This window comes from Scomber scombrus, chromosome 7 (genome assembly GCF_963691925.1).
Source record: "Scomber scombrus chromosome 7, fScoSco1.1, whole genome shotgun sequence".
In the NCBI taxonomy this organism is placed as follows: Eukaryota; Metazoa; Chordata; class Actinopteri; order Scombriformes; family Scombridae; genus Scomber; species Scomber scombrus.
The window spans coordinates 24,273,717-24,393,266 of record NC_084976.1 but is presented as its reverse complement, the minus strand read 5'-3'; the positions used below and the strand labels follow the sequence as shown (position 1 = coordinate 24,393,266).

At 38.5% G+C, this 119,550-nt stretch overlaps 11 protein-coding genes across 18 annotated transcripts in view; 5 read left to right on the top strand and 6 right to left on the bottom strand.

The window, feature by feature from the left end:
* Positions 1-4,109: 4,109 nt before the first annotated feature.
* otud7b (OTU deubiquitinase 7B) lies at positions 4,110-43,257 on the bottom strand. 4 transcript variants are annotated; one of them, XM_062422723.1, is made up of 12 exons: positions 43,097-43,257; positions 18,503-18,743; positions 16,172-16,342; positions 14,862-15,092; positions 13,609-13,710; positions 13,007-13,134; positions 11,320-11,426; positions 10,674-10,801; positions 9,902-10,051; positions 8,984-9,101; positions 7,925-8,003; positions 4,110-5,954 (listed from the first exon to the last, which is right to left on the bottom strand). In XM_062422723.1, the coding sequence occupies exons 2-12, from the start codon at positions 18,585-18,587 to the stop codon at positions 4,461-4,463; spliced, it is 2,793 nt and encodes a 930-aa protein (XP_062278707.1). In that variant the 5' UTR covers positions 18,588-18,743; positions 43,097-43,257; the 3' UTR covers positions 4,110-4,460. The 4 variants fall into 4 exon arrangements, with proteins under 4 accessions (XP_062278707.1, XP_062278708.1, XP_062278709.1 ...); XM_062422724.1 differs by having other exon boundaries at positions 8,984-9,098; XM_062422725.1 differs by having other exon boundaries at positions 14,862-15,089.
* Positions 43,258-43,673: 416 nt separating this feature from the next.
* Positions 43,674-51,025, bottom strand: rbm8a (RNA binding motif protein 8A). 2 transcript variants are annotated; one of them, XM_062422230.1, is made up of 6 exons: positions 50,932-51,025; positions 48,813-48,872; positions 48,634-48,711; positions 46,976-47,112; positions 44,774-44,910; positions 43,674-44,393 (listed from the first exon to the last, which is right to left on the bottom strand). In XM_062422230.1, the coding sequence occupies exons 1-6, from the start codon at positions 50,996-50,998 to the stop codon at positions 44,345-44,347; spliced, it is 528 nt and encodes a 175-aa protein (XP_062278214.1). In that variant the 5' UTR covers positions 50,999-51,025; the 3' UTR covers positions 43,674-44,344. The 2 variants fall into 2 exon arrangements, with proteins under 2 accessions (XP_062278214.1, XP_062278215.1); XM_062422231.1 differs by having other exon boundaries at positions 50,938-51,016.
* An 834-nt stretch (positions 51,026-51,859) lies between these two features.
* tap1 (transporter 1, ATP-binding cassette, sub-family B (MDR/TAP)) lies at positions 51,860-61,023 on the bottom strand. The gene is made up of 13 exons (XM_062422229.1): positions 60,884-61,023; positions 59,218-59,550; positions 58,280-58,508; positions 57,481-57,595; positions 56,885-57,015; positions 56,484-56,689; positions 56,188-56,385; positions 55,874-56,002; positions 55,517-55,711; positions 55,249-55,422; positions 53,464-53,623; positions 52,946-53,082; positions 51,860-52,856 (listed from the first exon to the last, which is right to left on the bottom strand). Exons 2-13 carry the CDS (start codon positions 59,536-59,538, stop codon positions 52,629-52,631), a joined length of 2,223 nt encoding a protein of 740 aa, XP_062278213.1. The 5' UTR covers positions 59,539-59,550; positions 60,884-61,023; the 3' UTR covers positions 51,860-52,628.
* Positions 61,024-63,181: 2,158 nt separating this feature from the next.
* On the top strand, positions 63,182-68,604 carry LOC133983224 (uncharacterized). 2 transcript variants are annotated; one of them, XM_062422228.1, is made up of 6 exons: positions 63,210-63,332; positions 63,487-63,729; positions 64,338-64,445; positions 64,651-64,794; positions 66,114-66,725; positions 67,430-68,604. In XM_062422228.1, the coding sequence occupies exons 3-6, from the start codon at positions 64,349-64,351 to the stop codon at positions 68,341-68,343; spliced, it is 1,767 nt and encodes a 588-aa protein (XP_062278212.1). In that variant the 5' UTR covers positions 63,210-63,332; positions 63,487-63,729; positions 64,338-64,348; the 3' UTR covers positions 68,344-68,604. The 2 variants fall into 2 exon arrangements, with proteins under 2 accessions (XP_062278211.1, XP_062278212.1); XM_062422227.1 differs by lacking the exon at positions 63,487-63,729 and having other exon boundaries at positions 63,182-63,332.
* A 464-nt stretch (positions 68,605-69,068) lies between these two features.
* notchl (notch receptor, like) lies at positions 69,069-79,998 on the top strand. Of its 2 annotated transcripts, none has more exons than XM_062423240.1 (11): positions 69,069-69,348; positions 70,384-70,528; positions 71,026-71,358; positions 72,753-72,973; positions 73,749-74,079; positions 75,056-75,231; positions 75,526-75,587; positions 75,909-76,032; positions 77,532-77,629; positions 77,776-78,107; positions 78,923-79,998. In XM_062423240.1, the coding sequence occupies exons 1-11, from the start codon at positions 69,297-69,299 to the stop codon at positions 79,434-79,436; spliced, it is 2,388 nt and encodes a 795-aa protein (XP_062279224.1). In that variant the 5' UTR covers positions 69,069-69,296; the 3' UTR covers positions 79,437-79,998. The 2 variants fall into 2 exon arrangements, with proteins under 2 accessions (XP_062279224.1, XP_062279225.1); XM_062423241.1 differs by lacking the exon at positions 78,923-79,998 and adding an exon at positions 78,185-78,476 and having other exon boundaries at positions 77,776-78,151.
* Positions 79,999-82,772: 2,774 nt separating this feature from the next.
* Positions 82,773-84,109, top strand: LOC133982846 (transcription factor HES-7.1-A-like). Its single transcript, XM_062421687.1, has 3 exons — positions 82,773-82,817; positions 83,162-83,257; positions 83,561-84,109. The coding sequence occupies exons 1-3, from the start codon at positions 82,773-82,775 to the stop codon at positions 84,107-84,109; spliced, it is 690 nt and encodes a 229-aa protein (XP_062277671.1).
* A 4,401-nt stretch (positions 84,110-88,510) lies between these two features.
* On the top strand, positions 88,511-89,382 carry LOC133983935 (transcription factor HES-2-like). Its single transcript, XM_062423150.1, has 3 exons — positions 88,511-88,555; positions 88,685-88,771; positions 88,876-89,382. Exons 1-3 carry the CDS (start codon positions 88,511-88,513, stop codon positions 89,380-89,382), a joined length of 639 nt encoding a protein of 212 aa, XP_062279134.1.
* Positions 89,383-91,937: 2,555 nt separating this feature from the next.
* On the bottom strand, positions 91,938-92,809 carry LOC133983934 (transcription factor HES-2-like). Its single transcript, XM_062423149.1, has 3 exons — positions 92,765-92,809; positions 92,549-92,635; positions 91,938-92,444 (listed from the first exon to the last, which is right to left on the bottom strand). Exons 1-3 carry the CDS (start codon positions 92,807-92,809, stop codon positions 91,938-91,940), a joined length of 639 nt encoding a protein of 212 aa, XP_062279133.1.
* A 4,860-nt stretch (positions 92,810-97,669) lies between these two features.
* Positions 97,670-107,938, top strand: helb (helicase (DNA) B). Its single transcript, XM_062422722.1, has 12 exons — positions 97,670-98,086; positions 98,775-99,128; positions 99,343-99,590; positions 99,776-100,654; positions 101,080-101,257; positions 101,906-102,047; positions 102,152-102,291; positions 102,925-103,009; positions 103,991-104,050; positions 104,221-104,413; positions 105,645-105,794; positions 106,379-107,938. Exons 1-12 carry the CDS (start codon positions 97,867-97,869, stop codon positions 106,922-106,924), a joined length of 3,195 nt encoding a protein of 1,064 aa, XP_062278706.1. The 5' UTR covers positions 97,670-97,866; the 3' UTR covers positions 106,925-107,938.
* A 3,654-nt stretch (positions 107,939-111,592) lies between these two features.
* On the bottom strand, positions 111,593-112,945 carry LOC133984089 (transcription factor HES-7.1-A-like). Its single transcript, XM_062423347.1, has 3 exons — positions 112,901-112,945; positions 112,448-112,543; positions 111,593-112,141 (listed from the first exon to the last, which is right to left on the bottom strand). The coding sequence occupies exons 1-3, from the start codon at positions 112,943-112,945 to the stop codon at positions 111,593-111,595; spliced, it is 690 nt and encodes a 229-aa protein (XP_062279331.1).
* Positions 112,946-116,730: 3,785 nt separating this feature from the next.
* pbx2 (pre-B-cell leukemia homeobox 2) overlaps positions 116,731-119,550 on the bottom strand; it is a 10,445-nt gene continuing 7,625 nt past the window's right edge. For both annotated transcript variants that reach the window (XM_062422732.1, XM_062422731.1), the window contains exons 7-8: positions 118,368-118,462; positions 116,731-117,555 (exon numbers count right to left, since the gene is read on the bottom strand). In XM_062422732.1, coding sequence (XP_062278716.1) covers positions 117,475-117,555; positions 118,368-118,462 — 176 coding nt within the window. In that variant the 3' untranslated portion in view covers positions 116,731-117,474. The remainder of the gene's footprint in view (positions 117,556-118,367; positions 118,463-119,550) is intronic.

The following is a 119,550-nucleotide window of genomic DNA, read 5'->3' as shown; positions in this document are numbered from 1 at the left end:
TCCAATTTATTACTACAGGTTTTACACATATTTTTTTTTTGGAAATTATGATCAATAGACCTAATATAAATGAAAGTATACCTAATTTTTAAGCTAACACCTGTTTTCCCGGGTCAAAATTGACCACGATAACAACAGGAGAGTCACTCCATTGCCCTAAAACCTTACACAGATTGTTTTTGGGGTTTAAATATGAAGCAAACGTAAAATAAAAGTTGACCAATCCGAGCTACCAGGTAGACCTTAAAGTTAATGTATGGATACAAATATTAAGTGTGTAAAACCAACTTTTTACGATTATATGCATTTTGTTGAAAATGAATACAGAAGCGTATTCAATAATATATATTTATGTGATAAAATCCCAGTTCTTTGATTATGTGGTTGTAGCTTTAATGATCCAGGACTCTGTATTATAACAAGATGAAGGAAATAAACAGCGAGGAAGCAGAGCATTCTTGAAATACAATGAGAATTTATTCAAACGGTGCAAAAAAAATTAATAATTATAATAATAATAATAACCTAAAACATAAAATCTGATGTTCTTTCTATCCAGATTGCACTGTCACACAGCCTTAGGGCTCTCCTCTCCAAAAAGAAAAAAACAAAACATTAAAACGATAAAAAAAATCAAAACAGATCATAATACCAGGACAACTGAAATCAAGTTAAAATAATGCACAAATTTGGTAAAATGGATTGCCATTTACATGCAACAGTTCCAGTCCCATGCAACTCGAAGTTTTCCATGTTAATGTCACTGATGATGAATATTCTGTTCCCACAGAAATGACAGTATTGTACAATATATAAAAATATATATCGGGTCATGTTGTGTCGCAAAAAACAAATTCTGAGCCATTTCTCTTCTGGTGTGGAGGAAACGAGCTGGGTCAACTAGAACATTTACTGTCATGTTTTAGCATAGCACGGATCGGTGGCTGTAGAAAAAGAAAAAGACAAGTAAACGAAATGTACAAATCCCAAAAAAAAAGAAAAAAAACAAAAAAACAAACAACTAAAAAAGCCAGACAACTAGCCATGTGAGAAAGAACATCCTAAATCGTCTCAACTAAACATTCCACAAGGAAACCTATTAAAAAATCTCACTATAAATATATATTCTCAAATGGTATCTCGTTAGGTCAGCATTAAGGAAATTAGTTTGCAGTGAGACCGCCTCGAGTATCAAGAGGCTTGTCTGGGAGTCGCTTTTTCCGACAGCCACATGTCACTTTCTGGTAAACACCAAATCTACCCAAAATCCTTAGAAGCTTTATCATCCACACCGGTTTTTTATTATCTTAGATCCGACAATATACATTCTTACCCTTTTAAAAACACTGTAAAACTTTGGGCTTACAAAAATAACTTGGAACATATTTATACAACCTCTCATTGTTTACTTCTTCTTCTTAAATACAAAAAAAAGTGTTTGTAGCCTAAGTCTGATGTTTTACATGTTTCTGAGGCATCCCTGTAAGCTAATTGTAAGCTAATTATTACTTTGGAGGGAGGGAGAACAGAGTATGCGCACACACATGCACACACACACACACACACACATACACATACACACACTTTTTTTATTAAAACAGGCATCACCTTCCCACAGTAAGGGAACACTTGATAGGTCTCATCTGAATTAAAATGCTAGTGCATGAACACATGTCGACACACATAAACACAGCAAATGCAAATGGGTTTTTTTGGAGAGGGGGAGGGGAAGAGGGGTAGTGTTATTTAAGTGTTTTAACACTACTGAAAATTACTCCCCATAACATTTTTGGTTATTGTTTGTAGTCTGGATGTAGGACACAAAGGGGAAAGTTCCTACTGTAACATTGAGTTCAAAGAAAAGAAAAAAGAAAAAAAAACGAAACAAGAGTGCCCCCAACTGGGCAAGGCAGTGAATTGCATACTAAATTGTGCTTCTCTGATAGGCTAAAGAACAGATTCAATCAAACAAGAGTAAAGCAACAAGTGTAACACTACCACAAAATAATGTATCACCACTGCTCATTGCAGGGGACGTAATAACAAATTTAAGTAGTCATTTTTCGACATTAATACAACTGAAACAGCCTTAAAATTTAAATTATTATAAGGAAGACTTAAACTGATTAGCCAGTATCAACTAGTTGATATGCCTTACTAAAAGGAAATCTGAATAGCTTTTTCACACATTTTTTTTAAACAATATAATTTGTTGAATTTTGGGGGGGCAGTAGTAGTAGTAGTAGTAGTAGTAGTAGTAGTAGTAGACATCGCAGGCAATGAGGCAAGCAGTGGGTACTCGATGGTACGTCTTGCACAACACACAAACAGGATTAGGATGCCATGAGGACAAACGCTGAAAAAGGCAACTAGGAAACTGAGTTAGATGGTGACACTGGCACCAAAACGTAGCTCTACAGTAACTGAATCCTTTAGGGAAAACCCTTCAGGCCTGTGCCTCTGATTTCCCCGTGAACAGAGGTGGCAGTGTCTGCAGAGATGAACAAAGGACAACAGTCAGGCCACTTCAAAAAACAGTAAAACGTGATGTATCTACAGACATCAGGAAAGTGCTTGCATTTGTGCAAAAAAGGGTTTAAGCAACTGGTTTTTGGTGATACGAATGCCAGAAACAAATAAAACTGCCTTCAGTAGAACTTCAAACTTGAGGATTTGCAATGGGCGACCAAACCAGTAAGTATTAACATGTCTAATCTGTTACAACTCTGAACAACAACTTTGAATTTAACCTTTTTTTGTGATCATGAGATTGTATTAAATATGTTTCACATTTCTCAACCATCAGAAGGTTTTGTCATTTTTAAAACAGTGAGTTTCAGAATCATACCTTACACCAGATTTCGTCAATAAAATGTTATTTTTGAGTTTCAACATCCAACAAAAGTGCGTGTGTCGTGTTGCTTCATGCAAACAAAAAAATGAGAGACACGTGTCCCAACTGGAGACATCATCCCTGCTTTACAATAAACGTTATGTCACTCCTTTAATACCCCATCTGTTAATTTGCTCTTAGCGACTCTTTTACCTGTTCTGAAATCCATAAATGTGTTTATGTATTTTCAATCATTAAATGTAATGACATGACACATAAAATGACGTCCATCTCCAAAAAAAATCTGTTGTGCTGGATGAGCCATTCTGAGTTTGTAGTGTGTAGTATTGCATGCTTTGTGTTGGCCGGTAATGAAATGCCGCAGCACCAGTGATTGTTAACGGAAAGAGGAAGACCCAACTAAGAAAGAGATACATCCCAACAAACACATGAAAAACTCTGTGGATCAGGCTCTGGGAATAATATTATATTATAATACCATGATGCTTGGTGTCATTTTTGTTCAATAATACCTGCACTTTTATCTTCAAAAGCATGACATCTTCATAATCCAATTAATAGATAATTAAGAGTAGAATTTGTCGGTGAAATTTGTTTTTTTGCCAGAGAAAAAACAATAAACAGTGCAGAGCAGTTGTCTTAAACGCACAAACCTTAATGTGCGTTTGCATTCTGAACATTAATTAGCACCACAGCAGCCAACAGAACGCTTAGTCACTAGCCTTGCATGGTAGTTTCATTTTTGCAATATGAAAAAGATGACCGATGATTTTTTTTTAAAGAAAGAAAGGGAAAAAAAGCAATTTAACAAGGATTAATTCTGCTCTTTCCCGAGGTACATATGACACAAGCATTTAGTAACAGTAGTGTAAAATCTGTAAATAATAACACTGAAATCACCCTAGCTGGATGTGATTTCAAAATGCTCAAACATCCCTTAATTAACTAATCCAAACATTACCATCACATACCATGAAAGGAGTGGAGACACTCGTGCCTTTTTTTGTTTGTTTGTGCTTGCATCACTGTGTGTGTGTGTGTGTGTGTGTGTGTGTAGGTGTAGTACTGTGAGTCTGACTTAGTGTATAAATATGTATGTGCTGCGTGTGTAAATGAGTGTTATGAAGGCGCCTGCCATATACATTCTCTCCACTAGGAGGAGACAGTAGCAAGGCCTTAAAAACTCAGATAAGAGGGGGCGGGGCGAGGGGGGGGGGGGGCCTGAAGCTCACACACACACACACACACACACACACACACACACACACACACACACATATACACTCATACACAACGCCTGCATAAGAGCCACAGCAAAATGTAACAGAAGTGCAGTTAGTTAAATCTATGGTCAAACGTGTGACCCCCCAGCAGTCAGAAACCACCCTGTTTAGTCGGGTGTCGTGTTGACTCTGTGCCGCTTTCTGACGCCGTCGTCTATCCCCAACAGGAAGTGACACAGCTTAGAAGGGAGAGAGCTGGTTGTGCCTTTCTCTTGTCCATTCAGAGGCTGATGTGCCCTAACCATTTTTATTATGTTTTTGTTTTTTTGTTTTTTTAAGCTGAAAAAGGCCACTCATCAAATTTAAACCATGGCAAGGTCCGTTCAGAACTTGTGGATGGCTGGTTCTGGCTCCCTCTTCTTCAGCTCTTCCCGGTAGCAGTAGGAGCAGTAGTGGCCCGTCTCGGGGTGTCCGTAGAAGGTGCAGCTGGGTGTCCGACAGCGGCTAGACTGAAGGCTGGCCAAACCGCCGGCACTGCCCAGTGAGTAGTGTCTGACTGGGGGCAGTCCGCTCCGAGAGTCCAGGTTGGAGCGCATGTCCCGGAAGCCGTTAGTGTAGCTCCCACCAGTAGGTTCAGACACAGGGTAGTCTGGTGGGTCGAACTCGGGGGGATACGAGGGTGCGAGGCGAGAGGGGCTCAGGGAAGAGGGGCCTTGTTGTGAGTTATTATATTGAAGATGGGAGGGACCCTGCGTCGTGGGGCAGTGCCGGGGAAGGGTAGCGTACGAGGGGAGGCCGGGGTACGACGTTGCAGGGGAGCCACCAGCAAGCTGGCGCCGAGTATCCATGTAGCCGTGCATATGAAGGTGCTGGGTGAGGGGTGCTGCAGCAGGAGGCTGGTCTATGAAGGAGGGCCGGGGGATGGGCACAACACCCGAGTACATAGAGGGGCTCAAAGGAGAGGGCTTAAGTTGGTTAAATGAAGGTGACAGATTCTCTGAGAGCTCCTCTTTGGCCTCGTATGGCCTGTAGGTCAGCTCCGTACCACCGACCACCTCCTTCTTGGGTGGCTGGATGCCGTTGGTGACACCCTTCCTCTCTGCGTCACGACGCTGTTGATCTTGCTCGGCCCGGAAGCGCTCCTCGGCGTCGGCGAGGTAGCGCTGGATCATCTCCTCCTGGAAGGGCTGCCGGTTGCTGGTGGTGAGAAGGCTGGCAAATATGAACTTCTTCTCACCTTGCATGGCGGATCGCATGATGCCCAGGCTGACCTTGACGTCGGTGCCGTATTTGTAGGTGTCGCTCTCAGTGCTGCTTCCTCCGCTGCTGCTCATGCTGCTGCCAGTTCCGTTGAGACGTTCGCTACCTGAGGAGGGGGAGCCTTTCCCAGAATCCTCTGAGGCGTGGGCTGAAGGCGAGCTATCCTTGCTGCCCTTCCTCCCCCTAAATGAGCCCTTCTTCTTCTCCCCAGCCTCCTGCTTGGCACCTCCGGCTCCAGCGTTCTTCCCTGTCATCAGTCCGCCCACATTCTTCTTCAGCTTGCTGCCCAGGCTCTTGCCAAAGCTGCCAAGCTTATTGGCCACGGAGTCTGCCCTCTTCTTGTCTTTATCCTTCTCCTTTTCCTTCTTGGTTTTGTCCTTTCCTGCTGTTCCTGTGCCCGCCCCTGCTGATCCGCTGCTGGACGAACTAGATGATGAAGAGGAGCTATTTTTGGCCAAGGAACCTCCTCCGTTGACGGTTGATCCTGTCGTGGTATCTCCGTTGCCATTTGAGCTGCTGCTGACTGACTCTTTATCTGACTCTCCTGAGTCAGGAGGGCTGCGGGCATCCTCTCCTGCCGACGCAGTAGGTGACTCAGGCTGGGCCAAAGGGGCTTGCTAGAAGGGAACAAAGCAGAGATACAAGCTAGTGAGAAAACAATGTAGATATGTGTAGATATGCACCACCCTCATGATTACAATGGAAAAAATAAATAAATATATCATATTCATTAGAAATTCATTTTAGTTGTAGTTTAATTTTAATGCCATGAAATGGAAAACAATGATATAAATAGATAGAAAATTCACATTCTGACTAAACTAACAGTGAAGATACATTCCCCTCCTGTATCGGGGAGAAAAAAAATCAGCAAATGATATAGAGGATGTGAAAAGGGTGATTCATAGAGCTATTTTTTGCAGACCGATGCAGAAAAAAACACAATGACTCAGTTTCCAGATGCCTTTTTCATCTACAAACACTATTTAAAAAAGAGGCTGTCAGATGCAGAACACTGTATTTGGAAATGGCTTGGCTCACACGATGACGCAGTACTCTGATCTCACACAAGGAGCAGCTACAGAAGGCCTCGTCTTTCAGCAATCACACACACCATCGTACAGCTTTTCCTCTGGGCGCACTGATAAACGGAATAATCCCCTTAATTTATACCCTAATAGAGAGATTCCTGTACTAACTCTGTTCCCCCAAAGCGTAACCATGAAACAGCCATGAACTTGTCCTTCCAAGCTCTCTGGCGTTAGCATGTGGCACACAAGAGCACCTTTGTCACAGTGTTTGCATGGCGTGACTGTATGACCTGAATGGCCCAGTGTAGTTTGTTTTCACTTACAATTTGTACAGCAGTCAGGGGACAGCTGGTCTTGCCCTTGTCTCTAACCAATGTGGGAAATCAACACCAACTACTAGTGGCTGTAATATTGTTTCCAAACCACTTTGTCATCAATCTGATGAACACATGTTCCACCCTGGAGGCTGTTTTTCATTCCAAAACTATATTTGGCTTGTGAAATACTTCAAGAATACTCAACCGGCACTTGAACGTTGAAAAAAATCCAATTTCTATTAATCACTTACATATGTTGCCTGTCGTAAAAAAAAAGAAAGAAAAGATGTACAATACAATTTTAACATGGTTCCTGTTGTGTCAATATCATAACCATTCTACACGTAACAACTTTAAACTCAGGCCTCCTATCTGTCGAACATCACAGTTACAGTTTGGCCAAAACTACAGAGGTTCAGTGTTTATTGAATTATTGCCATCTCAATTTTTTAACTTAGCACCCTGCAAATTTTAAGAAAGCTGTAAAAGGTTTGTTTCTATCGCTCGTTTCAATGTTATCCTTATGTATTATCTTTGTAAACTAACCCTAACGCTAACCCATTAATCCTAATCTAAATTTTCTTTGTGAACACTTAAACTGGCAGAATGATTTAAGAAACCAGAAAGACTTAATACATGCTAACTGTACGCTTTGTACACTTTGCATGCCTTTACATATTTGCCCTTTTAAAGTGGACCAATTTGGAGGGTGAGGGTGGAGGGGTTTTTGTTTGCTTGTTTTGTGTGTGTGTGTGTGTGTGTGTGTGTGTGTGTGTGTGTGTGTGTGTGTGTGTGTGTGTGTTTGTGTGTGTTATCTCCTTTTGTTGTCTGTTAGACAAATGTAAAATTGGACATGATTATACCTGTATTGAAAATAATTATATTGTGAAATGAAACAAACTTATCAACAAAAAGAAAGTTTTCTTTGTGTAATTGTACAGCATATACAGTATGTAAATCTTGTGAAATCTTATTGTCTCTTTTGACCTTCCTTTTAATAATCTAAGTTTTCTCTTTTTCTTTGACTAATGTAACCATTGCACTGGGGAGTGGCAAGAATAAGCTCTCCTGAGGGTTTTTTGCACTTCTCCATCACATTTACGTTGCTTATATGTATATAATCTGTATTATTTGTATATGTGTAAACTAATTAAAAAAAATAATTATATCTTCATATGTCACAACCAAAATGAGGAGCAAACATCACTCAGGATGCCTAAATGGGACGCCCATCTTTACCTCACAGGGCAGCGGCAGCCAGCTGACTGTCATGTAGCTGTGGAGCATCTGGAGCTTGGCCTCCAGAGAAAGAGCCACACTGGAAAGAACAGAAGGAGACACAGTTTAATGGGAGAGGACCATCAGTTTTCTGCTAAGGCCCCTGTGTCGTGCTAGTATGAGCAAATAATGTTATTCCATGTTTAAATGTAATAGTGATGTTGGACAGTGGGGGCAGCACTGGATAACAGTCATGAGCTGGATCCTAAACCATGAAGAACCAGAAGAAAACGCGTATCCGAAACAATATGCAGAAGATGCCAGGAATTTATGCAGGGTTACACCAAGTTAACATACTTAGAGCTCATATATACAGACATTTATTCTGTTATAAGTAAACTGAGTTGTTTCCAGAGATAATGGCAAATGTCGTTAACTTGATATACCAAATAATGTTGGTCCTAGTATTTGATACGGGCCGATAATAAAGCTGAATGTAGACCTACATGCTGCAGCTGGTAATTTGGCAAACGCACTAAAAGCATCTCATTTTAAAAGGAGTATCTTCATGCTCAGTAAGTGACATAATGGGTAAAAAATGAACTCAATGACTTTTTTTCCAAACAATGTTAAAAAGCCGCTCGTGTAATGATATCTCCGTCCGCCATTTCATCTGAGTAAGACGTCCACGGTGTCATCGACTGAGATAAATAAAGTGGACGGGTTATTTTTACTGAGCTGCTATTTTGGTGCTCCTTTGCTTTGGTCCATTCATAGAAGGTATTTAGAGCTAATCTTATTGTCACTGGCAGTGGGTGTCGCTAATCCGGAGTCAGGGGTCAATCCCTACACTCTGACACTACGTCCTAAAGGGGCAGCTGCCTACAAGGAACATGCAAGTCAACATGTGCCGCTCTTGTTTTAATCTGTATTCTTCTTAACCCTAAAAAAGCACTCCTGAGTTTGTTGTATGAATACTTCTGAACTAACAAACTGGATTTAAATATTTCATATTTGATATTTAAATCCAGCTTGTTATATTACCTGTAATATATATATATATTTTTTAGGAGATCATACCTTGCCAGCATCACGTTGTCTGTGTCATCTTTGCCCCACTCCCAATCTTTCCCCGGGTCCACAGCAAAGTGCAGAGGCAGCATTTTGTGCTCCGAGTCAGTGAGAGGAATCACGACTGCTGGTAGAGATGGGGGGAAAAAAATTCTTAGAAAAACAGACCGATTGTTTCAACTCGGTAGTATTGTGGATTGTCTGGAGACGGAAATATTTCAAAGTGCAATCAATTCTTTCACTTTCTATTTTAACATTTAGTCTGTTGCGTCTGACCAATATTGTTTTTGGATGGTTCTATTTGATATTTTTAAACTGAAAATATCTGTACTGACTGAGACTTGAATTACAAGGATAAACTTGTAATTTGAGCAACAAAAACTAAATCAGATTGAGCTAAAGTATTCCGTGTTTTTTTGTAAAATGACCAACGTGGGAATTAGGTGTATATTACATCAAAAAAGAGTTATTATTTAAATCCTTTCTGCTCTCATTTAATATAGCTCTTGATGAAATGCCAGTCTACAAACGTGTGACTTTAACTTTCATCGATATATCATTCAACTTTAATCCTGGAGGTTGGTAAGTTGCTTGCTTGCTTAGTGTTAAGCTAAAGAGGTCGCTGGATATACTCAAAAGCCCAAAGGGCATTAGTCACCATGCTTAAATAAACCACTAAGGTCAACATTAAAAAAAGACTTCCCCACCAAGCAAAGACACCAAGCTGTGAAGTAAAAAAAAAAAAGTGAGAAAACTAATTTATTTAAGGACTCTTTATTTTTTTCAGCAATCTAATCAGGATAAGAATTATACCCACGATCAATGTACTGTGATTTATGGCTTTAAAATGTCATCTGCTTACTAGGATGCTGCTAAATGAAAGTCAATATTCAGATGAAAGCAATGATGGATGAAGCGGTGCGTCACCTTGCTCTTTGGAGCTGTCCTTCTGTTCCATGGAGACCAGGGCAGAGAAGTGCGCCTGGTCGTATGCCAGGACCAGGGGCGAGCGATGGCACTTGGCAGCTGGCACTTCCAGTGGTAGGTAAATGCCTCCGAATGGGATGGGAGCAAAGGCTAGGGAAGAGTACAAAAGGGCATTAAACATCTGAAAAGCATGTCCTCAGCACTGTTTCCAGGCTGATGAAGCACAAAAATATATATCACCTCTATAAATAAATCAAATGCTGTGTTTTCTTTTGCATCTACTACCAAGTTTCAGCCAATTATTCCATAGCAAGAGTGTTTTCACCTCAGATATCATTAAATCCATGCTGGAGGGTATCAGCAGTGCATGTCAAATTAGCAGCTACATTAATTATCAGACTATTAAGGCATTTGTTTTGGTCTCCTTTCAGGAAAGCTGCAGGTAAATTTCAGTGGAGAAAATGTATGTACTTTTGTACCTTTGCAGTATCCGACAAATATGGGTCGCACAGTAGTTCATATTGTTTATTTTAACCTACTCAAGATACCAGACGGGTGTTATTTAATTCATTAGGGGAAGTCATCAATCCCTGACAAGTCAGCAGTGTTTTATTTCAAACGCTTTCTAGTGATTGTGTCAGTCTTCTGCCAAGTGTAGCGTTAATTCTGTGTATGAAGAGCCTAATCTATCTGAAACACAAGGAGGATGATATTATGATGACTAGAATAGGCCAATGATTCATTAGCAGTGTGTGGCTTAAAGCAAATGTACCCTCTCCTCCGGAGTCCCTCAGCATGGTGTCGGCCACCACCACTATTGGCCTTCTGAGGACGTGAGCCAGGACGAAGACGTGAAACTCCTCCAAACTCTCATAAACTGGTTCATCTGAGGACTCTCCCCTGAAGACAGCGACACAGCTTTTTGATTAACAGAGACACAATTGTTTATGATGTTGCAAAACCAGAGATCGTAAAAGTTTTAAAGAGGACTGTAAATTTAATCTTATCTTACTTTAGTCTTATTAATGGATGCTTTATCACTCATAAAAAACTGTGGATTATAGACTTCTTGGTGCACCACAAAACACAAATATTGAGGTACGAATTTTGAGATGCACTTGCATTTTAAGTGGTTTTACATATAAAATGTTAAAAACCACACACAACTTTAAGAGTCTGGCTTATATGAGAGTTGTTGTACAGTTGCTTTGTCAGTGTATTAAGTTTATAAGAACTTATGCTTGGCCGACAAATAAACACTGAACCACCTTTGCTCATACCTTAAAATAACTGCCAGATTGACTAAAATGTGCTTTGTTCCGATTGTGAGCTCAGTTGTTTGACTGTGAATGAAAACACGAATGTGACTAAGTGTGTTCGGGGTAACAGTCCCTGCATTGTCAGAGCCCAGACCTTACCCGTTGGTGCCGTTGGTGCTGTAGTGTATTCTCGGCTCACTGGAGGCAAGCTTCAACAGTTCATTCCACTCTTTTTGCCACTCCTCCTCCGTGTACACCAGACCAGACTGAGGAGAAAGGACACACACACACACACACACACACACACACACACACACACACACACACACACACACACACACACACACACACACACACACACACACACACACACACACACACACACACACACACACACACACACACACACACATTTGCCATTTAGAGAGGCAGTGTCAAATGTCACAAAAGCATGCACTGACGTTATGGCATCTCACCACAAGGTTACATGCTGACAACTGAGGAAAGAAATTTAACTGGAGCCAGTACAAACCCCTGTGTCATTCACATAGTAGCAACAGAAGCCTCATTAATATCATGTTTTTAACCTCGACATACGCACAGAAAGAAACCGCTGATTAACATGTTGTTTTCCTCAGAATCAATGACCTTATTCACATACAGTTACACACATTCTCACACACACACAAAAAGCTCCCAAGTGCAGCCACAGTCCTCTGCTGCTGGCCACTGATCAGCTCCACTCGAGCAATTTAGTTTGAAGTGATTTGCTTAAGGACACCTCTGTGGTGGCTTTTTGGAGAATTGGGGGGGAACATTAGGCAGTCATTCATGTGGCATCTACTCTGTGGGTGTCTGCACGCTGTCTGCAACCACTTTAGCTAACATACTTAGCGTGCTGTTACGCTCGGTTTCATGGGGAGAAATGTCATTGTGTTTTGTAAAAAAAAGAAGGGACAAAAGGTCCGATTTTTGGCTTTGGAGATTGCTGGATACTTAAGTATGGTGCATACACAACTCACCAGCAGCAGTTTCTCGCTGCAGGGGGGGCACAGTCTTGCAAAATAGTATTAGTGGTGGAGGTGGAGATACCAGAATTTATAGATAATATAGTTTAAACAGCAGGGTGATGATAAAACAATCTTAAAAGTGACTATTCAATTTTAAATAAAGCAGAACATCCAGTAAGAAATTAGAAAGAAACACTACAAAAGCAATAGTGAACAAATGCTTCACCAAAAAAAAGGGCAAACCCTAGTATATGGAAGTGGTTTTGATATCTAAAACCTGCTAAACCTGCAGTGCAAATTAGCGGTTACACGAATTATAGTGTCTATAATGTGGTTGCACACTTTTCATGCCCACATTTAATGGTGCACTGACAGTTAATACCCTAAAGACTCACTTTAAATGCATGTTATCTCCATGAGCCTGCTCTATCATGATAAAAAAACAATACAATAAGAAAAGTAAAAGTATTATATCTCCAATGAGTCAAGCCTATGATGACTGAAGACTGAAAAACATTTAGAAAAGTTTACAATGTGTCAGTGATGACCTTCCTGTCTGTGGTGTTGTTTCCCCTCCTTCGCAGCAATTGCATGAATCACGCTCATCAACAATAGCGAGCTGTGTGTGTTTGACATTTTGAAGTTGTGCGAGTAGCCGCAGGCAGGCATGCACCATCTGGCATACAAAGCATGTAGTAAAGGTGCGGTTAAAGGAATCACACCAACAACAAGGCGATCACAAGCTTTGATATGCTGAAGATTACCGGCTACCCTCACACAACCAAACACACAGTTACAAAGATGACCTAGCGAAATGTGCAGCCTCTGTAACACACCTCTTTGTTCTGCTGGGTCTGCTGCCACCTCCACCTGCGCTTCAGTGCCTCTCTCTCCAACCCGTGATCCATTAGCGCATACAAGGATTTCCGTAGCATCAGGTCTCGGTCATGAAAGCCCCACATACCTGCAATCGAAAAACAACACACATTTATAAAACCCTGAGTATAACTGCACTTGAAAATGATAAAATAAGGAACAGCATGTTTTGTTTTTTTTCTCCCACAGGGCTGACACATTTAATAGAAACTAATTCTCTTCTATTCATCTCTTGAAAGGCAAAAATAAACCATGAACTGAATTTGTTGCTATTTTTGTCTTAAATGTATGAATATCTTTTAAAGAGAGCAGATTAAGCACTTGAATACGACCATCCAGGTGATTCACAATGTCTGGAACAATCCCTGCACATTAGTCAGGGCATTATTCATTTTCTAGGCTAGAGCTCCTAAGTGGGCCACAAAGGCTAAGTGAATGTGCACTGCAACATTGTAAAACGCAATTAGTGCTTAAGCTAACAATGAAGCTCTCTTAATGAATGCTAATGGAGTGTGAACCTGCACAGTATCGGGGTCTTGTTTGAAAGGTCTGTGATACTCACCGAGCGAGGCTGCGTGTAACAGGCAATTTCCGTCTCCGCTCGTTGCCAAAGGCAGCAGACTCTGACAGTTTGTGACTACTTTTGTCCACCAGTTCAGTCGGCCTGAAAGCGAATAGGAACAATTTTTTTACTCGACTGTTTGCGTTATAAATATGGTGCGGTATCAATCCAAAACATCTACGTCCCAAATGGAAACATGAAGAGCAGTTTGGAAGACAACAATGTTATATCAACAAATACTAGATATCCATGTTGGAAAATAGGATGTTAAATGATTCAGTATTATTTCACAAAGTCAGTAAATGCAGTCAAACATCCAGCTTTGTTTTAATATCAGCAGTCAAATAACAGTTTTTTTTGTTTTTTTTTAATTAAGCAAATGTTTTGGACTTATACTGCAATAAGGATGTGCATAAACATCTGCACTTTACATATCTGCATGTGTGTTAAAGAATAGGGGTGATTTTGAAATTTAAGTGTTATCTGTATAAAACAAAATTATCTCTTCTGTGTTAAGGTTGATACTTTCCAGTGTGATTATATAAATTAGATTACATTAGATTAGATAAACTTTATTTGTCATTCAGATTATACACCATACAGTGCACATCAGAACGAGATTCTGTTGCAATGGGTCAAAAATAGTGCAAAGAAGTGCTGAATATTGGTAAATGGTAAATGGACTGTATAGCGCTTTTCTAGTCTTTTCGACAACTCAAAATGCTTTTACACTACATGTCACATTCACCCATTCATACACTGATGATAGGGGCTACCACGCAGGGTGCCAACCTGCTCATCAGGGGGAAAGTAACCATTCACACATCATTGGCACAACAACGGGAGCGATTTGGGGTTATGTATCTTGCCCATGGACACATCGACATGTGGACTGGAGGAGCCGGGAATCAAACCGCCAATCTTCCGATTGGTGGACGACTGCTCTACCTCCTGAACCACAGCAAATAATAAAACAGGGGAAATAAAATAAAACTATGTATAAAGATGGGACCAACTACACTGGAATGAACGATGTGAGGTCCTGTGGTTTACGTATTGTGATGATTTGCTGTGATGATGCTGTTTGGGTTGATTTTGTTTGTTTGTTTGTTTGATGTGTGGTTGCAGACTTTACTCTATCTACATACACAGAGAAGCTGTGCGATGTCCCGTAATAAAACAGCACTCTTACCATCAACTACTGGGTGTAAAACCTAGAAACTCTACGTGGGTTACTATTCATTTCCTCTCACCTGCATGCTCCAAGGCCACCATCATCGACTGCTCGATAAGATCCCTCTCTATGAACCCGCGAAAGTCATCCCGGTACATGGTGAGGTCCGGTAGTTGGAAAGTGCACAGGGGCGTGTCCAGGAGCGGCTCACTGCTGCTACCTCCAGTGCTTGAGACGTGAGAGCGGGCGAGGGAGACGATGGTGGAACTGGCGTGGGAAATGCCCCTCGACAGACGTTTCTCTGTAGCTGCTACAAGACAATTACAAAGGATGAGGAGAAATTGTGTCACATATATGATTTTTAAAAAGGTAATTGTAGTTAAATAATACTCCACTGATATAGCATTACACTTCTATAACACTGTCAGACTATCCAAACAATGCAGCACATTCTTCTGTCTTGTCAAAACATGGCCAATACATTACACACAATGTAAAATCAACTGCCAACACTGAGTCAAAGATTCGGGTGTGTTGTGCTTGTAGCAATTTATCAGATTTGGCACAGCTTCCTCTGGAGCCACAACAGGTTTAATACAACTTTTTTCACATATGCAGTGCTCCCAAAACCCAAGAGTTCCCCTTTAACTAGCAAACTTAGATATTAAAGAAATCTGATAAAGAAAAAGAGAAGTAGTTATTGCCTACAGGTGGCACATGTGTCAAAACTGCATCGATTTTAACTTTCCCTGTCTGTAAGAAGCACATTTGCATATGTGAAGTATTGCATCCATTACTGGATGATAATAGTCCTGCTTTTTCCAGAGCATCTCATCAGAATGCATCCTAATTTAACACTTACAAGGGTCAAATTTGACCCATTGTTACATTTTAGAGCTGTAAAAACACCCTATATACATTTCTTTTAGGTGCACCTTTCCTAATGTGACCCCGAATATACCCCGCAAAAAAGCATCATATTTTCATTTTTGTGCAGCTGATACACATTTTTGTAGATGCAAATTTCCAAATTTGACCCATGTTTATTTTAAAAAATTCAAAAAACGCATCATATTCTATAAAATGTTCTCCTGGACCATAATATAGTGATTGTGAATGTCTTTTTTCCATAGATAAACACTCCGTTCACTCTCTTACAGCTTCATTAAGGATTAATCAAACATGTATTAATAACTGATGGGGAATTTATGAATGTGAATTGGTGTGGAGACTAATTATGAGTCAGAATTTATATGTACAGTAATATAAAATTATATTATGTATAAATTATAATATGAACAGTATGTAAGATCTTTACTTACTGAGCCCAGCACCTGTCAAATTACATTATGCAACACACTAAAACATCTAACTTCCCGGTGGCCTCACCTTGCACCACCTCATCTTGGCGGTGGAGTATAGGCCGTCCTACTCTGGCCATCTCTTTTTCGGAAGGCAGATATGTCCTCTCCTCTGTGAACGAATATGTCAGGTTCCCCGCATGCACCTGTCGTAGCTGCTCAAAGTCACTAAGGGCGGCAGTGAAGTCCCAGTTCTTGCCTACAGAGAGAAAGACGGTAACACACATCTGTCTGAGTCAACGAGTCCAGCATGACAACCTGAGCTTTGTTTCTATGACAAATGACAGATGACACACGACGACTAATGAGTTTAAATATTTACCACAAGTCAATTCAACCATAAGCTTTCTTATCTTACATATGTAAAAAGGCCGCTGGCACATTCCTGCGCTTGAGTAAATATCAGAATTTGGAGCACATCTCACTCACTGCATTGACTGTTCAATTAATTGCATTTTATTTTTAACCAATATTCTTATCTCCGACTTGTGTTGGCTGCTAGGCAACAGCAGCGCTGTTGAGTCCAGATATACCTTCCTTTCTGTAAGCGTATGATCGCCTAATTAACAGAAACAAGCCAGAAGCACTGACAGAGACTGTGATCAATTTGGCTTCTGCTCATAAAATCAGCAGCTGTCAGCCTTCTTCACACAAAACATACCCCTTATATTTTAAGGTGTCAAATGAATGAATATGTAATGCTCTTTTCTTCCTGCCCCTTTAACTTTATTTTATATATGGGTCAATGACACGATGTAACCCAGTGTTCAGTTGGTGTAACCAGTATTTTTAAATACACTGTAAGTGGATAAAATATTCAATATTTATCATTATTTTGTGGTTACACCATTTGACATTTTCATGAGCATTCAGTCTTACTTTTGGTTAAAAAAATTGGTGCAAAGATCCATTATATTCTATATGTATATAATCTGTATTATTTGTGTAAAACTTATAAAAATCTAAGAAAAAACAACTTAAAGGCTCTAGACACATCAGCCATAGTTCACACAGACAGGTGTTTTCACTTATTTGCCTGATTAGACCTCTGCTGATGGCACAGTCAGAGCAGATTTCTCTTCCCATTAATTTATATGTGGAACAGGGAGAGACACATTAGCCTCTTTCGCCTCGTACAGAATTCCATCTGAATGAATTTTGACTCACAAAGTCGCGGGGCTCCGATGTTCAGCCGAGTTTTGATCTTATTCAGGAAAGTGTTTTTGACTTTTTTGTGTTTATATTCTTGTTTTTATAACTGGAGAGAAAAATGATACAAGATGCTGTCTGACTGCAGAGAGTCTGAGGACAGTGGCAGATCTAATGTTTGTTAATGTTACGACGCAACAACTTTGTGGACTGTTTTTGTTAGCTCCAGTTTATGTTTACAACCCTACCCCACACTATTTCCTGCCCTGTGCTTCTTTGCTTCTGGCGAAACCACACTGGGGTGAGTTAAATTCACCCTACGAATTCTGGTCTGCCTGCACCATGAGGAAGTCTGTGTTAGTGTGAATAGACTGACATCATGCTGATTGGCCCATGAAGTTTGGTGACCTCATGTTAACCCAAAACCTGAGCAGAGGCAGGAGCAGGAGTCACATAAATGGTTATAAAGCATCCCAAACGGGACAATAAAAACAAGAATTAATAAAATATTGTGCAAATGAATTAATTAATCTGTATATAAATAGACTACATTTCAAAGTATTTCATTAATTAATATTTAAATTGACACAGCAGAGCTTTAACTGTGTGAAACAGTCTGATGAGGACTGATTTGCATCATTTTCTCTCATTTTACCAGCACAACGCCCCAATGTGTCGCGGAAATGATGAATAACAAACAAAAAAAGCTGAAAGAGGAAAAGGAAAAGCAGCAGGAAAACAGAAATGCAATCAAAGGAGGAATTCCCCTTTTATTGTGTCTGATTAAATCCTGCACTGTTAATTCAATTTATTAATTTAACTCAGGTTTTAGACTTTTTTTATTTGACCTATTGATGGATTCATTGATCAATTAGTTTTTATTGTCAATTTAAACATAAATTAACAAAACACTTAATAATTCAGATAATTTGTTAATTTCAGTTTTTTAATAATGTGTTTTACAACTATTTATGTGACCCCCGTTTTCCTCCACATGTGAAGATGTGACAGGCCTTTAAATAAACTATCTGTCTCTATTATTTCATTTCACGCTCATACAATTGAAAGGTAATATTGAAATGTATGTATTGAAACGTACAAAAACATGTCAAAAACTCTGGAAAACATAACAGTGATTAGGAAAATGGTATAAATATTGACTTTCAGCTGTTTTCTGTCCTGTGGTATAATGACATCCTCTGTGACTCACCCTCTAGCAGATCTCTGGCCAATCCTGGTTCAGCTCCAGTGGAACGGACAAAGTCGGACAGGACTGCGTCCATATCCACAGTCATGTGATCATGAATTCACTAGTTGTCGGGTTGCGTCCGGGCAGAGAAAAGAAAAACAAGGACTCTGCTCTCCACCAACAGGAAAGCGAGGGAAGGGGTAGGTAGGGGGGAAGGGGGAGGGTAGTGGACCTCTACGTTGCACTACCCTACCAGCCACGCCTGAAAAGACAACAGAGATTAAAGAAATGAGACTAAACCTGCATAAACTCATCAGAGGTTTAACATTTTCCAGAAAGGGTTTACAACAGGCTTGAGACAACAGATGAAAGGAAGTGTTACAACTTGAATGAGAGGCAAACAAACATAATGACCTCGTTCAACCGCTTTTCAAACGCTAGCCTGTCGTGGCCTGGTTAGCTTTCGAATTTGACACCTTTGCAAGTCTCTCGTCCCCCACCCCATGACAACAGCTGTGATGCACAAAGTGAGCAGGTTTTCACAAAAGGTGTTTGTTCCAATTTTTGCTCTGAATCACGAGAAAAAGTTGAACGCTGCGGAGCTGAGTTATTGATGTTTTTCATGTGGGGGAGAAACTTTACTGTGCGGTTTCTCTTCATTCTGGCTTTGTGACTACTCTTCAATCATCTGTTATAAATTCAGAAAGCTGTCAGGATCCATCTTGTCAGCGGTGACTCATGACTATTTCAAAACCTGGACTTGAGACCAATAAGAGCTTCAATTCAGCCTTCAGATACAACCTGTCGAATATGGAAATAGTCAAGAAAATGTTTCTGCCAGGAAAAACAGATCATGAAGAGTGTGAGCAGACAACATGTAACACTTAAATCATGCATGACAGAAATTTAAGAGTCATTTGTGTGAAACGTTGAGAGAAACAGCCCAAAATTAAGCTGCTTTCATTATGAATCAATTGGAGATATGTGGTCAGATCAGTGTCCTGGTATAGGCTAATTTTGTCCCGGCTTAATTGAGATATTTATGCATATCATCATAAATGATAAACAAAGTAGACCTATACATGTTGAAATGGAATAATTGGGTAACCCACATTAAGCGCTCTGATGGAGGTTTGACTCCTATATAAGTCTCTTATCCTCAATCTTATTTTATTTATTTTGGTTCTGTGTTGCACTGCAAATATTAAACACGAGTAAACTTAATTTATTGCATTATTCTCATGAAGCGGTTGTTTTACACTGTTCATGTATGTAATTTAAATTAAAGAGTACAGTCTAGACCTGCTCTATATATAAAGTGCCTTGAGATAAGCTTGAGATGTTGTGATTTGGCACTATATAAATAAAGATTGAATAAAGATTTATTTGTCTTTGTAATGTATTGATGAAAATGACAAAACTATAAATCTATAAAAAAAACAATATATACAATTTAAATAAGATGAATAATTAAACAGACACATTTTTTTAAAAGTTAAATTAGTTTGAGAGGTGTGGTATGAGGAGAAAATGCTTTGGAGGAGGCGTCTTTGAAATCAATTAGACAATTTCACTCTTCAAATTTCAATGGCCGATCCAAAAGACCTGCATCGGTCAGAAGCTGAAATCAATACAGAAACATTATCAAGACTTAGAGAGAGGAGAAAAAACCCCTGAGTCAGCATCAATGGGTCGTTGACACAAAAGGATGTAAGAGGGCAATCGATACACAGCCAGACAAAAGGCATGAATCAAAGAAAGGCTAAAAAAACAAATACCGATGAAAGCCGAGCTACGGCTAAAACCTGGATTTTACCTGGAAAGATACTCTGAGTGTGACTTTACTTTCTCAGCAGTGCTTTTAAAGCTTATTTAGCCAGTCCAGTTACATTTTTTACTTCCCTTTGCTTTGTTCATTATTTTCAAACATGATAATGATAAAATACTTTTTCAGGTATTCTTTTAGACCGAGCTCCAATGTGGACCCCCCCTTTTTTCTTTTTATCTTATGTTAAGCAACTGGATTTCCCTGCAATTCCAACTTAATGGTGTATTTTTATTCAGCATTTCCCATTAATTATATTGAGTGTGGCGGCCCACCATAGTCGGATTTGTGCTGCTAATTTGTAGTTTAGTTATTTGAAGAAACACAACACGAACTTGAAACAATGCAGAAAAAGATTTGAAGTGAAATTTGTCAAACTCTAACAGTATTTTATATGTTCCTCAGTAATGAACTAGATGAACTTCTATGATCACTTCACTACAAAGTATAGACCTACCACAAGCTTCAATTCTACCAATCTAGTCCTAACAATTCAAGGCACATACTACTGAACAACCACCTTAACCAATCATGCTTCTAACAGGGTGTTAAAGACTCTGTATCTCCTGGTGCACGTTGCCTGCTTAAGGGTTAATGTACAACTTACAAGTGCAATTATTTTGTGAGGTAGATTAGACTAAAACTCAATAAAAAGAGGTGGGGGAAGAAAAAAGACTGCGCTCCGGTCAAAAGGCAAATATAATCTTTTATTTTAGGGCTGTAACACTAAATGCAAATATCAGTTCTGCTATTTTTAACATCATGACTGTGAATATGAATCACTATTATAAGTTTTGATGATGTGAAGACTATATCATATTTCCTTAATTGCACCACATACCGACACACTGATTAAAATACAACTTCAAATGTACTTAACTCAGGAATAATTAAAATGTTTTATGTGTACTTAAATCACAAAAACTGCTGCACATGATTGTAAAACTATTCCAGTCATTATGTTGAAGTTCACACACTGCTTAATCCGGTCTTGACTGACTTTTTTCTTCTTTTTTTTCTATCTACCTACAGTCATCTATTCCCATCCGTCCCCATGGCTCATCCACCACCCAATGTTCCTGCTTCATCTCTGACTCAGTGAACTCTTTTCCACTGCGCCTGATGATGAGTCACGAGTCTACTCTCCTTACACCTCTCCATCGTTCTCTTCTCTTCACACGCTCCTCCCTGCCTCCCCTCAGTTTCTCCATCATTATTAAAAGCACACACAGAGGCACACAGGCGGGAGGAACAGTATAAAAAAAGAGCCTTTCTCAGCCAGCTAGAGTATTTCTAGAGCTTTCTCTGCAGTGCAAAGCCAGGCATTCAAGCCGACTCCCCCCTCTGCAGGATCTCCTCACATTCTTGTAGTTATAGTCAATCCTCTGGTGTTCAGGTTTACCGATCACACACATCAATTTAGAGATGTGAAACTGAGGCTAGTTAACCATTTAATACCACTGGGTCTCTAAACTGACTTAGATTGACACAGGTGCAGGTTAACCCTTACATCAAACATTTATTAATGACTGATGGGGAATTTATGAATGTGAATTGGTGTAATTATAAGTCAGAATATGAACAGTATGTAAGGGTATGTAACAGCACTGCATTGAAAACACCAGGAGCGGTGTTGTAGTGATCACGTTGCTGTAGATACCAGTAAGAAGATGTAATATGAACCAGTTTAATATCAGACGTTAAGAAACTATTCTCCATACAGGCGGATTTTTACAACTCAAAGAACTCAAAGTGAAGCTGCTCATCAATTAGTCAGATGCATTTCTCCAGTCCTCCCATTGGATGACTGAGGCAGCTCCTGTGTATAAGGGTCGGTGACAAATAAGGGTTGGAAAGATGAGCAATTCAAAAATATCTTTAAAATAGTTTTTAAAGCAGCATCAGGTTTGTTAAAATGTACATTTTGTATTTGTGTTGGTTTTATGTCATTTAAAATGATCATCAATGATTTGCATCATTTCTTTAACAAAAAGTAAGACTGAATGCTCCTGAAAATGTCAAATGGTGTAACCACAAGAGATTGATAAATATTAAATATTTGTATAAATATTTTATCCACCTACAATGTATTTAAGTGCACTCATACAAATAATTACTTCATTTTAAAACATCAAATGAAAAGAAACATTTTTGTATTTCTACATTTAAATTTTAAAGCATTTTGTCAATATTGAGCAGGACATATTCTAAAAACTTAATCTGTTTTTCTAAATAAATTGTGACAAACGATGTAAAATTTGTAACAAAACATAGTGTTGTGTTACTAAATTAATTGGATTATATTTATTCCACATTTATTTTCCTATATATAAAATCAAATTTTTATGAAAAAATCCTGGTTACACCAATTGATACTGGATTGCATCGCATCATTGACCCATACATGGAAGTGTTGGGATGCTGCCCGTGACATGCCTGAGGAAGGTTGGAGCTGGATAGACCGAAACGTTGCAACTCAATAAACATGCAGCAGTGAGCGAGAAGAACGAGTGTACAGGTTACCAAGGCAGCAATGATCTTCTCTTCTGTCTCAATTAGGGCTGCAGCTAACAATTATTTTCATTATCCATAAATCTGTTGATTATTATCTTGATTAATCATGTTTGGTCAGAACATGGTGAAAGATGTTGAACACTGCTCCCAAAGCCCAAGATGCAACCTAAAATGTCTAGTTTTATCCTGAACAAGTCCACAACAAAAAGATATTCAGTTTAATATCTAAGAGGACTGCATCATGGTGGTGTAGCGGTTCACACTGTCGCCTCACAGTAAGAGGGTTCGGGGGTTCGAATGTACCGGCCGGCTGGGTGCTTTTCTGTGTGGAGTTTGCATGTTCTCCCCATACCATCAGCCATCAGACTGTACAACACCACAGCTCCCAGTATGTTCTCCCAGTTGTATAGACATTTTTTGAGATGGTTTTATTGTTTATATTATTACATTTTATTTGTATTTCTTATTTTCTTTTACTTTTGGAAATACTGTAATGTCAATTTTGAATTTCACCCTAGTGGCATCACCACTACACCCTATACCCTATACCTAAAAGGTACTCTGGCTTCCTCCCACAGAACAAAAACATGCAGGTTAGGATAATCAGCGACTCTAAATTTCCTGTAGGAGTGAATAGTCGTCCTGTGATTGACCGGCGACCTGTGAAGGGTGTGCCTTTCACCCAGTGTCAGCTGAGATTGGCTCCAGCTCCCCCCATGACCCCCTAGAGGATAAGCAGTAAAAAAATGGATGGATGGATTATACAGGCACAAAATTAGCGCCAGCCAAATGCTGGTAAAATAAATGAAAGGATGGTAGATTTGCTTCACTGAACCGCCAAAAGAACAATGCTAATCTATTGAGTGGTGCTTAAAATTTGGACATTCATTAGCCATTTGGCCATTGGACAAAAAAGTTAATTTTGCACCCTTGAAAATATTCACTTTTAAGAGGCTGGAACCAGAAAAATGTGGGCATTTAATCTTTAAAAATAGTTTTTTTTTTTTTTTTCTGTTGAACAACTAACAAATTAATCGACTAATCGTTGCAGATCTAGTCTCAATGCTTACAAGATAAACTGTAGAATTAGCACAAAGCTATAAAGGTGCACACTAAGAGGTATCATGTCTAATACGTGCACTTCAGTCAATACACCATGTGTGTCTGCTTATGGTGCAAAAACTAGGCCAGCTGAACCAGACTGACGTGCATTTTTTTTCTGCCCACCAAAGACCTCTAGTGCAGCGCTTTAATTGAAATGAAAGAGAAACCTGAGTTTTGTTGACACAGAGCTATTGTTACGTCGGTAGGTGATGTGAAAAGGCATCAGCGTGAGTCACGTGACCTTCTTGACCCTCATCCTGAGCTGGGCTGAAGGCAGGTTGGATGCTGCCTGGCTTTGGTGCAGAGGTGGGAAAAGATCGTTCATATTACGGATAGAAATATAATTTTAACATTTTATTCTCCCACTTAAAAAAAAAGATTAAGTAGAGACCAAGATTAATAGAGCATAGGTGCAGAAGTAAAAGTAACTAGCCTTTTTTTATTATCATGTAATGAAATTCTTTGTTTGGTATGTGACGAGCACTGAATACAAATGCAGACTCGAGAAGCCTGAACGTTGACGTCAAGGCACTAAAACGTGTGACACTAGTCTCTTACGAGCGAATCCAGTGCAAGAGGCGAGTGTGACTCAGTCGACTTTCCTCAACACATGTAGGTCTACCATGTATAGCCTTGTTTGTTTACTTTATAGCATCCCATAAAAAGGTAATTTAATGGTCTAATTATTCTAAGAAACACTATTAAATGGCCTGTGGCGCATCGACTGACAACACATGGCACCGACGGCCTGAAAACGATGAAACGGGTGATAAAAGTGAAGAGCTGCGGACAGAATGTACCAACACAGACCAACAAAAGGCTGGCTGTTGTCACTCCAGGCCTGTATCATCAGCCATTCCTGCGAGCCCACTCGAATGCATTTGATGCAACGTCACATGACTCTCCTTTTTTTTTTTTTTTTTAAAAGGTTATTTTTAAGAACAAGTACAGTCTGCAAAGATACTCGCAGACCGTGTCCCATTAGGCGACTGGGGTTGCTGATGTTTTTTTAATAAATTGCTTTAATTGATTTGTATGCACAGTGGAAAGGACATGCCATTTTTAAATGTATTTATTTATTTTTAGATAAGATTTGAGGGAAGATTAGTGAGTCCGATTAGCCGACTTGAGAAATGGGGAAATTGCTAATTCAGCTCAGCATTCAAAACTCAGACATACAATACATCCTGCTATATTTTATTCCCCCAAAATAAAATATACAGCATAAGTAACTTAAGCAGAATATAATATATGGTACGAGTGCATACAAAGTGGCATAGCGGGTATGTAGGAGTACATTTTTGTTTAAAATGCTTACGGCAGTGGGAATGAAAGTCTGTTTCTATGTATTTTGATTATGGTTACTTCCTTTCATTTCTGATATTATACTTTGCAATTTAACTGTCACATGTTGGCAAAGGCCAGAGCTCAGAAATGTGTTATTTATATAAAAAGGTGCATGGAAACTACAGTAACGCAGATAATAATTATCATAATAATAATAATGCCTTTATTTATAGAGCGCTTTCTGCAGTACTCGGTCACTTTACACAAAAAAAATCTTTATATACAATCTATAACATTATAAAAGTATATTAAGTAACAGGGGATGTCCACCTCCAGCATCAGAGCTGCTACATAGCGATGACGTGTGGAGATCATGCCTATTCTCAAAATATATTTTATGCCTCTCACAATATAGTTTTTTGTTTGGTGGCCAAAATGTTCAATTTAGCTTTAAAAAAAAATTCAACACAAGAAAGACTGTGTGTGGTTTTACTGGCTAACATGAACAGTGCTGCTGCCAACATGGGGCAGTCAGTGATTTGTGTCTGGGATGGCTGAGCTTTTGTCTGGCAGCAGGGCTTACGTAACAGGAGCTGCTGACAACACGTGGGTGCTGAGCTGAGGGCTGGGAGAATGGCCTGGATCACTGAGGGAGACAGAGAGGTCACCGCAGCCCACTGCATCAGCCTTCGACGGAGCGAAAAAAAAGGGGTCAGTTTGCTGCCAGGACCGCAGGGGGGGCGGGGAAAGGGGGAGTGACAAGTTTTGATTTGGCAGCCTTTAGATTTATTTATGAAGAAAACGTGTTTATACTCTTCTTTTCTTTCTTTTTTTTTTGATGGTACCTACAGCCGCAACGGGAGAAACATCCGAGTACAGCCTCTGTCTTTTTTTTACTGTTGTGACCGATGTGCAGATGAACTGTTGGGAGTTTTTAAGTGCTCTGCTTAAGGGCATCATTGTCTCCTGTGGGGAGGGACAGGCGGGGGAGGGGAGGGGAGGGGAGGCGTTCAATAAACCAGATTCTCCACCCTGACTGTAAAGACAAGCACAGACTCAGCGTTTTTAGTCTTCCTAAAGATGCAGCAGAGAAGAAGATGAGACTGATCGGTGAGGAAAAAAAGTGTAACAGGGTATCTTCACATTTTTAGGAACAAATTGAATTACTTTTAAGAGGGAAATAATAATAAAACCATTGCTGAGACATATAATAATGCAAAAGCAGGATTTTATAGTTGTAGTGGGTTGAAATGGAGCTCATTTGAAGTAATTTATAGGCTATAGTACTGCAACTAATGATTATTTTTAAACTTTAATTAATTGGTTGGTTATGTAAAATAATCAGAAAATAATGATAATAATGAGTAAATGTAATGCCTTAACTCCTACAATTCCAGATATTTTAAGACTTTGAATATGAAAAAACTAAATTTAAGATATTTTAAGACTTTTTAAGGATCTGCAGTGTTAAACAGCTGCATATGCAAGCAGTAATATAAAAAAATAAGGAACTTCAGTCTGATTTTCAGGCTTCAGTCATACATCTCATGCCGCCATCATTACTACCCTCATACTATTTTTCTTACCGTTTTTAATAGTACAGTTATTTATAGTAAAACAGGCTATATAATTGATTTTAGTCTCTTTTTTTTATCTGAAGCATTTTCAAACCTTTATTTCTTGTATGAAAAGTGCCGTCATTATCTCTGTTATTATAAAGTCCAGACAGGATTTAGCTGTGTTGGTTCTTTGGTATGTTATCAACCTGGACCGAAGCCATTATCAACTACTAGCAGCGAATCAAGGTAGTATAACCAAATTAATAGTAATAACTTCAGGAGACAGACAGACAATAAAATATATAACTACACAAACAAAAGGGTTTAGACAGACTGACTATGCTTTTTATTCTGTTTGTGTGCAGAGAGATGCTGAGAGTGATTTTAATGCTTTGTCATGCTTCATCGTCGAGGTTACTCATGCAAGGTCACTTAATATAGAATGACCTAGTTATAAACTAAATAACCTGAGCATTACACACTCTTTTTTGTTCCCGTGTTTGCAGATATGACAGATTTAAACAGTTAACATCATGAATCGATTTAGTTTTATGCACATTAAAGGACATGTCAGTCAATTTAGGGGTGAAAGCAGGCTCCAGTCCAGTGTTTAGATTTTTGGTAACGAGGAGGTTCCACTTTAATTTACATTAATGGATCGAGGGCTTCTCCACATACTAAACTAGGCTAAATATACCAGTAGATCTCCATTAACCCTTACATACTATTCATATTCTGCACCCTCGCAGTATTGTGCCCTCATAAAATGTGTCTATACCACATTTTGAACCACAGATCTGTTTAGAAAGCCTCAATAGCCGATCTGACTGATCAATAAATAACTGATTAAACCTTGATTCATGTTACAGAGAGCAGAGAGAGTGTATTGTTTTAGGTTTTACACCACTCCTTTTTGGAGGAAAAACAATATCATGTCCTCTTTTACCTAAGACATGAAAATATAACATAGCAATAATTATCTAAATGTATTTTATTGAAACTGAAGCTTACAAGAGCTTTATGAAACTGTGGGGTTTATTGTATAACCATTACAGCCATCAGACTTCACTGCTACATCATAAAAAGAAATCCTCATAACTGCTATCTTATTAAAATTATTAACTATGAAACAAAAAGACATGTCAATAGATACGGGTCGAATTTGATCCAGAACAGCCTCAATGGACACAAAATGTGTAGCACTCATCCAAAAGTGTAACATTTTAAAAGATTTTCATCAAATTCCAGAGTAAAAGAAAAATGACATTTGTGGTGTTTTGACAGTTGTCAAATAATCAAAACAGGTCAAACTTTTACCGGAACAGTATTGTAAGGGTTAAGATCTCCCATCTGCACTGGAGGATGCACCGATTCATGTTTGGCTCACTACGGTTGTTTACTTTCATCGTGTGAAATATGAACTATGCTTTACAATTAAAAGAGGGAAAAGGAGCCGGGGAGGTCAGAGAATGAGAGGAAGACACCACACCTGAATAGATACTTAACAATGACCTGAGCCTGCAGCAGTGTCTATAACAGACTGTGTGGTGAAAGAAAGCAGCGTGTTAGCAACGGCTTCGGTCTTCCATTTGCATCAACGGGCACCTAAAAATAAATTATGAGAAACTGAAGCAGACTGTGTTTTCAAACTGTGTCGACATTTTACAATTTGTTTGCTACCCAGTACATTTCCAGGTCACAGTTATTATTCATCATTATTTACATTATGGGTTGAATGATAAAGTTTGGACACTCCTTAACAAATACGCCGCAATTGTTTCCAAAACGCCTGAATACTTATGACTTTGCATTTTATGACGAGGACACAAGCAAAGTTTCCTTCTACTGACTCTTAAGTGCACTAAACTTAAGAGACATCAATTAACTACATTTCACACTGTGTAAAACTACAAGCTGACAACACTTTTCTATCTTCTTTTAGCCCTTTCCCTGCATTCTAGGCTTCAGTAACTTTCATTTTTCAGTCTACATGGCTCTTTTAACAGGAACTCACAGTTACTGAGTGTTCACACATAGTTTAAAAGTGTCAGAGTATTCGTAAAGCTTTGAAACCAACACCTGATGACAACTGTTAACATGCCTGAGGCCCGATGAGATGACTGAGGACTGAGACCTTGTAAAAAGGATCTGAGACTATGCATTAACTTCATATCTTAACAATGATAAATTATGTTATTTGTAAAGGCGTGCCCACACTTTTGCATACATTTGTACCATTTTTATATACTGTGGGTCCCATCATGAAAAGTCTAGCTAAGATATATGTTTTGAGGGTGATTTTACAGCTCAAATTTGACCCCGAACAGTATGTTAGAGTTAAGACCAACTCACAAATCACTGCAGTTAAGCGTTTAAAATTAAAGAAAGTAGACTTGAAGTGTAAAAACACACTTAAGGCCGCAGTTACTAATGTAAAGCACAAGGGAAACTCAAGCTTGATAGGTGTCCAGATATACAGATTAAAAACAGAATCGTATCTTTTCTGTCTGTCAAACACAAGATGAACGAGTGAAAGAATGCAAAAAACGCCTCCTGCTTCACCAAACGAGGACGACGACTTCACTTGTTCTTGTTTCCCTTTAATGGTCAGGACATAATGAATGATAAGGTCTATAAATGTGTCGGTTTCTATTTTAGTACAATCACATAAACCCCCTTCCTGTGATCTCAGCGAATGTAACACACCCTCTCTCTCTCTCTCTCTCTCCTCTCTCTCTCTCTCTCTCTCTCTCTCCTCTCTCTCTCTCTCTCTCTCTCTCTCTCTCTCTCTCTCTCTCTCTCTCTCTCTCTCTCTCTCTCTCTCTCTCTCTCTCTCTCTCTCTCTCTCTCTCTCTCTCTCTCTCTCTCTCTCTCTCTCTCTCTCTCTTGCTGCCTCGCCAATAAAAAAAAACAAACAAAACACATGAGTAATGAGATAAAAGTGCATAAGGTAAGCAAACGGAGCGAGGAAATGTGGCTGGTGTTGATAAGTTTTTCTGGTCCGAGTGGTGGTGGGACAGAGAGCAGAACCGTGTGGCATTTGGACGCTGCGGACTCCTAATAAAAGGTGAATTTGGAGAGACAGGAAGTCTTCACAAGATTGATGCATTTAACCTTTACATACTGTTCATATTCTGACTCATAATTAGTCTTTACACGTTCATAAATTCCCCTATAAGTTATTAATAAATGTTTGATTCATCTTATGAGAAAAAAAAGACTTTCACAATCACTATTTTATGGTCCAGGGAACATTTTAAACAATATGACGAATACAACAACATGTTTTAATGCAAATGTTTGAATTTTGTTATGAATACGATATGAAACCATTACAATTACCATGGCAGTAAAGACATTTAATGTAGTAATATACAAAAAATATCATAATGAAAGATAATAGTGTTCTCTACCTTGCACAAAGATGAATTTCAACATTGTAATTCATTATTTATGTATTTTATTTCGCGTTTTCTGGTGAAATTCTCATTACCGCAACACATACAGCTCTGTTTCAATGTATATTATGTTGTAAATTAAACAGACTAAAATAAAAAAATATAAAAAATAAATAAATTGATGTCAACTAGATGTGTATCAGCTGCATAAAAATTAAAAAACATTTGTATTTTATTTCCATTTTTGTATAGTGTGGGTCACATTAGGAAAAGTCAGACTAAAATAAATGTGTATGGGTGTTTTATCAGCTCTTGAATGAAAAATGGGTCAAAATTGACCCTTAAAGTGTTTTAAAGTGTCAATCAGTGTCATATTGTCAGTGTTGTCAGTCTGAGTGCATGCTTTAAATGTCTAAAACAGGTGTAGCTTATTGTCCTTAAAATCTCAGACGCATGTATTAAAACATGCAAGAGCTCAGTGAGAAAATGCTTCCTTGTTAATGTGCTTTGTTAGTAACTCACAGGCCTGTTTTTTTGTTTTTTTTAATGCTTTTGAAACAGGGCTGGGTCCGCTGTGAACAATTAATCACTGTAAACACTGTATTACTTAAGAAAAGAGCAGAGCAGACCAGACCAGAGGAGGAAGTCAAACAAAGGTGTGGTGAGATGGCTGTCCTTCAGCTGTCTTTATCTGTGGAGTGCTGTAATCTGGTTACTGACTGAGCCCAGGCAGCCTACACTCACTCATTACATAACATGAGAGCTATAGCTGGGAAGAAGGCTGGAGGAAAACACAACGCCTTCAAACCGGCTCTCACCATAGTTTCCACTCCCAGCTGAACGACGCAGATTTAATTTATATCAAACTTAAGTGATATAACAGCTTTCATACAAGGTTAATGTAGTTTAAAGTGAATCACAGTGGATTGACAAGCTGATAAAAGCTGACAACATAAAGAAAAGGAATAAAAACGATGAAGGAAAAAACAAACAACATTTTGAGACCAAAATACGCCAGAGAAAATAAGAAATAAGGTTGTTTTTTTTTAAGTAAAAACAATTTTTTTTTTTTTTAAAGACTTGGATGCGTAATAAAAATCTAAAATGAAAATTAAATCAAATAAATAAGAGAATTTAAAAAAAGTTAGAATAAAATCTATCTTAAAATAGATTACAGAGTAAAAAATTAAATAAAAGAAATGTGTTTAATAAAAATAAGGTTAAAAAAGAGATTTAAAAAAACAAAAGAAGAAAATACAAAATATAATAAAAATTTAAAAACGAGGTTAAAATAGATTAAAAAATACAATTAAAATAAAAGAGAAGCTAGACTAAAAACTAGGGGGGAAAAGATTTTAAAAAAGAAGCAGAGACAAATAAAATTGATAAGATAAAAAATATATAGAATGATAATAATAAAATAACAAATTAAAGCAGAATAAAATATTAAAACATCAAAAGAAATAAAAATATATATATCACGTGACAATATAAAAACGCCTATCACTTCATATTTTGCTCTATCGTTTATTTTGTTATGTCACAAATCAAGCACTGTATCTTTTGTAACAGCACTTTATGATCATATTTTACCTTATTTAACAGTTATTCTACTTTATGTGTGTGTATGTGAGTGTGTGTTTGAGCAGAGTGAATGAAGACAGTTTTTTTTATGAGAGACAGCAAATTTCGTTGTATGTGAACATGCAACAATAGAGGCATTCGTTCATTCACTCATTCCTTACAGCGATATTTATCATATTTAGTCCGTCCATCTTTTGTGCGGATTACAATAATAAATCGCTCTTATTGGCTTTTTACTTGTGCAGCTTTTATTGCATTTACAGTAACTTTGCAACTGTAGTGCTTCACCTATTTCGCTGTTGTGACTCTGCTCCGCTGCGTGTGCCACACACACACACGCCCTCGCTGAACCAAAGAGAGCAGAGGAGAGGAGAGGAGGAGAGGAGTGTGACCATTAAATGACAGCAAGATGAAATGGATACTGTGTTTAAAACTCTGTATCTATTTATTTACATATTCTATGTGCATTCCTTTAATTCCAGCTCAGCGTGAGACTCTCTTCTGTGTTTTGTTGTCATTTATGGTTGTGCTTCACTTCTCTGCTCTCTGTGATTCAGTGAAGGTGGGACTGACCCCCCCCCCCCCCCCCCCCCCCCCCCCAAAAAAAAAAAAAAAAAATAAAAAAGCTTCTTCATGTGAATCCAAAAAAATTTGTTTCTCTATTGGAACAGAGATCTCTGATGAAGTAGCTGCAGCAAGGACTGGTTATCTTCCCCAAATAAGGGCATTAATTATCTCCCACCTCTTTGCCTCGGCCCATGCTGTAAGTAAGAAGTGTCGAGCCTAAATAAACGCTTTTTTAAAAGTTGCACAAACAAGTAAAAAAAAAATGTTTTCAACGTCGCTCTACCACACAACATACTGTTTTTTCCAGATATGACTGAATATGGACCTTACTCAGATGGATCACATTTCTGCAGTGTGAAACGTAGCGTGCACATTCCTGCCCTGATGAAGCCTTGACCACCAGCTGTGGGCGTTTGTGTGTGTAATGCGTAACAAAACACCAGCGTGAATGCATACACAGCTGATGTCAGAGATTCCACACCGCCACTGCCCTCTCAGAGGCCGTTGCCATCGAAGCCTGTCGTCCAGTCCCGAAAAGCTGTCCAGTCATCACACAAAAATTTGCCAAGTCTAACTTCCCTTCCCTCTCTCTCAGCCTCCCCTATCCCACTTGCTGGCTCAGACACATCCAAACCTGATACATGTGAACTTCAGCACATGTTTTTTTTCTGTATGAGAGCTGGAGGCAAAATAAGGAGAAGAAGAAAACAAGATCTAATCACAGATCATGAATTTGACCTCGGTTTGATTGTTTGGTGTGTACCGGAGCCAAAAGAAGTGCAAACCTCAGATTACAGTAGCTCTGGACTCTGAGTGAGCTACTGCAGCCATAAAGTTCATCTAATCTCATAAAACAGCTTCCAGAGACAAAGCTTCACCTCAGCGATAAGACAAAAAAAGACATTCACAAAGTGATTTTGATCTATTATTAGTATTGTTCATAAGGACACTGTCCCCAGACTACTTCCCCTCCGACTATCTATCCCTGTATCTAAAGCAGAGCAGTAACAACCGTGTGAGCTATCAATGCATACAGAAAAATCACCACCTAATCTCTATGTTGCCAGAATTAGAGCAACCTCCTGTTTGAGATAGTCTAAAAATAATCTGTTCATAAAAAAACATAGAAACTGTGCACGGTGCAGAGCTCCAACAGCCAAAGCCAACAAACTGACATTTAGACACAAAAAAACGCCTAAAGTGAACGCCTAATGGCTCAATTAAAGACAAACATTGGCGATGTCATCTGTGCCCGCCCCAGTTTAGGCCTAGTTTTTTTTATTCCTGAGGGCCAACACTGATGTTATGGAGTTAGTTCAGACAATCACTGACAGACAGGACGGGCTCAGTAAGGTATTTCAGATGACTCGATGAAAAACATGCACTCTAGCTGCTCTCTGGATGACATCTACATCGTATAGTGCACAATCGTTCACACGTACAATGTCAATTAAATAAATCAATAAATAAAACTCTAATTTGGTTGTGAAAATGGGACTATGTTCGTGTTACTGTTGAGCGGAGATCTTTGAATTCAGTCCAAAATTACGATACCAGCACGAATCCAAATACCCTTAAAGTGATACCGATACCAACTGAGTACTTTATTTGATACCCATCATGTGATTAGAAGCATTAAGTTGAATCAAATGCCACCACTCATCTACATCTAAATGATTACATGTTTTACACAAATGCATTTTTAAAGTCTTCAAATTATTAATATTTATTAATCGAAGAACACTTGCGTTAATTGGCTGTGAGCAACTCCATACAAATAGTCGTATTTTCTAGCTCTGGGTACAAAAAGGAACGATTGCAGGTATAATTTGACAGGAGACGCTTCGGTACTACTTGGTATCGATTTATTGCGGTCGATACCTTTAAAAGGTAACGAGTACTGAGACTGGGACTACCCAGGCATACCAAAGACAGAAATCTTCTTTTCCATATAGATAAAGTAATGACTGTAACTTTTTCTTAAACTAAGCATACCCAAACATCTTCCTCTTAAAAATTTCATCTGGAGCATCCCAGTATCCTATCCCCATGTCTAGACAGCGATCATAGCGTGAGCAGTTCGCCAAGAGAGCAGCAGCAGCAGCAACTGCTCCGTCTGTGCATCCACACCAGAGGCGTTCAGGTGTGCTGTTGAGCCTCGGTCACCTGAGTGTTGCAAAAGCCAAATACACTAAACTGTAGTGACATGCATAAAACGGAGGAAAATAAACTTGAAGCACAAATAAACGGTTCAGGTCGCAATTACACTCATGAGATGCGAACCTTGCACAAAGCCGGCGCAAACAGCTGCATAGATTAAATTGAGAGCGTATCTGTTGCGAGTGACGTGCATGTGAAAAATGTGTCTGACACGCTTGCTGTGTAGACACGGGGTAAATGGTTAAGAAGCAGATTACATAACCATTTGATTTGATGTTTATTGCATTTCATACCCCCCTCTCTTTACTCAGTTTTGTTTCTTATCAATCTGACCTTTCAACTATCAAATAAAGACAAAAATGTAATTGTAATAATCAAATTTTAAAAGCAACTGGTACATGATCCCTAAAATTTGCCTTGAGATAACTGCAAGTAAAGCTCGATAATAATTCAGGTCTCTTCTATCAATCAGATATATCAGTTCACAGGTCTAAATCACCAAATAAATGAGTTGTACCCAAATCTAACCCTGCTTTTATTCAGGGCTTGAAGATTTAACTAGTATGAAAAACAAAAACAAAAGAGAGAGCAGTAGATATCGTAGATATCATTTTAAATAGGAAAATACTGTGATAATGCATAGCTCTGAGTCCTTTTCTCTATGTCTGTATGTTGAGATGGTTTATTAGGCGCTCTATTAAAGCTGGCCTCAGAGTTTCCCAGTCTGTGCCCGGGGCATGTCACCGCAGTCAGGCTCGGTAATCACCAGTCAAGAAGTGCTAATTAACAGCCACATGAAGCAGGCTGCTGTGTAGAGGGCTATAGGGGGACCGTAAGTGGCATTCCCACATTCCTCACACACATAGAAAGAGAAAGAGAGAGGAAAAAGAAAGAGGGAGAGAGAGAGAGACCGCATTATATCGTGCACAGTGTCGGTGCGGTGGACACCTGAAACAGCTAGCACAAGAGCAGAAAGTGTAAATGAGGGTATATTTGATCCTCAGAGCGAGTGAGTGAGGGAAGTGGAGGTAGAAGGATAAAAAAAATAAAAATCGCTCAGTGAACATTACGGGTTGGTTTCAGTTATGCGGAAAAGGCTGCCAACCTAAACTCCAGACTCTGTGGGTGAGAAGAAGTCCTCATTTTGGCCTCTTCATTGATTTTTTTGGCCTTTGTGAAGAAAAATTGCAAGCCTCTGCATCCATCTAAACACTGCCCACTTGTTTATTAGCAAAGAAAGGAAGGGGATTAAACAGTAAATTAAAAAGATATATACAGTTATTAACCCTTACATACTGCTCATATTCGGGTATTTCATAGTATCCCCTCATAATTACCCTTCACAACCAAAAATCCTTCATGAATAGCCTCCTCAGTCATTAATAAATGAGTCAAAGACTCAACAAAAAATGTGTATCTGCTGCACAAAAACATTTTTAGAAAGTTTAAATATTTCCATTTTTGTATATACTGGGTCACATTAGGATAATTTAATGAAATGTCTGGTTAAAAGAAAAGTTTTTAAGGTGTTTTAAGATGATTAAAATGATTAATAGAGTTAAAATGTGTTGTAAAACTTAAATAGTGAGTAGAGTTAATACTACAGGATTCCCACAAGGCCCCAAACATGTAAAAAAAGCAGGCTGTATTATGACACTTTGGTTCAGAGGAACCACAAAGTGATGAGCGCCGGAGGCAACAGACCACAACCACCAACCACCAAGACTTCTGTTTAGTTTTGGAAAGCTTTTTTTCATGCAGTCATTGAGCTAAAAAAATAAAAGGTTATTAAAAAACAAAAAAACTACAAGCATCAGCAACTTAAACCTAAAATACATATTCGGGTCAGTGTAACCCAGTGTCAATTGGTGTAGTATTTTTTCATAGAAATAAATGTGAAATCAATATAATCCACTTTTGCAACACAACACTATGTTTTGTAACAAATTTTACATAATTTGTCAAAACTTATTTAGAAAAAATGGTTGTTTTTTAGGATATGTCCTGCACAATATTGACAAAATGCTTTAACATTTAAATGTAAAAATACTCCAAAAATGTTGATGAAAAATGAAATAATTATTTATATATTCCACTTAAATACACTGTAGGTATCCTTATAGTTTTTGTGTGAGCCAGACTAGACACTTAAATCAAAATATTAAGTCAAACAAAGACACTGAAGATCTAAAACTACATTTACCTCTCACTGGAAATAAACACCGTCTCGGGGGTTGCCAATGATGCCATAATATCCTTTTTGCTTAGTGTACAAACAATGTGCGCGTATTACATAATTCACATTTAGAGGGCAAGCGAGATGACTGCCACTTTCATTAGCATGTTTTATACCCCTGAGGAATGCAGGACATTTCTTCTCAGACGTTAACTCGATCTTAGCTCTGTGCTGTTTTAAAATTAACTACATTTGTGCCACTCATGCAAAAAACAACAATAAGACAAGAGACAAGAGCTTCAAAGAGGTTTAACATCTCTGGGCTCGCAGCTTTTCATGTGACAAAGACAGACCAATTTTCAAGATCTACTAGAGCTAAAATCAGCCTGAATGTGAAGCCAACCAAGCCCAGATAGATCTAAAGCCAGTGGCTAAACAAGCACCCGCCTCTGCAGCAGCAGCAGCACTAATGCTCATGTGAATCCCCACGTGCTGCAGGCCGGGCCCCGTACACAGCAGGGCGACTTCACGTCACTCCCTGTGTGATGTCATGCTGGGTGACAGGCTCCTGATCAGGGCTGTGCGTGGGATTTACTCCTGCCATCCTGGATCAACAGGGAAGGGCAGGGCGGGGCGGGGCGGGGAGAGGAGAGGAGAGGAGAGGAGAGGAGAGGAGAGGAGAGGAGAGGAGAGGAGAGGAGAGGAGAGGAGAGGAGAGGAGAGGAGAGGAGAGGAGAGGAGAGGAGAGGAGAGGAGAGGCTGATGTCTTCTAGTCTGGAAAGGAAACTACACTTTTATCTCGGAGTTAAAAGTAGCATTGAAATCTCATTATTCACCTGCTCCTGTGCTTTTTAATAATAACAATAAAAAATGCTGGAAGAGTTTGGCTGTAGCTGGTGAATTAATCAAACTAACCCTCCTCTGATATCTCCTGCTGTTTCCTGCCTTATGGAAAAATAACCGGTGTAATTTCATTTTCTTTTAAATGGGCTTGGGTCGTATTAAAATGAATACAATTAATTTGTCAGCTATAAGAGAGATGTTGTGCAAAGAGTACACTGATAGGAATTTAAAAATAACGAATAAACAAGACTGTGTCAAAAACAGGAAATTATTTAAACATCAGTGACTATTCATGACAACAAATGCCAAAAAAGCACCGAGAGGAAGAGACGGCAAACGTATACAGGAGGCTGACGAATCCCATTGCTGTCATATAATAACTCACCTTTATGGTAGTATTTCATGGTATTTACTTATTTCAACATGTTTTAAATATTTTATTATAATTAAGTAATTATGTTATGTTAACAGCTGTATATAAACAGCTTAATGGACTCAAAATGTCTGACACAGCAGACAGAAGTTGACAGCACGTATAATCATTAGTAATATTCCCACCCTGTATGTGGCGGAGGACGGCCGAGGGAGCGTGAAGTAAACGATACAGCGAGCTCTCATTACCATAGCTTCTCTTGGTGGGAGTGGCATCTCATGCTGCATGGGATTATGACTGCAGAGTTGATACCATAAAGCAACACGCTTTCACACATATAGCCGTTTCACCCTGTTTTCCAGTTTACACTGTAGGACAACTATGTAAATTATATAAAATATATATATATACCCTTACATACTGCTCATATTCAGGTATTTCACAGTACCCCTCATAATTAGTCTCTATACATAATTTCACAACCAAAAATAATTCATGAATACCTCCTCAGTCATTATTAAATTGGTGATTATTCCTTGATGAAGCTTTCAGAGAGCAGAGAGAGTTTAATTCTTTAGTTTCTTTTTATAAATATGAGTCAGAAAATGTTTATCTGCTGCGCAAAAACATTTTTAGAAAGTTGAAATATTTCCTTTTTTGTATATTTTGGGTCACATTAGGATAATTTAATCAAATGTCTGGCTAAAAGAAACATTTTTATGGTGTGTTTTTTAAGACCCTGAACAGTATGTAAGGGTTAAAGATGATTAATAGAATTAAAATGTGTTGTACAAATAAAATAGGGAGTACAGCTAATACAACAAGATTCCCACAAGGCCCCAAAAATGTCAAAAAAGCAGGCTGTATCATGACACTTTGGTTCAGAGGAGCCACAAAATGATGAGCACCACAACCACCAACCACCAAGACTTCAGTTGAGTTTTTTTCATGCAGTCATTGAGCTAAAATAAGTTATTAAAAAACTAAAAAAAACTACAAGCATCAGCAACTTAAACCTAAAATAAATATTCGGGTCAGTGTAACCCAGTGTAACCAGCATTTTTTCATAAACATCTGACAGGAAAATAAATGTGGAATTAATATAATCCACTTTTGCACAACACAACACTATGTTTTGTAACAAATTTTACATAATTTGTCAAAACTTATTGAGACAAAATGTGTATCCGCTGCACAAAAACATTCTTAGAAAGTTGAAATATTTCCATTTTTGTATATACTGGGTCACATTAGGATAATTTAATCAAATGTCTGGCTAAAAGAAATGTTTTTAAAAGGTATGAACAGTATGTAAAGGTTAAGAACTATGTAAAAAAATTATGTAAATTATATCTAAATATAATCCCAAAAGCATTCAGTGTCCGGCCTAATACGCACACACAACGTACAGTTCCCCCAGGGCCAAGAGGCTGCTGGCATCCAGGTAGATGCCTCCCTTCTAGGTCTCTCCACCCTGACACAAACAGCCCTGGGCACTGGCTAAGTTGCTGTGTCACAAGACTGGCAGGCAACCAGCCATGCCGGGGCGGGTGGGGCTCCAGAGAGTTTTATGAGTTGCTGTCTGGACACAGAGGCCTCTCGGAGACAAGCCACCTATTGATCACCCAGTCTCACTGTGGCTGTGGCGGTGTGTGGATAAAAGGTAGTTTTCTCATTTGAATCTCATCTTTTTTTTTTTTTAAAAAGGTTGTCACACTTTAACCCTTTACATAATGTTCATATTCTGACTCATAATTAGTCCCTACACCTATTCACATCCATATATAACCTGTTAGTCATTAATAAATGTGTATTTAATCCTTCGGTTTGATAAATCGTATGTAAAAAAGACATTTTTTGGTCCAATAGAACATTTTATAGAATATGAAGGTCACAATTTGTACATTTGCAAAATCTATATATATACAAAAATGTGAATCAGCGTACAAAAATAAATAAAAAATATGCATTTTATTTCCATTTTTGTACATTTGGGGTAGCATAAGGAAAAATCCAGCTAAAATAAATGTGTATAAGGTGTTTTTACAGCTCTCAAATGTAAAAATGGTTCAAATTTGACCATGAACAGTATGTAAGGGTTAAAGATGAGAATACAGATGCATGGCTTTCACTTCTTCTTCTATGAAAACTCTGAAATCAAAAAATATCTTAATATAAGCAGGTGCTAGACTTCTTTCAAAGACTTATTGCCTTTTCTACACCGGATGGTTATGTGCTGCAATAACTGAGTGGGGGCATGTACACTTGACACACAAAAAAAGTCATGTGTTTGTCCTACTAACCTGAAGAAGGCACTCATCTGCTTACTTATTAATCTGACCGTGTTTGAGGGGTCCTATGGGAATACCTCCACACAGCCAAATGGGCCTTGCTATGAAACTGACACTGGAGCATTAACACACACACACACTGGTGAGCAGCTGTTTGGGGGAGCCCAGCGACAGACAAATTTAAGTTTCCACAGCCTCTGCTTTTGCTGAAGCAGCATGTGAAACACTATATACGACCGAGGGGCGGCAGTGCTAGTGTTATAACTGATGAGGATTTCGAGGATATGAAAGATAGTTAAGATAGTAACACAAAACCTCCGAATGACGTAATATACCAGACTAAACATGTTTCCAACCAGAAAGACGAGCGAGTTAATATACCCGCTTTGTGAAACAATAAACTGAGACTTACTCTACTTTATTGCGGCTCTACCCTCCGTTGTGTAATCATATGAATTTTGGTTTTGTGTCACGGTTAAAAAAAATCCCTGAATCAATCATCCCACATCTCATCGACACACATGGACACAAGCTTTTAACACAGGCGTTAAAAAGTCTGCACGTTACATTTTAGTTGAAACAGTGAGAACATCATCACTTGTGTCGACTTATTTTCAACCACAGCCTATTTGCATAGCGTCTGTTTTGAGGGATCTGTTGCAAAGGTTCAGGCCACAAATTTTAATTTTGGTGAACTAAAATCAAATTTTCCAATGCAAATCAAATTGCAATAACTTCTGCTTTCTTGCTCCGGGGTCACTGAATCCAGACTGTAAATTGATTTATGTACCAGCTGTTTTTATTTTTTTCACTAAAGGATCCATTCAAGCGTCCATAAACTAGCTTCTATCATCTAATTACTATGTTAAGCGGAAAGAAAAAACACTTTTTTACATCCTGCCAGTTTAAAATCAAAATGCATAGGGAAGTTTGCTACACCCTACTTAAAATACTTGCCCCAGGTGCTCTCTGTGCTGCTGTATATGCATCAATATGATCCTTAAAGTGTTGAGAACTTGCATTAATGAAGACTGACAGTGCAACCTCACAGAGACAGTTCATACAGAATAATAGACACACTACCCGCAGTGCAATGGTGGATGCCCGAGAACCAGAACATCCAGAGGTGCACAAACACACCTACCAGCTGTATGTAGTGGGATTAAAGCTTGTAGTTCATCCTTAACTTTTTCCACAGTCTCCTTTACAACTTTACTACCACTGCAAGGAATGAGTACAGGTATGAGGGGCTTTCTACTAAACAATGCCTTGCTTCTTCATCCTTATAAAAAGATGGAGGTTTCTAATTACTGCTGCATGTGTTTTTGCAACAAGCTGACAACAAAAAAAAAAAAAACATTTCTTGTGTACCAAGTAGCAGTAAAGAACTTGTAACCTCTTGCTTGCTTGTCCTACTTTTTTGCATGTTGACTGTCTCTCCTGGTTTGTCCCCAGCAAACAAAAGAGCCCATAAATACAAGCCCCCTGAATAATTCAAAGGTAAAGTGTAACGCAAAACCTCTCTCTCTTTTAATAGTGGTGATGCTGTTGGAAATGTCGGCAAATAAACCCCCCCCCCAACCCCTCCACCAACTACAAGTCCTAGTTTCAAAAACTGAGCACCGAGTACTGAACCTAATGACCAGCCAGCTCAGGCAGTAGTCACACATATCTGGCAGCAAAGTTTGCAAAGTGCTTCTCATGGTTCCCACACATTTTAACCATTGAATTTTCAGAACGTTTCAATAACTATTCCATAATAATTTACCCCATTTCCATGATTTAATTTAAGTAGTTAAACAAAGGGTCCTCCCCAAACGTAGATGTCATTTTCTGCCTTTTAACAGGTGTTTTGACATTTTGATCTCACTAAATGATGGATATATTTTATAATTACATCCAGAGGAAGCGTTTGGCCCCAGATCACATATTAGAAGATATTAAAAAGCTAAAAGTATAGACATTGATGATTAGTATATTCATATTAAGTTAATCTACTGATTTTTGACATGGCTGCATGAACTTATGTCCAAGTTCATGCAGCCTATCTTATATCTGTTATCTTTGATATCAGATCGAGCTATCCCTAATTCAAAATATTCACCTAATTCAAAAACATTTCCAGGCCTGGAAAACAGTTTTTCTAATTTCATAACTTCTCCAGGAATTTCATGACCGTGGGAACCCTGGCTTCTGATTTTACTCACTACATGAACCCGGAATATTTTATTGTTATTTATTGGGGTGAGGGGATGCAAGTTCATAAAATACATACGAGTGAGTGCAAACAGTTAACAATTAGCAACACCCCCCCCCCTCCTCTCTCTAAGCTGGTGTTTGAAGTAAACGTTACATCACTTGTGCACCTTAAATACAATCTGGATAAGCTCTTAGAAATCAAGCCAAAAACATACACATATATAGTAATTGTTATAATATATCCCATTCAGAAAAAAAACTTATAATACATCATTTAACTTCAACTATGGCTGGCATCTCTCTCTGTCTTTTTAAAGCCAATGTCATGTTTTCTGCGACCATTTCTATTCAACCCCAACCTGCTCACACCATGACATGACTAGATGCGGCTCAATGCTACAAGATGATGATTTTAGACCCATCTCTTATTTTCTCTGAAGCTGAAATATCTACGAAACAATACGCATGCTTACATAAACGCATTTGATGCCGTTCAAACGCATGGGGGGGTACACACACACACACAGGAACTTTATCCACACGCATTATACAATTAAATCATCCTTTTGGTAAAGTGTCAAACGTGTATATGAATGCTCGTTTGCAGGGAAGTGTTTGTTTTTGCAGTAATTAGACCGAAACCTTAACATTTGGCTACTTCAAGCCTGGCTAATCAGCAGCTAACATGAGCTAACGCTAGAGAGTAGAGGCTATCCCCCCTTTTTTACTGCTTACCTTGAACGGCCTAGCAGATGTTGTTTTCATCGTCCCCCATTTAAAGTTTCCCTCCAAGCAGGAACTTGTGAACAGCATGTACGTTTTTTGCCAGACCGGCAATTCCTAACTTTTCAGCATCTTGGGTAAGGTGGAACTTGAATGTTAAAATCCCCAAACCTCCGGACCACCACCGACAAAGTAATTTCTCCACCAGTTACAACAACAACGTCTACTGAAGGGCTTGAGCCCGCCCCCTTTGAACGAGGCAGCCAATCAGAGCGAAGACTCCATTTTATTGACCTTGATAAGCACCAATGGGCATCCTTCATGACTTTGACTGAGGTTCCATGTAACCAATGAGGATAAGAGAGTACAAAACATCCGCTTGCCGATTGGCTGCTCAAATAAAGGGGCTGGGTCTTTTATCCCAGATAGCCTATGAGGTGTAGGAGTGAGTCCAGAGTGACAGGTGCTTTGGAGTTGACAAAATAGCTGGGGCGGAACCAATGTCTGGGTGAGGTCATCCAGGATGATGTAAACCCTACGTCATTAGCAGTGTTAAATAAAAAACACAAAAACAGAGCACACATTTTTTCCTTTTTAAAAAGTTTAATATTCCCCAAGTTATAAAACAAAAACAGTTAGGCACAATAAAATACACATAACTAAAGTAAACTGAAACAACATTTTTTGAGAGGAAAATCAAATCCATAAACAAACCTAGAAGCTGGTGCTGAGAGTTTAAACATAAGTTTCACCGTTGTGTTGAGAGAGAGAGAGAAAAAAACAAGATGGTCATGTCTGGATTTGCTACTCTGCTTCTGATTGGCTAGTACTCGTTAACTTTGTTGGTTAGGTTTAAAAGCATGAGGAGTGAGGTGGTTAGGGTGATAGTAAAAGATGTGAGAAAGGTCTAATTACACACACACACCCCCACTCCACTACATAACGCCTGTCTGCAGATAAACCTACTTTAAAAAATGTCAGAGTTGGAGCAAATCTTGGGAGAGTTTTTCAAATCTAGGTTAAACAATTACACACAAACAGGAAAAAAATGCAAATGCTGCTGTTCAGCCAACTTATTACTCTGTCATTCTTTGTGTCAATTGTTGAAATTGTACAACTAGATGTCAATGTCATACAACTGCTACTGAAAAATATTGTACATACAAAAAAAAAAAAAAATTCTTTGTATGAGAAGATACGATTATAAACTGCCTGTCAAAGTGACTGACACCTCCTCTGGCCAATGGAAACTGCCAAACTTTAACGCCGCCTCCTATCTGGACTTCTGCTGCGTCTCCGACCACCAGTCCTATTAAAGAAAAACAAAAAAAACCTCAAATTAACAAGGAAAATACTAAAGCTACACTTTCACCATCACAAATATCAAAGACTGACTGATAGAAAGAAAATGATTAACCTGGTCAAAGTTTTATGAAGTATATAAAAAAATGTCTCTACATTTTAAACAAAGTGTAAAAAATATATTGCTCCAACACTGATCTGCACAGTACAGGAAGTCAAACTGATGTCCCAATCTGCATCATACTAGTCTCTAACTAGATGTCTTGAGAGGATATTTCCAGTCTATCCAGTTAATATGCAATCTGACAAAGTTTGACTTGTAAAATATTAACAACACTGTTTAAACCAGCGAGTTACTGTCTCCACAGATTAACACACCACCCTCACCTCCTCTTGTTCTTGGGGGGGCCTCTGACAAATCCCCAGTCCACACTGATAGGCTGGCCCATCATGTCCTGACCGTTGAGCCCTTCCATGGCTGCCTGGGCCTCTTTGTATGTCTCATACTCCACCAGTGCATACCCCTGGGAACAGTTATCAGGACACAGTGTTAGTTATTACACATCTATGGCAACACTGCTCTGGAATTTGGCCGTATTTCACAATTAAAACAGTACAAAAAAACAGGGCTACTGACCACTCAATAATGTAATACTCTTTGGTCTGACTGGTATAATGCCCCCTCTGTTACCTCAGTGTGAGATCATTGGGCAAACATTTTAAACCATAGCACAAAAGCTTAACCAACTGACATAATACATTTGTGTCTGTGAATGTGAAGCATTTAAAGATGATTAATTAAATGTGTGAGATTGTTGCTGCATCATGTTGCTCTTCAAATAGCCTGCCATGGAAATCGATCTCCACGCATGGATGAAATGTCTGGAGGAAGAGTTCCAGGGTCAAAATGCTTTGATCTTGTGTCATAATTAAATAAATGCTGCCACCTTGTGGCTATGACAAAGTGGAAGGAAATGTTTGGGCAGCAAAACCCTACAACACAAAAAAATGGGTCCATGTGAATGTCAATTTGACCTCAGCTGAGGGGGACAAAATCTGATACATTATGATCACCAAATATTTACAAAACATCAGATTACTTAAGTTCTGTCTTTCTTGGCAGGTTATTATCTTTTCAACTTTTTATCAAAGGTTAAAAATGAGACTGCAGTTCGAGAAAAAGAAGAAATCTAATTTGTATAAGACATAAAGCAGGAACAACAACCTTGGTTACATGAGATGACAAAGCAAAGCCGTTGTTCACAATTCAGAAATAGTCTGGCTTTGCACACAAAACAAATGACTCATTCCACCAGACAGGAAGGATGGAAATGAAACAATAATGTATTTGTTTTTACATATTTATTTTTCTTACATGAGTTGCATTGGGTAACCGGGTATGTGTGGAATGAGCTTCTCTATTTGGAAACAATTAGGGTGAGTCAGAGAAACTGGGGCAGTTTAATTTTCCGGTTGAGACAACATGATGTTGGGAGCTGGTCTCAGCATCGTTTCAGCCAAATAATTTTTTTTTAAAAAGAAAGAAGATATTTGGCTCATTAATGGCATTTTTTTCTGGCTTTGAATATGTACGTGGCTTAGTGGAGTCTCCATAAATGGTCAAATAAATTAATCTAGCTACAAAGTGCTGTAAAAACAATTTCAGAGCACTTTTGATACCCGCTTGTGTTACAAAGCATGTAATAAGAAAATTAATTTAACTAGTTTCTTTCTACTTCACTCATTTAACAATTACAAGCATAAATTAAGACCATAGTAATATTTTGGAATATTGCCCTTATAGTACAGTGCAATGCTGATTTGGAAATATATGGTACAGCCCTCTGAGAAAACTCGTTATTTGGGATTAGAGCAATTTGATATCCAATCAGTGGTTCTTATAACTTGCAAAAGAGCAGCAAACACTATTTAATATCTAAGTGGACGTCCACTGGATTGTTTGAAAAATGAGGTGTACTCTGACTTGTTATATCTATTTTATGTATTTAAAAATAAAATGTATAATATTTTTAATTTATTCTATTTCTTTTGATGTTTTAAAAAGAATGTCTACTTTATTGCATTTTATTATTATCATTCTATAAGTTTTATCTTTTATTCATGTTTCTTGTCTTTAAGACAAGACTAAGTTTTAATCTAGCTTTTATTAAACTTGATCCTTTTTATTTCATTTTACTTTTTAATCTATTTTAACCTAGTTTTTACTAAACATTTTCTCTAATTCTCTTATTTTTTTAATTTTCTCATATTTATATTTTACTCAAAATGTTTATCATCGTTATTTTCTCCTGAGTGCATTGGTCTCAGTTTTCTCTTTTTAATCATTTTTTTATTTGTCACTTGTTCTGTCTTATTATCAGCTTGTCTGGTGCTATATAAGTTTGATTGATTGATTAATAAATGACCTATTAGAGTAACAAAGTGAACCAGAGGCTGTGTCAATAAAAGAAATAAAATGCTAAGAGACAGTGACAGGTGTGCATCGACTGAATGTGAACGGCTCTTCCCTGAACTTTGGACACACTGACACTCACAGACCCACTGTGGCGCAGTGGTTATTTGTCTCACCTTGAGGTAGCCTGTTCTACGATCAAGGTTGAGATGCAGGTTCTTGATTTCTCCAAACTCTGAAAACTTGTCATGGATGTCCTCCTCTGTGGCTTCTTCATGAACGCCTGTCACAAACAGGATCCAGCCCTCCACAGCTACAACAAGGAAAAGCAGCATTGTGTCAAATATGTTCAAATAAACAATTTATTTCAACTGGGTCATTTAATGAGTGTTAGTTGATAAGTGAGATACAGCGTTCTTTTTTTGGGATAAGTACACCAGTACAACATTTTTAGAGCAAACACAAGCAGTTGATGGTAACTTGTGTTGTTAGAAGTACAGAAGAATATCATAATTATTACACTGGTACTGATCCCACTGACAGCCTGCGCCAAACAAAATAGTAAATCTGTGATAAACACAAGTAACAGGATGTGACCAAAGGAAAAACAAACAAACAAAACAAAAAAAACCTTCTTAAAGACACCATTTAATGTCAGGACACCAATAAATTACTGGTGTGCATTTAACACCCACACACAATGACACACACAAATTTGCCAGTATCAAAGAGTGCTAGAGCTACAGAGCTGCACTGACACGCATCTTTATTGATTGTTTGTTCTTATCTTTTCATTTCTATATAAAGCACATTATTCTGTGATTATACAGAACTGCTTGTTCTTTAGTAGTCAGTTATTTGGTTTGTAACAACATCATCTTCTGCGACTTCACTTCAGATATGTAATTAAAGCCTGTTATGTGCTTGCATAGTTTTCATACAACATGTATACAAAAGCAATCATTCCAGTCTGGTTTGAGCGTTTTTTTCTGTTTGATTACAGTCTCTCACAGACATTTTTAAAAATGTATATGAATAGTTAACTGGCAAATCTCAAGCAATTGTATTATCCCGATCAATTAAATGTTTTAATGGTGCAACTGTTTGGACATTTTTACAATATACCATTATTACTATTATTCATAAAATTGTATTGGTTGTTCATGTAGAGAGCAATGATTAGTCGATCAATTGATCAGTTGCCAGCTGTTAATTTAATTTTCAGCTGGACAGATTCACTATGTTTCAGGTCTGTCTTAAAACAACAGTCAGGTGCCCATATGAACAGTGAAAGAGGTTTCCTCACTGTAATCATTCATCCTGTTCATACTGACTATCAAAAGATCCTTCAAATGTATTTTCAATCTAAGTGATGGCCAATATTTGCAGTATCCACGCAGGCATTTGTACACAAAATGTATTTAAAGTAGATGTGAAGCTTAAATGAGGCTTCAGCAGTCTCAGTTCATATCAAGTGGATATCTGCCACATTTACAGTTTTCTTAGCATCAAATTCCCTATTTGTGCTTCCCTGTTGAGCTATGGTGGAAATATAGTAACAAAAAGAGGGACTTTGGCTCTAAAGAGACTAACGCTGAAAGGAATCTACTTGAACTATAACTCATTTGGACTGAACCTTCATCTTAGCCTCAAACTGTTAAATGCTTTTTTGCACAGAAGGTTGCTTGTGGATTTTAGCCCCCAATCACTATGAATAGGAGGAATTATCATGGCAAGAAAAAACTATCAGTGTTCATTTTTGCATCTAATTGTTGTTGAAAGACAGACTTCATTGTTAGCATGTCCTTTAAACTTTATTTTAAGCAGCACTTACATCTCTGAGGTCCTGGCTCATCACCATCCTGTTCCACAGTATCGTAGTCCTCCTTGATTCTGGACCTGGCTCCTTCCTCTGGAAACAAAAACGGAAAAAAAAAATACTCAGCACTGCTGAAAAATTTGGACAGATAAAGAATTTTTACCCAAGTCGATATCACAAGATTGGACACCCACCTGATCCGAAGCCTCGTCCTTTCCTCTTCTTTGCTTTCTCTTTCAGCTTGTGGATGCTCTCTGAGGAAACAAAGTTGAAGATGTCAGCATGAATTCATGCAACTTCATCCTTTTCTGCACTCAGTGTAGTGAAAAGTAACTGAGCACATTTACTCAAGTACAATTTTAAGGAACTTGTACTTTAGTTGAGTATTTCCATTTTATGCTACATTGCACTCTACTACATTTCAAAGGGAAATATTGTACTTTCTACTCCACTACATTTGTTGGCTTTTGACGCCTTACAAAAAGCAGTGTGTAGTCGGGGTCACGTTTCAGATATCAGAATTTAGTTTTTTACTTCTTTCCTCTCCCATTAATCATCTCACGACCCCTAAGATTCATGTGGCGACCCTTTGGAGGGGACCAACTGGTTTAAAGTAACTGTATACACGATCAGCCACAACATTAAATCCACTGACAGGTGACGTGAATAACTCTTTAGTGCCAAATATGGGGTTATGGGGTGGGACATATTAGGCAGCAAGTGAACAATAAGTTCTTGATGTTTATGTGTTAGAAGCAGGAAAAAATGGACAAGTGTCAGAGCATTTTCCAAATGGCAGGTCTTGTGGGGTGCTCCCAGTATGCCGTGATCAATACTACCTATAAAAAGTGCTCCAAGACTTATTGTTGCACATGGGGAGTGAAGGCTTAGCCTATCTGCTCCAATCACACAAAAGAGCTAATATATATCAGAAACAGCTGAAAAAGTTAATGCTCAGAATCAGTCACTTTATTAATATAGCGCCAAATCACAACGAAAGTCTTTTCAAGGCACTTTTCACATAGAGCAGGTCTAGACCATACTCTTTAATTTAATTCAAAGAGATCCAACATTACCACATGAGCAGTACTTGGCAACAGCAGCAAGGAAAAGCTCCCCTTTCAATGATAAGAAACCCACGCCCATGCTGACTCCTGTCCACCACCGAAAGTGTCTACAATGGGCATGTGAGCGTCAGAGCTGGAACTTGGGGCAAGAAGGCAAACCGGCAGAAGCAGTAAGATGCTCTGAGTGACGTTCTACTGGAGACCTGAGTCCTTGAATTACTTTAACATGTCCCACCTACTTAAACATTGTTTTATCAGCAGGATAATGTACCCCACCACACTGCATATATTCCTCAGGAATGGTTTCAACAACAGAAGAGTTCAAGGTGCTGCATTGGCTCTCCCCATATCTCAAACCTTTAAGCATCTGTGTGATGGGCTGGAAAAAAAGGTCCATGGAGGCCCAGTCTCACCACTTACAGGACTTAAAGCATCTGCTGCTAACTTCTAGGAGCCAGATAACAGAGGACACCTTCAAGGGTCTTGTTGAGTCCATGCCTCAACAGGTAAGATATGTTTTGGAAGCACTAATGGGAACTGCACACAACCATACTGGTGGTTTTAATGCTGTGGCTGGCTGGTGTGTAAAAGTAGTGCAGCTCCACCTCCATCACCAACAACAGTAACATGCTGCTCTAACATTGATGCTTCAGTATTAATAATCTAATGATGTCACATTTTACTACATCACTCATAATACGTATGTACTTTTACTGTAATACTTTTACTACATCAAGCTCATAATACTTATACTGTTAAGTTATAAGTTACTACTATAAGTTTCGTGACATACCGCCGAAATGAAACCGACTATTTGGATGTTGAAATGCACAAGTTACAAATTGTTATTTCTCTGCAGCTACATTAAGGTATATCACTATTAGAGCTAACTGTGGCTAACACACACGCTCATTGTTGTGTCGTGTTTGCTCATGTTAATGTTGATTAACTACGTTAAACTTCTGCACTATTAAGCAGAAAAGCCCCTTTAAAATAATATATCTAAACCAATGGACGCTGGAAATGTTTTATTAAAGTTAGCTTGTAATCACTATAAGCGCGAAAAAGAGGGTTGAATGAATAATTAGCATTAGCATTAGCATCTCCAAGGCCTGAACCACGCAGTCCGGCGTTTGGAGGCATTTTCAGCCTCGGCCAGCGTGCTGTAAACCTCAATACTTACACACCATTTAAAGGCAGTGCTTAGGAATCGTCTCCTACTAATGTGCACAAATATTAATATTACCATCACCATCCTCATCCATAGGAAAGTCCTCGCCTCCCGCTTCATGAAGATCCAACACGTCCGCCATGATGCCTCTCTGTGTGTGTGTGTCTGTGCGTGCTGACCGACGTAACGTGGTTACGCAAAAAGAGTCCCGGCTTGGCGGATGTTGCCAGGTTACGAAAAAGTAAGTAAAGACTGATTTTCAAGTGGATCTTAAAACATATCTCAAGAAGGACATCACTCTCAAAGGACATGATTTGTTACTTATATTCAACAATCCTACTTTTTCCAGCAACGAACAATTCGTGATTAATTTGCTCGTTATTTTAGTCAAATTCTACATTCATAAAATTAAGTTCTTATTATCTTCTTATTTCCTGTTTCATATCCACAAAGCCAAAATACCAAAAACAACCCCATTATTCTCATAACAACCCTATTTTCTTATTATAAAAATAAGAAAGGTTTATCTGTTATCAAAATCTTCAGAATGGTTTATTTAAATATGTCTGTCACATTTACCTTTACTTTTTATTCAAGTAGTTATTTTTCTTTCTTTCTATTGAAATTATTATATCTTATTGATACTTTTTTATTTATCCTTCATGTATGAACTGGAATGACTATTGGTACTTAACAGCAGACTTGCCACAAGCTGCCAGCATCAAACTACACACCCACCCTGTAAACTATACCATAAAATGTTGGAACCATTGAAAAACTTTATCTAAAAACTCTAAGCCTGTAAATGTTGCTACCAATGCCGCTTTACAAAGTAAAATCAGAAAAGTAAGCGCAATCACATTTCTAATTTACGTGTCGAAATCCTACAAAAGCAGAAAGCAGCAACTACCCACAACAATTATTTCTCCATAAAATGAAACACTTTCACAGATACGGTAAAGCTGAACAAATTAAAAACGTGGAAGGCAGGAAAAGGTTCATTTAAAATGTTTATTCTCTAAACCCTACAGTGACACACACTACTTATTGCTTAACAATACAATTAAAAGGTGTAGAAATACCAGTAGGAAAAAATAAGATCAAACATTCAACATGAAAAAAAAAAAATATATACATCCATGACATTCAGTCTGAAAATGTGCAACACGAAATGACTAAAATCTTGCAGATTCATCCTTCCTACATGTTTGCAAAGCAATAAAGTAAGTGATCATCATTAATCCTGCTGCAATTCATATGCATTGACGTGACTGAGCTGCTGGTTAAAATATCGGGCTCTGCTTAGGTGATATGGTGAAGTGATAAGTTGTAGCAAAGCATCATGGACAATGTTGCAAATGTTTTATTTAACAGATAATGTGTTGTATTATGTAGAGTCAATCCATATTGAAATATGAATTCAAATGTCCCTTGATACAGGATTTGATCCATATTACCAAGTTCCTCATCTTCTTGGAGCAGCTGGGGATTAGATATTCAGCTCAAAGGCTGCTGATTTTTCAGGAACTCTTCTGGGATTATTGGCACAACTTCCCCTACGTTCAAGATGCATTAAAGAGGGGAAATAGTCTTAATGGGCCAGAACTCTAGCAACACCTCTGATATTAAGTATGGTCTTGCAATAAAGATGTTTTTTATAATGCTAGTGTTGCTGGAGTTTTGACCCTTCATGTCTGGACTTCTAATCAGCAACAACGTTCCTGTCACTCGTCTGCTTCTCTGGCTCGAGGGCAAGCCGCCACCCACGCACATCAGTCTTCATTGTTCCCCTCTTCTTTACGGCAGAAGCCCTCATTTTGCTTTTTCACCAGTTCCGCATAAAGGCCACTTTTCCCAATCAGGTCTTCATGAGTGCCTTCCTCCTGCACCACACCTTCATTCAGGACAATTATGTGATCGGCTTTCTCCACAACACTCATCTTGTTGGATATCAGCAGCACAGTGCAGTCGTTGGTTTGTTTTAACAGAGCTTGGTGGACCTGTTGAGTACAATCATGACTTGATGTTACATGAAGCAAAAACATGAGAGTAAATAATGAGAAAAATGTGAAACTCAAGTATTTCCTACCTGATATTCATTCTCTGAGTCCAAGTCACTGGTGGCGTTGTCCAGTATCAAGATTTTAGGACGTCTGATTAAGGCTCTGGCAATGGCTATGCGCTGCTTCTGGCCTCCAGACACCTGTCCTCCCTTCTCCCCGGCATCTATCCAACAGTAAGATATACTGTTATTGTGTTAATGTACATCTTCGGGAAATAGGGAATGGGGAATTAACGTATTTTCCAATCGTGGGACTAATAAAGGAATATCTTATCTTAGTTTCTATTGCAAAAAGAACATTAGGCTGTTTGTTACAAGAGCACTCAATCAAATTAATTGTCCTTTTACTACTTTCACACATCCTGTCAGAATGAGTTGCCTAAAAAAACCCTACAAAGAAATGTACCATTGCAGGAATTCATCTCGTAACTATGCAAACATGTAAAAATGAAAGTGAAAATGAAAAGTGAATAAAATGTTTTCCAAAAACCCCTCCAGGAAAGACCCAACTTTGGGATCCACTATGCAAAATGTATGGGTCGAACCTGTATCGTATCCCTTTGACAGCTCCATGATGAACTCGTGGGCACTAGCCAGCTTGGCAGCTCTGTACATTTCCTCATCAGAGGCATCCTCATACCCATATTTGATGTTCTCCCGCACTGAGCGAGCAAAGAGTGTGCAGTCCTGATTCACAACAGCGATCTGAAAAACAAAAAGGATGAAGAAGACAAGTCAATGGCTGCTTGACTGTTAGAGCTGAAGCAGAGTGGTTTACAATGAAGGTAACAGCAGAATAAAGTTTAGCAAAAGTGTCCTTTGAATATTCCTGTGACCAGTGTGCAATAATACAAAAATATAAAAAGTTAGTTGAAAGATAATAAGGAGGAAATGGGTGAAATTAAACTGAAGTTTTGAGTATTTGGAGTAGAAACTTTTAATGGATTACAGTTCACCTCCCCTGTGTCATTATTACTATACACCTCAGAGCTACTTTAATTTCATTTCTGTTTTATGGCCTCAGCTGCACAATACACCTTCATATTTTTCATCTTGAATTTTAGTCAGTGTTTGTGGTACGGTGGCTTAATGAACCCCTGAGGGTGTTACTACCTCACCGGTTGGTGTTTATTATGTCTTTCTTCATCTGTATCACCAAATAAAGCATATAGATCCATGCAGTCTTTTCTGCTGATGATATAGAAATTAAAAGTAAAATATGTTGTTTTTATGGTGGTAAATTGCAAACATTGGGGCATAAACTCAATCAACAGAGGTTCAGGAGTGCAGAACTTGCAACATACTTGATGACTGTGAAATTTCCCCTAGGGGATCAATAAAGTTTCTATCTATCTATCTATCTATCTATCTATCTATCTATCTATCTATCTATCTATCTATCTATCTATCTATCTATCTATCTATCTATCTATCTATCTATCTATCTATCTATCTATCTATCATCTATCGTCCCTTTCTGCCTTTTCGCTTGAGCTTCGTGGCCCAGGAGCCAGTGGGCGGGACTAAAGAAGACATCAGGAAACTACCTGCACCTGGGTAGTTTAGGCCTCAGCCTATTTTTTTTCTTTTCTTTTTTTTTTTTTAGGCCTCAGCCTATTTAAGCTGGCTGCTTTAATAGTCAATGTCATTCTTCTCTTCCTTCCAGGCCTCCACCAGCCAGATGTGTTTAACTGACTAACATCATTTTATTTCAGTTTATAATAAATGTTATTTTGACACTTTCTTCATGTGTGATTCACTGTTTGTTTTGGTACGGACTTTGAGATGGTTCGTAGACGGTTGCGTTGTACAGTACCTGTTTCTATAAACTCTTTGTTGATTTTGTATTTGTAGTGTTCTGTTTGCTAGTGTGTCTCTTTTGAGAAAAAATCTTAATCACAATGAGACAGTGTTTCTGATTGACTGTACATAATTCTTCCATTTAGTGGCCAAAAATCACTTAATGAAGCTTCAAATGTGTCCTGTACATTTTTCTGGTAAAAATATTTTAAATTGTGCAGTGTTTACATTTATGTTTACCATTGCAGGTGCATTGCTATAGTGTGAAACTAGCAGTAAGAATTACATTACCTACATACTCTAAATCATCATGTCCACACACTATACAAGGAAAACATGAACCCATTTTTAAAACATTGTACTACTAGTGATTTAAAAAAAAAAACCTCCCCGTAGTACCGTTAAGCTTCCTGTTCTTCCACAATGTCAGCTAATGCTTAAAATCTCAAATGCAAAATTGAAAGTAACACTTTCAGATTTGTTTTTAACGGTATAAATACGGGCTGCATTTCCTCTTGTTATCCACCCACCTTGTCATGAAGGTACTGGTCTTTGTAGCTTTGCAGTGGTTTCCCATCCAGTAGGATTTCTCCTCCTTGGGGCTGATAAAACCTCTCCAGCAGCTTGACACAAGTGGACTTCCCTGATCTGTTTAGCCCTACAAGGGCGGTGATCTGGCCTGCCTTCATCTCCATAGACAGGTCCTAGTAAAAGAGAGGGGAAGTGTGGATTGGTAGAGGGTCATATATGATGATAAATAATTGTAAGACTAATAAACATAAATAAAGAAATACATACCTTGAGCAAAGGAGTGTTATTTTCTGTCCCACTAGAGTAGGAAAATTTAACGTTTTTAAACTGAATGTGTCCCCTAAGGCTTTTAGGGGCCAGAGTGCCATCAGGAGGTACTTGAGGTTTCCGATCCAAATATTCAAAGATCTTTTCAGAGGCGCCAATTGCCTTCTTCACCTCTGGATAATAACGCATGACAGCCTGGGAGAGGGGTGGTAGAATGAGGCACTTTTTAGTTTGACACATTTTGGTTTAAAACAAAAGACTCAGCTGCTCACTCATGCTCCTACAGTAGGGGAAACAAGTGCATAGACATAACATTTCCTTCAAAATGATTCCCTTTCTTCTTGGCTTGTGGCTCACCTCAACAGCAGAGGCAAACTGTAGCTCGTACAGGACGAAGGACACCAGGTCTCCACTGCTAACAGCCCCTCTGGTCACAAGCGTCCCTCCATAGTACAGAATAAACACCTTTAAGGCTAAAGTGGTCATCTGGAGGAACAGAAACAATGGTTTATTTAACACGATAAACTATGCATCTACCTGACGGGGAGTACAGTAACCTATATTTGACATTATATTGTCCTATATTCTTTAGGTTTACTCCCATTATCTCATATTCACAGGCAAAGATATGCTAAGAAACGCTTGATAATCCAGGTCAGTATTTAACTCACGCTGCTGGCCCAGGTAGAGGCTGCATAGGCTGCTGCTTCCTTTTTGTTAAGGGCGTAAGTATCTTCCAGTCGCTGTCTGTATCTCTCCGTCTCACCATCCTCGTTGGCAAAACTCCTCACAGTCGTCATGTTGAAGAAGGTCTCTGTGGCCACCTGGTTGGCCTTAGCTAGAGACTCCTGAACCTTTACGGCAATAGTCTAAAAGATGGACAGAAGCTCAAGCTGTTCATTTTTGCTTTAAGCTAACATTTTCATTGTAGAATAAATATGGGATATTTAGGGGAGCCAAGGTTTACCTGGTGGAAGTGTCCAGTGAGCTCTGGAATGACCCAGATGATTGGCAGTCCCATGCAAGTAAGCAAAGACATTTTCCATGACTGGCTCACCATGAAGTATAAGAGGAAGCCAAATCGTGCTGTGTACCACATTACAAGACTTAGCTTCTCACTCAGCGCCTCGCTCATATCGTTGGTATCCGTGGTGATACGGGACACCAGTTCACCTGAGATAAGAGTTGAGCATTAGCTTTGTCAAAGAGATAGCAATTTAAATATGTATTAAACATGTTCTTAAAATCCTGTACAGTTGTGGAAATTATATCTTTGTTATATTGGGGAATTCATAACAATCCAAACACTTTGATTTAAAGATAACTCTCCGTCGAGTCAGCCCTACGTACACTGTGTACATGACTTACCAGTTGAAGTGGACTCAAAGAAACCTATCTCCTGTTTCAACACAGCCTGGAAGACGACTCCCTGCACTGAGGTGTGTATGCGGCTCATGGTGATGTTGTACGTGAGGTCACATACAAACTCAAGCACGGCACTAAAAAGAGGACAGAGCACACATTTTAGTGGAAAGTACATAAAATGCCACGACTAGGATATAATTACCACCAATTTGTGTACAAAACGAAAAAAATAAATCATCTAAATATCTTCTTAAAACCCAGAATTCGTTGTTTTTTGTGTGAACTACAATATTATTTTCAGCATGAAGTGAAATTCAATCAGAAAGATGCAAAAGAAACCATGGATCAAATATGGCCATGTTTTAGGACTACAAACTTAACCATAAAGAACTGAATCTGAATCCAGTATAAAAAAATTTATTGAAACACTAAACTAAATACTAAAAGTGAAGTTTCACCAAATAAATTTTGCTAAATGATAACCTACAACATTGTTGTTTGCTAATTTAAAAAAAGAGAAGAGAGAAAGATTTAAGATAACGTTTTAAAAACGTAGAAACAGTAATGCTTTAACAACTATGTGACAAAACTTGTTTTACCTGGCAATAGTCATTAAGGTCATGACTGTGATGGCTTCTGTGAATGCATCAGGTGCTTCTTCATTTATGATCCAGTCAGCCACACGACCAGTGTACTGAGGAATAGCCATCTCACCTGCGGTCAGAAGATCACATTATTATCACGATTATCAAAACACTTTCTTTGACCTTTTTGCCAATGAAAGCACAGAGGTTCAGTCACAGACAGGCATACAAGTCAAAGTGGAGATCTGTGTAGCTGCTGATGCACTAAGATGGAAAGAACCATTTATATTTTGATTGATTATGATTGATTATCTCCAAACTGGGGTGGAAAAATTAGACAACCCGCTTCACTTTGCTCAAAAGACAAGCAGCAGCAGCACCTTTCAGCTAGTCTATAGTCTGTCCAAAGCATTTGATGATAGACTCGTCTCTACTCAGGCTGCGGACATGTTGTTGGCTGCTGAAATGTGAAATACCAGTAGTGATACTCACTCTTTTAGAGTTGTGGTTTAGTTTTTGTGGGAAAAAGCTGGTCAGGCTCTTCATGGACTTTTTTTCAGGCCACTTGCATTTTGTTTGTAGGTGAGCACCTCCTAAAGATGTCTGATCAATGTCTGATTGATGTTTTCATTTTGCATAGATGCATTTGGTTCTTAAATGTTACCTTTTGATTAATACTACCTACTCTGTGCTTGAAGCTGCTATCAACACAGCAAAAAACATCTACTCAAAACTTTGTAATTGAATGAGGACATTTTTTAAGCTATCATAATATCAAGTACACAACTTTAAATTAAAGTGCTGGCTCACTTACCATAGGAAGAGAGAAACACAAGAATCAGGACAGCAACAAAGCGCCAGAAATAGGGCATCATGTATCCCATCAATTTCTTCAGCGAGGCACCGGTGTCCTCTTTGGGCTTTTCGGCGGGCTTCCTCGTCAACAGAGATGAGATGTATTGACCCCAGGAGAGCAAAAGAGATGACACATATCTGCTCCAGTAGAGCCACGCCACTACAGTCACAATATAACTGTGCAACACCTGCAAAACAAATAGCAGGTTAAACATACATGATACCATATCCACAAAAAAATTATTCACCTGTTGCTTCAACAATGAAAATGAGTCTGCATTTGGATAAAAATGTATTCTTTCTTTTTTACCAAATATATTTCCACGTTTCTCAAATTATGGGTTTCTAGTTCTCATAAGACTCGTTTAGTTTTGGTTTCACTCTCTTTGGTTTCAACCCGCTCAGTAGCTTATGCAAAAACATTTTAACCATTACAAGTAGAGTTTAATCTTGCTGTGACAGTTTAAAAATCATATCTTACTTGGAGGAAATGATACATTTCCAAATAAACTGAGTTTAATACCACTTAATTCTAAAACATATACAATTTCATTTAAAAAGGGTCACACTATGTCAACAATGGTGGATTATTCTGCTTAGTTTAAATGTATTTTCACAATTGTCCTTCCTCAATAACATTCAATAAGAAAAAACTAAACTAAACAATTTTATATTATCTTATGAAGCTACTAAATTGAAGTAATAATATATATGAAGTAAATGTACCAAACTTTCCACATTACAATTTTTAACACATCCATGTTGGTCTATCATGACATGTTTCTGACACATGAGCAATGTAAGACAAAGATATCTGGAAAAAAACGTTCAGAAAAGTGCCTGCTACTGCCTTTACTTGGATGGAGCAAACTATGAATTAAAAACACAGCAGCTCACCCTTTCCCAGGAATGCCACCCCCATAGTTCCTCCATGGTGGGCTGCCCCAGCACCCAGAGAAGACTGGTGTATGCTGGGAAGAGAAAGCAAAGGACCCCTAAACTTTGGAGCCCCTCAAAGCTGCTCATCCATGGCAGGTTTCCAGGGAAGGTGAGGATGAGCAGCAGGAGGAAGGTAGCTCTGGTTATCCCTCCTGCCCACAGGGTGATGAACGGATGGCCGAGGAGGAGAGGCGAGAGCTGTGCCAAGCGGAAGGCCTGCACCACGCAGACATCCAGGCACACGAAGAGCAGAGGGGAGAAGTAGCTCATTTTCTGCATGTCACACAAATTCTGCAAAATACAAGAAGAGAGTGTTAGGGTCAGTCGTATTTAAGTCGACACACAAAGTAAGGTTTATATTATATTATTTATTTTAACTGTGGGCTAAACCATGTAGAATATACCAACATATTTTAGAGCTGCAATTAGTTGATGACACAAAAGTAATCTGCAACAATTATGCTAATCAAAAATTGCTAATGCCAAAAATGTGCTGGTTGCAGCTTCTCAGATGCAAAGATGTAAAGCTTTTTTTATGTCACAAATGATAGAAGACTATTTATATATTTGAAATTTGGACTGATGATCAGACAAAAAAAAGACATTAAAGTTAACTTATTGAATTTGCTGATTGTTATACTGTAAATACTTGGGACTCTGGCTGGATACCAAATGTACTTTCAAGGTCCATGTGTAAAACCTATCAAACAAATTTAAATCTAAATTAGGATTTCTGTGTAGAAACAAATCTTGTTTCTCTTTTGCTAGTCGCAAAACAATAGTGCAATGTACAATCCTGCCTTCTTTATAACAGGTGATGAATGTCTAACTCATCATTGCCTACATTACAAAAGGTGGGTTGGTCTGTCTTAACAGACAGAAGGGAGTGGCATTGTATGCTGTTAAAGCCTTGATGGAAAAACTGCACAGTTTGTTCATTAATTACGTTCAAACACAACACCTACTGTATAATGTCATGTCATGGATATTTTAATATTATCTGTACCTCTTATACACACAGAACTTGGTAAACATGGTTTCAAATATTTTGCTGCAACCATTGTTATAATCAAGTAATGATCTTAGTTCCTCATATGCAAAGATGTAAGGCTTTTTTGTGTCACACATGATAGTAAACAGAATATATATTTGGGTTTTAGACTGTTTTAAACGATCTAGAAGACATTTTAAGATGTAAATTGGGGTTATAAGGAAGTATAAGGAAGTATAAGAAACATACTTCATTATTATTTTCTGACATTTCGTAGAGTAAAGAAGTGATAGTGTTGCAGCCCTAAAATACTTATCTACCCCTCTGTAAGTACTTTCGCTAGGACTATAAGTAAAATGATGTCCTTTATTGACACTGATAATAAGTTGCTGTCTGTTTACTGCTCATTATCTTCTGTGTTAAGTTACTTTCACTTTCATCTACACTGCTGATTTCTTTGAAATCGTCTGAGTACAGTAACTCTAAACCAGATCCACATGGCACAAAGAAACACAAAGAAGCAACACACACGCACACACATTATTAGGTATATCTATATTAGTTCATTTACAGTAAGTACAGTGCAGGCCTGGTTTAACTTGCATCATTACACCTCTTAAAAATATAACTTACATTTCCTTTAGACGAAGCCAAGTTCACTGCGGATGTTTAATAGTCGTCTGAAATCTGAAGCGACTCCAATATTTAAGCCAGAAAGCTGAAAATGTGACAATTAAACTAGTGAAAGACAACCGGCTGCATTGCTGACTGTAGCCGAGCTGCAACTAACGAGACTGAAACCGAAACTAAGTTTTTATACCGCATTTTACAGCGGAAAGTCCCGTTTATGAGATGCAAATGGCGGATGAACACTGATGATTATTAAAAAAAACACGCTTTGCTTTATGTAGTATCGTATTTTTTATTATGAGATCTTTGGAACATATTTTAATAAATGTAACGCATGTACAAGAGTGACGACGTGACGACTGGTGTAAACAAAGATATCTAATAGTCCAACAGCGACATCATGTGGCTAAGGCTAGGCAAGGCAAGGCAGTTTTATTTATATAGCGCATTTCATACACAGTGGCAACTCAATGTGCTTTACATAAAACGAACATTTAACAGAAGAAAAAAAAGATTAAATTGACCAAATATCATAATGGGTTAATTGGGTTAATTAATATCGTATTCAACCATGTAAATATCGAATAATCTCCTTAATTATTTTATTATTATAATTCTATAAGTTTTATTATATTCTTATCGATTTTATTCATTTGTTTCTTTTTTATTTTAATCTCTTTTTAAAGCTAGTTTTAGTCTAAAGATTTTATTAAACTTCATCTCTTTTATTTCATTTTACTACTATTTTAACCTATTTTTATACTTTAACTTTAAATAAAAAAATGTCTCTCATTTATTTATTTATTTATTTATGCATTTATTTAATCAATGAGAATCTGAAGCTTTTCTGCAGATCATATATGATAGTAAACTGAATATCTTTAAGTTTTAGACTGTTGATCTCACAAAACAAGACATTTACATGTTTCAATTTGAGCTGTTAAGAAATTATAATGTGTATGTTTCCTCTATTTTCTGACATGTCATAGACAAAACAATTAATTGAGAAATTGATAGTGTGTTGCAGTCATGGTAATTTGATTAAATCAATCTTCATTTAAGCAAATGTACAATATGAGCACTTAAAAATGTGCAGTTTATTGCAGTAAACTACCAAAAACTGAACAACAGGCTGTGAACCTGAGACTTTTGGGGCTCCTGGGGCACCGGAGAACGTTGTCTGCTTTTCCTGGATGGTAATCTGACCTTGTGCAACAGTGGATTAAGACAACTGAGGGACTGAGACTTTGAACTCCGTAATAGCTTCCTTCCTTTCCTTCCTTTTCATGTCAAAAGAATAGGATGAGCAAAGCTTGTAAACATCCTCCCTATTTTAAGCACCATCTTTGCAGGCCCCTTTAAATCACTTATACTTAGAATAATGTTCCCTTTTATGTATATTTAGAAAATGCAATGAAATATCTATAGAATAGATTTAATATTGATCCCTTTTTCATTGCCCAGATACAATACTGTGCAAATGTTTTAAGCACTAAAAGTAAACTGACGATATATTAAAAATATATATGTTATATAGTGTTTCTGTATCAACTAATACAAAGTTCAGTTATCTGAAGAAACCTAAATTAAATACATTTTTGGTATGATATAGCTCCAGTTTTCATATTTTCACCTGTACACAGTTTTTCAAGATACTTGGCAGATTGATTGTTCCTGCATCTTGGAGAACTTACCACAGCGCTCAGACTGACTCCTTTATGTTGAGATCAGGGCTCTCTGAGGTCCAAATCATCTTTTGCAGGACACCTGGATCTTCTTGTTCTTTATGACTCTGATAGATAGATAGATAGATAGATAGATAGATAGATAGATAGATAGATAGATAGATGGATAGATAGATAGATAGATAGATAGATAGATAGATAGATAGATAGATAGATAGATAGATAGATAGATAGATAGATAGATAGATAGATATATGCAATAATTTAATAATCAAGTAATGATTTAAGTTACTTTTTCAGCATAAAACATGTGGTTTCTGTTTTCTATAATTTTCAACTGAATATCAATCAAAACAAGTCATATAAAAATATCATTATTATTATTATTATTAGAGTAGTTTTTACTTTTTAACTTTGTATTTTTCATTATTATATTATTATTATTATTAGTAGTAGTAGTAGTGGGCTATCATTATTATCTGAGTAATTTTGATTTTCTTTTTTTAATGTGTATTTATGGCAGGAGCCCTTGGAAGCTCAGTGCGCATGCTCAGACATGGCAGCTGCCAGTGAGAGACTCCTCTGATCCTTCAGTAGAAAATATTTAGTTAAAAAATAAAATCCTGCTGCGGTAACAGAGCTGACAGATGCTGAGTTTCACTGCCACAGCTGTAATGGAGTAAGTAGCCGGGCAACGGAGACACTTTGAGATCTGGTCTGGATGGAACCGACGGGTCTACGAGACGTTTTCAAATGTATAACACTATGTAAGCAAACACGAAATATCCTTAAATATCATTTTTAAAGCGGGTGGTCGTAGTTTAGCCTGCAGGAAGAGTTGCTAGGTATTAACTATATTATACATAATATCAGCGAAATATGTAATCTGACCTCCAAACTTACCTTTTCTGTGCCAAACAGGCCTGAAACGCCTACTTCTACGTAACGCACGAAACATCTGGATTTGGACACATGGCGTTGGTTTCCAACGCTAAAATATGGATGAACTGTGTTTTTAGATCTGGTCTGACTGAGTGGATGCTACTGCGTTTTAAAAGATGTGTGGACAAAATTTCAAGTCTGCTAAAAAAAAAAGAAAAGACGGCAGTCAGGTGTCCATATGATCAGTCTGTAATCATCCCTCCTTTTCATACTGCTTTCAGTGTAAGTAACAGGGGTCAAAATCTACAGTCATTTTGTGCAAAAATGCATTTAAAAGTTTATCTGAAGCTTATATGATGTTTCAGTACTCCGTGTTAGTCACATTAAGTGGATATCTGCCACACTTACAGACTTTTTAGCATCAAATTCCCTCTTTGTGTTTTAAGGAACATTGAACACATGTAGGCTATATAATCTTGGGAACTTCTGCATATTGCACATTAATATGTTGCAGATTTATTTACACAGAGATTGTTTACTGTAGTATTTGATTTTATACTTTTCCCCCCACTGTACAGCTGTGTAAATTTGAATTTCTCCCAAGGGGCATCAATAAAGATACATCTTATCTTATCTTATCTTATCTTATCTTATCTTATCTTATCTTATCTTATCTTATCTTATCTTATAGTAAGAAAAAGAGGGACTTTGGCATTAAAAAGACTTTAACATTGAAAGGTATCTACTTGATTTGACTCATTTGGACGGCTGAAGCTTCATATTAGTTTCAGATGAAACTTTAAATACATTTTTGCACAGAAGGACACCTAGCATGTTGTGTAGCTTGATGCAAAATGCAACACTAACTTGTTTCTTATGGGTTTTTTTAGCCATTGCAGCAATGGAGGATATTGGTCTCCTTCCCAAACCCACCAATGACCCCCCAGTTCACAGACCCACAGTCACTGAGACTTTTGGGCTGCACCACATATCGACAGGTGGGTTTGAGCACCAGCAGTGTCACTGTGAGAGTCTGATGCTTTTTAAAGAAACACAGGAGTTATTTATGTCTTAACAGTGTGTGTGTGTGTGTGTGTGTGTATGTGTGTGTGTGTGTGTGTGTGTGTGTGTGTGTGTGTGTGTGTGTGTGTGTGTGTGTGTGTGTGTGTGTGCGTGTGCGTGTGTGTGTGCTGCTTTACCCAGACCATCTGCACGTCACTGATGCAAGCAGGAAATGTGACATGGAAAAAGATGGACCGTCCAAAAAAAGGTCCCACTCAGCAATAATGGCAGAGCCGCAGATGATTCCCCACTGCCCAAATACACTTCCTCTGGGTACTGACACCAGTAAGTGATGAAGTAATGTTCTTTCTACAGTAGATAAAAGAATAAATGCCAAAATGATCGGGTTCCAGGTTATTAAATATGAATATGTTTTGGTTTCTTTGATCCTCTTTGATAGTATATCTGAATGTCTTTGGGTTGTAGACTGTGACAAGACATTTTCAATTGCATTTTCATATACAGTATATTTAACTACATACTCACATTTTTTGGAAGTTTCTCTTTTCTACAGATTTAAAAGAATAATTATTTAATCCCATTTTAATTATCAGCTGGCATTTAACTATAATTGTTTGGATACAAAAGTGTCACAGTGCAGGTGGATGCAGAATATTATAAATGCCAGCACATATATCCTTTTAGCGCCAGTAACACATTTCTTGCTTTTTTGCACATCTTTCATATCAATCCCAATTTAAACATATATACATGCACATATCTACTAATCTGGAACTCGATACACAAAGATGTCCATTTAAAACGGACTCAAATAAAACATGACCCACCCAGATCATGATCAACTTTTGAACATTGGTAATACACAAACTATTTATATTAAAAAGTGAAATTATATCACAGACTTATTAAACAAACAGAAAAGTCATGATAAGGAAGTCGGGATTTTAGTATTACACTTTAAATACAGTAGTACAGAAACTCATAATAAGTAGAATTAAGTGTATACAGTTATTTTCACATGTTTCTATGGACGTTTATTCCATAATTGTCATCCTTTTGAGTCTTTGCATAAGTTTTTGCATAAGTTTTGACACATGAGTTTGTCAAAGTGTATTTCTTTCTATAATATGTTGAAATCAACCAAAACTAGGAGAACATTTGCTTAAGATTTTCTTTATTGTCATGTAGCATGGTATTTACAAAAAATACACAGGCTGAAACGAAATGTTGTTTTTCACCAGCTTCTGACAGTGCAAAGATAAGTTCAAGTTTAAGTTTTTTACTCGGGATCCTTGTGCCAAAGTTAAATAAAACAATGACATACACACTTAATTTAAGGAAGAAGAAAAAAACTAATACAGACATAAAGATAAGATAAGACAAGATAAGAGGAACTTTATTAATCCCCAGAGGGGAAACAGAATGTCACCGTTACACAAAGACAGAAAACATACAAGAAGGAAACATACAAGACTCAGGCAGTGTAAAGTAAGTGCAAGGCACCACATCAACACCAACATTCAACAGTCAACAACAGTGTTATTGCATACATTTGTATTTGATAAACCAAAAATGTTATTTGTGCCACAGTCAGTGTATTTTAGGCCACTGCTTCCATTAACAAATCATGTTTTTCAATACAGCTGCCAGAAATGGAAACACTCATCTGGATAAGGCTGCCAGAAAGAAACCCAAAACCAAAATTGCAGATCAGTCAAAGTGGAAGCAAAACAAGCAGAAACAGCTGAGAATGGAGGGAAAAGCGTATGTAAGCAAACGAAAAAAAGACGGCGAAGTTGTGACAAAACAGCCAAGATCAATGGGACCGAGATGCACCTCAAATGCGTGCAAAAGGGCGTCCAACCGGCTTTGCAATGAAATCAACGAAGATACCCGAAAAAAGGTGTTTGATGAATTCTGGCAGCACATGAACTGGACTCAGAGAAAGATGTACGTGGCGGGACAAGTGGATCGCAATGCGGTGGAAAGATCTCGAGCAGTGGGATCGCAGTCGAGACGATCGGTGTCACTACGTTATCACTTGATGGTGGATGGAAAAAGGAAACAAGTGTGTAAAAACATGTTCCTGTCCACCTTGGGGATTGGAGAGTGGTCTGTGCTCAACTGGACGCACACTGGAAAAACAAAAAAGACTGAATCAAATGAGAATAGATTAGAGAAGAAGATGTTTGTCCCTCAGTGTCCACAGCTGAACTCTGCTCCTTTTATATTTAACACTGTGGAGGTAACTCTGGGTGAGTGAGTTTTGTTTTGTCTTTACTCTTTTCAGCTACTCTCTAAACTTGAAACAATTATCTGATTTATTGATTAATTAAACAGTACAACAATTTGGATTATTGATCAATCTTTAAGTAATTTATCAAGTAAAATGAGTAGTTTGAACTCCTGCTTTTAGGTTTATAACTGCTGGTTGGTCAATACAAACCCTTTCAGGTCACCTCAGGCTCTTGGAAATTGTGATGTGCTTGTTTCATTATTTTCATATATATTATAGAATAATTAATCCTGTTATAGTAATAACAATTAACAGATGAATTGATAATGACAATAACTTTTGGTTTAAGCCAAACTTAGAAGTGCACTAATGTAATGATTTCACTGCAGTGTTAGAGCTTCTACTGTCATTTTGACATTTTATCTGCTAAATTCAGATATTAGAAAGTTAATGATGAGTCAATTGATTAATTTTTTAAAGAAAAAAATTCCAAAATGATTTAGTTATAGCTTCCTAAATGTGAATATTTTCTGGTTTCTTAGTCCTCTTTAATAGTGAACTGCATATCCTTTGGGTTATGAACTATTTGTTGGAACAAAACAAGACATTTTAGATTGTATCTTGGGCTTTGGCAAACACTTATTGACATTTTTCTGACATGTTACAGACCACTAATTTCATGCCTGTGTCATGCACGTTAATGACATTTCGCTGTATTTGCAGAACCAGAGGATGCCACTGACGAAGACAAAATCAACCCAGAAGACCTAGAAGGACCAGCCGGAAAGAAATCCAGAGTTGCCAGACCTCTAACATGGAAACAAAATCGACAGAAACAGCTTAGGATGGAGGGAAAACCCTACATCAGCAAACGAAAGAAAGATGGTGCCACCATAACTAAAGCAAAAAGGGCGATTGGACCCAGATGCACATCCAGTGCTTGCAAAAGAGCATCCAATCGCTTCTGTGCTGACTTCAGTGAAGACTTGAGGAACAAGCTGTTTAATAGCTTCTGGCAGTGCATGAATTGGGTTCAGAGAAAGGTCTATGTGGCTGGACTAGTTGATTGCGACCCAGTGGAAAGAACTAGAGCACCGTGGACACAATCAAGGAGATCTGTCTCGATGCGTTATCATTTAATAGGCGATGGCGACAGAAAACAAGTTTGCAAAAAGATGTTCCTCTCCACTTTGGGGATTGGAGAGTGGTCGGTGCTTAACTGGGCACAAAATGCATCCCAGGAGGACAATGCAGAAGAAAATACAAAGAAGCGAACGCAGAGAAAGTCCCGTAAAGCTTCAGAGCACGTATTCCTCAAGGAGTTCCTCGAGAGTTTACCCAAAGTGCTCTGCTGCGGGACGTCAATCTCTAAGCTGTATCTGGAGCCAGTCTTCTCAAACATGTCCGAGGTGTACAGGCACTACTACAATCAGTGCTTAGACAAGAAGGTCACACCTCTGTCTCGGCAGGTTTTCTGTGCCGTATTTAAAAAGATGAATTTGGGATTGTGCGACCCGAAAAAAGATCAAGGTTGTTCTTACGGTGCGACTGGAAACTTGTTCAAAGATCTTTGGGAGGAATACTGCATGGAGAGGGGAACTACAGGTCCACAGCCAGAGAAAGCAGGTAACCAGTAGAGAGGACATACATGATCTGTGTTGGATCATTGTGTTTAAATCAGCTGTGTAATACTTCATTACTTCATTTCTGATGGACACTTTGATTCTCACTTCATTCTGTTTCTGTCATGGACAAGGCTGTGATGTTCCTTAAAATGTAAGCTCTTTTGACATTCTTTGTCAGTATTAAATGTGTAATAATATATTTAAACATGTTAATCTGTTATTATGAATTTCAAGTCAAGCGTCAACTGTTTAATACATTTGTTCTTATCTGTATGCGTCCGTACCTCACAAATTTCAGTCTCAAGATGTTTTCTTTTTTTTTTTTTTAATTAAAATAAGTACAAATAACAGGAGCAGTTTACTGTGTTGTGAGTCCTTTTTACAGTCAGAGCACACAGTCACAGCACAGATATGCTTGTTTGAAAAGGTCAGATTCAAACCACGCCGTCTACTCGCACCCTGTAGGTTTTTTTCACATTGAAATAACGGCTCTTGCAACAGCTCCCACAACCCCATACTGTGTTTTTTTTCAAGTTGAGTCACAGTAAGAGCCTCAAATACACACACACACACACACACACGCACATATATACACAAACACATGCACATTCAGTAATCGCCCTCCCATTCTTCTCCACACAGTGGCAGGAAGTTGTCCAGATTTCCGCAGAGCCTCTGAAAAAAAAGGAAAAAAAGAGCGAGTGAACAAAGTGGACTGGGTGGTGGTGCTGGAAGGTGTTGGTGGTGGCGGTGGTGATGGAATTGGATGATTTCACTCAGAGTTAACTGTTCACTGTGAGCGGCAGGACTGTAGCTACACCACAGAGTCTTAAAAACATTGTGAGTCACAGCATACCTCCTGCAGTCCAAGAGGTAGTTTTATGTTTTATTGATACCAAACAGCTGGACCGGACTTATCCGTCTTGAGCGGAGAGAAGGAGAGGCTCACAGCTTGTGACCTGAAGATGTTCGCTCTGAGGACGTTTATTCTGCTTGGATTGAGCTGGACGTGTCAAGGTGAGTCAGCCACCCAATCATACTCAGATTTATCTTTCTTTTGAGAATACATGAAATGGCTTATCTGTTCAAAATGTGTCTAAACTTCACTCTGTAGCTGTAGATTGTTGATTCTTATGACCAGTTTTTAAAAAATGGCATCCATTCTTATCTAATAATGAATGTTAAAGTGTGTTGAATTAATAACTACTACTTTTTAAGGTCTCTTTGGCAACTTAAGCCCAATATGATACAAATATTCAGGTTAAAACTCTATTTTAAGATACTGAATAATGAACTTAAGGGGAAAAAAGTATTTTTGGTTAAAAAAAATGGATCTTATCCTTCATAATATTCTGTTAAAGATAAAGTGAAAAGTATTTTGTGTAACTGTTACATTTATTTTAACCTCGTCATTGTGTTCCTTTTCCACAAGGAAAGCTCTCAATGCTGCTCAAATGAAACAAAAGTGTAAAAACAAAAGAAAAAACTTAACACATCTAATTTCAGCTCTATTGTACATGCCTTTTTTTTGTTATGGTTTTATGGTCCCCCACACACACCTGCCAAACCCATTGTCCAACTCCATCACATTCCTCATTGCCAAGGCGATGACCTTCGACCTTTATCAAGTCCCAGCCCACTCCATTTCCTGTTGCTATTCACTTCTCCTGGAAACTTCCTGTTTATGTCGGTCCCATTTCCTGTTCCCTTTAACGGCCCGTATCGGGACCCACCTTTCGTGGCTTGACCTGCATTGTTATGAAAAGTTGTTAATACTCTGAAACAATGACTTGGTTTTTGATATGTGGGTAAGCTGGTCCTGTGATAAAACTGGGAAAATAGTTTGCGTGGTCTTTTTAAGTACTGTAGCCGTGCATAATGTCAGGTGCAGTTTAAATATCCCACATAGACCAAATAGAGACCATCTACATCACACTATAAATACACCAATTCTACATTTAACCACAAGAACTTATACAAAATAAAAAGTGATATGCGTCTTGGCTCACTTCTACAAATTTTTATACCAATCTGTGTTTTTTGTCTCCACAGCTGTACCTAGTGATCCATGGGGCCAGTGTCCTGTCAACCGAAAGTGTAAGGCCAAGTTTGGTGACGGGTCATGTGACAAAGAGTGTATGGAGCCTGAATGTCTCCGAGATGGCTTCGACTGCCTAAAGGACAAGGGCTACTGCAAGTAAAACTCTTTTGTTGTCATTTTCATTGTCAAGAAACCATGAAAACAATTTCCAGCTTAATATTTAATTTAATATTTTCATTTACTTATTTGTTCTTTTTCATCTGTTTTTTGTCTTATAAAACTGTCTAAAACTGTCTTCATCATGATTATTATTATCAAATTACAATAATTTAATATTAGTCATTTTCATTTTTCAGTACACTCTGTCAAAGAGAAATTAAATAATGAAAGAGAAATACTTTATTCTGAAAGAAGATGTAGGCAACATAATATTTAGGCCGTAATTTAAATCAAATTAAAACAATTTTATAAAACACAGTATCAAACTCAATATTAAACACATTAATTCACAACCTAAGAAAAAATGAATTGCTCCTTGTATTTACATCTTTAATTCTGAGCATGAAAGTTTTATAGTTTATAGTTTTCTCACATCTTTTATTCTTCCTCTTCTTGTTTTCATCCCTCTCATCGCTCCCCATCCTGGCTCTCAGTCCGGGTCACATCCAGTACTGTCGCGATCACTACGCCAACAACCACTGCGAGCAGGGATGTGACAGCGCCGCCTGTGGATGGGACGGCAGCGACTGCTTCAAACACCAGAGCTCCATTTGGGCTAAAGGCACGCTTGTCCTGCACGCCAACATCCCACAGCATCGCGGCACCTTCTCCAACAGCTCCCTGCTGTGGGCGCTCAGTGTGGTCCTCCGGACGCCCCTCAAACTGAGAGGCTCAGCTCCTCTCGCTACTAACAGGAACTTGTTTGACTTTGACCCTCAGCAGCTCACTGTCCTGCTGGCTCAAGCATCACCAGCTGACTCAAATGGGTGGGTGCTCAGTGACATGTTACTGGTGTTATGATAATAAGGTGTGCCCAAAATGTTGAGTGTATTTGTACTTTATTTAACCAGGTAAGTTAATTTTGCAAAGGAGACCTGGTTAATATATCAAGAAGCAGATAAAACAATATTAAAGATAGAAAATAACATTAAAATAAGACAGCTATGGGGTAGTAACAAAACATTTAACAATGTATTAATTTTCATAGAATTTATAAACTTGAAATTAGCTTGAGAAGAAAACATGAATTTTTCATGTCCTGTGATTTAACATAATGATTACAAGATGAACTCTTATGGACAGAGATATCAGCCACATTTAAAAACAACCAGTGTTGACCAAAAAACGCAGACATAATTATGAGAATCAAGGGTGAAATTAATTAAATTAAATAAATAAAATGTGGAAGCAATCCTAAAAACACAATAGCACAGAGAACAAATAAACAATAAAAAATAAATAAAACTTGGGCCCAACTGAAACTGGATTTTTGGGGCCGATACCGATATTAGGGAGTAAAAAAATTCCAATATCAATATATTGGCCGATAATCTTATATATACTGAATATGTTTATAAACACACATTCTTTTTCAAATGTGGTTAACAAACACTTAGAAACACTAAACACGAAGAATAAACTGCTCTGAAACAGTAGGATTAATATGTATATAATAAACTTGAATTAAGAAAAAGGATTAAATATACATAAGATGTGGCCTATATATCTTAAAAAAACAATATCGGCACATATCGGATGGCATCAACACTGATACCGATGTATCTGTGATAGGCCAATGTTGGCCAATAATATCGGTTGAATGATCTATCGATAAAATCGGAGTGTGACCAGTTGTGTCTTCATGTTGACAATTAAAAGCCTAAAGAAAGGGGGAGGGTCTTAAGATGAGTTTTAGAAATATCAATTGAGCGAGAGATATGGGGGGATAAAAATAACAGGAAAAAAAAACATTTTATGTTTTAATTTGGTTACAAATCTCAACATGCTTCTTCTACTTCTAACGTTATTCTCCTAAATTACCACAATATTGTCTGTGGACTTCCTTCTAGCTTTAGATATAACTATACAAAACTGTATCACCTGCATGACAGTGAGTATTAGTTTCATGTAGATTTACGCTTAAATTATTTATGTAAAGAGCAATTACAAGTGGGCCCAGTACAGAACCTTGGGACGCTCCTTTTAGTTCAGTAAGCCAGTTTCTGTTTGTTAGGTAAGAGTGTGTAAGTTTTTTTATGTCAGTCTGTGTTCCAGATTTTAGTCAGCAAACGTATCCAGGCAAATCTACTCCCTAGAAACGACCTCTGAAATGACATACCTGTTCTTTCCTACTGTTTCCTTCCCTCTCTGTCTTTCCTAGCTCCCTCCTTTTCCTCCAAGTGGACAACAGGCCATGCTCCCGGCAGCCCTCTACCTGTTTCCCCTATGCCACCGAGGCAGCCAGTTTCCTTCGTGCCGTAATGTTACTGAAACCCGACACTCTCCGCACCCTCCAACAGCTAAAGGCCGTCATAAGTATTAGAGGTGTCCGAGAGGAAATAGGAAGCAGAGAGGAGGAAACGGTGAAAAAGGAAGTCAAAGGTAGGCTCATGTCCTGTCTCCTGCGTATGGACACATCCAGCTTTGAATCTCATCCAAACAAAACAGTTTACAACACCTTTCCGTTTCCAGTGTGTACATGTGTTGGACACTGCTGCAGGGTTGAGGTTCAGTTGTTCAAACATAAATCTCTCAGAGGCAGAGCTACTCACAAGCTGAAATGACAAAAAAAGGATATTAACAATTGCCATAAATTAATTTTTAAATTTCATTTATTTATAGTAATATTCATGATACTAGTACGTCAATAGGCCTTCTACATGACCTGACTGATGACCTGGATAACTTAGAATAATTTGAAATGGGCATTATTTTTAAAAAATAATTTAAAAACTCTCCTCCTCAGCAAGATCTTAAAGACTTCAGATGTAAACCCCTTTTGTGATCATTAACATTTTCACAAGTAACTGTTAATTACACATTTTTTCTCAGTAACTATAAGGGATTACAGTTACATTTATTTTGTAATTAAATTATGTAACGCCACTACTCCCAAACAGCTTATAAGATATTGAAATTCACCAAAAATAAACCCTTAATACATAAATACTTGCTGATTTGTGTATTTTATGTAAAATGTGCGGCCTATGTTTACCAAAACATATGATAAGAGTGAAAAACATGACCTTTTATTAGATTAATTTGAGTAATTTAGTAAATAAGATCACTTATCAATATTTCCATATCATGCAGCCCCAACAAAAAGAAAATTGGACCTGTTTATTGTAACATGTATTTTCCATTCTGCCTTTTATAGAGCCGACCCCTGTGTGGCTCTGGGCTGTGGTTGCCGTAGCAATAGCTATGCTGCTGATTTTGGCCCTGGTGGTGTTCTTGGTGGTGAGGAGGGTGAGGCAGCAGCGGACGGTGAGAGAGAGCAGCAACAGGGTGAGACACCGGTTCGCAGTCACCGACAACGGCAACGACAGCAAATCCAAGGCCTGGACGACGCACATAGCCCAGCAAGAACAGAGGGTCAGATCCAGCCGGGAGAAAGAGAAAATCAGCTTGAGGAAAAAGAAGAAAGCAAAGGAAGCAGAGAAGAAGAGGAGGCGGGAACCACTCGGGGAGGACGCAATCAGAATGCGGTGAGAGGAGCTGCTACGAAAGGCGTGACAGGATGTTTAGTCTGCTGCAGGAATGTAGTCATGTAGGAAAATACAATTAGAGTTCATCTTGTATAATAAGTTTGAATGTCACTTTTTCTTGTCTCAGGGTATTCTGACCTGGAACTCTGCTTTTTATTTATAAGTTCACACGGTATCACAACTTTACAACTTTAGCAGGTGAACAGCATGTGCAGAAGAAAGAAAACCAGCTGCTCATTAAGTTTTCTGACCAGTTTCTTATTTTAATTTGCAACCATCCAAGCAAAAGGTGATATCTCTACCCTTTTAGTCCAAGGCTACCGTGATTAAATCAATAAATGAATAACTTTACTGTCATGATGACCAACAAGATGAGACTTTACATTATACCTCTCTCACTCCCGCACTTTACAGACATTTAATAAATGTTTTACAGCACATGTAAGTAGATATTTGTATTTTTTGTCGGCATCTATAAGTGGAAGCTGATATATAAGCAGATAATGAACAACAATATAGTGAGACACAGCTTTAATAATATAAAATGTCAAAAGTAATAATAGCTAACAAATACTGCAGGTTGATAAACACCTTCAAATGTCATTATATCTCCAGATAGTTTGTATATTGCTTATAGATGCTAAATAAGGGGGATTTAAAGTTAAATGTTTATTATCAAGCAATAATGGCAAAAAATGTGCTGGTTACAACATCAGAAATGAGAGATTTGATGCTTATCCCTATTTCATATCTTTATAAAGTGAATAGTGTTGGGTTTGTGAATGCTGGTCAGCCTAAACAAATCATTAGAACATCACTTTGTGCTTTGGGAACTTAACATTGGCATCCAATTCCTCAAAGATTACTGCCAATAAACGCAACGCTGTATTCTTATATTGGCTGTGTTGCAGATCAATTTGATGATTCATAAATTAAAAAGAAAAGCAAAACAAAATGAATTTTCTTTTGTTTTCAGACCTCTCAAAAGAGACCAGGATATAGGAAGTGACACAGACTTTACCCAGAGTTCAATGGAAGATATAAATGCGCGTTGCTCCAGGCGACAGGAGGACGCCTCCATCTGTGACCACAGGAGCCAGGAGCAGAAACACTACCGAGGTGGACCCTCACAGCCCCGCAGGCCTATACCACGTAAAGAAACTTCTATGTTGTTTTCCTTCTTTTATTCCCCTGGGAATCCAACACTTTTTAAAAAACTATATCCATCTTTACATCTTTTTTTCATGGCCGCAAAAATACATGTGACATGGTGCAAATTGTGAAATTTAGCTTGTATTCACTGAATCCTGAACCACTTTATTCTTTATTTAATTAACATAAATAGCATTTTTAGATGCATTCATCATTAATTATATCTTTTTAATGTTAAAATCCTTGTGTGTGTCAGTTGGGTATCCACCTTACGTGATTTTTGCTCTCCATCAGCTCCACCTAGAGGATGGGAGAGAAACGCCATGCCTCCTCCTCTGCTCAGTCCTCCTCAGCAGGTCAGGTTTTGTTTTTGGCAGTGTTCATTTTATTTGATCCATGATGTGTGGACTCATTACTATTAAGGGCTTGTAAATGACCATGTGGCTGAAAGTGTATTTATTTTCTTACCCATTTCTTTTTGTGGGATATGACATTGTGCACTGTTACTGTTATTTAGATTAATTTATATGACTTTATCTGAATTTCTTTGCTTGTTATCCTAAGTTTTTAATTTTCTTTTAGTAATGTATTAATATACTTGTTGATTTTAATAGTTTTGCTTAGATGCATGCATATTGTGTATGTATGTTTTAATCATGTCTTGATTGTGTTGGCAGTCCGCAGAGTGGTGTGGCCCGGATGGGTCTGTGGTTCTGATCCGAGCGGTCCGTAGTGGGCTGGACAGAGTGGTCTTGGAGCTGCTGCGATCAGGAGTGCCAGTTAACAACACTGATCATACTGGTAATGCTTCCTTGTCATAGATACTGTTATTAGTTTGATACCTTGATAGTATTTGCATGTAATTCTTGGTGCCTGTTTTAACCTGCTTGAAGTATGAATGATATAAATCCCAGAAATTATAATTGGATTTAAATAACAGATCAAGACTATATAAACTCCACCCATCTTATAAGACAAGTCAGTTAAAACTGAAACGAAGAATTATGTGCAAATGCAGTTTCATCAGAGCCTGTGCAATTCACTGTGAGATGCAGTAATTTCCCGTAAATGTTACATCATCATTGAGGTCAGGAGTGGAGATGAAGTGGAGTATTTCTGCTTTAACCTCTTCATGCATGATTTGGTTTTGGTATTGGCTGATTTTGTAAACGATATTTTGGGGAGCTTTCATGAACGTCCAAATTGTCAGTGTCAAAGTTTTCATATTTATTAATGTAGTAGATTCGTGCAAATTGTCTTTGAACAACTATCTCAGAATCCCTTATTATTAAGAGTCTACAGCGATGCTAGTGGCTCTCAGCTGAGGCTTACAGGAAAACCACTAATGTTGCACGTAATAAGTCATAAACCAAAGTAAGAAATTAAAATTTTGACCTGATGATGGCACTGGAAGAAAAATGAAGGGACCACCAAAGTTACTAGAATTGATGCTGAGGGGTACAAGGATGTAAGTACCAAATTTCATGTCAGTCTAACCAATAGTTTTTGAGAAATTCCTTTAGATACTCAAATGTCAACCTGCTGGTAAGAGTTAAAAGTTAAAGGATCAGCAAAGCCGATAGGATTCATATTCTGTGGAATATGAATGTCCAACCAACAGTTGATATATTTTAGTCTGGACCAAATACTGACCAGCAGACAAACCTCTATCCCAAGAACCACACAAGCAAATCTTAAATTCTCTTGTCTGCATGCTATATTTGCTGTGCACGAATGGGTTAAAACTCACGTTGGAGAAGAATAACATGTAGAGGTGATGAGCAAGCCATTCATTCTGTGATCTGTACACTGAGGGGTTGAGTAAGTGGTGTAACTTACCCCATTTCTCTCACATCCTCTTTTTGTGTCCCTCCTCTCCCGTCCTTATTCTTCTTCTGTCCATGTCTTCCCTCTCTTTCCTCTCTCTGCTTCTCCAGCTCCCCTGCTGCCTTCTGACGAAGACTCAGAACAAAGTTAATGTGCTCTAGTGCTCAAACACAAGACGATAGGCATTAACTTTGTTGCTCATTTCCTTTTGCAAGTGCTGTCTCTTTGACATCTCTAATCTCTCTCTATCTCTCTCCTTCAGCATCTTTTCTTTTTTCTATCTTCATGTCCTGTCTCTATTTGTCTTTTTCTCACTTCTGGCTGAAGCAGTTCATCTCCACATCCCATCATTCCTCCTCTCTTCACCATCTGGGCTTGACTCTGTTGTGTAATGGTTGTTCATTGGCTGACTTACTCCCTCCCCTCTTCCCCCTCACCTCCCCTCCACTCTGAACACACACTGTCTCTCTCAGGGAGATCAGCCCTCCACTGGGCATGCTCAGTTAACCACCTCTCCCTAACAAGGACTCTCATACGCTATGGGGCCGCTGTGGACCTGCAAGACAACAAGGTAAGTTCTGACAGTGGACAGTTGCTATATTTATTATTTTTGAGAGTCTCATGAATGTATTAATAGTTTTTAAATGTCTTGTAATATAATATTAAATATCCTCCAAATGTTACAAAAGTATATTGTATTCCTGATTTCTCCTACAGGGTGAGACACCGCTTTTCCTCTCCGCCCTGCATGGCTGCTATGATACCTCCAGACTTCTGCTCCTTCACGGTGCCAACCTTGAGCTGCACGACCGCAGAGGACGTCGTCCGAGCGACGTGGCCAGAGAGGGCATGCACCACCAGGTCCTGGAGCTCCTTTTAGCTCACCAAATCCAAAGAGGGCCTGTTCCTGTGGACTCGACCAACGAGATGATGTGGGAGGAGCGCACTTTGATGTTTTCGCCGTGGGTCGGAGCACAAGGCATGCCTGGAAGAAGCGCTTCCTTCTCTGGGATCATAGGGCATCGGGATATGACCCCACCACCACAAGGGTAACGATATATAAGGATCATACAGGCACAGATGTTTGACAGATGTTTCTTTATGGGCCCTCTGAGTGGATCATGAGATGAGATGATGACTTGTGTTCACTCACTGAAATGTAATAACATATGATTTGATACGATTCAACAAGATATGATACAATTCAACACGATACGATGCGATGCGATACGATGCGATACGATGCGATACGATGCGATACGATGCGATACGATGCGATACGATGCGATGCGATACGAGATATGATTTGAAATGATAAGATATGATACGATATGATATATGATTTGAAACGATACGATACAACAGAACATGACATGACACGACACGGAACCATAAGATACGATACGATTCAATATGGATTAGAGACACAAAACCTAAAAGTTTGAGGGACAACATAGTAAAGTGAAAACATTTATTTTGTGAGTAGTCAAAAATGGTAATAGTGAAATCTATACCACTTATTGTGAGTTTTAAAACATCAGCAAACACTTAAGAAGGAGTTTTTTAAAGCTCACCTTTATAAAAATGAAGTTGCATCAACTTGATGAAATTCCTTAAGAAATTAGATGGGTTTTTTAGTTGAAAAAAAAGTTGGTGTCATATGTTAATGCAGCTGTGAACTGTTGTGCCTTCCTTATCAGTGCATCTTCACTCAGAAATATGAAGATTTAAGTTTTGGCTCTTTAAGACAAACTTTTTTCATCCAAAAAAAGAATAAAGACATTTTTATGGGATAAAACTATTTTGCCATCATCTCTGTTATAATCGTGCAATCTAATATTGTGATGACTTTCTGTCTCGGCAGTGATTGGCAGTCAATGGGCAGAGTACAATACCCCTCCCCTCAGATCTGGCGACCACAGCTCAACCAATCAGCAACAGCGCTGGTCCCACCAAGAATCATGGGCCGCTCCCCTCGGCCAATCAGCACCTTACAGGAGGTTACCTCAGAAGACGAGGATCGAGAAAGGCATCATGAAGTTCCCAGAGCTGCGACACCACACTTCCTGTCACCCCAGCCTGCTCCTCGGCAGCGTTCCTTTTCCTGCACCCAGCATGCATTGCAGCGTCGCTCCAGTGCCCACCATCCAGAGCCTAATTATGGTATAGTGACAGAAAGAACAATCAATGAGCACATAGAAAGAGTGATTGTTCCACCTCCCTCAGATGCTGCCGCCCAACCAGATCACCCACTAGTTTTATATAGCGACAATCCCAGTAGAGCAGAACAAGCAGCGGTTGGCTCCTCAAACTCAGAGCAGAAATCCAGAGGGGAGAGGTCAAACAACATGGCCGACTCCACACAGACAGCCTTGTAGAGAGAGAGAGACAAGCAATTCAGCTGCTTTTCCCTTCAGCCATTAACAAAAAATTATATTTAAGAACATGTGAATAAAAAAAATCCCAATAAAAAGCAGAAGGCTTACAAAGAGGCACAAACCTGCAAGGAGTCCAACCTGCATTTACATTTCAGGACCTCAATTATATTCCAATGTGCACCTGTTGGGTGTATTTGTTATATTCCTGTCAGAATAATACACAGCAGCACTTGGAGATTTTCCTTCCTGACTCGTCTTACCAATTTTCACTCAGCCTTGCCTAAATTATTATTATTATGTTTTGTTTTGTTTTGTTTTGTTGTGTTTGATTTTTGTGGGGAGGGCTTATTATATTACTTGTAAATGTTCTCTTACAATGCACACACAGTCAAATATATAACAGAGCATGTCTGAGATGACAGCCAGTGAAGCATGTGAACATCCAGAATATTGTAATGTAACGGGTTGTATATTCTGATTATTGCACAAATAATCAAGTACAAATGATTGAAGAAAAAGAAAAAAAGATGTCAGAATCATTGCTGATGCATGCAATAAAGTGACTTTTCATGCAAATATTCAATTGAATGGCTCTTTAGTTTTATTTTCAAATACTCTTCATTTACATCACACCACGAGTATTCACACTGTGCCTATTGATATTAATAGAGGCTGATCAGCTCTTTCATCCGTATCAATAAATGATGCATCAATTCATTTCTTTTTTTTATCTTCATTGATTAAAACATTGTACATAATCACAGCTTGGTTGACTACAAGAGCATCATCAGGCTATGTTTCTCCTCTCACTCCCATTTATTAAATTTACACACTCTCTCTTCCTTCAAACACTTTGTACATGTTATGCGTCCTCGGCCTGCTGCCACTACTGATACACAAATCTCTGAGCTCGAAGCTTCGTTTTAAGTAAATCAGTTTCACATCAACAACATGTGAATTTATGCTCCATGTTTTGGTGATGCCCCGCTGGCTGTGTGGTTAATCCCTGTTAATGGTCAACTCTCCCCCCTCAGATAACAAGGCTGAGAGTTAAGTCACAGCTCAGGGCAGTGCTCCTACTGGGAACACTGGCCTGAATCACACTTTTTTCAGCATTAGCACTTAACAGTTTGTTGCTGTTTCTGCTGCAAAACCAACAACAGAGGCCCTCAACTGACTTTCCAATTTTTCAGGAAAAGCACAAAAGTGAGGATTTTAACCTGTGACTTCTTGGTCTTGTTTAATTTGATCTACACAAACTAAACATATACAGAAGTCTTTTGACACACAGTTATACATTTCAGCAGCACAACCTGTGGTTTGTGAGTTTTTGTGTATTCTTTGGAATGTTCCTCAGCAGGGCTGTCACACACAGAAACACACAGCTGAGCCCATTCTGCTTGTTATGTACCATCATGTTAAACTACTTCAACTCCCTTTCATATTATATAAATATCAGCGCTTCAATCCTTATTAACTGCAATTACAAGTCTACATATAAAAAACAGATCTTAATGATGTATTTCTCTGAGTCATTACAGGTTTAACGCCAGGTCATAGGTTCAATCCTATCAATTTGCAACTTTAATCTTGGTAGAAGAATAATACAATTCAAATTCCAGCAGTTTTTCAGCAATGCAGAGCAATATCTTCAGAAATGGCAGAATTTCACACAAAGCAGTCACACTACTAGAACATTCAGACACATGGTTTACATTTGTCTCATGTATAGCATATGTGTCTCATGTGGGAGTTTACTCTTCTTTTCAGTATCTATTACATTTATTGATAGATTCATTTTGTATTGTAGTTTTTGAGTGGCCATCTATGAGAATGTGCATGTATCAATCAAAATCTTAAATACTACACATAATAAAGTAATTTTACTTTATACAAAGGTGCTCCATGGAGATGTGCTCAATATATTAAAGCACGCATTCAATAGCGCCACCATGTGGTTGGTTATTCAGGCTGTAAGGTCGTAATCAAGGACAGGATCAATCCGTTTTATGATGTAACTCATAGGTTAACCTTTATTAGTTATTATCCAAAACGTAAACTGCTTAATAACCGACCACATGGTGTCGCTATTCATTACATGCTGCAACACATGTTGCGCACATCTTCTCATACTTGGCACCTTTATACCAAGTACCATGATTACTTCAATATGTATAGTATTTCAGATTTAGACGAATGTATATATACACACTCCCATTGACGACCATTAAAAAAAGAAAAAAAATGATGGCAGCATCAAAGACATTTCACAGGCAAATGTGGAACAACTGCGGCACTAAAAGGCGCGCCAGCACGAGACAGAGGCACAAATGGCACGCGTGGTCTATTGTGACACGGAGCCGTGAATGCAAAGTGTTAACCATTGTAACCTTCACCCTGCAGACTGACTAACAAATGCAAAGGCGTCAAGTGTGAACGGTAAGGTATTGGCACTTGCCCACAGCTGATGTTAATGGAGAGGGAAAACAGCAGGAAAAAAAGAAAGAAAGGCGCATTGAGCTGGAAAATAACTTCTCCAACAGCGAAGTCTGAGCCACGTTCTCGTAGTGATCTTGACAAATAATGAGTGGCCTAATTTCTCATTTAGCACGTTTACAGGAAGATGTCACAGGTTTTGGTGCATTAGGTCTAATAAACCAGCTGATTTTTTTTTTTTTTTTACCACAATCAAGTGTCTTCGTTATCGCTGGAATGTCACAAGAAAACTACGAAAAAATGATGTATAACGTTGTATAAAATTATTAAAAAGTGCAACAACACCATTCTAAACACATATTTTTTGTTGCTGATAACATCAGTGGAAACTGTTTTAAATCGCTCTACTATCTTGCAAAAGCAAAGAGATGATAGTCACCAACTTTTCTACATGAGGCATCGCTGACTTCTTTTAAATAAAGCAAATCTGAACTTATATGTTTAATATTTTTGGGGCAAAATCTAAAATTCCAGTCATTTTACGCACGGCTTTTACGCACTGATTTGCGCTTAATATTATTCTTGTATCTTATCCCAGAAACTGGTTTATTGCATGATGATGACAACGAGGCTTGAGCTCAATAAACTGTTAGATAAATCGTAGCAAAATACATTTAATTTAATTGACAAAAAGTGTGTGAACCAAGAGCCAGAGACGGGGGGGTGGAGGGTGGCTTGGTTTGGTGACGTGGTGTCATTAGTGGTGGGCTGGTGGGAGGAGTCTGGGGGTCTGGCATAGAGGAAGTAAAAGAAGGAGCCTGAGACAAGAGCTTCATTATCTGATCTGTTGTAGACTGTAAAGGAACCTGCTAACTTACCACTGGATAAGGACATTGGAGAATGAAATTAATACAGGAAACTGAGGATGGAGCAAACGACAGAAAGGTAAAAATAATTATGATAAATACTATTAAATGTGGTCTATGTTGTTATTTTAAGATAACTACTGCTAATATGTAAGTTACACTCAGGTATTATTTTTGTCTGGCCTCATTTTAGTCTGATTAGCCAAATTACAGTTTTTAGAGGCACAAATAAATGAGTAATGTGTCCAACATAGAGTTAAATAACCTACATGACACAAATATCTCAGAAAAACATTGATCTTAACATTGGAAATAAAACTTTTCCATAGGTGTAAATTACATTAAATTCAATAGCTGATTACTGTGGCCTACATTTGCTTTTCAATTTACACTTTCTTGTTTTTCTCTCTATCTTTCTTCTAGTTCATAAAATCTCAAGTGGAGAAACGTCGAAGGGAGAGGATGAACTGCAGTCTGGAGCGTCTGAGGACCATGTTGCTTCAAAAGCCACAACAACTGGTAAAAAATGAATCCCTTTGAGTGCACTTATAGATATTTTGAAAAGAGATCATGTGTCATTCATCTGATTGTAAAACTGTATTTATTTATTCCATGTGGCTCAGTTTCAAGTACCAAATATTGAATGATGTTGCTTTACGAGATTGGTCTACTGTGAGCAAACTATATCAATGTAAGAAATCTAGTGGACTTTGAACATTTGCAAATAAACACAGAAATGTCAAGACATGATTAGCTAAAGAAAAATTTTAAAGTATATTTAGGCTGAATGTTAAGGAAATGTAATTATTATGTACCATTCAGACTCCATTAACTCATACTGGTGTTTCCATGCAGGGTGGGACTCAGCGCAGAGTGGAGAAAACTGAGATACTGGAGCACACAGTCCTCTTCCTACAGAACACCGCCAAAGGAGACAACACGAGAGCTGGAGGTGGAGGTCAGAAACACTCCTTCCAAGACGGCTTCTCCACCTGCCTGCAGAAAGCCGCTCAGTTCCTGGGACCTGAGGGGAAAGGCTTGTGGCTTGGAGCAGCTCTGGATGCATCTTTCGCTGCTCGCTTTACCCACTCTGACTCTGATTCTGCAGGTGCCAGAAGCAGGACTGAAGCCCAATCCTCCAGCTCTCTGCCACACACAAAGTCCATTCTTCGGATGCTGAGGCAAAAGTCCACGCACAGATTGGACACACGAGCCTCTGGTGTGAACAGTTTTGCTCATCCATACCAACTTCCAGTCCAGCACGGGTTTCCTAGAGTTCCCCAACAGCCTCAGAGACACAACGACGCAAGCAAGCAGAGCTCGTCTCAGAGCCTCCCGGTCAGCCAGACTATGTGGAGGCCCTGGCCTTGATCACCACAAAGTGACTTCTCAAGCTGAACTTTTAATGACTGTTACAAATCTTTAACATTCACTGGTGCCATCTGTGTTGTTCCTGAAAGAAAAAATGCATTGCAAGGTTTAAACAAGAGCCTCTGGTTCTCTCATAGCAATGTTGGCATTCGACCGCAACCGCAAAGCCTGTAAATAATGTAAAAATGTCATTTGTACATGTGATGTATGTGTGATAGGGTTAACTCACTACTCTAGTTTAATACTTTTGAATGAGCCTAGTCAGTGGGACAGCCGTCTATTCTGCTGACAGGCGCAGGTACTCTCCCAGACTGGGACAGACGTGAGGTGAGCTGGATCATCCAGCTGTCATCCAGCCGGGACTGCTGCTGTGCTTTAAGAGCAACTTTAGAGGTGAGTATCATGGAGCTGAACAGTATTGTCTCCTCCTTCATATCTGCTTGCCTGATTCAAGATACTGAAGTGGATAATGATTGAGTGTCCATCCATCACATTTCCAGGTGTGGGACTTCAGGGTTCGAGGATGGGAGAGCCCCATGCAGCCCCACACATCCACCCGTGTGCCATCATGTCCGGCGGCATGAATGACATCTGCGGCCCTGTGTACGATATAACTTGTATTCGGTTTAAATATATATCTTGTATATTTTGCACACTAATTTATTCTTGATGTCTCCCTATGGTGAGCAGTACTCTTTTTTATTAAAAAAAAAAATTCTTCCAAGTGAAAAAAATGTTGTTGAGTGATTTCTTGAAAGACAAATGAGATAAAAGCTGCAGACATTTTGTGAAAGCTCTTTTTAGTTTGAGTCAGAGGTGTGAAGCACAGCCTCCTGCAGAGCAACATCCTTCAGGTGTGAAATCTGGCCAGGAGGTGAAAGAGTTCAATAGCAGTTCCCACTTCAAAAAGACAGCCAGGCCTCTGCTGACACAGTCTGAACACCTTTTTGGAATGAACCAGGAAAAACTATATTATAGCCTTAAGGCAGTCTGCAAAGAAATCATCACAAAAATGATACAAAATAAAACATTTCACAAGTCAGATTTCATTTCAGCATGTAGCTCTGGCACAGCAGGTTTCCATCCACCTATTCTGTTCTTTAAAAGGGCCTAAAAACTGTAATATTGCTACAAATATTGTGCAGTTCTTCAGTAGCATAAATTGTGTAATCATATGTAACATCAGAGCCCATGTTAAACTTATTTAGAGTATCATATAACTCATTTGATCTGCTTTTCAATCAAGCAGTACTTCTAATACTACTAAATCTAATTCTTTACTTTCTAGACACAACTACTCCTCAAAATATAATTTCTTCATCAGGCTCTGGACCTGACAGGATGAATTATCTGAAAACCATCCCAGCTCATGTCCACGTTTGTTTTCATTATAATTAGCATTCATTCTCTCACCAACATGCGCCCCCAGCTGCAAATAAAGGCCATTTGTTTTCCACGCGTGTCCAGTGTTAGCTCACAGGAAACAAAACATGTCTTAACACCTCCTGCAGCCCTTTGAAGTCCAGCCAGACGCATCAGATTGTCTGCAGCGTCTGACATTTGTCCATCAGCTGTCAAACCTGAATTAACTGTTGATTTTTGTGTCTGAAAAAGCGAAGTACGGACTGTCTGACATCTGCATATAAGGGCAATAAGTGATATGATCAATAGCGAATGAATGGATACGAGTTTATCTTCTTTGTTAAACTGAAATTAAACTTCGACATATAATCAAACTATAAAGGAGACAACACCATTAAGTTTGAATATATTTCAGAAAAATATAATCTTAAAATCAAAAAGCTCTACTTTCATTAAAATGACTTTTGCTTTTCATTTTCAGATTACTTGTTCCCCAACTGCAGCGCAGTCTTTTGATCAAAGTGATGTCATCATGGGAGACAGTTTTCTGTCTCCTTCTCGTGGGAAAGGAAGAGAGAAGCTTCATTTGCAGTTTTACTATCTGTCTGAATTAGTACATGATTAAAAGAAGTGTGTGGAGGCCCACGCGCTCTCAAGTTCCCACACACACGTGCACAATTGTCACTCAAATGCAAATTACCCACCAGGTTGTTAAGAGTAAGATTAAACATGCGGCGTCAGTTTGATTTTTGAGCTCATTTTGAATGAAATTTCCTCAAATACACGTGAAGAACTTAGATCTTGATAATTATACATATTTCAAAATGGCCTATTTAGCACTTTATCTAATATTGGTTCTAAATTCACCTTAAAACTCAGAGTTGAGATTGAACACAATGAACACAGATTGCTGCTGTTCTCATTCCTCAAGCGAATTTCAATGTGATTTGACTCCCAGGTGTCAAATAGACGCTGATTAAATTATTACAATGAACTGAGGAACACTGTTACTTTTCAGTGAAGATAACATAATCTGTTGGTTTGTGACTTTGTGGTTATTTTATAACGGCTTCACTATCTTCTGATATTTCAAATTTTGGGATGTTTGTGACGTGTTTAAAAATAAATAAAGGTCTAGGCACGTGTCCAAAATGATTATGGTTATAGGGCTCTTCATCAATAAATCACCGAGATACAAACGCTGATCTTAACTCAGCATCCTCTGGTGGATATTTAGCTGAGCTAAACAATTATTTTTGCAGACCTAATGAGTAAGAGTTCTTAAACGTGTCTGTAAAGATCGTATGTGCTTGGAGGTAAACTGTTAGGTTGACACGAGGCAAACTGTCACACCCTTTTCAATCTGAATGACAATAAATAAATGGAATTAAATGGATGCACATTTGCCGTCTGACACCGCAACATGCAGACAAATGCTGAGTAAGTGATAGTGGGAGAATGTCCTCCAGTCTTTTCTCATCATTGGGACGTGGAGCAGGTTTAGTGTCACTTTATTACCTGTTAAAACCGATACGTCGTTTACAAAGCGTGTTTGGAGGTGAGGTGGCGCTCAGATTCCCACAAGCACGTATAAGACACTCAGAATAATCATTACTCGGTGTGACAAGAGTCAAAAATGCTTTGTCGTTTTGTTTCTATACTGTAAATACACATTCATTGCAATAGCCATGCAGAAAGCGAAAGGTTTTACGCTTACCACGGTTGAGAAACACAGTGAGACTTAATATCAGTGGATTATGCTGCATGCACCTTAAAAGAGAGTTATTGGGGAATTCTCTGACAACAGAACGAGTTTATTCAGTTTTGTTTACTGGGTGGTGGATGCGTACGTGCTGTCCACACCAACAAACTTCAAGTGCCAATTTTGGGAAACGTGGGAGAAGCTTCCTCAACTCTCTCTCATGGGAAAACTGGTCAGGGAGCCATCACACTTTATTACCTGTTAGAATCGATACTTCAGGAGGAGAAGTGGCGTCTGGGTTCCCACGCGTTTGGTTTTAATCTCATTATTTCACAGATATTCGCAAAGACGAGCGTAAAAGGAACATTTACGCACTACGTCTTTGCAGATTGCTTTTAAATTTAGAAGCATATTTTGAAGAACATAAAATATATCAATCAGTTTTGCCGTTTTTAGCTTGGTTTTGTTTTACATCCACAACTAAAGAGGACAACCATTTGCAGAGCTGCGCATACAATAAAGGATTTTACGCACGCCTTAACAGTTTCCTTGTTGCAGACTGTATTATATTTATATGAGCCTCTATCATCAGTAAGTCACTAAAATTAAGTTTATTTATTAAGTGGTTTTGATTTCACCCGATTTTCTCTGCTCCACGCTCCTTTTCCTCTGTCAGTACCAGCCTGAGAACATGTCTCCTCTCACCAGCCATAATAATGGCGTCAGAAGTCACCCACAGTCATTTCCCTGAGCCTCACGCTGTGTTGGCGGGTGTTAGTCGCTTCCTCTCACATATGTAAATAAGCACCACACGACCTGGTAACACCTTGGACAGGCGCGTGCCGATCAAACCCCACTGGGCAGCTGCACGTGCCTGTGGATAAGTGTAGGGTCCTAATAGCTCGCCAATTCCTTAATCTCTACTTGTGAAAAACGTGTAATATAGAAATCATTAAGAAAAGCATTTAAAGAGGAAAATCACTTTTTTTAAAGTACACATTTAAGGTTTAGTTTTTAACTTTATTTGAGTGATTTAACAAATGTGGTTGTTTTTCTACTGACATGATCAACTTCCTAATTAGAAAAAAAGTCTCACATCAGAGTTGGGGCTCACTTTTAATGTTGACTATTTTATTGCCACAAACAATTTGGTGAAACTAAGTTCACAGACTGGCTGAGGTTAAAGTTCAGTCGGTGCTCAGGGGTGTTGGAGGCGCCTGAGGTTACGCCCCCAAACCACTTAAAAGCCCCTCTGAAGCTTTGGTGGTCACATTCATCTTTCACTGACCGACCTGAGAGAGCTGCAGTTTCAGATGGATAGTTCTTGGACTACAAACATGAAACATTTTCAGGACTCAGAGGACGCAAAGGCGAAGAGAAAGGTACTTATATCATTTATGCTTTCGTTGAATAATACAGATTGTTTTGTATGTAGGACAAAGGAAAGGATTTTAAAAAGAATGAAATATTTGTAACTCTAGGTCTTATTTCATTATCTCTTTCTCTCGCAGATCCTCAAACCTCAAGTGGAAAGACGTCGAAGAGAGAGAATGAACCGCAGCCTGGAGAGCCTTAAGACTCTTTTACTACAGCAACAGGTAAAGATCACATAGCTCATGTGATCAGTTTGTCCATCCTAAAAGATTAAAGCCCTTTTAGTGGGTGCGGTGAGTGTATTAAGTCCTTGTTTCTGTCCCAGGAGGAGACTCAGCGCAGAGTGGAGAAAACTGAGATACTGGAGCACACAGTCCTCTTCCTACAGAACACCGCCAAAGGAGACAACACGAGAGCTGGAGGTGGAGGTCAGAAACACTCCTTCCAAGACGGCTTCTCCACCTGCCTGCAGAGAGCTGCTCAGTTCCTGGGACCTGAGGGGAAAGGCTTGTGCCTCGGAGCAGCTCTGGATGCATCTTTCGCTGCTCGCTTTGCCCACTCTGACTCTGATTCTGCAAGCTCCCTCAGGACAACTGAAGCCCAATCCTCCAGCTCTCTGGTTCTCAGCAAGTCTTCCAGATCTACACTTCGCATGTTGATACGCAGGTCCAAGCACAGCTTGTACTGTCCTCCCCTTAGTGGGGCCAGTTGTGTTCAGAGCCACAGAGATTCACGTTTCTCCTCCACAATTCCCCAACAGACACACAAAGGGGCGAGTCGAGTGAGCAACCAGAACCGACCTGTCAGTCAGTCTCTGTGGAGACCCTGGCCCTGATCAGCTGGCAGTGACTTCAGAAACTGAACTTTTAATGACTGTAACATGCTCATCAATATTCATACATCATGTATTGATCATTTGACTGAGGACATTTCCAGTGCTGCTCTCCTCCTCTTTCTGTCATTTCTGATCTATTTGTAGATATTGTATATGTATTGTGACCACACCACGTGCTGCTACGGCCTATTCGGGCCAACTCGTGTTAAATGTGTCATCTATGAAGTATTTTTGCACCTTAATTTATTTTATTTGTCATTTGTAAATAAACAAATGGAAACACATTAAAACAATGCAGAAGTGTTCATTGACTGTTTATTGGCACGTGTCCCGAGGAGCGTGCTGCCACACCTGAAAGGCACCACGCGGTGACGTTTCACACAATTTCACACACAGGCTTAATCCTCCCTGTTTTACTTCTAAAAACTATAACATACATGCAGGTGGACAACACTTTACAGAAAACTAAATACATGTTAGTAATACAGCTTAGTTTTATATTATAACTGCGTGTATGTTAGTTCAAACTGACTAAACTAGAAAAAACAATTGTCAGGGAATTGAAGCCGTGCGTAAAAGGGGCCATTTAGTGCATAATTGTGTTCAACGTCACTATTCACAGCCTTCACAATATTTTATTGGCATGCACAAAACTTTTCTTACGCTTCACTCTCCGATCATTTCATTGCATCAATTTAAAGAGTTGGTCAGTTCCTTGAGTCTGTGAGTACTTTGCATTCCAATAGTAGACAAATGCGTGTGTGAACGTGGGAAGTGTCTCCTCTCTTTCCACTGATGTATGAGATTTAGCAGGTAGTAAAGTTGTAAATGCAGCGTCGTTTCCCCTTTTCCCACGAGAAAGAGTTCACACCCCTTCACTCCTCTTTATCTGGAAAAATCTATCTGCTGTATTGTTCATATCTTCATATGTGTGCTTATAGAAAAATGGCACAGCTGGGATTCAACGTTATTCCAAACTGCGGTGTTTTTTAATCAACTCAAATTGTTTTTGAAGTAAAAGAGTAAAAAAACGGGACGATAAGAGACTACTGTTGAGAAAAAGATAAAAAAAAATCTGTATTCAACCAACTTCATTGTGATTCAGTGTGGAGCGCGTGCGTAGACATGCTGGGTTGTTACAGGAGAGGAACATTAATTTTGAAGGCGCTAAATCCAGCATGCCCTTTGATCTACACTGGCGCCTGCATGTGTCAGGCACGCTCCATCTCTTTGTAGTCCACAGATTGCATATGAATTAAATCTTGAAGTAAAGCACGACTGCAAAACATCTTTTGATGCTGTTTGCCTAAAGAAAGTGTAGAGATGATAGAAAAAAAAGTCTTATATGATACATGGTCATGTGTTATTTTCACCTGATGTCGAACAACTTTCTATGACAATGTTTATACAAGACCTTTAATTTAAGTTCTTGTGAAGATCCGTCAAACATACTAGATTTACCTGTCTGACCTTAAAGTAAAAGTGTATAAAATGAGAAAAACATAACGACACGACCATATATACAAAACCATGTTTAACTATTTGCATTGAAATTGTCTGTGATAGGTGGTTGCACGCGCCAGTGTAGATCAAAGGGCATGTCAGATTTAACGCCTTAAAATTTAGTTCCTCTCCTGCAACAACTCAACATGGTGTGTGTGTGTGTGTGTGTGTGTGTGTGTGTGTGGGGGGGGGGCTCTTTCTCGTGGGAAAAGGGGAAACGACGCTGCATTTACAACCTCATACATCAGTGGAAAGAGTGGCACAGAGAGGGGACACTTCCCACGTTCACACATGCATTTGTCGACTATTGGAATGCAACGTACTCACAGACTCAAGGAACTGTCCAACTCTTCAAACTGATGCAATAAAATGGTCGGAGAGTGAAGCGTAAGAAGAGTTTTGCGCATGCCAATAAAACATTGTGAATACTGTGAATAGTCACGTTGAACACAATTACGCACTAAATGGCCCCTTTTACGCACTGCTTCAATTCCCTGACAATTATATTTGAGTTGAGTCGGTTTGAATTAACATTCAAACACGCAGTTATAATATAAAACTAAGCTTTATTACTAACATGTATTTAGTTTTCTGTAAAGTGTTGTCCACCTGCAAGTATGTTATAGTTTTTAGAAGTAAAACAGGGAGGATTAAGCCTGTGTGTGAAATTGTGTGAAACGTCACCGCGTGGTGCCTTTCAGGTGTGGCAGCACGCTCCTCGGGACACGTGCCAATAAACAGTCAATGAACACTTCTGTATTGTTTTAATGTGTTTCCATTTGTTTATTTACTAATGACAAATAAAATAAATTAAGGTGCAAAAATACTTCATAGATGACACATTTAACACGAGTTGGCCCGAATAGGCCGTAGCAGCACGTGGTGTGGTCACAATACATATACAATATCTACAAATAGATCAGAAATGACAGAAAGAGGAGGAGAGCAGGACTGGAAATGTCCTCAGTCAAATGATCAATACATGATGTATGAATATTGATGAGCATGTTACAGTCATTAAAAGTTCAGTTTCTGAAGTCACTGCCAGCTGATCAGGGCCAGGGTCTCCACAGAGACTGACTGACAGGTCGGTTCTGGTTGCTCACTCGACTCGCCCCTTTGTGTGTCTGTTGGGGAATTGTGGAGGAGAAACGTGAATCTCTGTGGCTCTGAACACAACTGGCCCCACTAAGGGGAGGACAGTACAAGCTGTGCTTGGACCTGCGTATCAACATGCGAAGTGTAGATCTGGAAGACTTGCTGAGAACCAGAGAGCTGGAAGATTGGGCTTCAGTTGTCCTGAGGGAGCTTGCAGAATCAGAGTCAGAGTGGGCAAAGCGAGCAGCGAAAGATGCATCCAGAGCTGCTCCGAGGCACAAGCCTTTCCCCTCAGGTCCCAGGAACTGAGCAGCTCTCTGCAGGCAGGTGGAGAAGCCGTCTTGGAAGGAGTGTTTCTGACCTCCACCTCCAGCTCTCGTGTTGTCTCCTTTGGCGGTGTTCTGTAGGAAGAGGACTGTGTGCTCCAGTATCTCAGTTTTCTCCACTCTGCGCTGAGTCTCCTCCTGGGACAGAAACAAGGACTTAATACACTCACCGCACCCACTAAAAGGGCTTTAATCTTTTAGGATGGACAAACTGATCACATGAGCTATGTGATCTTTACCTGTTGCTGTAGTAAAAGAGTCTTAAGGCTCTCCAGGCTGCGGTTCATTCTCTCTCTTCGACGTCTTTCCACTTGAGGTTTGAGGATCTGCGAGAGAAAGAGATAATGAAATAAGACCTAGAGTTACAAATATTTCATTCTTTTTAAAATCCTTTCCTTTGTCCTACATACGAAACAATCTGTATTATTCAACGAAAGCATAAATGATATAAGTACCTTTCTCTTCGCCTTTGCGTCCTCTGAGTCCTGAAAATGTTTCATGTTTGTAGTCCAAGAACTATCCATCTGAAACTGCAGCTCTCTCAGGTCGGTCAGTGAAAGATGAATGTGACCACCAAAGCTTCAGAGGGGCTTTTAAGTGGTTTGGGGGCGTAACCTCAGGCGCCTCCAACACCCCTGAGCACCGACTGAACTTTAACCTCAGCCAGTCTGTGAACTTAATTTCACCAAATTGTTTGTGGCAATAAAATAGTCAACATTAAAAGTGAGCCCCAACTCTGATGTGAGACTTTTTTTCTAATTAGGAAGTTGATCATGTCAGTAGAAAAACAACCACATTTGTTAAATCACTCAAATAAAGTTAAAAACTAAACTTAAAATGTGTACTTTAAAAAAAGTGATTTTCCTCTTTAAATGCTTTTCTTAATGATTTCTATATTACACGTTTTTCACAAGTAGAGATTAAGGAATTGGCGAGCTATTAGGACCCTACACTTATCCACAGGCACGTGCAGCTGCCCAGTGGGGTTTGATCGGCACGCGCCTGTCCAAGGTGTTACCAGGTCGTGTGGTGCTTATTTACATATGTAAGAGGAAGCGACTAACACCCGCCAACACAGCGTGAGGCTCAGGGAAATGACTGTGGGTGACTTCTGACGCCATTATTATGGCTGGTGAGAGGAGACATGTTCTCAGGCTGGTACTGACAGAGGAAAAGGAGCGTGGAGCAGAGAAAATCGGGTGAAATCAAAACAAATTAATAAATAAACTTAATTTTAGTGACTTACTGATGATAGAGGCTCATATAAATATAATACAGTCTGCAACAAGGAAACTGTTAAGGCGTGCGTAAAATCATTTCATGTATTATCAGCTCTGCAAATGGTTGTCATCTTAGATGTGGATGTAAAACAAAACCAGGTTTAGAAACGGCAAAACTGACTCATATATTTTATGTTCTTCAAAATATGCTTCTAAATGTAAAAGCAATCTGCAAAGTCTGCAGAAAATGGCAACTATGTGTCATGCGTAAATGTTCCTTTTACGCTCGTCTTTGCGAATATCTGTGAAATAATGAGATTAAAACCAAACGCGTGGGAACCCAGACGCCACTTCTCCTCCAAACAGTCTTTGTTATGAAGTATCGATTCTAACAGGTAATAAAGTGTGATGGCTCCCTGGCCAGTTTTCCCATGAGAGAGAGTTGAGGAAGCTTCTCCCACGTTTCCCAAAATTGGCACTTGAAGTTTGTTGGTGTGGACAGCACGTACGCATCCACCAACCAGTAAACAAAACTGAATAAACTCCATCTGTTTCCCAATAACTCTCTTTTAAGATGCATGCAGCATAATCCACTGATATTAAGTCTCACTGTGTTTGTCAACCGTGGTAAGCGTAAAACCTTTCCCTTTACGCATGATTTTTGAAATTAATGTGTATTTGCAGTATAGAAACAAAACGACAAAGCATTTTTGACTCTTGTCACACCCATTAATGATTATTCTGAGTGTCTTATACGTGCTTGTGGGAATCTGAGCCTCACCTCACCTCCAAACAAGCTTTGTAAACGACGTATCGGTTTTAACAGGTAATAAAGTGACACTAAACCTGCTCCACGTCCCAATGATGAGAAAAGACTGGAGGACATTCTCCCACTATCACTTACTCAGCATTTGTCTGCATATTGTGGTGTCAGACGGCAAATGTGCATCCATTTAATTCCATTTATTTATTGTCATTCAGATTGAAAAGGGTGTGACAGTTTGCCTCGTGTCAACCTAACAGTTTACCTCCAAGCACATACGACCTTTACAGACACGTTTAAGAACTCTTACTCATTAGGTCTGCAAAAATAATTGTTTAGCTCAGCTAAATATCCACCAGAGGATGCTGAGTTAAGATCAGCGTTTGTATCTCGGTGATTTATTGATGAAGAGCCCTATAACCATTATAATTTTTGGACACGTGCCTAGGCCTTTATTTATTTTTTAACACGTCACAAACATCCCAAAATTTGAAATATCAGAAGATAGTAAAGCAGTTATAAAATAACCACTAAGTCACAAACCAACAGATTCTGTTATCTTCACTTGAAAATAACAGTGTTTCTCAGTTCATTGTAATAATTTAATCAGCGTCTATTTAACACTTGGGAGTCAAATCACATTGAAATTCACTTGAGGAATGAGAACAGCAGCAATCTGTGTTCATTATCTTCAATCTCAACTCTGAGTTTTAAGGTGAATTTAAAACAAACATTAGATAAAGTGCTAAAAAGGGAATTTTGATATATGTATAGTTATCAGGATCTAAGTTCTTCATGTAGATTTGTGACATTTTCAGTCAAAATGAACTCAAAGGTTAAGTTATAGTCTGTGATGCCGTTTGTGAGGCTGTCTGTGTTTTGCCATATTTCAGTTGTAAAGGCAATAGGTTACACTACGGTAATGCTGTATTTTCAACTTTAAACAATGTAAACAGTAGTTCAGGTCTTGCTCAATTATACATTTCAAATTTCAAACTATAGGAAATATTTTACTGTTCTACTACCCTTAAGAGGTAGGTTTGGGTTGGGTGTGACTTGGACATAATAGGTGGACACCTTAACACTGTTAATTACCCCTGCCTTTGCCTCCATGTGTCTTCACATTAGAGATAACATTTGCTCACCTGTTACCACATTTTGTAGATAAATTCAACAATCATTGCATACATCTGAAACACCGCCAATAAAAATAAATAACTGCAAATCATTTATTTATTACATGTGGAATATACTTTGTGTCTGAGTGTGTGTGTATGTGTGTGTGTGTGTGTGTGTGTGTGTGTGTGTGTGTGTGTGTGTGTGTGTGTGTGTGTGTGTGTGTGTGTGTGTGTGTGTGTGTGTGTGTTAGTAATTGCATGTTGTGTTTTGTGTGTTCCAGATGACTTCATTGTGATGGAACCAGACTGCGGAACAAGCCGAGTTTTTCTACAGAGAAACTGCAGAAAAACTGATCTGTGACACAGGACTGTAATCAAATACCGTTTTGGTGTTCTTATAATTTGGGAGGGATAATGAATTGTCTCGAAATTGAAGATTTGGTGAGGTATAAGTGCAGGACAAAAAGAGTAAATAGGATGAAGACTGTAAAACAATTTTTAACATCCATTCACTTGCTATCTTACAAAGTGGTCATCAGTTATAAAGCAGGCTGACAGAAGTGTCCTGCCCCAGGCTTTTGAGTTCTTTTTTGGCATTTTAGCACCTCCTAGTGGTTATTTTGTTTTTAACAGAAAGTAGTTTTGCATGTGCTCTGAAAGCAGACATCAAGCAGATCAAGCATCATCTGTGAGTTTCTATGTTAAGTACCATTTTGTTTGAATTATATATGATATTTGTGATGAGAATGCTTTCACGAACTTTGTCAGATATATGTTGAAATTATTGAGATTCAATGTGCTTTCCTGGTTTGTAATAGTGTTGACTAAAATGGAGTTCAGGTTATAAGAACTATGTCAAATGTAAAGTGCATGTGCATTATTATCATTTAATAAACATTAAATTCATACATTGTGGTTAATTTAAAATGTATATGATGATGCAGTAAGCCACAGTTACTTTGTCATAGCACTAACTCTAACACTATTGCATTGTTTATATACAGTATTTTGTTGTGTTTTGTTGTTTTTTCAGTTTCACTATTGATTCATGAATGCATCTTCAACGGCATCTAATTAAAGGCACAACTAAGATGATTTCTGTCTCTTATGCATTTATTGGACAGAGTTTGGCTTGCTGTTAAATTGTGTTGTACATAATGATAACAGTACAGTAAGGCTATTGCAGTCAAAGTCAATATGCATGAGTTGAACATACAGAAATAAGTTCAATAGAGAACACTGGAGGTGAAGGAGCAGTGTGCCTGCAGAGTGATAACTTCCCACACACAACTCAGTTTTTTCTACCCATATGTCCCACAGTGGTTAAGTGCACAGTATTAGGGAACACTTTATACTTATTGTACATAATATACACTTTGTACATATCTAAAACACAACCAAGGACATGAGAAGAAACAAATTCATATCACAACAGTAACTGATGCCATTTGTCATACTGTACTTTGTTAAAACATCAGTAGTAAAACTCGCTGAATGAAGTTCCATAACTTAAGTTGGGGAACAAAAAACACATCTCATCTCCCAAGGCAATCTAACTCTTTCTCCTACCTTTTTCTCCTCCCCTCTCTCTTCCAGTGCAACAACCACAGGGGTGATACAATAGACCCTAAAGACTTCCTTCAGTGAGACAGCAGCACCTTGTACCCTAGGTCTCAGCTCCCTAGGTATGGAGACCTTTCCCCGTTCCTTATTTTTAATAAATCAAACATTAAGAGTCATAATGGTGTGGTCTTTGTTTCTGAAAAATGCAAACAGTGTTTTAATATGATTACGTCACATATGTTCTTGTTGTTACGAGCATAAGAGTCCTCCCCTCCTGCTAAATAAATAATAAATACATTTGTACTAGTCGTTTCTCTGATAGACTGGAGCATCTGTGCAATAAGAATATCACCTCTGGTATATTACCGCTCAATACCAATATTATTCTTGTAAATAATGTCACAATTGTTTTAATTAAATTTGTACTATTACTGTTCTTATTCTTTTTGTACGTATTATTTATTTTTCTTTATTATTTTTCTTATTGCTTCTTTTATATTCTATTTTGCTGCTGTAACAATGCACATTTCCCCATTGTGGCACTAATAAAGGAATATCTGTATCTTATCTTTTTACGCGGGTAATCTTTGTTTACGTTTTCAAATTGCCCGCCCAGAACTTCCTGACTTCCTGCAACATTACAGTCTCTGTCACGTGAGCATTTTGAACTTCCGTAGACGCAACTAGTCCATACATGTCCTAAATCTTGTATTTGATATCTCCTCGGTCACTCACTTGAATTAAGAGTTAATCTCTGATGGGCAATGAGCAAGGAGCAACACAAAAGCAGCCTTTATAGTAATGTAAATATACTCCCCTAAATTCTGGCATCAACACGGTCATTAGTTAATAACGGCGAGGCAGTAAGTGCTCGGAGAAAGCTACATATTTCCATGGCTTCCAACATGTTTGTGACAAACAAGCAAAAAAAGACCGATCTGATGAAACTGAAAGGATACATTTTACCTGAAAACAAAACATCCAGAGATGAAACGGAGGAATCTGACGAGGAAAACGAAGCAGAGCAACAACCTGAATTTCTAGATCTGACAGAAATTAACAATGTTGCTTCTGGAGGACACTCTTTCCACTCCTCAGTACCTCTGCACAAAGGTAGGGATTTTCTTGTTTCAGTGTTATTTTACTGCTTATACAATGTATAATAACGTAAGCATATTTGATAATGTCTGATCAATCATGTCATAACTTCAGCAGTAAAGTAGAGTTTCTGTCGACTGCAACGCAAACGCAGTAATCGAAACTTAAAATGCATTCAGTTCACTTTTCATAAATGTAATTGTTGACTTCAAATGGGAGTATTTTGCTCTGTTCAATTCAGTTCAGTTCAGTTTATTGTCACTTCCATCATAAACCTTCAGCATAATACGGAAGCGAGATACCGTTATCCAGATTCATGATGTTCAAACAACAGGCGGTCACACTGTAACAGTCACTCATAAAAGAAAAGGAACAAAATGAACACATATTTTTTAAAAACCCAAGACAAAACATAAGAGCAGCATAGGTTACACAAGAGCAGCATAATTTAGTGCTTGATTTACTTAAAGTGTGAAGTGCATGTTCTTTTAGCATTCAGTACTCATCCATTTTATTCCCTGACTGGAGGAATGAGGGGCAGCTTGGGGAGGGAGTTCATTGCCCTGATGGCCTGGATCATCAACCTCTGATCAGAAACAGCACCATGCTGATCGCCATGTCTTGTCATAAAAATGGCAGCAGGGAGAAAAATGAAAGAAAAAGCAGCTGCATTGTTGTAATTCTGTGTTTTCAATTTTAAAAGTTGACTTCCAGGACTTCCGCACCAAAAAAGTCTACTGTGTGGAGGGACGCTTTGCTCTCAGGAGTCCGTGGTGGGAGGTGAACTGTTGCGTACGAGTGCACAGGGACAAGCGGGTCATGAAAGGATATCCTTCCTACAAACTGCGATCTGACTTAGACAGACAAGAATGGATTCCTATTCTGTCCCTGTTTCTAAACGCATGTGAAGTACAACCAGAGTTTATCTCCCAGTTTTTCAAATGGTTGCCACCAAATAGAAATGTCACCTTTTACAATCTGGAAGAAGTCGTTGAGGAATTTTCAGAGGGTAATGAAGCTCAAGCGCAGAACATTACATCCAGACTCTCATGTTCAGGTTTGTAAATTCTTACCTCCCTAGCTTTTTAAGAAATGAATAAATGTTGTGAATAAGATGATGCTCAGTTTATAAAAAACATTTTCATTTTCTCCAGTGGTATGCCATATGCCCAGTCTAGTTGAGGTTTTATTTATCTAGATTTTCAGATATCTGTCTCTGAGATTACTTCAGCAGTGATTCCTTTTTTAATACCTGATCTGTTCTGTCTTAGTGGCAGGAATGCAAGTGCATGCAGCCTGTCTGTATCCAGGAGTAATGAAATACATTCAAACCCTGCTTCCAAGCCAGTTCATAGAGCTGCTTGGACAGGGAAAGCAAAAAAGGACTCTGCCAGCAACACAGGCTGCACCGACTGCACAGCAACATGACGACAACAGAGAAGAAGAGGTGGACACGAGCTTGCTGGCCAAACTGGAACTTATAATTGCAGATGATGTGTGGAAACTGGGATTTAAGGAAGTAAGAACAAGTAACATGTTCTTGTTCACCAGCTATATTAAACATTACTGATTTCAACTATTTATCAACTGAGGAGTTATTTGAGAAATGATTGCCTTTTGCAATGCTCTTACCTATTTCATTGGTGTTAAGGTGTAAGTTATATTGGGGAAATGGGATAAAGTTTGCCTGTCTTTTCTCACCAGCTTGTGTACAGGGAACTGAAACTCGTGCGCTGTGAAGCTTCGCTCGAAGCGTTCAAAGAATGCAACCTGCTTCAGACAATCCCACCACTACAGCATGATGCCCTCTTGGTGTATGACCATCTAAAAAAAACTTGCAGAAAAACAGGTAGCACCTATATGGATAAGGATGCTCTGTGTCAACACCTTAGAAACACTGCAAGAAGGTCTGATGAGCAGGCCTGGAGTGCCATTCACTTCCTCAGAGAACAGGATATTGTAGTATTAGTCAAAGGAAAGATAGCGCTGATGGACTTCCACTTGTATGAGACAGGCATAGCTGAATGCCTGAGCTCCTTGGTGGACCATGGACCATGGAACATCCCTGTAAATGCCACAGAGGTACTGCATACAGCTGCAGAGGATAGGCAACAAAAGAAAATGCAAACCTCAGAGAATGCTACAACTTCCTCTGTTGAAGACAGACCTTCTGTTGTTGAGCCTACAAATATATCCAGCAAATCATCTGAATCCTCAGAACAGCAGGCAGAAGCAAATCCAGACATTTCCCCTATTAAACTGGACCCAGACCATGTTCGGGCTGTAGAGATGATTTGTACCAACCCAGTAACAATCATCAGTGGAAAGGCTGGCTGTGGGAAAACCACAGTGGTCAGCAGTCTGTTCAAAGCTGCTGTACCACAGATCAGCTGTGAACAGCAGAAGATACATGAAGCCTATGAAGACTACAAAAATGATACTGGAATGTCCTTTGAGTCAGAGGACCCGGAGGAGAGACCAGATATAAAAAGTAAAGAAGAGATCCTTTTGACAGCACCTACAGGGAGAGCTGCCTCACTACTGAAAAAGAAGACCTGCTTCCCTGCATACACTCTGCATCAGGTACTGAATTGAGATCTGGTCTGTCAAAGTTAAATTCTAGATTTGTTAAGTGGAGTGATTTCAAGTGTAACTGTATGATCTGTACAAAAATTAGCAACAGCTTTAGACTTTTTTAGATTTTTTTTTATGTTCAAACTTAGATGAACACCTAAAGTTGATATTGTGCAACATGTGAGCAAACAACTGCTTATCTACACATCCAGCACAGAGCTGTAAGTCCAGTATTCGCCCCACTTTTAGCTCTGGCCTCATCTCCACTAACCGTTATGCTTCAATCGAAAAACCCACAGTAAACATGACTAAATAATAAATGAGGGGAGAAGTCATGCTCATAGCAGTGTTTACGGCCACAGCAGGCGTATTATACTTACTACATATTGTGCATTAGACCCAACTCAGTGTTTCCTGTTTTTTTTGTCCTATAGGTGCTGTATAGTTTCATGAGGAGACAAAAAGATGAACAAGGGGATGATAAACAATGGAGGTTCAAGGATGTCCGTATTTTCGTGGTAGATGAGGGCAGCATGGTCTGTGTCCAGCTCTTCCACACGGTCCTGAAATTGCTTGTCACACACGCCCAGCTCCGAAAAGTAATTATACTTGGTGAGCACTGAGCATTAACGTTTTACTCTGTTTGCAGTTGGAGCAGACTGGTGGACTTCACTTGTCTTTGTTAATGAAAATATCTTTGTTGATAAAATCTGGAGACATTTTATTATTATTATAATAATTATTATTATTATTACCAATGCTACCACTCTAATGGTACCTGCTGCTTCTACTCTACTACACGACTACTATAATAAAAATACTACCTCTACTACTGATCCTGTAGTGAAGTTCTACTAGCTCCTGCGGTCAAATGTATTTCTGATACTGACACACTGCCACTAGTACTGGTACCATAACAGTATTAATCACATGAGGGAAACGTATACTTATGTGGGATCTGATGGAATAATGTAGGTAGAAACAGTGAAGTTTTGAGTGCTTGCTGTAGTAAAACAGTGTGATGTGCATACACTCCACATGAAATTATGCCTGTCGTATCAGAGATTAACCAGAACTCAATTTTAATATGATTCTGGAGACATACTGTATCAGCTTTGCATTAGATGCACTTACCAGATGTTAGCATGGGTTGAGTTCACTGCGCTAGTTATCAGCTATTGAATTTAACTGTAATGTACTGTTAACTGCACTAAGGGTACATCTTTTGTCTGTGTTTTCAAAATGTGTGTTTTTGTGTAGGTGATGTCAGACAACTGCCTAGTATCCAGCCTGGGAACATCCTACACGACCTGTATAACAGTCTAAAACCTGTCCAGTGGGCCATTGAAATGAGGACCAATCACCGCACAGAGTCTCAACTCATCGTTGACAATGCTGGACTGTAAATATTTTTTTGTTAAGCTTCAATTATAAAATGTTAGCAGTTTACAATATATGCCTAATCCAGTTAATGCTACATTCAGTAATGTTGCTCATGTGTTGCAGCATTGCTGACATGGGGATGAGGCACAAGTATGGTCCTTTGCAGTTTGATGCCATAGTGGATCTAGATGGGTCTCATAACACGTTGTCTGCTGACAAGAAGTTTGTCCTCATTCTTCTGCCCAAGGAAGAGGCTGATGATGGTGAGTATATTTCCTGGGCGTGACCTAGGAATGTAAAGCTGAATTGATGCCTGTGCCTCAAGCTGTGCACTGATTCCATTATCGATTCATAGATTCACCTGATAATGGCATGTGTTGCACACTTTGTTTCTTTATAGACCTAATAGTAATTCTATTTACATTCTTTGATTTACTTTGGAACAGAGATTGATAGTTGTGGCGAGTGGCTAAAAAATATTACTGAAAAACATTACTCAGTCTTTCTTTAATTTGCCTTATGTTGTTTTCACTATCAACAATCTTTACCAGCATCAAAAGCATACAGGAAAACACACAAGATGCACCACAATTCTTGCAGTCTCTATTGAATAGCTATGTGGCTGTCAAGCCCCAAGCATAGTTACATTTTTGAGTATATGTGCATAAACTTTAGCATAGCAAAGGACACTGTGTGTGTTCTAGGGTCTTTTATTTCTTAATCCCTTAAATGTAAAACGATATTTAAGATGAGCATTGTCAAAGTGCAGTAATGACTTCATGTTGTGTGAGAATAGGTAATCAAAAATACAGGTAGTGTGCATTTAGAATATGCCCTCTGTCAAATATGATATGGAGCTTTACTTATGTACTTTGCACATGCACATTCAATTTCAGAGTTACAGACGGCTGTCAAGTTCCTGATTAACACTGCTCCAGGACTGAATGACCATTCAACTTCACAATTCATTGCTTTTAAAAGGTAAGAGTCTTAACATACATTTGTGTAACATTATGGGCAGATATCATTGTAAATAGTTTTTCTTTCTTTTTCTTTTTCTTTTTTCTTTTTTTTAAACTTTGTTTGGTATTGACCCTAATGCTGCAGACCTGTCATAGCAAGAAAAACATCGTAGGAATTTATGTGAGCCTGTTCCATCACTCTGGTTTTGTACAGACTCACTCAGTGACATGGCTTACTGGGACACTTAACGGAATAGAACCATCATTAGTGTGTATTACTTACACAAGTCAAAATATCTGCAGTGAAAAGAATCTGTTAAAAACATATTTGAAAACCATTTTTAGGGCAATTGCAACTTTAGTAGCTGTTCTTTTAGGCAGAAAATTAGTAACCCATCATAAAATTACAATCTCACACTCTATGACCACATGCCTACCATATGACTGATGTTCCAAACTGAACCTGTTATATGATAGTTTTTTAATTGAATTATGTTAAGAACACCTTCTGTCTAAGAAATAAAATACATTAAGATGTCAACGTATATGTTATGATTTAGTACGACTCGCTCTCCCTCAACCCCAACTGGTCAAAGCAGATGGTTTCCCACCTAGAATTGGTTGTAGCGCCAAATCACAACAAAAGTCATCTCAAGGCACTTTACACATAGAGCCGGTCTAGACTGTACTCTTTCATTTAATTTATAGAGACCCATAAAGCACAGTCAAATGCAAATTAACATTTTTTTATAAATGTTATACAGATGTTTGATGCAGATCCATGCAGAGTCTAGTAGAGCATTCACATCACCTGCTTTCTGACACACAACGTATACAAAAATGTTATATACAGTCTGTATTTCCAAATCATGTGGGCTCTCTTGTAAATTAAACTGGACACAAACATTGAGGCATCATATTTCTGCCGATGATTTATCTGTGTATTGTGTGTATGTGCTCATGCAATGCCAAGTGCTCCTAAAATTCTTTTCTTTTACAGGAATGATGTGGCACTGATCAACGAGCTTTGCTGTACACATTACAACAAGCACACAACTAAGTAAGTGACACAATAATACAATCTGTATCTCCAAAGGCTACCAAAATGTTTGCCATTGACATTGACTTTATTACTGCTACCAGTGTTATTTTTCATTTGATGCAGTGATACAGCCATTGGGCAAACAGTCTGCTAATGTGTATCTGGATGTATCTTCCCCTTGATGATAGAAACCACAAACACAAACTGCAGTTTCAGCCTGGGGACAAAGTCTGTTGCACCAAGAATGGTTACATCACTGATGCAGAGGACATGAAGAGGTTGAATCAGTCAGATATGGTATCCAATACACAAAGTTCACAAAAGGAGACCGAAAAGATGTCACATCGCCTCTGTAACGGAGAAATTTTCTTCATCAGAGAGGTTGGTAACATGGAGCTCTGCTTTCTCTTCTGATAACTTGAATTGCAATATGAAAGAATCCAAATAAATACATTAGTGTGATCAATAGTTGAAGGATATGTTCATGTTTTTCAAGTAACATGTTCATCTGTACATTAAGATTATAATGTTTTGGTTCATCTGTACATTAAGATTATAATGTTGTTGGTTCCTGTAGTTGTTCTTCCTGTCCATATAGTCCACAAAGATTTCAATGTAAGTGATGGGGAACTAAATCCACAATCCTCGTTCAGTGCAAGAATGAATCCTTAAGTTCAGTTGAAAATAATGTAAGGTTTTATAAATCTGTTTAACAGGGTATTTTTGTAAGAAAAGTGTAGTCTCTAGTCCTAACCATGGTGAAATGGTGAAATGGTAAATGGTCTGCATTTATTTTTAAATTGACATTTGGTGGATATGCCCTGTGTGGTCCATGTAATCACAAACTATGAACGTAATACTTGTAATGACTAAGGTAAATAATTTTAAGGAAGTGTCAATATCAAATTAGTGGGAAGTGTGCACTCAAGGCCTGTGGCTCATGCAATTACACACTTTTGGTATTGATTTTTTTTCAATGGGACACATGAAATGAATGCTACTAAGGTTCTTTTTTCTAAAATAACCAAATAAGTGAGGAATAAATGTGACTATATTAATAGGACTTATTATAATAATTCACAATTCTTAAAGCATTTTAGCACAGGGGTATTAAAAAATAGGTTATTTGTTTAGATATTCATATTTTTACTAAATGATATGTTAAGAAGAAAGAGAAAGATAATATGTTTTGGATTTATGATAATCATTATTATTACAATGTTGTATAAATTAGGAGTATGATATTTTGTATATAGTCATTTTTAAGGGTTGATTATGACATTTTGTATATATGGCATTTATTGTGCTTTGTATGTAAGGTAAACTGAAGCAACCTCAAATGCTGTCATGAAGAACATTGCATTGAGGCTCACACTGCCTGCATGTCATTGTGTGTGTGCTCCCAAGGTAGAAAATTGTACTCCAATTGCTAACACATGTAGCTGTTTCGGAAGTCTGGATCTATATGTGGAAAAATTCAAACTAATTTGAAAGTGGTCCAATGTCACATGTCAACAAAGTAACTTTCCCAGAATTTGAGCCACATAATGGTTTATACAATATCTCAACAATATTATGGTGTAATGGTTCTCTTTAATGCTATTTCTGGCAGGACAAAACAGAAGTGGATAACCATAGACGCAGCAAACGCTATTTGACTCTGGATGATGGTGATGGACGCCAGCTAACAGTAGAATACAGAGAGCTACAGAGGGAGTGCAGGCTGCAGCATGCCTGGGCCGGGACTATCCACACCTTCCAGGTATACTTATCACACATGAGTGCCTTTTTAGCTTTAATTTGATTTAGTTCAATGGCAGCCATACTGCTTTTAAAAGGTTGAAAGTCATATCACAAATTACTTCCAGGACTGTAATGTGTTCTCAGTTCAAAAGGCTTTATTCGTGACATAATCTTGAATGTTTAATGGTGTTGTACAACTGGATTTTGTTTTAGACAATTTGCATTGACACAAATGTCAGGGTAATTGTAGATCATGTTTTCTTGAGAATAATGCTGAAATCCTGGTTTCACTTTGGCTATTTATTCACATGGAATCAGTGTAGTTATGCTGTAAACTCAACAAAGTCCTCTTGAATTAAGATTTTAAGACAAATACCAAAGAAATTCATGGCACTGATCCAAAAAAAGTCTGTTCTGGTATGCTCACTGGTCTCACTATCGAAGCTAATTGGGAAATTTTAGCTGGTGAATATGATATCTGCTAAAAAAAATTAGCATGTTAGCATTGTCAATATGGCCATGTTAGCATGCTAATGCTACCATTTATTTTTAAGCGGCTGGTTGTAGAATCCTATTTAAATAAATGTGTGTCTTATCCCTCAGGGCTCCGAGAATGAGACCATTGTCTATGTGGTTGGAGACAGCATAGCCCAGACGTGGAAGCACATCTATACCGCTATAACACGGGGGCAGACACGTGTATATGTGGTCGCCAGAGAAAGTGTTATGGAATCAGCCATTCAGAGGCGTGAAACCTCTCGAAACACCAGACTTGCAAGTCTGGTCAAGAATCAGCTGGTGCAGCCCTTGATGCAGCTGAACACACCACAGGGGATTCCCTCAGGCTGTAGTCCCCAAAAGTCCACCCCTCTGCACACACAAGCCCCCAACAGACCTTCAAGCTCCGATGGCCAGTTCACACCACCGTGGCCTAAACGGACGGATGACAGAGTTAAGGGGGACACTGCACCATCGGGCCTGGTGAACAACAATGTATGCAGCTCATCACCTAGGAGCAGATCCAGTGATCTCTCAGGGGTCGAACAACTGAACAGTACAGTAACGTCACAAGGCAACAAAAGGACGCTCACTGCAGAAAGTCAGGAAGTGCCATGCAAACAGCCTCGGGTAACGGAGTCAACTGAATAATAAAAATATAAAATGATATACAGTATAGTTCTCTTTTATTGGTCAAAATAACTGAGCCATAATGTATAGTCTTACATTAATTGTCTCAATGTATAATATCAAAATCATATCCCGTTTTTTAAATGGGGGTTTTAATGATCACAGAAAGCTAAACGTTAGATTAAGTTTTACCAAAAGAAATTAAAGACAATTAGATCATTCAGAATTTTTTTTTTTCTAATTATTTGCTGCTTTTTCCTGCCTTTCTTTTATTTCATGTTTTTATTTGTAGTTTTTTCAGAGCCTTTTTCTATCCTTTTACTGCTCCCAAATTTACTTTTTTTCTTTCTGGCAAAATGGGTCACTGAATACTTTTCCTTCACAATCCATATCCATTAATCCATCCAGCTGTTTATAAATCCTATTATATTTTTGATTCATCACGCTTGTTTGTTACCTTTGCACTCTCTGATCTGCACAGTTTTAGGCATTGTTGAGAATATATTCCAGTGTGGGAATTCTGAACAATCCAAGAAGAGGTTTCAACCCAAAGTGATTATTGCAAATAATCGTAACTGAATAATAAATAATCATTTGACCATAGTACAGGGTTAGTACCAAACTGATGCTTAGCTGTGGAAATACCTGAATTACATGTTTTACTAGTTCAAGAAATTAAATGAACTGCTGGCTTTGTATCAGTGAGTTCTGTTAAACAACCTGAAAATACGGCATGGCACAAAACCTGTTAATATTACCAAACAATTATATTAATGGTTTGGAATTTTTAGCACAAGAGTCATTTTTTGTAGATGGGTGTATTCTGCCTCTTATTGGCCCCAGGGCTCTGGAACAATCTACCTGTGGAAATCAGGTAAGCTGAATCAGCAATCTCTTATAAGTCCCTTTTGTCAGGGAGCCTTTACGCATCAAATTGTTTTATTTGTTCTCTTTTGTAATGCAATTATTTTATGACTTGTGTATTTTGCTGGATTTCGAAGTGTTCTAAAAATAAAGTTTATTATTGTTATAAAATTGACACACATTCTTCTGTATAGTACAGCCTTTACAGCCTGGTTACTAGTTCCATGTGATGTACATAATAGAGAGTATCAATTTTCTACTGGCACTGACTGCAGCAATGTCTCTGCAGCTCCAAGTATCAAAAACTGTCAAGGAATGAAAATAGGAAATGTCTGGTCGGACTTATAATCTTCTTAAGTTACTCTTTCATCCGATGTATGGCAGTAAAAGAGTATTTGCCCCCTCCTGATTTCATCTATTTTGGTGTATATGTCTAAGAATTGTCACTAAATGGTTTCAGATCTTCAAACAAAGTTTAACATTGAAGAAAAGCAACCTGAGTAAACCAAATACAGTTTTTAAATGATAATTGTATTTATTGAAGCTAAAAAAAAAACTATTCAACACCTACTTGTCCTGTATATGTGTATAGTTGTTGCCCCCATAGCTACTAAAACCCCTAACCCAACAAACGTCATTCAGCTGAACTAAACACAACCTGGCCTGATAACTACCAGCCATGCTAAATCTACGTCACGTAAATGCCAGCGTGCCATGGCAGCATCAAAGAAAATTCCAGAAGAGTTAAAGAAGAAGGTTGATTGAAATACATCAGTCTGGGATGAGTTACAAAGCCATGTGTGGGACTCCAAAGAACCACATAGAGAGGCATAATCTCCAAAAACTTTGCACAGTAGTGAACCTTCCCAGGACTGGCAAACCATCCACAATTCTTCCAAGCGCACAGTGACAACTAATTTAGGAAGTTGCACTAAAGCCTAGAGCATTATATATCTGTAGGCCTCTCACCTCAATAAAGATCAGTGTTCATGATTCTACTATAAGAAAAACATTGCCCAAAAATGGCATCCATGGGATTGCAGCAAGGCAAAAACTACTGCTAGCCAAGAAGAACATGATGGCTCTTCTTAGCAGGAGCGATTGTAGGTTCAGAACTTCAGGGGGGCTCAGCTCCTAATGAGAATTTGACATTCAACAGCCTGCAAGTGTTAAAAAAACAAAAACACTGAATTTTGAGAGACTATGGTGGGTGGACCTCAATCTGACCCTTCAGGGGGATCCCTTTTTTGTACATTTTTAAGTCAAATGCATCATTCTGGTGCACTCTGAGAACAACATTAAGGGGTTATAACACCTATACAAGTCCTTTATGCACTTATTGGACTATTTAAACCAAACATATATTTGTATACATTGTTTCAAGTTGGCATTGTTTATTCAAATTACTAAACTTTAAAAAAAAAAAAAAAAAGAAAAAAAAAAAAAAAAGACTCAACTTCCAGGTGTCTTAGAAGTGGATCAGGATCATAGTTGATTTATTGTACAGGTGGAAATAAAGAACATCTCTCATTAAGCCTTTGCTTTTTTAATCTGAAGGGGTTAAGTGGAGGTGTGTGGGGAAGTTCATTTGTGATGTTGAATGTAACCAATCAGAAAATAACGTTTTATTGATCTGATTCACCGCCGGCTCTCTTTTTGTCAGCGCTCTCTCTCCTCATTCACTCTCTAGCTCGCTCGACCGCAGCCTCAGTCGATCCGGTGTTTCGGTTTAACTGGTGACCGTGTTAAGTGGTGACTGTCTCACATTACAAGATACGTCGTTACGAGAGGTGAATTAATAAGTTCTAAACACTATTTAACTTTAGCGTAACTTTGATAGTAAACACAAATGAGCATGTATTTAAAAAGGATTAAACTAAAGGCTTTTAAGAGAACACCTACGTGAAAGTCACCATTTAACACGGTCACCAATGAAACTGACACACCGACTCTGTGACTGGGAACCTGAGAGCGCGTGGGCCTCCACACACTTATTTTAATGATGTAGTCATTTTAATAAAAGTAGAGCTTTTAATTTTAAGATTGTGTTTTTCTGAGATATATTCAAACTTAATGGTGTTGTCTCCTTTATAGTTTAGATATATCGAAGTTTAATTTCAGCTTAACAAAGAAGATCCATTCATTCGCTATTGATCATATCACTTATTGCCCTTATATGCAGATGTCAGACAGTCCGTACTTCGCTTTTTCAGACACAAAAATCAACAGTTAATTCAGGTTTGACAGCTGATGGACAAATGTCAGACGCTGCAGACAATCTGATGCGTCTGGCTGGACTTCAAAGGGCTGCAGGAGGTGTTAAGACACGTTTTGTTTCCTGTGAGCTGACACCGGACACGCGTGGAAAACAAATGGCCTTTATATGCAGCTGGGGGCGCATGCTGGTGAGAGAATGAATGCTAATTATAATGAAAACAAACGTGGACATGAGCTGGGATGGTTTTCAGATAATTCATCCTGTCAGGTCCAGAGCCTGATGAAGAAATTATATTTTGAGGAGTAGTTGTGTCTAGAAAGTAAAGAATTAGATTTAGTAGTATTAGAAGTACTGCTTGATTGAAAAGCAGATCAAATGAGTTATATGATACTCTAAATAAGTTTAACATGGGCTCTGATGTTACATATGATTACACAATTTATGCTACTGAAGAACTGCACAATATTTGCAGCAATATTACAGTTTTTAGGCCCTTTTAAAGAACAGAATAGGTGGATGGAAACCTGCTGTGCCAGAGCTACATGCTGAAATGAAATCTGACTTGTGAAATGTTTTATTTTGTATCATTTTTGTGATGATTTCTTTGCAGACTGCCTTAAGGCTATAATATAGTTTTTCCTGGTTCATTCCAAAAAGGTGTTCAGACTGTGTCAGCAGAGGCCTGGCTGTCTTTTTGAAGTGGGAACTGCTATTGAACTCTTTCACCTCCTGGCCAGATTTCACACCTGAAGGATGTTGCTCTGCAGGAGGCTGTGCTTCACACCTCTGACTCAAACTAAAAAGAGCTTTCACAAAATGTCTGCAGCTTTTATCTCATTTGTCTTTCAAGAAATCACTCGACAACATTTTTTTCACTTGGAAGAATTTTTTTTTTTAATAAAAAAGAGTACTGCTCACCATAGGGAGACATCAAGAATAAATTAGTGTGCAAAATATACAAGATATATATTTAAACCGAATACAAGTTATATCGTACACAGGGCCGCAGATGTCATTCATGCCGCCGGACATGATGGCACACGGGTGGATGTGTGGGGCTGCATGGGGCTCTCCCATCCTCGAACCCTGAAGTCCCACACCTGGAAATGTGACAGATGGACACTCAATCATTATCCACTTCAGTATGTTGAATCAGGCAAGCAGATGCATCAGTATATGAAGGAGACAAGACTCTTCAGCTCCATGATACTCACCTCTAAACTCGCTCTTAAAGCACAGCAGCAGTCCCGGCTGGATGACAGCTGGATGATCCAGCTCACCTCACGTCTGTCCCAGTCTGGGAGAGTCCCTGTGCCTGTCAGCAGAATAAACGGCTGTCCCACTGACTAGGCTCATTCAAAAGTATTAAACTAGAGTAGTGAGTTAACCCTATCACACATACATCACATGTACAAATGACATTTTTACATTATTTACAGGCTTTGCGGTTGCGGTCGAATGCCAACATTGCTATGAGAGAACCAGAGGCTCTTGTTTAAACCTTGCAATGCATTTTTTCTTTCAGGAACAACACAGATGGCACCAGTGAATGTTAAAGATTTGTAACAGTCATTAAAAGTTCAGTTTGGGAAGTCACTTTGTGGTGATCAAGGCCAGGGCCTCCACATAGTCTGGCTGACCGGGAGGCTCTGAGACGAGCTCTGCTTGCTTGCGTCGCTGTGTCTCTGAGGCTGTTGGGGAACTCTAGGAAACCCGTGCTGGACTGGAAGTTGGTATGGATGAGCAAAACTGTTCACACCAGCGGCTCGTGTGTCCAATCTGTGTGTGGACTTTTGCCTCAGCATCCGAAGAATGGACTTTGTGTGTGGCAGAGAGCTGGAGGATTGGGCTTCAGTCCTGCTTCTGGCACCTGCAGAATCAGAGTCTGAGTGGGTAAAGCGAGCAGCGAAAGATGCATCCAGAGCTGCTCCAAGCCACAAGCCTTTCCCCTCAGGTCCCAGGAACTGAGCGGCTTTCTGCAGGCAGGTGGAGAAGCCATCTTGGAAGGAATGTTTCTGACCTCCACCTCCAGCTCTCCTGTCCTCTGTTTTGACGGTGTTCTGTAGGAAGAGGACTGTGTGCTCCAGTATCTCAGTTTTCTCCATTCTGCGCTGAGTCCCACCCTGCATGGAAACACCAGTATGAGTTAATGGAGTCTGAATGGTACATAATAATTACATTTTCTTAAAATTCAGCATAAACATACTTTTAAAGTTTTGTTTAGCTAAACATGTCTTCATATTCCTATATTAAACTGTTTGTAGATGTTCAAAGGTCGCTGGATTTCTTACATTGATATAGTTTGCTCACAGTAGGCCAATCTCGTAAAGCAACATCATTCAATATTTGGTACTTGAAACTGAGCCACATGGAATAAATAAATACAGTTTTACAATCAGATGAATGACACATGATCTCTTTTCAAAATATCTATAAGTGCACTCAAAGGGATTCATTTTTACCAGTTGTTGTGGCTGCTGAAGCAACATGGTCCTCAGACGCTCCAGACTGCAGTTCATCCTCTCCCTTCGACGTTTCTCCACTTGAGATTTTATGAACTAGAAGAAAGATAGAGAGAAAAACAAGAAAGTGTAAATTGTAAAGCAAATGTAGGCCACAGTAATCAGCTATTGAATTTAATGTAATTTACACCTATGGAAAATATTTAATTTCCAATGTTAAGATCAATGTTTTTCTGAGATATTTGTGTCACGTAGGATATTTAACTCTATGTTGGACAAATTAGTCATTTATTTGTGCCTCTAAAAACTGTAATTTGGCTAATCAGACTAAAATAAAGCCAGACAAAATAATACCTGAGTGTAACTATCATATTAGCAGTTGTTATCTGTAGTCTATATCTTAAAAAAACAACATATACCACATTTAATATTATTTATCATAATTATTTTTACCTTTCTGTCGTTTGCTCCATCCTCAGTTTCCTGTATTAATTTCATTCTCCAATGTCCTTATCCAGTGGTAAGTTAGCAGGTTCCTTTACAGTCTACAACAGATCAGATAATGAAGCTCTTGTCTCAGGCTCCTTTTTTTACCTCCTCTATGCCAGACCCCCAGACTCCTCCCACAAGCCCACCACTAATGACACCACGTCACCAAACCGAGCCACCCTCCACCCCCTGTCTCTGGCTCTTGGTTCACACACTTTTTGGCAATTAAATTAAATGTATTTTGCTACAATTTATCTAACAGTTTATTGAGCTCAAGCCTCGATCTCATCATCATGCAATAAACCAGTTTCCGGGATAAGATACAAGAATAAAATACTTAAATATATCGCGCACACCAGTGCGTAAAAGCCGTGCGTAAAATGACTGGAATTTTAGATTTTGCCACAAAAATATTAAACATATAAGTTCAGATTTGCTTTATTTAAGATGACGTCAGCTATGCTTCGTGTAGAAAATTGGTGACTATCATCTCTTTGCTTTTGCAAGATATTTAAAACAGTTTCCACTGATGTTATCAGCAACAAAAATATGTGTTTATAGTTGTGTTGTTGCACTTTCTAATAATTGTATACAACGTTATACATCATTTTTTCGTAGTTTTCTTGTGACATTCCAGCGATAACGAAGACACTTGATTGTGGTAAAAAAAAAAAAAATCAGCTGGTTTATTAGACCTAATGCACCAAAACCTGTGACATCTTCCTGTAAACGTGCTAAATGAGAAATTAGTTCACTCATTATTTGTCAAGATCACTCAGTGAACGTGGCTCAGACTTTGCTGTTGGAGAAGTTATTTTCCAGCTCAATGCGCCTTTCTTTCTTTTTTTCCTGCTGTTTTCCCTCTCCATTAACATCAGCTGAAGGCAAGTGCCAACACCTTACCGTTCACACTTGACGCCTTTGCATTTGTTAGTCAGTCTGCAGGGTGAAGGTTACAATGGTTAACACTTTGCATTCACGGCTCCGTGTCACAATAGACCACGCGTGCCATTTGTGCCTCTGTCTCGTGCTGGCGCGCCTTTTTTATTTTAGCGCCGCAGTTGTTCCACATTTGCCTGTGAAATGTCTTTGATGCTGCCAGGCCACCGTGGGAAAGCCGAGGGACAGTAACGACCTGCGCGTGACAACTTCTTGATTTAACATTTCATTCACAGGTTCCCAAACTGGAGCCCGGGGGCCATCAGAGGTCATTTGCAGATGCAGATCAATTAACAGGAGAAACCTATTAATTTTACTGCAGAAAACTGGGTTCCATTTAAATACTCCAGTTATAAGAAAATTACATTTAAAACAAATAAACTTATAAATGAATTATTTTTCTTCAAACCATTTTAAAAGTTGAATTGTTTTCTTTTCTCAGTTTGTAATAATCATATTACTATTTGGTATTATGAAGTACTGCTATTATGCAGTTTGTAATTAAATTAATTACAAACTGCCCCAAAACTAGATTATCTGATAATCCTTTAAGATATACAACTTTATTATATGATGTGTTAATGACTCTTGTAAGTAAGTTTTTTGTTAATTGTGACTGTCTGGCATATCTGCTGATTTCGAGCTTGTCTGATTATGTTGTAAAATATATCTTAATATCTTAATCTTAAAGAGACTACCTGAATAAACAAAGAATAAATGCATGAATACATAACAATGAAAACATTTCACATCTATGTTCGTACTATTTGTATTCTGTGCATCCTGAACTGATGCAAATCCAGCAACATTTCTTGATCATGTCATGTGACTAATAAATGTTTGCTTTTATGTTGGCACTGCATAACATTCACTACTACAGACTCAGGACCTGGGAAGCCTAGCAAATTATCATCTACTGAACTATTCTACCTATTATTAGATCTATTTCTTTGGCCGATTTCCCGGACAGGGATTAAGTCTAATTCACAGAATCTTGTCTTTAGTCCAGGACTAGCCTGGACCATAGTCACCTTTATTCACAGTATCAAAATGAGGTTATTTATCATTTATGAGGTCTGTGGTCTAAATTTCAGGGGGAGAACACAGTTGAACCTATATAAAACTATCCATTAAGGAGGTACTGCTCACTAAAACACATGTTTTTTTTTAGCTGTTAACTTAATTAAATGTTTGTACTGTGATGAAACACATCAGTCAACATTCAGTTCATACAGAGGTTGATTCAGCAGGGTTTGATGTTGTTTGCTAAAGGATCAGTTCATCTTGCAATGTACACATCCGTCTCTAAATTCCTTCATCCCAATACAATGTTGTTGAATGAAGTTGAATTGTTTGCCCTCGCAGCTATGTCCCCATTACATGGTTGGATTAACCTGTCAGTCCCTTGCAGGAAAGACTTTAATAATTACTTTTGAGCCCCTGCAGGTCATTTTAAACACAACTTGGTATCTTACTTTATTTGTGTCATAGTGCACATTATTTACTGGGTGATGCGTACTCTCCTATTCCTTTGTGCACATTTATTATGTTGTTTATATGATTTGTATAAGATATATAATTTTAGTAAATCTTTAAGGTGCTTTTTCAACATCTGGCCTAGAACAGCAGATAAGAAATAGCCAAATATTTCTATTAACCTTTTCCCCCTTGCAGATCACCTTTCCTATCAAATAAACTAATACATCTAAAAAACAAACCAATGAATAAAGGAACATGCAACACATGAGCACAATATAGATTACAATGATTAAATCTAGATTTTGATTAGAAATTTTGATTTTGGTTGATGCAGGGCAAATTAACTGCTGTTCCTCAGTGAATTGGAGTCTTTGGGCCCAGTTAATAGCTCAGCCTCATTGCTCTGCATCATTTCAGTTCATTTTTTAAGTTGGACTTCCTCTGCATAGTTTCACAGAAAACACAAAATCTGTGGATTATCTAAATAAACCACGATATTGTTCTAGTATTGTAGTGGTAGTAGTAGTAGGAGGAGGAGGAGGAGGAGGGGGAGGAGCTTGATTGTCATTATATTGAAGGTCACATAACAATATAACTACATTTAGATAGCACTCCCTGAACCATAAGAACATTTAAGACAACTAAAAACAATTTAAGACTTAAAACATTGATGATCTGTAAGGGCAATAAAGTGCAATACGCAATATAAAAGGTGGTAACCAACCCTGCTCCTGGAGAGCTACTGCCCTGCATGTTTTAGGTAGCGCCCCACTCTTAACACACCTGATTCTTATAATTAACTCATTATCAAACCCTTGATGAGCTTCAGCTGCTTGATAACGAGCTAATAATTACAATCAGGTGTGTTAAAGTAGAGTGGTGGAGATACCTAAAACATGCAGGGCAGTAGCTCTCCAGGAGCAGGGTTGGAGACCACTGAAGTAGATTATGTTGTATTGGGCTGACAAGAGGAAAGTGTCTAAAAACTGTGGGTAAATAAAAGCAGAAATATTTGTACAGGAAAATACTACTAGAGCAGGGGTGTCAATCATAAGGCCCACAGGCCAGAACCAGCACACCAACGGGTCTCACTGGATAACTTTGCAAAGTACGAGTCTTGTAAATAGATGGTTTACTACAGTAAAGTTATATTATTTATAGGTAATTATGCAATAGTTTTACTTTTCTGGCGCACTTGAGATCAAATGGGGTTGTATGTGGCTCTTGAACTAAAATGAGTTCGACACCCCTGTCCTAGAGAATACATTTGCTTTTTTTTGTGTGTGTGACTAAACCACCCTTAAGTGTAAACCTCGAGCTCTTTAATGATGTCCTATTGACTCCATAAATGTTGAAAGATCAGCAGCTGGTTGTGAATACAGAGAGTCTTTATTGTAAAAGAGGTAGAGAGAATACAGGTGTTTCACTGTACAGAAAAAAGACAGCACTGTTGATATACTCATTCAAACCATTAATATGGACTCAGGCACGCCTCATTCATTTTACAGACACAAAAGCCCGTTAGAAAAAAACCAACAACAAAAAACCAACAAACAAACAAAAACAGAGAAAACAAACACACAAAATCTTTGGATTTTTCTCTATTGCCCTCTCATTCACTAAATGAATTCTCTCTTTCTGAGCTGTTAAAATGAAAGTAGTTGTAGTACTAATAAAACAGCAATAATATTATTAATAATAATAATGATATAGTGTGCTAAAAACAATGATAATGCAGTCACCCCCCCCCCCTCCTCCTCCCAACCCCTCTTCCCAAACACACACACCTCAGTAACATGTCAAAAGTAGTGGAAAACAAACCCTACGACCCCCGATAATAAAACCACACCTGCATGCACACACGCACACACACACACACCCACATACACCCTTTCACTCCACCGTCCTTGCACCCAGCTACTCATACAAACACAATAATGACCAATGCTGAGTGGTAAGAAAAGAACAAAAAAAAACATTTAAAATGATCAAACCAAACAAACAACATACAAAAAACAAACAACTGCAGCCAAGTGGGAAGTGTGATATCATTCTTTCTGTCTTTTCGGGTGTCAAAACTTTCCGTCGCTGTCGTTCTGTGCCAACGGGGCCCGGGCCAATCAGTCAGAGTTTTCCGAGTGGTCGCTGTGAGGGGAAGTGCCAGACGGGGGCGAGTTTCGACCCTGCCAGTTCCCGTTAGCCTGAGGAATCGAAAGAAAGAAACAGAAAGAAAGAAAGACAGACAGAGAGGAGACGTGTTGGAAGAAAACATCAGGCTGAATGTGAGTGCGGTCCTGCTATTTACCTGCGTCACATTTTAACACATTGCCTGTGGTTTTAGCAGCTTAACCAAATCTGAAGGCAACCACTCAACACAACTGGAACTGTAATGTATCACTGATCAACAATACATTACTTGCCGATTACTTTGATAATCAATTATTGTTTTATTTTTAAAGAAGAAATGCTAAAAGTCTGGTTCCAGATTCTTAATTGTGAATATTTCTGGTTTCTTTAAGTCTTCTGTGGCAGTAAAATTAATATCTTTGGGTTGTGGACTGTTAGGACAAACATAACATTTCCGGTTGCATCTAGGGCTTTGTAAATTGTCATTTTTCACCATTTCGTAGACCCAAAATCATGAAAATAATCATTAGTTGCAGCATATATGCAACAGTAAGATGTTTTGAATGTCTCTGAGCAGCTGTGGGTCACAGTTCATGAGTGATAACTGGCTTTAAAATCATCACAATAAGCAACATGTCTGATTTTGTTATATCAGAGTTATGTTTCACAGTAATGCAGCTGACAGCAACTCTTTCTTGCTGTTGTTAGATCTCAGAGTTAGTTACAGAGAAGAAAAGTTTGGTTGGTTTTAGATTAACATGTGTTGTTTAGCAGCCGGCTGCTAAGTCTTGGATGTTGGAATTTCCCAAAAGCACTTAAAAATGTAATATTATTAATCTTATCCTTTAAATGTGTGTCTTACTTCTTCATGAGTGATATAAATTACCTGCACTCCCATTTGGTAAGCGGACTGCTCGCCGTTCACAGGTGGAACGCCAAGGAACAGATCAGCTGACCCGGACAGAGAGAAGGACCCAGACCCTAAAGACAAACAAACCAGAAGAGCATTCTCATTAGATAAAATTTGACATATTTATTGACATTAACAGTGTCTTTTAAGTGCTTTTGTAGCAGTTGCTATTGGGATCTATCTATCTATCTATCTATCTATCTATCTATCTATCTATCTATCTATCTATCTATCTATCTATCTATCTATCTATCTATCTATCTATCTATCTATCTATCTATCTATCTATCTATCTATCTATCTATGTCTCTCTCTGTGAGAAATATGAAGCCAACAGCAGCAAATCTAGCAGTAATATCAAATAACGACAAACTGAGATGTAAGAATCCTTATTGGACACAGCAGTAGCTTAAATTAGAACAACATGATCATTTTTAATTTGGCTGAGCATACTTATTTTGTACCAGTATGTGTCACTAATGAACGCTGTATTAAATAAGGCTTTGGGTAATACATCTATTGGTGATACAACATGCTACGTGGCTTCACTGATTCAGGAAAGAGCCTCTCTTTGTCCGTATGGTTGTGATATCTTGGAAGACACGTTATTGTATTCTTGCTACATATCGACGAGCCCTTCCTCCATCTCAGCTGTCCAACCCAACGAACCTCTCATTCACTTCTGTCTCCTTGTCGACTTGTCTCTCTCATTGGCTATTGTGGTCCTACTCTGGAAGAAGTGACGTAATCATCCAGATTTTAATTCCTTAATATCAAACATTTTTGAAATCATCAGGGTGGCCCACGATGAGTCTGAAAGCAATTCTGGAGGTTTAAGATTGAAACTGTAAACCCTTAATATTACCAGATATTCTGAGTCAAACATCAGTCCCAGACCAGACTTCTCCTTTGATTATTGGGAGTGAATCGGCCCAAAACTCTTGTAGTCTGATCCCATAGAATTAGTTGTACCAAACAAGATATATGGAGACGTCATTTGGGGGGTCTGGACGATTATAATAGGCACTTCGCTCTATTATCTGACAGATAATGAAAATGAACATTAGTCATAGCCCTAATACACTTCAAGCAATCGCATTACATTGTATCTATTCTCTAGAGCAGTGGTCACCAACCCTGCTCCTGGAGAGCTTCTGCC

What these genes read in the sequence shown, in the direction of transcription:
- otud7b (XM_062422723.1), bottom strand. Translation starts at nt 18,587, where the DNA reads ATGACTGTGGATATGGACGCAGTCCTGTCCGACTTTGTCCGTTCCACT. An exon ending in GGTGGCCTTGGAGCATGCAG is followed by an intron (nt 13,711 to 14,861) that starts GTGAGAGGAAAT and finishes ATTCGCTTTCAG; the next exon opens with GCCGACTGAACTGGTGGACA. An exon ending in GGACAGCTCCAAAGAGCAAG is followed by an intron (nt 9,102 to 9,901) that starts GTGACGCACCGC and finishes CATCTCTACCAG; the next exon opens with CAGTCGTGATTCCTCTCACT.
- rbm8a (XM_062422230.1), bottom strand. Translation starts at nt 50,998, where the DNA reads ATGGCGGACGTGTTGGATCTTCATGAAGCGGGAGGCGAGGACTTTCCT. An exon ending in TGAGCCAGGACCTCAGAGAT is followed by an intron (nt 47,113 to 48,633) that starts GTAAGTGCTGCT and finishes TCCTTGTTGTAG; the next exon opens with CTGTGGAGGGCTGGATCCTG. An exon ending in GTAGAACAGGCTACCTCAAG is followed by an intron (nt 44,911 to 46,975) that starts GTGAGACAAATA and finishes AACTGTTCCCAG; the next exon opens with GGGTATGCACTGGTGGAGTA.
- tap1 (XM_062422229.1), bottom strand. Translation starts at nt 59,538, where the DNA reads ATGCAGAAAATGAGCTACTTCTCCCCTCTGCTCTTCGTGTGCCTGGAT. An exon ending in AGTTTGCCTCTGCTGTTGAG is followed by an intron (nt 55,712 to 55,873) that starts GTGAGCCACAAG and finishes CCCCTCTCCCAG; the next exon opens with GCTGTCATGCGTTATTATCC. An exon ending in ACCAGTACCTTCATGACAAG is followed by an intron (nt 53,624 to 55,248) that starts GTGGGTGGATAA and finishes TTTGTTTTTCAG; the next exon opens with ATCGCTGTTGTGAATCAGGA.
- LOC133983224 (XM_062422227.1), top strand. Translation starts at nt 63,287, where the DNA reads ATGGAACCGACGGGTCTACGAGACGTTTTCAAATGTATAACACTAT. An exon ending in TTTCAAATGTATAACACTAT is followed by an intron (nt 63,333 to 64,337) that starts GTAAGCAAACAC and finishes GGGTTTTTTTAG; the next exon opens with CCATTGCAGCAATGGAGGAT. An exon ending in CACTGTGGAGGTAACTCTGG is followed by an intron (nt 66,726 to 67,429) that starts GTGAGTGAGTTT and finishes CTGTATTTGCAG; the next exon opens with AACCAGAGGATGCCACTGAC.
- notchl (XM_062423240.1), top strand. Translation starts at nt 69,297, where the DNA reads ATGTTCGCTCTGAGGACGTTTATTCTGCTTGGATTGAGCTGGACGTGT. An exon ending in AAGGACAAGGGCTACTGCAA is followed by an intron (nt 70,529 to 71,025) that starts GTAAAACTCTTT and finishes CCTGGCTCTCAG; the next exon opens with TCCGGGTCACATCCAGTACT. An exon ending in ATGACCCCACCACCACAAGG is followed by an intron (nt 78,108 to 78,922) that starts GTAACGATATAT and finishes CTGTCTCGGCAG; the next exon opens with TGATTGGCAGTCAATGGGCA.
- LOC133982846 (XM_062421687.1), top strand. Translation starts at nt 82,773, where the DNA reads ATGAAATTAATACAGGAAACTGAGGATGGAGCAAACGACAGAAAG. An exon ending in ATGGAGCAAACGACAGAAAG is followed by an intron (nt 82,818 to 83,161) that starts GTAAAAATAATT and finishes TCTTTCTTCTAG; the next exon opens with TTCATAAAATCTCAAGTGGA. An exon ending in TTCAAAAGCCACAACAACTG is followed by an intron (nt 83,258 to 83,560) that starts GTAAAAAATGAA and finishes TGTACCATTCAG; the next exon opens with ACTCCATTAACTCATACTGG.
- LOC133983935 (XM_062423150.1), top strand. Translation starts at nt 88,511, where the DNA reads ATGAAACATTTTCAGGACTCAGAGGACGCAAAGGCGAAGAGAAAG. An exon ending in ACGCAAAGGCGAAGAGAAAG is followed by an intron (nt 88,556 to 88,684) that starts GTACTTATATCA and finishes TTTCTCTCGCAG; the next exon opens with ATCCTCAAACCTCAAGTGGA. An exon ending in CTCTTTTACTACAGCAACAG is followed by an intron (nt 88,772 to 88,875) that starts GTAAAGATCACA and finishes CTGTCCCAGGAG; the next exon opens with GAGACTCAGCGCAGAGTGGA.
- LOC133983934 (XM_062423149.1), bottom strand. Translation starts at nt 92,809, where the DNA reads ATGAAACATTTTCAGGACTCAGAGGACGCAAAGGCGAAGAGAAAG. An exon ending in ACGCAAAGGCGAAGAGAAAG is followed by an intron (nt 92,636 to 92,764) that starts GTACTTATATCA and finishes TTTCTCTCGCAG; the next exon opens with ATCCTCAAACCTCAAGTGGA. An exon ending in CTCTTTTACTACAGCAACAG is followed by an intron (nt 92,445 to 92,548) that starts GTAAAGATCACA and finishes CTGTCCCAGGAG; the next exon opens with GAGACTCAGCGCAGAGTGGA.
- helb (XM_062422722.1), top strand. Translation starts at nt 97,867, where the DNA reads ATGGCTTCCAACATGTTTGTGACAAACAAGCAAAAAAAGACCGATCTG. An exon ending in GGAAACTGGGATTTAAGGAA is followed by an intron (nt 99,591 to 99,775) that starts GTAAGAACAAGT and finishes TTTTCTCACCAG; the next exon opens with CTTGTGTACAGGGAACTGAA. An exon ending in AAATTTTCTTCATCAGAGAG is followed by an intron (nt 104,414 to 105,644) that starts GTTGGTAACATG and finishes TATTTCTGGCAG; the next exon opens with GACAAAACAGAAGTGGATAA.
- LOC133984089 (XM_062423347.1), bottom strand. Translation starts at nt 112,945, where the DNA reads ATGAAATTAATACAGGAAACTGAGGATGGAGCAAACGACAGAAAG. An exon ending in ATGGAGCAAACGACAGAAAG is followed by an intron (nt 112,544 to 112,900) that starts GTAAAAATAATT and finishes TCTTTCTTCTAG; the next exon opens with TTCATAAAATCTCAAGTGGA. An exon ending in TTCAGCAGCCACAACAACTG is followed by an intron (nt 112,142 to 112,447) that starts GTAAAAATGAAT and finishes TGTACCATTCAG; the next exon opens with ACTCCATTAACTCATACTGG.